The 112,554-nt window shown below is 40.1% G+C and overlaps 1 protein-coding gene, 1 non-coding gene and 1 pseudogene across 2 annotated transcripts; 1 reads left to right on the top strand and 2 right to left on the bottom strand.

The window, feature by feature from the left end:
• Window positions 1-8,509: 8,509 nt before the first annotated feature.
• Window positions 8,510-8,614, bottom strand: LOC116477175 (U6 spliceosomal RNA). Its single transcript, XR_004250387.1, has one exon. It is a non-coding gene; the product is annotated as a U6 spliceosomal RNA (small nuclear RNA).
• A 22,733-nt stretch (window positions 8,615-31,347) lies between these two features.
• On the top strand, window positions 31,348-31,595 carry LOC116470659 (mitochondrial import receptor subunit TOM5 homolog; annotated as a pseudogene).
• Window positions 31,596-37,119: 5,524 nt separating this feature from the next.
• AFG1L (AFG1 like ATPase) lies at window positions 37,120-111,202 on the bottom strand. Its single transcript, XM_032167176.2, has 7 exons — window positions 110,897-111,202; window positions 79,813-80,036; window positions 56,425-56,476; window positions 47,699-47,800; window positions 46,630-46,760; window positions 38,049-38,148; window positions 37,120-37,157 (listed from the first exon to the last, which is right to left on the bottom strand). Exons 1-7 carry the CDS (start codon window positions 111,033-111,035, stop codon window positions 37,120-37,122), a joined length of 786 nt encoding a protein of 261 aa, XP_032023067.2. The 5' UTR covers window positions 111,036-111,202.
• Window positions 111,203-112,554: the final 1,352 nt, after the last annotated feature.

Genomic DNA, 112,554 nt, shown 5'->3' with positions numbered 1-112,554 from the left:
ATATAATACAATATATAATATTATATTATATATAAAATATATATTTATATATAATGCAAATTATATTATATATTTGATATCAAGGTTTTAAAAAGTCATTTTAAATGAAATTGCCTAAAAATTAAAACTCCATTCTTTGAAGGACAAAAACCATATAATAATTTCAGTTGATGCTGAAAAATTATCTGATAAAGCTCCATATCCCTTCATAATAAAAACCCTCAAAAAACTAGGTATAGAAATAACAGACCTCAACATAATAAAAACTATATATGACAGACCCACAGCTAGTATCATATGAAATGGGGGAAAACTGAAAGCCTTTTCTCTTAGATCTGGAACATGACAAATTATGCCCACTTTCACCATTGTTATTCAACATAGTACTAGATGTCTGAGCTAAAGCAATCAGATGAGAAAGAAATAAAGGGCTTCCAAATTGGAAAGGAAAGGGGAACAGTCAAATTATCCTTGTTTGCAGGTGATACAAGCTTATATTTGGAAAAATCTAAAGATTCCACAAGAGGGCTGGGCATAGTGGCTCACACCTGTAATCCTAGCACTTTGGGAGGCCAAGCCAGGTGGATCCCTTGAGTCCAGGAGGTCAGGACCAGCCTGAGCAACATGGCAAAATCCCATCTCTACAAAAAATACAAAAATTAGCCAGGTGCAGTGGCATGTGCCTGTAGCCCCAGCTACTTAGGAAGTTGAGGTGGAAGGATCACTTGAGCCTGGGAGGCAGAGGCTGCAGTGGGCCAAGATCTTGCCACTGCACCCCAGCCTGGGCAACAGAGTGAGACCTTATCTCAAAAAAAAAAAAAAAAAAAAAGAGATACTTCCACACCCCACCCCAGACTCCCCAGTAGCTGGGACTATAGGCACACGACACCATGCCCAGTATTTTAAAAAAAAAAAAAGGAAAACGATTAGAACTGATAAATTCAGTAAAGTTGCAGGACGCAAAATCAACATAACAAAAATCAGTAGCATTTATATATGCCAGCAGTAAACAATATGAAAAACAAATTTAAAAAGTAATCCCATTTACAACAGTCACAAATAAAATCAAATACCTAGGAATTAACCAAAGAAGTGAAAGATGGCCGGGCACCGTGGCTCACGCCTGTAATCCCAGCACTTTGGGAGGCCAAGGCAAGCGGATCACGAGGTCAAGAGATCGAGACCATCCTGGCAAACATGGTGAAACCCCGTCTCTACAAAAAATACAAAAATTAGTGGGGTGTGGTGGCACACACCTGTAGTCCCAGCTACTCAGGAGGCTGAGGCAGGGAAATCACTTGAACCCAGGAGGCGAAGGTTGCAGTGAGTTGAGATCGTGCCACTGCACTCCAGCCTGGTGACAGAGTGAGACTCTGTCTCAAAACAAACAAACAAACAAACAAAAAAGAAGTGACAGATCTTTGCAATAGAAACTATAAAACATTGATGAAAGAAATTAAAGAGGGCACAAACACAAAAATAGAAAGCTATTCCGTATTCATGGATTGGAAGAATCAATATTGTTAAAATGCTCGTACTACCCAAAGCAATCTACAGATTCAATGCAATCCCCACCAAAATCACAATGCCATTCTTCACAGAAATAGAAAAAGCAATCCTAAAATTTATATGGAATCAGAAAAGATCCAAAATAGCCAAAGCTCTCCTGAGTAAAAATAACAAAACTGCAGAAATCACAATACCTGACTTCACACTATACTACAAAACTATAGACAAAAACAGCACGGTACTGGCACAAAAACAGACACATAGACCAACGGAACAAAATAGAGAACCCGGAAACAAATCCACATACCTACAGTGAACACATTTTTGACAAAGGTGCCAAGAACACACATTGGGGAAAAGACCATCTCTTCATTAAATGGTGCTGGAAAAACTGGATATCCATATGCAGAAGAATGAGACTAGACCCCTATCTCACCTTATAGAAAAATAAAATAAAAACAAATTTAAGGCTTAAATCTAAGACCTCAAATTATGAAACTACTGTAAGAAAACATTGGGGAAACTCTCCAGGACATTGGTCTGAGCAAAAATTTCTTGAGTCATACTTCACAAGCACAGACAACCAAAGCAAAAATGAACAAATGGGATCACATCAAGTTAAAAAGCTTCTGCATAGCAAAGGAAACAGCTGGCAAAGTGAAGAGACAACCCACAGAATAGGAGAAAATATTTGCAAACTACTCATCTGACAAGGGATTAATAACCAGAATATATAAGAAGCTCAAACAACTCTATAGGTAAAAAATCTAATAAATCCGATTAAAAGATGGGCAAAAGATTTGAATAAACATTCTTAAAAGAAGACATACAAATAGCAAACAGGCATAAGAAAAAGTGCTCAACATCATTGATCATAAGAGAAATGCAAATCAAAACTACAATGAAGTATCATCTCACCCCAGTTAAAATGGCTTTTATCCAGACAGGGAATAACAAACACTGCTGAGGATGCAGAGAAAAGGGAACCCTCAATACTCTATTGGTGGGAATGTAAATTAGTACAACCACTATGGAGATCAGTTTGCAGGTTCCTCAAAACACTGAAAAAAGAGCTACTACATGATCCAGCAATCTCACTGCTGTGTATATATCCAAAAGAAAGGAAATCAGTACATCAAAGATATATCAGCACACTCATGTTTGTTACAGCACTGTTCACAATAACCAAGATTTTGATGCAACCTAAGTGTCCATCAAAAGATGAATGGATAAAGAAAATGTGTTATTTATACACAACGGAGTACTATTCTGCCATAAAAAAGAATGGAACTTGCAACAACATGGATGGAACTGGAGGTCATTGGGTTAAGTGAAATGAGCCAGGCACAGAAAGACAAACATCGCATATTTTTACTTATTTGTAGGATCTGAAAGTCAAAACAACTAAAGTCACAGAGAATAGAAGGATGGTCACCAGAGGCTGGGAAGGGTAGTGGGGGATGGGGGAAGGTGGGGATGGATAATGGGTACAAAAAAAAATAGAAAGAATAAAAAGGCGGGGCGTCATGGCTCACGCCTGTAATCCCAGCACTTTGGGAGGCCGAGGTGGGCGGATCACTTGAGGTCAAGAGTTTGAGACCAGCCTGGCCAACATGGTGAAATCCCGTCTCTACTAAAAATACAAAAATCAGCCAGAGCTCACGCCTATAATCCCAGCACTTTGGGAGGCCAAGGCGGGTGGATCACCTGCGGTCAGGAGTTCGAGACCAGCCTGGCCAACATAGTGAAATCCTGTCTCTACTAAAAATACAAAAATCAGCCAGGTGTGGTGGCACATGCCTGTTATCCCAGCTACTTGGGAGACTGAGGCAGGAGAATTGCTTGAATCCAGAAGGCGGAGATTGCAGAAAAAATTAGCCAGCCATGGTGGTGTGCACCTGTAATCCCAGCTACTCAGGAGGCTGAGGCAGGAGAATTGCTTGAACCTGGGAGTCAGAGGTTGCAGTGAGCTGAGACCATGCCACTGCCCTCCAGCCTGGGCAACAGAGCAAGACTTTGTCTCAAAAAACAAACGAAAACAAAAAAGAATGAATGAAAAAGGCCTAGTATTTGACAGCACAACAGAATTATTATAGTTCAATAATAATTTAATTGTACATTTAAAATAACTAATAGAGTATAATGGATTGTTTGTAATACAAAGGATACGTGCTTGAGAGGATGGTATATCCAATTTTCCATGATATGAATATTACCAAATAATCTCATACCTGTACCAAAATATCTCACATACCTCATAAAGATATATACCTACTATGGCCTGGGTGCAGTGGCTCAAGCCTGTAATCCCAGCACTTTGGGAGGCTGAGGCAGGTGGATCACTTGAGGTCAGGAGTTCAAGACCCGCCTGGCCAACATGTCGAAACCCCATCTCAACTAAAAATACAAAAATTAGCTGGGGGTGGTGGCAAGTACCTGTAATCCCAGTTACTTGGGAGGCTGAGGCAGGAGAACAGCTTGAACCCGGGAGGTGGAGGCTGCAGTGAGCCAAGATTGCAGCACTGCACTCCAGCCTGGGCAAAAGAGTGAGACTCTGCCTCAAAAACAAAACAAAACAAAACAAAAAAAAGATATACACCTACTATGTACCCACAGAAAATTTTAAAACTATTTCTTAAAAACTCTTAATAAGCTGTAAATATAATGCAATTATATCACAAACAGGTAGTATTTATTGCCTTAGGAACATGTTTTTTAATATACATAACTGTCACAGTGTATGTATATTTACACACACATACATGTAAACATACGTATTGTCAAGAACAAACAAATGAAAAGGGACAAGTTTTAAGCTCTGAATATTTTTCTTAAAAAATGGAGGTTGAAATTTTATTTCATATAAACATTCCTTTTAAAAGTCATTCTACAGGCTGGGCATGGTGGCTCATGCCTATAATCTCAGCACTTTGAGAGGCCAAGTCGGGAGGGTCGTTTGAGCCCAGGAGTTCAAGATCAGCCTGGGCAACATAGGGAAACCCCATCTCTACAAAACAAACAAACAAACAAACAAACAAAAAAAGACACCTAGCCCAGTGTGGTGGCACACACCTGTGGGCCCAACTACTTGGAAGGGTGAGGTAGGAGGATTGCTTGAACCCTGTATGTCGAGGTTGCAGTGAGCTGGATAGCGCCACTGCTCTCCAGTCTGGGTGACAGAGCAAGACTCCATTTTCTCTCTCTCTCTCTCTCTCCCTCCCTCTCTACCTCCCTCCCTCCCTCCCTCAAGGTCATTCTACAAAGTTATGAGATTTTTTAAATTTTATGAAAATAGATACAGTAGTAGACCCAGCACGCTGGCTCACATTTGTAAATTCCAGCACTTTAGGAGGCCATGGTGGGTGAATTGTTTGAGCCCAGGAGTTTGAGACCAGCCTGGGCAACATGGTGAAACTCTGTCTGTACAAAAAATAGAAAAATTAGGCTGGAGTGGTGGTACATGCCTGTGGTTTCAGCTACTCAGGACGATGAGGTGGGAGGCTCACCTGAACCTGAGAGGTTGAGACTGCAGTGAGTCATGATAGTGCCACTGCACTCCAGCCTGGGTGCAGAGTGAGACACCGTCTCAAAAAAAAAAAGAAAAAAGGAATAGTAAAAAATTTTCAATAATAAAAAACACAAATTAGATTATGTGTCTCAATTTTTTTAAAAAGTATGGCATTATGGGATTTTTTCCATATTTCCTTGTTTAGAGAAAATTCGATAAGTATGATAGACTTCAAATGTCACATATACTTATGGAAATAAAATATGGTCATTAGGAAACATTTATTCTCTTTAGAAAAGATTCATCATAACATCATTATAGTAAGCAAAGTATTTGCATAAGCTTTTTGGGTAGTTAAAAACTACAGGTTTCAATTTGTATATTTAAAAATCTTATTTAGGAATGTCATAAAAAGTAAAATAATGCTGGCCAGGCTATTTAGATTTCAAGATTCAAAATGAGATTTTTTTCTTCCCTATAATAAATACCTCTAATGAGTAAAAGGATTAAAATGCAGGAAATGGGTTTAATGTTAAGTATTTTCAGTCTTTCCTAATTGCCAAGTTGCTGAGGAAGGTGGATAAAAACATTGGTGTATGTTAAGAGTTGATAGTCATGATTGTGGGAAGTGGTAAAAATGGAAAATCAGACAATTTTTAAAACATACTCAATGTTTACAGCAGCTTTGTTCATAAATAAGCTAAAAACTTCAGCTTTATTTGGGATAGCCAAACACATGAAGAAATCTAAATATCCGTCATCAGGGGAATGGATAAACAAATTGTGCCATATCTGTACAATGAAATACTACTCAGCAATAAAAAGGATAGACTATTCATACACATAGCAAAATAGATGAAACTCAAAACAAGTACACAGAGTAAAAGAAGACAGACCAAAAAAATGAGTACATACTATGTGATTCCATTTATATAAAACTCTAGAAAATGCAAACAAATCTACAGCAACAGAAAGCTAATCAGTAGTTGCTTGGGGAAGGGACGACAGGTTTGGTAGTGACAGATGAAAAAAATGGCAAGGCCGGGCATGGTGGCTCATGCCTGTAATTCCATCACTTTGGGAGGCCAAGGCAGGTAGATCACCTGAGGTCAGGAGTTCAAGACCAGCCTGACCGACATAGTGAAACCCCATCTCTACTAAAAAAAAAACAGAATTAGCCGGGTGTGGTAGCACATGCCTGTAATCCCAGCTACTTGGGAGGCTGAGGCAGGGGGATCACTTGAACTCAGGAGGCAAAGGTTGCAGTGAGCCAAGACTGCGCCGTTGCCCTCCAGACTGGACAATAGAGTGAGACTCTGGAAAGAAAGGAGAGGAGAGGAGAGGAGAGGGGAGAGGAGGGGAGGGGAGGGGAGGGGAGGGGAGGGGGAGGGGAAGGGAGAGGAGGGGGGAGGGGAAGGGAGAGGAGAGGGGGAGGGGAAGGGAGAGGAGAGGGGGGAGGGGAAGGGAGAGGAGAGGGGGCAGGGGAAGGGAAAGGGGAGGAGAGGGGAGGGGGGAGGGGAAGGGAGAGGAGAGGGGGCAGGGGAAGGGAAAGGGGAGGGGGGAGGGGAGGGGGGAGGGGAGGGGAGGGGGAGAAAGGAAAGAAAAGAAAGAGAAAAGGAAGGAAAGGAAACAAAAGGAAAGAAGGAGGGAGGGAGGGAGGGGAAGGGGAAAGACAGAGAGAAAGAAAGAAGAAGAAAAAGAGAGAAAAGGGCAAGAGGAAACTTTTTGGGGTGATGGAAATGTTCTATTGTGGCAATGGTCTCATGAAGGTACACATATGACAGTATTTTAAAAATTGTATCCTTTAACTATGTGTAGCCTATTATATGTCAAATATATTTCAATAAGTCCATTAAAAATTTTATTGGGAAAAAAGCCATACATATCATTAGTGATTATTAAAGAGCACAATGTTATAGAATTAAAACTAAGATACTACACTAATGAAAGTTCGTCTATGTTAAGGTAACACTTTGGTCCTACTTGTAGAATAACATCTTTTTTACGGATGTATAAGGCTCTGAGATGTAGTTTAACAAGCATGCACCTTTTAGTTCATTAATGATAATGAGAGATGTAAAGGCCCACTTGTAATATTCTTGATTAAAAGGTTTCCACTCATCAACAAAGTTAAAGTAGAATACCAATGCCTTTAAGTCCTAGAGACTTAATTTTTTAAAGGATGAACTTTTTAAAAAATCAGGCTTTACAAGGATATATCATCCAAAACTATATGCTCTGAGAAGTGTATTCTAAACAGAATTCTAAACAGAAATCATTTGGCTTAAGAACCTTTAGGTTTTTATAGAACACAAGTGAAAAGGGACCATACGCATTAAATTGAAGAGTTTTTTGTAATTCAAATATCATGCTAATTATCAACGCAATACATCCATCTCTTGAAATGTTATTTAGCCACCAAAATTTTTAATATTAGCTGTTTAATATTATTTTTCTTAGACATAAAGATTTCATAATACATTTATATCAACATTTGTCATTACTAAATGCTATTTTAAAATTCAGGAGTTCTTGACTATGATTCCTTCATGATTTCTAAACAGAGTGAAATGAGCACTTGGTCATATAAAACAGAATACTAGAATTGCAGGACATTCATTTTGTAAAAAATGGTATAAGTACCTCTAAATTCTCAACAGTGAATAGCTATAATACCTACAGATGAAACACAAGCAAAGAGGATTTTTAAAGTAATTACAAGTACCTAAATAAATATTTTGGAGATGCACATGGATATGCAGATCTTTTCCTTGAAAATCCAAGTGTCAAACCAAGAAGTTGAATAATGCTTATTTATATATATACATATTGATTTAGAGTAAGAAAAACTTTTAAAACATGTCATTAAAGGAGGTTTCCTATAAATTATCACACAATAATTTTATGGTTTCATGGAACAATTTGATTTATCCTTCTAGGAGATTCTTATTGTATTACAGACTAAAAGAGTACCTATAGACTAAGCAGCTGTTGCTGAAATAGCTTCTTTTAAAAGAACTAAAGTTCAAACAACATTTTACTAAATCTGTAGGTAGTACAGCTCATCAAATATACCCATTTGATAGAATATTATAGCTTGATATTCAATTCAACACACACTGATGAATTCTACTATGTCTTCACTGAAACGAGTGCTGAAGACAACAGATAAATAAAAAAAGGAACCAAGATTTACAGAACACCTACTAGAAGCTACACAATTTGCCAGCCACTGTACACAAATCATAAGTAAGACCCAAGTCTAAACACGAAATTCATTTATGTTCCATATATAACTTATATACATCACCTAAAAGTAATTTTATACAATATTTTTAATAATTTCGTGCATGAAACAAAGACTGTGTACATTTAATGATCAGAAAGCGAAGGTATCACTATCTCTGCCACCCATGAGGACAATCTGTGGTTGTTAAGCATCACCATCATTCCTGTCTTTATATGCTACCAATAAGCAATCATTTTCTTTTTTAAAAAATTTTACATCTTTTAAATAAAACTTATCCTTGTGCAGAAGCCATGCTAATCTTCTCTGTATCATTCCAATTGTAATATATGTGCTTCCAAAGCAAGCACAGCAACCATTTTCTTATACTTATTCACATATAAGTACTCAACAGGAAAAAATATGACATATCATTAATACAATAAAAAATAATGTGTTCACGGTAAGTAAGCAGCATAGTAGCATCATCAGAACACCTACACCAGTTGCAAACAACATTAACAATGGCAGGCTTTCAGTCTCTGCCTACAATGTTGAGCCTCGTACTGTACGCTGTATTTTTATTATTATTATTTTTTAGGTGAGAAAAGACATCAGAAGCAGTTGAGGGACCAAAAAATGCGTCCTCTAGGAACGCATTCTGTTGGATGGCTTTTTAAAATGTTTCATCCAAAAAATTCCAGAAGATAACAACAAAAAAACCCTTCTAAACATTGGCTTAGACAAAGACTTCATGACCAAGAAACCAAAAGCATGTGCAATAAAAACAAGGATAAATAGGTGAGACTTAACTAAAGAGCTTCTGCACAGCAAAAGGAACAGTCAGCAGAGTAAACAGACAACCCACACACTGGGAGAAAGTCTTCACAATTTATACATCTGACAAAGGACTGATACCCAGAATCTACAAGGAACTCAACCAAGTTGGCAAGAAAAAAAAAATAATCCCATCAAAAAGTGGGCTAAGGACATGAATAGACAATTCTCAAGAGAAGACACACAAATGGCCAATAAACATATGAAAAAATGCTCAACATCACTAATGATCAGGGAAATGCAAATCAAAACCACAATGCAATACCACCTTACTCCTGCAAGAATGGCCATAATCAAAAAATCAAAAAATAATAGATGTTGGTGTGGATGCAGTAGAAAAGGAACACTTCTACACTGCTGGTGGGAATGTAAACTAGTACAATCACTACTGTGAAGATTCCTTAAAGAATTAACAGTAGAAATTCCATTTGATCCAGCAATCCCACTCTTGGGTATCTACCTCCCACTCTTGGGTATCTACCCAGAGGAAAACAGGTCATTATACAAAAAAGATACCTGCACACACATGTTTATAGCAGCACAATTCACAATTGTAAAAATACGGAACGAGCCCAAATGCCCATCAATCAACAAATGGATAAAGAAATTGTGGTGTAATGAGGGTTCCTAGATGGCCGAATAGGAACAGCTCCAGTCTACAGCACCCAGCATGAGCGACGCAGACGATGGGTGATTCCTGCATTTCCAACTGAGCTTTGAAGAGAGCAGTGGTTCTCCCAGTACAGAGTTTGAGATCTGAGAAAGGACAGACTGCCTTCTAAAGTGGGTCCCTGACCCAGGAGCAGCCTAACTGGGAGGCACCCCCCAGTAGGGGCAGACTGACACCTCACACAGTGGGTACCCCTCTGAGACGAAGCTTCCAGAGGAACGATCATGCAGCAACATTTGCTGTTCAGCAATATTCGCTGTTCTGCAGCCTCCACTGCTGATACCCAGGCAAACAGGGTCTGGAGTGGACCTCCAGCAAACTCCAACAGACCTGCAGCTGAGAGTCCTGACTGTTAGAAGGAAAACTAACAAACAGAAAGGACATCCACACCAAAACCCCATCTGTACGTCGCCATCATCAAAGACCAAAGGTAGATAAAACCACAAAGATGGGGAAATAACAGAGCAGAAAAGCTAAAAATTCTAAAAATCAGAGCACCTCTCCCCCTCCAAAGGAACACAGCTCCTTGCCAGCAACAGAATAAAGCTGGATGGAGAATGACTTTGACGAGTTGAGAGAAGAAGGCTTCAGACGATCAAACTTCTCTGAGCTAAAGGAGGAAGCTCGAGCCGAACACAAAGAAGCTAAAAACCTTGAAAAAAGATTAGACGAATGGCTAACTAGAATAACCAGTGTAAAGAAGTCCTAAAATGACCTGATGGAGCTGAAAACCATGGCACGAGAACTACGTGATGAATGCATCAGCTTCAGTAGCCGGTTCGATCAACTGGAAGAAAGGATACCAGTGATGAAGATCGAATGAATGAAATGAAGCGAGAAGAGAAGTTTAGAGAAAAAAAGTAAAAAGAAACGAACAAAGCCTCCAAGAAATATGGGACTATGTGAAAAGACCAAATCTACGTGTGATTGGTGTACCTGAAAGTGAAAGGGAGAATGGAACCAAGTTGGAAAACACTCTTCAGGACATTATCCAGGAGAACTTCCCCAACCTAGCGAGGCAGGCCAACATCCAAATTCAGGAAATACAGAGAAGGCCACAAAGATACTCCTCGAGAAGAGCAACTCCAAGACACGTAATTGTCAGACTCACCAAAGTTGAAATGAAGGAAAAAATGTTAAGGGCAGCCAGAGAGAAAGGTCGGGTTACCCACAAAGGGAAGCCCATCAGACTAACAGCGGATCTCTAGGCAGAAATTCTACAAGCCAGAAGAGAGTGGGAGCCAATATTCAACATTCTTAAAGGAAAGAATTTTCAACCCAGAATTTCATTTCCAGCCAAACTAAGCTTCATAAGTGAAGGAGAAATAAAATCCTTTACAGAAAAGCAAATGCTGAAAGATTTTGTTACCACCAGGCCTGCCCTACAAGAGCTCCTGAAGGAAGCACTAAACATGGAAAGGAACACCTGGTACCAGCCACTTCAAAAGCATGCCTAATTGTAAAGATCATCAATGCTAGGAAGAAACTGCATCAACTAACGAGCAAAATAACCAGCTAACATCATAATGACAGGATCAAATTCACACATAACAATATCAACCTTAAATGTAAATGGGCTAAATGCTCCCATTAAAAGACACAGACTGGCAAATTGGATAGTCAAGACCCATCAGTGTGCTGTATTCAGGAGACCCATCTCACGTTCAGAGACACACATGGGCTCAAAATAAAGGAATGGAGGAAGATCTACCAAGCAAATGGAAAACAAAAAAAGGCAGGGGTTGGAATCCTAGTCTCTGATAAAACAGACTTTAAACCAACAAAGATCAAAAGAGACGAAGAAGGCCACTACATAATGGTAAAGGGATCAACTCAACAAGAAGAGCTAACTATCTTAAATATATATGCACTAAATACAGGAGCACCCAGATTCATAAAGCAAGTCCTTAGAGACCTACAAAGAGACTTAGACTCCCACACAATAATAATGGGGGACTTTTACACCGCACTATCAACATTAGACAGATCAACGACAGAGAAAGTTAACAAGGATATCCAGGAATTGAACTCAGCTCTGCACCAAGTGGACCTAATAGACATCTACAGAACTCTCCACCCCCAATCAACAGAATATACATTTTTCTCAGCACCATGTCACACTTATTCCAAAATTGACCACATAGTTGGAAGTAAAGCACTCCTCAGCAAATGTAAAAGAACAGAAATTATAACAAACTGTCTCTCAGACCACAGTGCAATCAAACTAGAACTCAGGATTAAGAAACTCACTCAAAACCGCTCAACTACATGGAAACTGAACAACCTGCTCCTGAATGACTACTGGGTACATAACGAAATGAAGGCAGAAGTAAAGATGTTCTTTGAAACCAATGGGAACAAAGACACCACATACCAGAATCTCTAGGACACATTTAAAACAGTGTGTAGAGGGAAATTTATAGCACTAAATGCCCACAAGAGAAACCAGGAAAGATCTAAAATTGACACCCTAACATCACAGTTAAAAGAACTAGAGAAGCAAGAGCAAACACATTCAAAAGCTAGCAGAAGGCAAGAAATAACTAAGATCAGAGAAGAACTGAAGGAGATAGAGACACAGAAAGCCCTTCAAAAAATCAATGAATCGAATCTATAAATTACCTTGGGCAGTATGGCCATTTTCACGATATTGATTCTTCCAACCCATGAGCATGGAATGTTCTTCCATTTGTTTGTATCCTCTTTGATTTCATTGAGCAGTGGTTTGTAGTTCTCCTTGAAGAGGTCCTTCACATCCCTTGTAAGTTGGATTCCTAGGTATTTTATTCTCTTTGAAGCAGGTGTGAATGGGAGTTCACTCATGATTCAAGCTACCAATGACTTTCTTCACAGAATTGGAAAAAACTACTTTAAAGTTCATACAGAACTAAAAAAGAGCCCGCATCGCCAAGTCAATCCTAAGCCAAAAGAACAAAGCTGGAGGCATCACGCTACCTGACTTCAAACTATACTACAAGGCTACAGTAACCAAAACAGCATGGTAATGGTACCACAACAGAGACATAGATCAATGGAACAGAACAGAGCCCTCAGAAATGATGCCACATATCTACAATTATCTGATCTTTGACAAACCTGACAAAAACAAGAAATGGGGAAAGGATTCCCTATTTAATAAATGGTGCTGGGAAAACTGGCTAGCCATATGTAGAAAGCTGAAACTGGATCCCTTCCTTACATCTTATACAAAAATTAATTCTAGATGGATTAAAGACTTAAATGTTAGACCTAAAACCATTAAAATCCTACAAGAAAACCTAGGCAATACCATTCAGGACATAGGCATGGGCAAGGACTTCATGTCTAAAACACCAAAAGCAATGGCAACAAAAGCCAAAATTGACAAATGGGATCTCATTAAACTAAAGAGCTTCTGCACAGCAAAAGAAACGACCATCAGAGTGAACAGGCAACCTACAGAATGGGAGAAAATTTTTGCAACCTACTCATCTGACAAAGGGCTAATATCCAGAATCTACAATGAACTCAAACAAATTTACAAGAAAAAAAAAACAACCCCATCAAAAAGTGGGTGAAGGACATGTATAGACACTTCTCAAAAGAAGACATTTATGCAGCCAAAAAACACATGAAGAAATGCTCATCATCACTGGCCATCAGAGAAATGCAAATCAAAACCACAGTGAGATACCATCTCACACCAGTTAGAATGGCCATCATTAAAAAATCAGGAAACAACAGGTGCTGGAGAGGTTGTGGAGAAATAGGAACACTTTTACACTGTTGGTGGGACTGTAAACTAGTTCAACCATTGTGGAAGTCAGTGTGGCGATTCCTCAGGGATCTCGAACTAGAAATACCATTTGACCCAGCCATCCCATTACTATAAATCATGCTGCTATAAAGACACATGCACACGTATGTTTATTGCGGCACTATTCACAATAGCAAAGACTTGGAACCAACCCAAATGTCTAAGAAAATGTGGCACATATACACCATGGAATACTATGCAGCCATAAAAAATGATGAGTTCGTGTCCTTTGTAGGGACATGGATGAAATTGGAAAACATTATTCTCAGTAAACTATCGCAAGGACAAAAAACCAAACACCGCATGTTCTCACTCATAGGTGGGAATTGAACAATGAGAACTCATGGACACAGGAAGGGGAACATCACACTCTGGGGACTGTTGTGGGGTGGGGGGAAGGGGGAGGGACAGCATTAGGAGATATACCTAATGCTAAATGACGAGTTAATGGGTGCAGGAAATCAACATGGCACATGGATACATATGTAACAAACCTGCACATTGTGCACATGTACCCTAAAACCTAAAGTATAATAAAAAAAATAAAAAATAAAAATAGAAAAAAAATCAATGAATCCAAGAGCTGCTTTTTTGAAAAGATCAACAAAATTGATAGACCGCTAGCAAGACTAATAAAGAAGAAAAGAGAGAAGAACCAAATAGACGCAATAAAAAATGATAAAGGGATATCACCACCGATCCCACAGAAATACAAACTACCATCAGAGAATACTATACACACCTCTACACAAATAAACTAGAAAATCTAGAAGAAGTGAATAAATTCCTGGACACATACACCCTCCCAAGACTAAACCAGGAAGAAGTTGAATCCCCGAATAGACCAATAACAGGTTCTGAAATTGAGGCAATAATTAATAGCCTACCAACCAAAAAAAGTCCAGAACCAGATAGATTCACAGCCGAATTCTACTAGAGGTACAAGGAGGAGCTGGTACCATTCCTTCAGGCCAACATCATCCTGATACTAAAGCCTGGCAAAGACACAACAAAAAAAAAAGAATTTTAGACCAATATCCCTTATGAACATCGATGCAAAAATCCTCAATAAAATACTGGCAAACCGAATCCAGCAGCACATCAAAAAGCTTATCCACCATGATCAAGTGGGCTTCATCCCTGGGATGCAAGGCTGGTTCAACATACGCAAATCAATAAACGTAATCCAGCACATAAACAGAACCAAAGACAAAAACCGCATGATTATCTCAATAGATGCAGAAAAGGTCTTTGACAAAATTCAACAGCCCTTCATGCTAAAAACTCTCAATAAATTAGGTATTGATGGGACGTATCTCAAAATCATAAGAGCTATTTATGACAAACCCACAGCCAATATCATACTGAATAGGCAAAAACTGGAAGCATTCCCTTTGAAAACTGGCACAAGACAGGGATGCCCTCTCTCACCACTTCTATTCAACATAGTGTTGGAAGTTCTGGCCAGGGCAATCAGGCAAGAGAAAGAAATAAAGGATATTCAATTAGGAAAAGAGGAAGTCAAATTGCCCGTTTGCAGATGACAAGATTGTATATTTAGAAAACCCCATCGTCTCAGCCCAAAATCTCCTTAAGCTGATAAGCAACTTCAGCAAAGTCTCAGGGTACAAAATCAATGTGCAAAAATCACAAGCATTCCTATACACCAATAACAGACAAACAGAGAGCCAAATCATGAGTGAACTCCCATTCACAACTGCTTCAAAGAGAATAAAATACCTAGGAATCCAACTTACAAGAGATGTGAAGGACCTCTTCAAGGAGAACTACAAACCACTGCTCAACGAAATAAAAGAGGATACAAACAAATGTAAGAACACTCCATGCTCACGGGTAGGAAGAATCAATATCGTGAAAATGGCCATACTACCCAGGGTAATTTATAGATTCAATGCCATCCCCATCAAGTTACCAATACTTTCTTCATAGAATTGGAAAAAACTACTTTAAAGTTCATATGGAACCAAAAAAGAGCCCACATTGCCAAGACAATCCTAAGCCAAAAGAATAAAGCTGGAGGCATCATGCTACCTGACTTCAAACTATACTACAAGGCTACAGTAACCAAACCAGCATGGTACTGGTACCAAAACAGAGATATAGACCAATGGAACAGAACAGAGCCCTCAGAAATAATACCACACATCTACAACCATCTGATCTTTGACAAACCTGACAAAAACAAGAAATGGGGAAAGGATTCCCTATTTAATAAATGGTACTGGGAAAACTGGCTAGCCATAGGTAGAAAGCTGAAACTGGATCCCTTCCTTATACCTTATACAAAAATTAATTCAAGATGGATTAAAGACTTAAATGTTAGACCTAAAACCATCCTCCCGCCTTGGACTCCCAAAGTGTTGAGATTACAGGCATAAGCCACTGCACCTGACCCTAATTTTCTCTTTATAAAATGCTCCATAAAATTTGATTGCAAAAATACCACCATCCATATACTTACATATTTATTTTCAGTAAGGTCAAACACCAATGATGTAGTTTTTCGCACCAGAGATTCTTTATATAATAGAAGTCAATGGACTTAAACATCATGACTACAGTCTTCAACAAGAGAACAAAACTTAGACATTTCTGGGAATCCTTTGTGTGTGAAGAAGACCCAAAACCCATGTACAAACTAATGGCAGTGACCAGAATCCTCCTGTTAACTTTTAAAACTACCTATTTCATTATGAAGCATGAGCGACTGAGGCTCCGCCAACAATAGCTTCCACTTCGCCTCTAGATTGTCTTTGGAGTCTAAAGGCCTTACTACCAGATGCGGTGTTTGTGTGAGTGGATGGAATTATTCAACTCATTTCTTTAAAGAGTTCATTTAAGTTCATTGTGGTCTTTTGCTTTTCTTAAACTAAAAAAAAAAAAAAAAAAAAATTCTAGCTGCTAGACGATGTGAGACATTGTGGTTTTTGAACTACAGAAAAATTGTATGAATGAACTGGCGCAGTCTATAGCATCTTTCTCTGACTTCTCCTTTGTGATAATAGCACACATTTTTCAACTATAAAATTAGATAGGGCTTGCTGTCAAAAATTTTTTAATCTATGACTTGTCCCTTGATACAAGAAAGAAAAAAAAACTTAAAAATCATTTAATCAATTCCTTAATGTTGAAAATATTTCTTTTTGATATCATAAGTGATTATAGCTGAAGCTAACGGTTGTTGAACTGATCTTAGAATCAAAACTGTCTTCCACAAGCCACCATACAATACTTGATTTATCTACAACCTAATCCCTAGAAGACAAACTTCAGCACTATGGCCCAGGAGTAAGGGACACAGGCCTAGTGCTGCCAGAAACCAACGAGGGAAAGGCTGAGCCCTGCACAAGCATCCGCTAGTGGGGCCCACAGCCCAGGTGTATGTGCAGGGCATGCAGAGGGGACAACTGCCTGTTTTCTCCACTCACCATGGCCTACCCACTGGCAGTCACACAGGCCTGCCTCAGCATCTGAGACCATGGTGTGGCCACAGCCTCCACCACCTTGGGAAGCCACCCTGGGAAGCTGACCTCCCCATCCACCTCAGAATCCATCTTTGCTGCGAAAGAGAAGCCCAGCTTTTCCTGAAGTTTATTTAATCTGGCACTAATACATCCATGTTAGCCTTCTTATCATTACTGTTTGGATGCTATATCTTTTTGCATACAATTGCTTTCAATCTATCTGTGTCTTTATTTTTAAAGTATGTCTCTTGGCATTTTTAAAATTTGTTCTGATAATCTCTACCTTCTAATTGGAATGTTTAGTTCATTAACATTTAATATTTAGGTCCATGACTTCATTATTTGTTTTCTTTTTGTCTCTTCTTTTACTTTTTGCCTACATTTTTTGAATTATTTGAATACATTTTAAAATTCCTTTTGAATTTAATATATCAGGCTTTATTTTAGTTGTTGTTCTATGATTACAATATACATCCTTAGCTTTTTATGCTCTACTTAGAATATCACATCACTTCAAAAAAATGTAGAAACACTGCATTCGTATAGAACCATCTAAACATCCCCCTTTCTGCTACTGGTGTCACATGTATCATATCTACATACAGTATAAACTCTATAAGACAACACTATAATTTTACATAAATCAATTACATTTTAAAGAAACTAAGAGACAAAACTAGTGCTTATATTTACCCCAGTATTAACCATTTTCATTTCTGATGTGTTTCACTTCTTCATCACTGAAGTACCCATCCATCATTTTCCTTCTACCTGAAGAACATGTTTTGGAATCTCTTGTAGTACAGGTTTGTTGGTGATAAATTCTCTTAGGTATTTTTCTCTTCTTTTCTTTTCTTTTTTTTTTTTTGAGATGGCGTTTCGCTCTTGTTGCCTAAGCTGGAGTACAATGGCACAGTCTCAGCTCACTGCAACCTCCACCTCCTGGGTTCAAGCGATTCTCCTGCCTCAGCCCCCCAAATAGCCAGGATTACAGGTATGAGCCACCATGCCCAGCTAATTTTGTATTTTTGGTAGAGACAGGGTTTCACCATGTTGGCCAGGCTGGTCTCGAACTCCTGACCTCAGGTGATCCACCCGCCTTGGCCTCCCGAAGTGCTGAGATTACAAAGCATGAGCCACCGCGCCCAGGAGAGGCATTTTTCTTTTTAATCTTAGAATGTCTTTATTTTGCCTTCATTCTTTTATTTATTTATTTATTTATTTATTTATTTATTTATTTGAGAGACAGAGTCTCATTCCGTTGCCCAAGCTAGAGTGCAGTGGCACAATTATAGCTCACTGCAGCCTCAAATTTGTGGGCTCAAGTGATCCCCCCAACCTCAGTCTCCTGAGAAGCTCCCACTACAGGCATGTTGCCAGCACACCAGCTAATTTTTTCTAAATTTCTTGTAGAGATGGGGTCTCACTATGTTGCTCAGGCAGGTCTTAAACTCCTAGCCCCAAGCAATCCTCCTGCCTCAGCCTCCCAAAGCACTGGGATTACAGGTGTGAGCTACTATCTTCATTCTCGCAGGAAGTTCTAGAATAAGATTCTAAGTTGATGGTTTCTTCCTCTCAACATTTTAAAGATGTTCCACTGTCTCTGACCTCCAAAGTTTCTAACAGAAGTCATCAGTTCCCAATCATCGTTCCTCCAGGCAGAGACCAGCTTGCTCGTGGAGACCCTAACCCAGCGGCGCTAGAGAAATTAAAGACACACATACAGAAATATAGCGTGTGGAGTGGGAAATCAGGGGTCTCACAGTCTTCAGAGCTGAGAGCCTCAAACAGAGATTTACCCACATATTTATTGACAGCAAGCCAGTGATAAGCATTTTTTCTATAGATTATAGATTAACTAAAAGTATTCCTTACAGGAAACAAAGGGATGGGCTGAAATAAAGGGATGGGCTCTGGCTAGTCATCTGCAGCAGGAACATGTCCTTAAGGCATCGATCCCTTATGCTATCATTTGTGGTTTAAGAATGCCTTAAGCGGTTTTCCGCCCTGGGTGAGCCAGGTGTTCCTTGCCCTCATTCCAGTACACCCACAACCTTCAGCGTGGGCATCATGGCCATCACAAACGTGTCACAGTGCTGCAGAGATTTTGTTTATGACCAGTTTTGGGCCAGTTTATGGCCAGATTTTGGGGGCCTGTTCCCAACACCTCTATATTTAATGTGTCATGTTTTCTCTGGTTGCTTTCTAGATTTGCTCTTTACCTTAGGTTTTTAGCAGTTTTACTAAAGTGTGCTTAATTTATTCTGCTTTAAGTTCACTAAGTTTCTGGAATCTATAAATTTATGTGTTTCAGATTTGGAAATTTTTCAGTCACTGTTTTTTCAAAAGTTTTTCTGCCTCATTCTCTCCCTCTTTTTCTTCTGGGATTCTAATTGGAAATACGTTAGAAGCTTGCACAGTTCCTCACATTCCTAATGCTCTGTTTCTTTTCTTCTAATCATTTTCTTTCTATTCTTTACATGGGATAATTTTAAGTTATTTGAACATTTCCTCTGTTATCTCCATTCTGCTATTAAGCCCATCAAGTGAATTTTTATATAAGATATTATATTTTATAGTTCTAGAATTTGTATTTTTTATGATTTCAGTTCTCTGCTGAGATTTCTTGTCTTTTCACTCATTCCGAACATATTTTCTTTACCTCACCCTTTCCCAGCAATTGCTTCCCCAGCTGCTTTAAAGTAGTTGTCTGCTAATCCAGTTCATATTGGGGGTTAGTCTCTGTTAACTGCTTTTTGTCTTCAGAATGAGACACATTTTCCTCATTTTCAATTTTGGATAGTATCCTGGACCTTGTGAATGTTATACTGTGAATTTCATTTTCTTCACTGAAGAGTATTGATATTTTTGCTTTAGTAGGAAATTATCTTGCTTGGATTCAAACTACAAACTCTTCTCTTGGGCAGCAACTCAAATCTCAGGTCTGGACCTACCCCTAGTTGGGTAGCTGTTAGTCTGCCCTGCAAATGCATGGTTCAGAAGTCAGTCTGAGATTTGGGCAGGGGTTACACACAGAACCTCGGGCTATACCAATCTAGTTCTCTCTGGGATCCATTTCTCATTTTCCAGCAGTAGTTCTCACCGCAAACTCTGTCAACTGGTTTTTCAGGCCAGAAAGACTGGATTTTCTATGAGAATAGCAGGTATCAATGCAGCACTGACTTCACCCTGCCCTGAGGCTGGTATCATAAAAAACAGGAAACTCTCCATGCTGGACATTCTTCCAAGTGTTGTCTTTCCTCAAGAATCTGCCAGCCTTTTTTTTTTTTTTTAACTCTTCAGGACCTTCACATAGTTGTGTAGAGTATTTTGCTCAGAATTTATCATTATTACCTGCAGAAAGATCATTTGGCTATGGCCTTACCTATACTGAAGAGGTTTTAGTTTTTAATAGGGAACTCAACCCATTTATATTTCCTGTCAGTGAAATATCTGATCTTGTTTCACACTTTTTGTTCATACTTTTTGCTGTTTTCTAGCTTTTGCTCTAAGAAATATTTTTTATTTGATCTTTCATCTTTTCTATTTTTGTAGAAAAGATTTTCAAGTAATTTGAAAAGTAGAAGGCATATTTCAAATTCTAAAATACTTGACTGTATATGTCCCCAATTACCAGTGTTACAACTGATGACACTGCCCCTCAAGATCTGTAAACTCTCCCTGCAAAGGGAACAAAATTATCATTTATAACCAAAGGACTTTTTTCTTTCTTCATCATTCTATTATTCTATTTCTGTATTCCGGCAGAGCTTCTTGTGTTAGTTTTCCTACATGACTGATTTTACTTTCTTCAGTTTTAAGTCTACAGTTTAGTGCTTCTACTGAAAATTTTAATTTATTTAATTTTAATTAATTTAATCTCTTTCTATTTCATTTTGCTTTCTTTTATCACAGCTGATCTCAGTAAACCAGTTTTTAGCTCAATCTGTTGTCTTTTCTCAGCTTGGATCATCTGTATTGCAGAGTCTATGTTTTCCTGATTTTTGAATAATATAAAACAAAAAATTCCTAAAACATACTTCTGTTTGCTCTAGTAGATCATCTGTAAAAGGATGTTATTCTTTCACCTTTTTAATTTTATTTATTTATTTATTTACTGAGACAGGCTCTCACTCTGTTGCCCAGGCTGGAGTGTAGTGGCCTGATCTCAGTTCACTGCAACCTCCGCCTCCTGGGTTCAAACAATTCTCATGCTTCAGCTTCCTGAGTAGCTGGAATTACAGGTGTGCACCACCACAAATTTTTTTGTATTTTTAGTAGAGACAGGGTTTTACCATGTGGGCCAAGCTGGTCTCCAACTCCCGGCCTCAAGTGATCCACCTGCCTGGCCTCCCAAAGTGATGGGATTATAAGGCATAAGCCACGGCACTCAGCTTCTTTCACCTTTTAAGAATTAGATTTATTGCTGCAGTATCTTTTGTTGTTCTCATATTAAGGTATTTTCTTAAGCAAGTGTATATAATCTTGAACAAGGTCTAATTTTGGTGCAACTCTACAATCAAGATTTGTGGCTTTTACCTAGTTTCCCTCACTTCCCACCTAGTTGTTGTCATAATCTGTCTGTACTTTAGTTCAATATTAAAAAGTAATCATTGTCATCCTGGATGTGTTCATAACTGTGGCAGAAATGCCTCCATAGTTTCCCTGCTAAGCATAATTCAGGCTTTTTAACTAAGATACATATATTTGGTATTCATATTAAGAAACTATTCATCTACTTATATTTTATGAAGTTATTCTATGAAGAAATGATGTTGAATTTTGCCAAATGCTTTATTGGCCTTTAAGGTGATGAACATTGTATTTTCCCCCCAGAAGCATTAAAATAATAAATTAAAATTAATACGTGTGTGTACGTGCATACCCATAACTGTTAGCCAACTTTCTAGTGATATTCAGTCTTTTATTTAGTATGAATATGCTGGTCTGAGTAGGAATCACATAATGCCGTTGCTTGATAATCTAAGAAAAATAGTGTTATTTTGACATTCTAATGCTATCTAATGCATTTTCATTATAATAAACAGTGAATAGCCAGGTGCGGTGGCTCACACCTGTAATCCCAGCACTTGGGAAGCCAAGGCGGATGGATCACCTGAGGTCGGGAGTTCGAGACCAGTTTGACCAACATGGAGAAACCCCGTCTCTACTAAAAATACAAAATTAGCCAGGTGTGGTGGTGCATGCTTGTAATCCCAGCTACTCAGGAGGCTGAGGCAGGAGAATCGCTTGAACCCGGCAGGCAGAGGTTGCAGTGAGCCGAGATTGTGCCATTGCACTCCAGCCTGGACAACAAGAGCAAAGCTCCAACTCAAAAAAAAAAAACAGTGAATAAAAACCAGAAACTCCAAAGTTCACTGCTCTTACAGTTCTAGGGTCAGTCAGCATGGGACATTTTTAGCACCTTGTGTTAATCTGCCAAAGAAGCACAGTCATTTCAATTCATGTAGTCTATTTCCCCATAAAAATGTATTTCTATTTTTGATTGAATAAATTTCTCAAGTTGAACTATTAATTTAATTTCAAATGTTTAACTAATTTAACCTACTAGTCTATTATTAATTTGTTGTCAGAGTCTTCATCCACTTAAATCAGTCTTATTATATTTCCCTATTGGAATGTCATGAAATTAACAAAATTTTATTGCAGTACCTAAAACGTGAGAATCACATATGTGAAATTTTAAATCATGGATTTTTGTTTCTAGCTATTCTGATGACTTGACACTGTATTTTTTTTTTTTCCAGAGACAAGCTTCCTATGTTGTCCAGGCTAGAGTCAGTGGCTATTTATAGGCATGACTGTAGCTCACTGTAGCCTTGAACTCCTGGACTCAAGTGATTCTCGTGCCTCAGCCCCCCAAGTAGCTAAGATGACAGATATGTGCAAATGCACCCAGCTCCTGACACTAGAATCTTTGAAAAGTAAAAACCATAATCCAGGTCTCTTCTGATTAAAAAAAAAAAGAAAAGTAAAAATGTATCTACTTGTATGTAGACATTAAGATATTTACCTAAATGACAAAATTGCTGAATGAATAATTTACTTGAAGCTTTATAAAAATAAGAAATTAAATACGAACTCTCTCTGCGTATATTTTATCTGAAACTTTTCAAATAATTTCCTATTCCTATGGATCTGACCCAAGATCCTCTTTATTTCAGGTTCAAGAGCCTTAACCAGATTGTCCCATGAAATATAAAATGAGTGTTTTTGGTTAGTTTTTTTCCAAGATGGTGGATTAGCGGCTTTCAGCAAGCCTCAGACACTTGGAAATAGCAAGATAGTACATAAAGATAAACTCTGTGAGTTTTAATTCAAGAAGGAAAATGGAAATCTACCAGAATCATAAAGGACATCCCAGAACCCAGGGAGGAGAATGCCAGAAAACAGCCCCCATGATAGCATCCAGCTGACAAAGGTGAGTGAAGCCCCAGTATGTGAGAAAGGAAGAAGTCTCCTCTGTGACTCACCTTTCCACTGGGGATCCAAGCAACCCAGGCCAAGGGAAAGCATTTTGCTTCTCCCAAGCCCGGGAGTTAACTTGAGGAGAGGATTGGAGACACTGTGAAGGAAAGACACTGAGAAAAGCTGCAGGCATTTTCCCAGATCTGAGACTGAGAGCAGGACACCATTTTTAATCCAGGCCATTCTTTGGTGACCTGCAGCATGGCTGTACGGGCATTTTAGTCTCAAACCAGAGATTGGAGCACCTGCTCCAGAGTTGGATAGGGGGCCTCCACATCCAGAACTGTGGAAAGTGCTTCAGCAGTAGGTGCTGCAATTGTGCTCTCCCCTGTCACAAGTCTGGCACGGAAGAGAGCGGCTACAGCTGCAGTTTCTCCTGGGTGGCAAGACTTGCAGCCAGGGCCAGCTTGGAAACCTGCAACTGATCTGCATGTGCCATCACTGGGTGCCCCACTCTGCTTCCCTGAGATCATGATGCAGCAGGGCCCTCTCTCTTCCAACCCCAGGCAGAAATCCAGGCATTTGGAATATGTACTTGCCCGAACCAGTAGCCCAAGCCACCCCACCCTTCCTGGACATAGATTGCGGTGCTGCGAGGCTCTCTCTGCTCCACACCTAGGCAGATCTCCAGGCATTTAGAACACCTGTTTGCCAGGTTCAGCAGCCTAAGCTGCCCCACCCTTCCTGAACAGAGATCCTGGTGCAGGGGTACCCTCTCTGTTACATGCCCAGGAAGATCTCCAGGCATTCAGAGTACCTGCATGCACGGTCCAGCAGCCTAAGTTGCCCCACCCCTCCTGTGTAGAGATCTTAGTGCATGGGGGCCCTCTCTGCTCCATGCCTAGGCAGATCTCCAGGCATTTGGAGCATCCCCCACCTGGATCGGCAGCTTGACCTGCCCCACTCTTCCTGTGCAGAGAGTCTGGTACGGAGAGGCCCTCTCTGCCTCACAACCAGGCAGATCTCCAGGCATTCAGAGCACCCTCTCACCTGGTTCAGCAGCCTAAGCTGTCCCACGCTTCCTGGGTATAGATCATAGTGCAGCAAGACCCTCTCTGCTCCATGTCCAGGCAGTGCGCCAGGCATCTGGAGCACCCACTCTCCTGGATTAGGAGCTTAGGCCATCCCCTCATCCTCATGCAGAGAATTTGGAGCTGAGCAGGTTTCCCAGCTCCACACCTCGGAAAACCTTTGGGTACCTCATGGTCACCCACTGGATTCTCCCTTGGCACTAGTGATTGTGTCTACCATCAGGGGACCTGCAGGCAGATTTGCCAGGTCTGCCTCTGCCCTTCATGGCTCCCATTGCCACCCTCCCAACCCCTGTCACCACCAGGGCTGAACAAGGAGTGCAGACCACTGTGCATTCTACAAATCAGCTAATCGCCTGGAGCAACAGAGAGCTTCTGCCAGTAAATAAGGATCAAGTATATACCCAAACACACTGGCTGTAGCTGGCTGTCACCTGTGCATGCCATCTACAGGCTTGTAAGGCAAACTTCACAGCCCAATATAAAACATGCTGAAAGAAGTACATAGGGCAGCTGGACGCGGTGACTCATGCCTGTAAACACAGCACCTTGGGAGGCTAAGGTGGACGGATCACTTGAGGTCAGGAGATCAAGACCAGTCTGGCAAACAAGGTGAAACCCTGTCTCTACTAAAAATACAAAACTTAGCCAGGCATGGTAGTGGGTGCCTGCAATCCCAGCTACTCAGGAGGCTGAAGCAGGAGAATTGCTTGGACCTGGGAGGAGGAGGTAGTGAGCCAAGATCGGGCCACTGCACTCCGCACTCCAGCCTGGGTGACTAAGTGAGACTCTATCTCCAAAAAAAAAAAAAAAAAAAAAAAAAGAAGGAGAAGAAGAGCAGCAGCAACAGCATAGGGCTGTTCAAGCAAAGCCAAAAGATCTTACCAAGCATTCTCTACAGTCACATCCCCTAGGCAAGCGGGGAAAAGGGAAAGGAAAGAAGAATTAATAATAATAACAACATTATAGGGAAAGAAAGAAAAAGAAAAAAATCCTACCTGCATGAAAATAATTACAAAAATCAGAAGTGCCAGTGTCTCCAGATGAGAAGCAACCAGCACAAGAATTCTGGCACCATGAGAAAGCTGAAGGTAGTGACACCACCAAAAAATTTCACTAGATCTCCAGCAATGGTCCCTAACCAAAATAGAAATTCAGAAATAACAGATAAAGAACTCAAAGCACAGGCCGGGTGTGGTGGCTCATGCCTGTAATCCCAGCACTTTGGGAGGCCAAGGTGGCCAGATCACCTGAGGTCGAGAGTTGGAGACCAGCCTGGCCAATATGGTGAAACCCCATCTCTACTAAAAATACAAAAATTAGCTGGGCGTGGTGGCATGTGCCTGTAATCCCAGCTACTCGGGAAGCTGAGGCAGGAGAATCACTTGAACCTGGGAGGTGGAGGTTGCAGTAAGCTCAGATTGCATGACTCCAGCCTGGGTATCAGAGTGAGACTCTGTATCAAAAAAACAAACAAACAAAAAAACAAAACAAAAAACAACTTCAAAGCATGGCTTGCAAGGAAGCTTATAGAGATCCAAGACAAAGTTAAAAATCGAGACAAAGAAACTTCTAAAGCAATTCAGGAAATGAAGAGATAAACATCTCAAAAAGAAATCAATCAGAGCCTCTAGAATTAAAAAACTCACTTAAGGAATTTCAAAATAAAATTGAAAGCTTTATAAATGGACTGGACCAAGCAGAAGAATTTCAGGACTTCAAGACTGGTCTTTTGAACGAACCCAATCTGACCAAAAAAAAAAAAAAGAATTTTTAAAAATAAGTAAAATAAGTAAATTATTTGAGAAATGTGGGATTATGTAATGCAACCAAACCTTCAAATTACTGGCATTCCTGAGAGAGAAGGAGAAAAAGCAAACAACTTGGAAAATATACTTGAGGCAATAATTCAAGAAAACTTCCCTAGTCCTTAGAACATGGATAAATAAATTTGTGAAAAATGTCAAAAAAAAAAAAAAAAAAAAAAAAAAGGAAACTTTCCTTATCTTGCCAGGGAGGTAGACATCCAGATACAAGAAATCCAGAGAACACCTGCAAGATACTATATACAAAATGAACATCACCAAGACATATATAGTCACCACACTGTCCAAGGTCAGTGTTAAAGAAAAAATCTTAAAGGCAGCTAGAGAAAAAGGGCAGATCACGTACAAAAGGAACCCCATCAGGCTAACAGTGGACTTGTCAGCAGAAACCTTGCAAACCAGGAGAGATTGGGAGCCAATTATCAGCATTCTTAAAGAAAAGAAACTCCAACCAAGAATTTCATATCCTGCCAAACTAAGTTTCACAGCAAAGAAGAAATAAAATCTTTTCCAGACAAGTAAGTGCCAAAGGAATGTGTTACCACTAGAGCAGCCTTACATTAGATCCCTAAGGGAGTCCTAAATATGGAAACAAAAGAATGATACCTGCTACCACAAAAACACACTTAAGTACATAGCCCACAGACCCTATAAAGAAAAAAACAATAGAAACTACAAAGCAAACAGCTAACAACTTCACAATAGGATCAAAACTTCACATATCAATATTAACCTTGAATGTAAATGGTCTAAACGCCCCACTTACAAGGCAAAGAGTGGCAAGTTGGATAAAGAAACAAGACCCATCCATCTGTTGTCTTCAAGAGACCCATTTCACATGTAATGACACCCATAGGCTCCAAGCAAAGGGGTGGAGAAAGATCTACCATGCAAAAAGAGAACTAAAAAGAAGACAAAAAAAAATCTTACTATCAGATTAAACAGACTTTAAACCAACAACGGCAAAAACATACAAAGAAGGGTATTACATAATGATAAAGGGTTATATTTAATAAAAGTTAACTATCCTAAATATTTATGTATCCAACATTGGAGCATCCAGATTCATAAAACAAGTACCTATACACTTACAAAAAGACTTAGATAGCCACAAAGTAATAATAGGGGACTTCAACGCCCCACTGACAGGATTAGATCATCAAGGCAGAAAATTAACAAAGAAATTCTGGACTTAACAGTTGACCAAATGGACTAATAGATATGTACAGAATACTCTATATGTCAACCACAAATATACATTCTTCTCATCTGCACACAGAACATACTCCAAGATTAACCACATGCTCAATCATAAAGCAAGTCTTGATAAATTTTTTAAAAATCAAAATCATATCAACCATACTCTTGGACCGCAGTAGAATAAAAATAGAAATCAGTACCAAGAAGATCTCTCAAAACCACACAATTACATAGAAATTAAACAACTTGCTCCTGAATGACTTTGGGGTAAACAATAAAATCGAGGCTGAAATCAAAAGATTCTTTGAAATAAATAAAAACAAAGACACAATATCCCAAAATCTCTGGGATATAGCAAAAGCAGTAACCCAGAGATACTAACCAACAATCTAACATCACACCTAGAAGAACTAGAAAAAACAAAAACAAACTAACCCCAAAGCTAGCAGAAGAAAAGAAATAACTAAAATCAGAGCATAACTGAACAAAATTAAGACTCAAAAATCCACACAAAGAATCAGCGAAACCAGAAGTTGGTTCTTTGAAAGGATAAACAAGATCTATAGACTGCTAGCTAGATTAAAAAAGAAAAAGAGAGAGAAAATCCAAATAAGCACAATCAGAAATGACAAAGGTGACATTCCAGCCAATCCCACAGAAATACAAAAGATCCTCAGAGACTAATATGAACACCTCTATGCACACAAACTAGAAAATCTAGCGGAAATGGATTAATTCCTGGAAACATACAATCTCCCAAGATTGAATCAGAAAGAAATCGAAACACCAAACAGACCAATATCGAGTTCCAAAATTGAATCAATAATTAAAAACCTACTAATCCAAAAAAGCCCTAGACCAGAAATGGATTCACAGCCAAATTCTACCAGACATACAAAGAAGAGCCGGTACCAATTCTACTGAAACTATTTCAAAAAACTGAGGAGAGACTCCTCCCTAACTCATTCTACAAAGCCAGTATCACCCTAGTACCAAAACCTGGCAAAGAGACAATGAAAAGGCTGATATCCCTGATGGGCATAGATACCAAAATCCTCAAAAAATACTGGAAAACTGAATTCAACAACACGCCAAAAAAGTTAATTCACGATAGTCAAGTAGGCCTCAGTCCTGGGATGCAAGGTTGGTTCAACGTACACAAATCAATAAATGTGATTCACCACATCAACAGAATTAAAAACAAAAACCATAGAATCATCTCAACAGATGCAGAAAAAGCTTTAAATAAAATCCAGCATCCCTTCATGATAAAAACCCTCAAGAAACTAGACACTGCAGGAACACACCTAAAAAATAATAAGAGCCATCTATGACATACCCACAGCCAACATCATACTAAATGGGCAAAAACTGGAAGCATTCCCTTTGAGAACTGGAATAAGAAAGGATGTCCACTCTCACCACTCCTATTCATGTACTGGAAGTACTCGCCAGAGCAATCAGGCAAGAGGAAGAAATAAAAGGAATCCAAATTGGAAAAGGAGAAATCAAACTATCTTTCTTCACAGACAGTATGATTCTATACCTTGAAAACTCTAAAGACTCCATCAAAAGTCTCCTGGAACTAATAAATAACTTCAGGAAAGTTTCAGGATACCAAAATCGATATGTAAAAATCAGTAGCATTTCTATACACCAATAACATTCAAACTGAGAGCCAAATCAAGAATGCAATCCCATTTGTAATAGCCATACACACAAAAAATGCCTATGAATACATCTAACCAAGAAAGAGAAAGATCTCTACAAGGAGAACTACAAAACACTGCTAAAAGACACAGACGACACAAAGAAATGGAGAAATATTCCAGGCTCATGGATTGGAAAAATCTATGTCATTAAAATGGCCATACTGCCCAAAGCGATCTATGAATTCAGTGCTATTCCTATCAAACTACCAATGCCATTTTTCACAGATTTGGAAAAAAACTATTCTAAAATTCATATGGAACCAAAAAGGAGCCAAAATAACCAAAGCAACCCAAAACAAAAGGAACAAAGCCAAATGCATCACATTAACCAACTTCAAACTATACCGTAAGGCTATGGTAACCAAAATAGCATGGTACTGGTACAAAAACAGACATATAGACCAATGGAATGAAATAAAGAACACAGAAATAAAGCTGTACACCTATAGCCATTTGATATTCAACAAAGTTGACAAAAATAAGCAATGGGGAAAGGACTCCCTATTCAATAAATGATGCTGGGATAGCTGGCTAGCCATATGCAGAAGAATGAAACTGGACCTTTCACCATATGCAAAAATTAACTCAAGATGAATCAAAGATTTAAACGTAAGACTTCAAATTATAAGAATCCTAGATGAAAATATAGGGAACACCATTCTGAATATCAGTCTTGGAAAATAATTTATTACTAAGTCCTCAAAAACAATTGCAACAAAAACAAAAATTTGTAAGTGAGGCCTAATTAAACTAAAGAACTTCTGCACAGTAAAAGCAACTACCCACAGAGTAAACAGATAACCTGCAGAAAGGGAGAAAATATTTGCAAGCTATGCATCTGACAAAGGTCTAATATCCAGAATCTATAAGCAAATTAAACAACTGAACAAGCAAAAAACAAATAACTCCATTAAAACATGGGCAAAAGATATGCACAGACACTTCTCAAAAGAAGACACACAGTGGCCAACAAACATATAAAAAAAAATCCATATCACCAATCACGAGAGAAACACAAATGAAAACCACAATGAGATACCATCTCACACCAGTCTGAATGGCTAGTATTAAAAAGTAAAAAATAACAGATGCTGGTGAGGCTGTGGAGAAAAGGGAATGCTTATACACCATTGGTGGGAATGTAAATTAGTTCAGCCACTGTGGAAAGCAGTTTGGAGACATCTCAAAGAACTTAGAACTACCGGCCAGGCGCAGTGGATCATGCCTGTAATCCCATCACTTTGGGAGGCCGAGGCAAGTGGATCACTTGAGGTCAGGAGTTCGAGACCAGTCTGGCCAACATGGTGAAACCCCGTCTCTACTAAAACTACAAAAATTAGCCGGGCATGGTGGCGCATGCCTGTAATCCCAGCTACTCGGGAGGCTGATGCAGGAGAATCACTTGAACCCAGGAGGCAGAGCCGAGATCATGTCGCTGCACTCCAGCCTGAGTAACAAAGCTAGACTCCATCTCAAAAAAAAAAAAAAAAAATCTCAGAACTACCATTTGACCCAGCAATCCCATTACTGGGTGTCTATCCAAAAGAAAACAAATCTTTCTACCAAAAGACATGCATTCGCACATTCATCACAGCACTATTCACAATAGCAAAGTCATAGCATCAACCCAGGTGCCCATTAATAACGACTGATGAGGAAAATGTGGTACATATACACCAAGAGTATTACATAGCCATAAAAAGAATGAAATCATGTCTTTTGCAGCAACATGGATGCAGCTGGAGGCCATTAGCCTAAATGAATTAATGCAGGAACAAAAAAACCATATACCACATGTTCTCACTTATGAGTGGGAGCTAGACATCGGGTACTCATGGACATAAAGATGGGAACAATAGACACGGGGGACTACTAGAGGGGAAGGGTAGAAGCAGGTAAGGGTGGAAAAACTAACTGTTGGATACTATGCTCAGTACCTAGGTGATGGGATCATTTGTACCCCAAACCTCAGCATCATGCAATATACACAGGTAACAAACCTGCACGTGTACCCCCAGAATCTAAGACAAAAGTTGAAAAATAAAAAAGTAAAAAACAAAAATAAATAAAAGTAAAAATCTAGGCTGAGTTCTGGGCACAAGGCAACCACTGAGAAGAGCAGAGCATGGCATATGCTGAGTCAGACCATGATGTTTGGGATGGGGGGCCTCATGCCAAAGCTGGACTTGGAGGAGGTGAAAGAGAAGATGCATGAGGATGTGTTCTCCTCCATATAGAACTTCCTCCAGTACATGGCCCTGCTGAGAATCACTCTTTTTATCTTAAAGAAATTGGACAGCATATGATGATTGGGCATCACATGTGAATGCATGACATGAAGAACCTGGTTACAGTTTCTACTCCTCTCTGCAAGTGAATAGGCCCAGAAAGGTTTAAGAGACGCTTTGACTTAATGGACATAATAATTTTACTTGTTAAGAACAAGTTTGGGCCAGGTACAGTGGGTCACACCTGCAATCCCGGCACTTTAGGAGGCCGAGGTGGGCAGATCACGAGGTCAGGAGTTTGAGACCAGCCTGGCCAACATAGTGAAACCCCATCTCTACTAAAAATACAAAAATTCACTAGGCATGGCAGTGCGTGCCTGTAATCCCAGCTACTCAGGAGGCTGAGGCAGGAGAAGCGCTTGAACCCAGGAGGTGGAGGTTGCAGTGAGCTGAGATTGCACCACTGCACTCCAGCCTGGATGGCAGAGTGAGACTCTGTCTCAAAAAAAAAAAAAAAAAAAAAAAAAGTTTGGCTCTGGTAATTGACCTTCATAGCTAAAATATAAAACTATTTGGTAAGTAAAAAAATAAAATAAAAATCTTTTCCTAGCAAAAAATAAAAATAAATTTAAAAAAATAAAGAAAATAACCAAATGTTAATTTTATAGTTATGTCATCACATATTTGAAATAAATGAAAAAAAGTGAATTTATATAATTTATATAAAGTGAAATATACATATATATATATACATATATACGTACATAATAGTACTACTACTAGAAATGTTATTTAAAATAAACTAAACAGGCTGGGCGTGATGGCTCATGCTTATAATCCCGGCCTTTTGGGAGGACTAGGAGGGAGAACTACTTGAGCCCAGGAGTCTGAGACTAGCCTGGGCAACATAATGAGACCCTAACTCTACCAAAAAAATTAAAAATTAGCTGGGCACAGTGGTACATGCCTGTAGTCCTAGCAACTCAGGAGGCTGAGGCAGGAGGACGGTTCGAGCCCAGACATTCAAGGTTACAGTGAGCTATAATTACACCCCTGCACTCCAGCCTGGGCCAGAGTAAGACTCTTGTCTCTAAAAATAAATAATTAATTAATTAAATTTAATAAACATTTTGAGACTGCCAGAAAGGAAAATCCCTAGAGACCAAAAAACAAAGAGAAAGCTAAAAACTAAAGTAGTAATCATGCCAGGCACAGGGACTCAAGCCTATAATCCCAACATTTTGGGAGGCTAAGGCGGGAAAATAGTTTCAGCACAGGAGTTTGAGACCAGCCTAGGCAACACAGGGAGATCTACAAAAAATTTAAAAATTTGCTGGGCCTGGTAGTCCAAGCTACTCACAAGGCTAAGGCAGAAGGATCACTCGGGCTCAGGAGGTCAAGGACGCAGTGAGCAGTACCACTTGCCACTGGGCCCAACTAATTTTAAATTTTTTGTAGAGATAGGGTCTCATTATGTTGCCCAGGCTAGTCCCAAACTCCTGTGCTCAAGCAATTTTCCTGCCTAGGCCTCCCAAAAGGCTGGGATTATAAGCATGAGCCATTACATCCAGCCTGTTTACTTTATTTTAAACAACATTTCTAGTGTCTTGTAGTGGTATCACACCACTACACTCCAGTCTGGGTGACAGAGTGAGACTGTCACAAAACAAAACAAAAATAAAACAAAACAAAAAATAAAGTAGTAATCACAAGCTGACACTGATTTGGGGTTTAACAGCTGCATGGTGTACAGAGGTTGAGGCCTTGGACCCAAACAAGGCATGAACTGGAAGTTAGGGCTAGAAAAAACAATGAAGTGCAGGACAGCAGTCTTTGGTACCTCATTCCCTCCACCCACCTCAAGTATGACTTCCCCTTCTCTTCTACAAGACCTTCCGAGACACTCCACTCCACAGCTATTTACTCTCTAGGTTCCTAAACTTGGTGTTGCTTTACATGACCATCAATTATTGAAGCATTATAACTAGAAATGGAGGGAATGAGATGAATGAAGCAGAAGGAATTAATCAGAGGGGCTAAAGGATTAATAGAGAGAAAAAAGAAAATGTGTGTTCTAGACTCCTAACCTCTAGTTTTCTGACTCTATTGAATGGCAGACACACCATTCACCCAGCTGTACAAGCCAGAAACTTAGAAAGTGTCCTTTCCTTTTTCCTCAGTATCCAACCTATATCCAAGTGCTGTCTACTTCACCCCCTAAATCTCTCTCAAATCTATCCTTCTCTTAATATCCATTGCCATCACCTTGTACCTGGGTTTCTTAACCTAGGCTACATAATTCCTTGTTGCAGGGGTTACATTATAGGATACTTTGGCTATATTCCTGGCCTTTACCTACTAGATGCCAGCAGCAGCCCTCTTCCACCAGGTGAGACAACCAAAAATGTCTCAGATGTTACCAAATATTCCCTGGTGAGCAAAAGAGGCCCCTCATTGAGAATCACTGCCTTATACCCTTACCAAGGTATCATCATTTCTTGTCTAGTGTGCTACAACAGCTTCCTAATATGTCTCCCTGCATGCACCATATTACCATACCCCATCTAGTAACCTATTCTCCAAACTACAGCCAGAAGGATATTTCCAACTCAGATCACGTCAGTCCTTGCTTAAAATAAGCTTCAGTGGCTTAGCGTTTCTCTTAGAATAAAATCCAAAATCCTTATTATTGCTACAAGGTTTAGCTCTTACTTCTACAGATTCAACTTGTACCTTACTGCATCCTTCTCCCCCTCACTCTCCACTCTAGCCCCACTGGCTACCTCAAATGGGTCATTCTATCTCCAGCCACTCGGCTTTGCCTCAACCCTCTGCCAGCTCTTGTAGCAGTCTAAGAAGTTGGTTCTATTTTAAAAGAAAGAAAGAAAGAAAGAAAGAAAGAAAGAAAGAAAGAAAGAAAGAAAGAAAGAAAGAAAGAAAGAAAGGACAGATAGATCAATCTGGGGCAGGGCGCGATAGCTCACGCCTATAATCCTAGCACTTTGGGAGGCCGAGGCAGGTGTATCACCTGAGGTCAGGAGTTCAAGACCAGCCTGGCCAACATGGTGAAACCCTGTCTCTACTAAAAATACAAAAATTAGCTGGGCATGGTGGTGGGTGCCTGTAATCCCGGCTACTTGGGAGACTGGGGCAGGAGAACTGCTTGAACCCAGGAGGCGGAGGTTGCAGTGAACCAAGATCCCACCACTGCACTCCAGTCTGGGCGACAGAGCAAGGCTCCATCTCAAAAAAAAAAAAAAAAAAATTGTGATCTAAAAAAAAGTTGAATGCATTTTGATGGCTGGAAAAGAGGACACTCTTCTTTATTTTCATCCCCCCTCCCCACCTTTTTTTAATATAGTACTTTGAGTTGCTGTTTTAAGAAAAGGACATTCTTTCTCTGGGACAGGATAGACAGATCAGTGATGACCACAAGGCAAAAAGATAGAAAACAATGTGTAAAAAGAGTCACAAAACCTAAGTTCTAGTCTTTGTTCTGTCATTCACTATCCATGTGATTTGTTTTTAATTTACATATAATATGTAACTTTTTTGGCCTACAGTTCTACGAGTTTTTAGCACATGCAACCACCACTACAACCTGGATGCAGCAGTTGCAACCTGAGGCTGCCCCTTTGTAGTCAAACACCTCCTCAACCCGGACCTTGGCAATCACTGCTTCATTCTTCGTCTTATAGTTTTACCTCTTCCTGATATGCTTAGGCTTTCTGAGTCTTTTTCTCCACAAATAAAATTATACACACACACACGCACACATATACATGTCATCTTCACTACATTAAAATATTAAGTTATTTATGATGATTGTCTGCTGTGGCTAAAAAACCTGGTCTATGACAAGCATCCCATTCCTTCCACAGTTTATATTTAGAAAAGGCTTTCTCTAAGTTTGTCCAATTTTTGCAATTCCGCATCTTGAACTTTCAGTCTTCTCCAGAAGGGTGACTCCAGCTCAGATTTCTGCAGGCTACCCTGATACACCGGTAGCTTTGTTCACTCCTACAAAGCTAGGAGCTGCAAAATATTCCTTAACCCCTCCTGGTGGCTGTCCTTCCTCAGTTAGTTAACCACACTGCCATAGTCTGAGCAGTCTAATTATCCTTTCAGCAGTCTTTGCTAAAGGGCTTCCAAAATTGTTCTAGCTCTTTGCTATTTACGAGCATAGCTTGTCACTGAATGTCTAAAGGTGATACTGATGCCACTGTCGAATCAACACATCAGCTGTGGTAGAGACAAGCTTCACTTCCACCTAGATAGAAGACCTAATATTAAAAAGCTCACTCCCTTGGCTCATAGGGTTGCTAACACTAGTTAATCACAAGAATGCTGTATATAACATTATATGGATTTTAATAAGTACATCTGCAAAATCACTCATAATTCTTTTGTAGTACAATGGATGAGGTATAACTATAATTGTTTGAATAACTGGATCCAAAATGTGTTGATTAGTTAATTGATGTCTTCCTAAGATAAGACCTCCAGTGGTATGCAACAAGCAGCTTAATTTAGTCCTATCTGATTTACACATTTTAATTAAGGAATGGCTAAAGATATAGAAATATGATTATGAAATGTATAAATGTCATAGTAGGGATAGCCAAAAAAAATTTATGTTAGAATCATACTTCAAAAATACTTCAAACATACTCCATCTGCAAAACAAAAATAAATAAAAACAGAAAACAAAAATAAAAATAAAAAATACTTCAATAAAAATCAATAAAATGGAACAACATAGACTAATAAGCTGAAATGTAATAGAAGAAAAAGAAATCCACTACACAAACATAGAATGAGAGAGACCTAGTTTCACAGCAGGCTACATAGTAAAATCTGGGTCTGTTAGCAATTTTAAATTCAATATACACCATCAATGTGGCATAGCTTACTTTAAAAAAAAAGTTCCCACTATGACGTTACTCTTTTCAGACTCACTAATGAATTCCATGTTACTAATTGCAATGGTTAATTCTCAACCTCATTTTCAGCTTGTAGCAGCATTTAACAGAAGTAATCATCAATCCTTTTTGTACTACTTTTCTTTTCCTCACTTGACACTCTCCTGGTTCTCCTCCTACCTCACCAGCTGCTCTTTCCTGCCTCCTTTAGGACTGATGACTTCCAAATGTATATCTCCAGCCCAGACGTTTCCAATGAAGTCCAAACTCTTATATGCATCCCCCTTGTCACCACAGAAACCCCTACCTCCACCTCCCTACCCAAATCTGCTTTTTCTGTAGTCTTCCCCATCTCAGTAAACAGCAACTTCATCCTTCCAATTGCTCAGGCCAAAACCTTTGAGTTACTCTTGATCCCTCTCTCTTTTTTCATACTCTAGCTCCATCAGTAAATTCTGCTGACTCTGCCTATATAGTATATCCAGAACCTGCCCTCTTCTCACCACTTTACTGCTCCATCACCTCCCCCTGGGATTGTTGCAGTAGTCTCCTAAAAGGTCTCCTTACTTCTAACTCTGAAACCCCATACCCACACTCTATTCTCAACATTGCAGCCAGAGAATCTTTTTAAAACATGCAATCATCCAATGTTCATTCTAAGACTATTTACTGAGAAGCATCTATGTGTAAGACACTGTTACAGGTGCTGAGAACACATCTGAGAACAGAAGAGATAAAAATCACTGCCCTCATGAAGCTTTTGTATCCTGGAAGGGAACAGACAATAAACTATAAATATAATAAATAAGTAAATTATATGGTAGGTCCATAGTGCTATGGGTAAAAGAGAGAGCAGGGTAAAGGGAAGCAGTACCAAGAAGAAAGGGATGTGTTGCAGGTTCAAACAGGGAGACAAGTCTGGGCTTCACTGGCAATGTAACTTCTAAGCAAAGACAAAGGAGGTGAGGGCTTAGCCATGCAGGTATCTGGAGAAACAGCACTCCAGGCAGAAAGATGTTCCCATTAAGTCTCTCAGGAAATATTTGTGGTTTCTTAGACCTTTAACTGAGCACATGATGGGCTGAAACATGCAAGATTTTAAACTTGTTGTTTTTAATCTAAATATTACTTGTATTTTAATTTTTAAGTACTTTCCTAATAAGGCACAAGTGTTTTTTTAGAAATGATAATTTAAGTGAAGTATTAGAAACTATTCATGCAAGCAAGTTTTCGGTCTTTTTCTAAAATTTAATTATGAGTTTCATCTTTCATTTGGTTGAGTTTCTTTTATGGCCCATAAAAAGCAGTCCAAAAGGCCTGCATTTTTTGCTAAGCACATATGACATATCTAATATTTAGGGAAAAACAAAAAACAAAAAAACAGCAAGTGTACCAAACATGGGAATCAACTGGATTTAGCTTGCTAAGAATATAAAACTTTTCAAATACAAATACCAACTGATTTTTCAGATTAAGCCAGTTATAAAACCAATAATAAGCAAAGTCATCAGATTTATTAACACAATAAATTTAGTTCAAAATTATGGATTTTTAAAAGCGTGTTAGTTTCCACCTAATTGGATGAGACTAGCACAATGTTTGTTTTTACCTTCCGGTGGCCTGTTGGATGTTGCCACAACGACGACCCCGTTTTTGAACAGATTTTCAAAAAGCTGTTTCAGAATCATGGCATCAGCAATGTCAGTGACCTATTGACAACAACACATTTGTTTTATTTTAATTTCACTTCTGCTGTAACAAATTTGCTAGTGGATCATCTTTTTTTTAAGATGGAAGTAAATTCCAAGAGAAAAATTCTAATTATCATCATGAAGAAAAGAGTAGATAATTAAAAGCATGAAACACTGTATAGCAGTCTTTTAAACTTGACTCTTCTTTTTTGCAAGCCTATCATTTCTACACAAATTACCAAATGGTTCTATGATAACTTCTTTTATAGAACTACAGGTGGAAAGCATAGATAATTGTCCTAAACATTTAGGAAGTCTAATTAATTAGAACTAACTTGACCAACACCCTCCTCCTCTTCCCAACCACTTCCCACACCCTCCCCAAAAAAGACAGATGAAAAAATAATAATAATAAAATATACAGGCTGTTTGAGATTTCTAATACCTTTCTGGCAAAGGTCCCTGGAAAGGTGACTTTAAATGGTCATGGGCCTTTAGAAATAAGGACAAGTAGCCAGTGAGACATAATCAGCTGCTGTTGAAAATAGAATGATATGACATAGATACTATTGTGCAATTGTTGCACAAAACAATTCAACAGATGGCCCATCACAAAAATAAGCAATTTCATTGTTCTTTTTAAGTGCCTTCTATTACTGTCCATGAATAATCAAAAGGCACTGCAGTCACTTCCAGCACAGCCAGCCTCTGCTAACCTTCACAAACACAAATATTCCTTCTACCAAAAAAAAAAAACAAAAACCAAAACAACCTTTCAAGAATAGCTAATACAGTCCCTTAAAAAAATAACTTGTGACAATACAAGAAATGCATAATACAGATAAAACTATTCCATCCAAGTTAGGTTACAGAGAAATATAACTATTGATCTTTTCTAAAATTATTTTTTAAATTCACAATTACGAAGTAAGCTTAATGATGTAACTTTTTCTAAAGGCTTTTAAAATTCACAAAGAAAGACAACAATTAAGGAGGGAAAGAAGTTGACTCCAAAAATAAATGTGTAATGAAGATTGACATCAATCATTGCAACTTCCCCTAAGTATATAATAACATGGACTTTAGATACTCCCAGTGTAAAAATGTTTTGATCTTTCTTTGATAGCACATTTCAAATAACCTCAGTACAACTTGCTTTACATATATCCACAAGATATAGTACACTGTTATTTTTAAACCCCATTAGAGGACATAAAAATTGGTGAATTCTTTCAATTAAATCAAAATACTAAAAGTTACAAACTGAATGGTTATAATGCAATTAACAATAACCTGGGTTGCACAGGTCTAAATCACTTTTCTTTTTACAGCTAATATCTTACTCAAAGGTTTAATTATTTCTTTCCCACCTGAAAACAAAACCATGAAATAGAGATGCACATTTTTTTTTTTTTTTTTTTTGCTGTCTCAGGTTATAACTAAAAAACTGATAAAGATTCCTTATATTAAAAAGACTTCAGGAACTTCAAAATGGTGATTAAATGAAAAGGAAAGTGGTGCTGATATTATTTAATTTGGAGTTTAGGATCACTGTCAAATTTGGCTTCCGCAAAAACACTGACAGAGAAAGTCCCTTTCAAATGCTTGAACACCAGTGGCATTTCTGATGAGAGGACAGAACGAGCTTGCACATTTTAATAGGAACTGAACTTTTAAATTACATTGCCAATACACTGACTTTTTAAAAGAACGATATCAATGAAAGGTTACTCGATTTTAGAGAATAAAAATGGTCATTTGACTATATCATTAATGTCTTTGAAAAAAATGTAAAGTAGCTTTTGTGCCCTAAGGTTTAGAAAACTGAAGGGACATTTAGCTTGTAACACAATGCAAAGGTTTAAACTGAAAGTTGAAGAAAGCAAACAGTAAAGGCTTGCGGTTGAGTTATAATTTGCTGTTTTTATATTTCAGAATGTTTTTGTCCTATCAGAGTAAATTAGCTTGGAGAAGCTATGACTAATTAATAAAGAAGGAGTCACTTGGTGTAGCCGGGTGCCAATGTATACTCTTTTGATCTTGTCCCCACACTTGTTCGGCCTTGCCAGGGAACAGTAATTTTACAGTATAAGTGAACAGAAGACAATTGGCCACACATTCTTGGAGAGCTGGCTTTTTCAGTACCCAGCATTTCATTACCACCACGAACAAAAGAGAAGGCTACAGATTACCAATAAGGGTAGTCGCTAATACAGAGAGTGGAGACATTTCATTAGCATTAAAGAGAAAAGATTTTTTTATAACCCAGAGTTGCTTTCCATTATGACTCACTTAAGTAAAAAAGAAAAAAAAATCTAATGGTTAATTTACATGTGTGAGTGCTTGAGTCTCAGTCATCCACTGATTGGTACAGTGCCATATAATGAGTGACAAACATAAGCATGCATTATCAGTAATTAGGATTAGCACAAAAATAAGCACCTATTTTTTATTAGCAGTTTTTAACAGCTTTCTTCCTGCTTCATAAAAATGGTTAAAACTATTTTTTAAATGATATTGATAGCTTATAGAGGAGAATTTTGCATGATCTTCTGCTCATCAGAATTCTTTTTTTTTTTTTCTGGACCCATATTGGTAAAACATCTATTCAGTGTCCCTCTCAGAAGAGATATGAAGAAATAACATTTTTAAACATCAGTTTTCCTCACTAATCTTATGTCTTCAGAATCATAAACAGTTTAACATGTAACATAAATATTCCAAGAGGACATAATGAAGATCCTAAGGAAAACTCTGAAGATAAGCTATTACTTATTTCACCAACCAAAACACATGTTAAAAAAAAAAAAAAAAAAAACCTATCCAAACACATTTCTCAACCAAGATAAGAATCGTGTATCTAACACCTCAGGTAAAACTGAAATGCACCTACTTGAGGATAGAGGGTGGGAGGAGGGGGAAGAGCAGAAAAAAGAACTATTGGCTACTAGGCTTAGTACCTGGGTGACGAAATAATCAGTACAGCAAACTCTTGTGACACATGCTTACCTATATAACAAACCTGTACACATACCCCTGAACCTAAAATAAAAGTTAAAAAAAGCTGAAATTCTACACTTAGTAAGGAAGACCAAACTAACGAAGAGCATTCTGCAAGTGTAATCTGAATGCTTACCAAAACATAATCTTTAAAATTCCTTAAATTCAAGAGCACAAAAAAGGAGTATATCTATGTTTTTAAGCAGCAATAATTACCATTCGTCTCCCTAGTAAAATAAATATTATATTAATTAACACTACCTAAAGGCCAATAATAACTAGCTAAAAATCAAGGCTACTAATATGATTCCATTTTAAAAGTGAAGTGGTGATTGTAGATATACTGTCACTAAGAATAAAGTGCCTTAAAAACTCTTTTCTAATAAATCAGCAAGTATTGTGCTAGGCTTAATAGGCTTAAGGATAATTTTTAGGTTCCATCACTAAAACATCTACCAAAACCCCACCCAGCTCTAGAACTGTATATTTAAACACATAATACAAGACTTTATATACCAAGGAAAATGTATAGCATAGCTGTTACTGGTAAACAAGAGCATTAGTGCTGGACCTAAACTGTTAGTTACCAGCTGTGTGACCTCGGTCAAGTTACTGAACCTCTCTGACCCTCAATTTCCTCATCAATGCAACGAAAGCAGTAATAATACTTACCCTGCAATATTGTTATGAGACATAAAGTAAACTCTCAAGAAATGAGAGACCATTAACTTTGACTATTACCTATGTATGGTATATATGCTAGTATTAATATAATTCTGTATTATTCATGTATAGCTACATAGAATTTTAGCTGTAGCTAGAATTATATTTAGCATTATACAGTTATTAAGAACACAGGCACATAGAAAAACACTCAATAAACAGTAACTAATATTATAGAACATATATAATAGATGGAATATAAGCATTCTAATAAATAAATGGGCAATACCCCAAATAGTTCATAAAAGATGGATTTAACTAGCATGTAAACAAACATGAAAAAAAAACCATATTATTTCCTAAAGGAATACAAATTAAAACAAGACACCACTTTTTATGTATTCAATTAGACAAAAATGTTCAGATAATTCAGAATGATGACAGGAAAAAATGTGGGTTGAAGTTATAATATACCTTGGGTTCTATAAATGCTGATTTTGCTTGAGAAATGCTATTACATGTAAGGGGAGTGGGACTTAATATGGGAACCACTTTCTTAGTTTTCATTTGGTATTAGATTCATTCATTCATTCATTTATTCACTACTTATTCATTCATTCTCAGACACTGTTCTAGAAACCTGAGATACATCAATTAATAAAGATTCATGCCTTCAAGTTTACATTCTGGGAATACAGATAAACAATAAACATAATAAATAAGTAAATTACATATAATATGTTAAAAGGTGATATATGATATGGGAAAAAAGGTGGGTAAGGGGCATCAGAAGCGTGGGGGTCAACGGTAAGCTGCAATTTCAAATAGGGTGTCAAGATGGGCCTTGTTAAGGAGGTAATTGAACAAAGATATGATGAAATGAGGGAGTTGCTCTTAGGAATATGTAAGGGTGTGAGGGAAACCACACAGCAATGGTTGCTGCCTAGGCATTAAAAGTAGAACCCAATGGCTCAAGCCTGTGGCCAGAGATAAGAGCTTAGAGGCATAGCTCTTGCTTACAAGATGGAGCTCCTCACTTTTCCTGCTGCTTCCTTTACTTTAAATGAACCATTCAGGCTTTTGCTCACAAACATAGTTACCCCTTCCTATTCCTACACATATATAAAATACACACATACACGCATGCTGCTAGTTGCCATACTCTCTCTCTGCCTGACTCTTCATTACTGCCTCCTGTGACCGGGGACGAAGGACTGGCCTTCTGACTCATTGCTCCCTCCCTGCCCAGCATCTGTAAATAATCAATCTTTGAACTTATTTTCTATTGTAGTGGTGTATTGATTTGCACCTTCCATCTGAAGAACCAGGGTCTGAGGGTCTGCCCCAGGCCAGGATTTTCCTGGGACGCCAGAAGAACACAAGATCAGGCTCCCACTGCCAGAGCAATAGTCAGACAGGCATAAACTGGACATAGGTCAGACAAGAGCCACAAAGGCATATGCCAGTATAAACAAGTTTCCTGTGTGAGGGACCCCCTGGTCATGGGTCAGACAACCAGGCATTAGGCCGTCCTCCAGGTGAAAGAAGTATCTTGTGAAAGGCATGCTGTAAACACCTATATCCAGCTCCCTGCACTTCCTGTTAGGGCAGGGTTGCCAGCCGCTCTGGTGCTAGAACCCCAATTTAGCTGGGGGCTCTCAGAACAGAGGGACCACTCTGTGCAGAAAGAACGCCCAGTGCAAAGGCTCCGCTTGTTCGTTATACATTGTGTGGATGGTGGGGATCAGAGTGCTGGTGCAGCAACATCTTGGAGTATATTTCACCCTCTTGAGTTTTAGGGAAGAAGGGTAAGTAGAGATTTGGACTTGTGATCATCTAATTTTGGTGTATTGGAGAAACTTCTTTAAGACCTGTAGGAGACAGTTCAGGATACTGAAACTAGCAGAGATCACTTCTTCCCTTAGGGGACACATTCTTGCCCTTATATTTTCACTTTCTCTGGCTCTTCTAACACTGGGTATATGCAGATATCGGCCTTTTCTTGCATGCAGCAGTAATCTCCAAGATTCAAGTTGGAATTGTAAAGGAAATAAAAGAGCAAAACTATTAATATTTTGCATTCTAGGACATTCAGGCCAAACTTGCTCAGGGGAATAGGGTCTCCCATGTTGTCAACTCTAACATACAAGAATGCTATATTATGCAATAATTGGGAATGGAAAAAAAAATGCTACACTAAAATTTGGGATCAAATGAAAGCAATCAATTTGGTATTGTCTTGTTTTGTCATCTCTGTGCATGTTTTCTTCAGAGCCCTGAGAGAAATAAGTAGTTGGTATAATACCCAACTACTAACTGCGGTTCCTTAATCTATGAAGAAAATAGTATTGGGAACAGTAGGGAGCAATGAGTGAGGCTGAACCTGTAGGAGACAAAGTCAGAGAGGAAGCAGAAGGGTTTGAACAAGGAAAATGACACTACTTTATATAACAGAATATTTCCCCATTAGAGTATAAGCCCTTATACTCTTGTAAGCCCTAGGAACTTTTACTTTCATAAGCCCCATCCTCAATTCAAAAAACATTACGACTATGTTGGTATAAGGACAAATATAATACAAAATAGACAGATACAGGCTAGAGTCATTATTGATATATTCATTTATGTCCACAAATTTTAAAAGAAATTAAAATATTTTCTTGATCCCTAAAAGTATCATGAGCCCTAGACACTATGTCTGCTGCAGCGACTGGGCAAGTTGCCCTGCTTGCTCTGTATCTTCTTCAGGATCATGTGCTTTGCACAGCCAGATTTTCACAGCATCCTAACCTTCTTAGTCTTGCCTTCCAATACACTTATGCCATAAAAACATGCCAATCAGGCCAGGCGTGGTGGCTCACACCTGTAATCCCAGCACTTTGGGAGGCCGAGGCAGGTGGATCACCTGAAGTCAGGAGTTCGCGACCAGCCTAGCCAACATGGTGAAACCCCATCTCTACTAAAAATACAAAAAAATTAGCCAGGCATGGTGGCGCCCACCTGTAATCCCAGCTACTCAGGAGGCTGAGGCAGAAGAATTGCTTGACCCAGGAGGCAGAGGTTGCAGTGAGCCAAGATCACGCCATTGCACCCCAGTCTAGGCAACGAGAGCGAAACTCCATCTCAAAAAAAATAAAAATAAAAAAGCCAATCATTTCTCAGAAAGTTTTGAAATCTACATTTTTAAAGTTAAGGGTAATAATTTTTACATGATACCTAGGAAATTCTAATGCCTTTAGATTTCTCATCGCCATGTGGAGATATCAACTATTTTGCAGAATTAAATGAGATAAGGATGTAAAAACACATTGTAAACTACGGATCATTTTACAAAGGCTAGGTATTAATAAACCTCTTTAAAAATTTAACTTCAATACCTTAATCAAAATTGTAACTATGCCAGTTCAATTTTATTTAGAGATATTTTGGTTAAAAGGCTAGTAATGGAAAATCAAGAGAAATGGCCCCTATTGATTCACCACTGACTTTTGTTCTTGAAAGCAGCATAACTGTTAAGTCAGTGCTTTTTCAAACAACTCAGTGAGGCCCTTTTCCTGCAAAACATTGATGTGGTTAGTATGACTCTTCAGAGCAGCAGGAGAGCATCTGTTCTTTTCCATAAAGCCTTTCCTTGGAAGACCTTTGCAGTTCTAAATACAAAGGTGAGTCTAGTCTGTCTTAATATGACTGAAGGAAGAAAGAAGCAAAGATCCCTCTTCCCCAGATGGTTTAGTGTAACAGCATTGCTGGTAAAAATTCTTTCCCCTCCATCATAAATCTAGACTATTGTTAGCTATGTGCACCAGTTGCTAAAGGAGACCAATCATGCATGCTTTGGGATAAAAGCATCTTGGCCATATCATCTTCCCACTAATCCAGATTATAAAACACAGAAGAACAAGAAATAACTCACTACTAATTTAAATGCATAATTTCAGAGAATCCTAAAACTAAGAGAAACTTTAAAAGTTCAACTAAGGCAATTCCCTCCCTTTATCACAGATACATATGTTGTGAGGCTTAAATGAGATGAATCACTTGTTCTTTATATAACACTTTTTAAAAATACTCAAACATCTTTAAAGATATTGTTTTATAATAATTACATTATCTTTGTGGTGTAGGGGAGATGTACAGTCATCGACCAAAATTTAGAGGTGGGCAGACTTTTTCTACAAAAGACTGAATAGTAAATATTTTAGGCTTTGCAAGCCATATAGGGTCTCTGTTGTACTTTCTTCTTTTTCTTCTTCTTCTTTCACCTACCTTTAAAATTACAAAAACTTGGCTGGGTGTCATGGCTCATGCCTGTAATTTCAGCACTTTGGGAGGCTGAAGCTGGAGGATCACTTGAGGCCAGGAGTTTGAAACCAGCCTGGGAAACATAATGAGACCTAATCTCTACAAAATTGTTTTTAAAAATGTGCTAGGTATGGTGCATGAGCCTATAGTTCCAGCTACTCAGGAAGCTCAGGCAGGAAGTTGAACCTAGGAGTTTGAGGTTATAATGAGCTATGATCATGCCACTGCACTCCAGCCTGGGCCTGGGTGACAGAGCAGGACCCTGTCTCTTAAAATATGTGTGTGTGTGCACGTGCGTGTGTGTGTACGTGCGTGTGTGTGTATGTGTGTATACACTCTTTTCTCACTAACCATAAAAAAACAAGAAGGTCAGATTTGCCCTGTGCAGCTCCTGAACTAGATAGTAAAATTGAAGCAGTAAGAGATAATGTGTCAAATCACCTTATAAAACAATGATAAAATCAGGAGCAAAATTTAAATCTTCATACCTCATTCAATATACCATTCTCTATCTATGAAAAATCTCTACTTTACCTGAAATTCATCGAAACATAGGAGACATGCTTCTTCGCTGATTTCTTCGGCTATGGGAGCTATTGGGTCATATGATTTAGCCATAAATCCTGGTTTCCTTTTTGGCAAACTCTGTTTAAGGCGATGTATTCCTCAAATGAATGAAATTAAACACAGATGAAATACATTAGTACATTTTAGACAATTATAACATATTTTTAAAATCTCTAAATGAAACTTTAGTATGGACATAAAATTAAGTTTAAATTCCATGTAAAATCAAATTTGATCATTGAAATTGTTTGCATTTTCTCTACTTCAAAATAAGTTTGTTCAAATATTATTAAGTTCTTATAGTTGTAAGGAAACTTCAAGGTCATTCCATTTCTACTCTTTAATCATTTCAGAAACGACAAGGTAATAGACAAGTGATTAGATGCATCAACACATCCACCTTAGTCCTTTATTTCAGGGATGAGAGCAGAGGATGTGATCCTGCCCAAGTAGTGCATGTTATGTCTAGCATATGAATCGAAATGCGTCCTTATCTCTAGCCTAATACACTAAGGCCAGTCCACTTCATTCATTATGTGTGTACTAAATGCTGCAAGTATTAGAGGAAAAAAAAACACATGATTCCTGCTCTGGGGAGGTTACAGTGCAGCTGGTAGACAAATCATGCAAAAGTGAAATAACGTAAGATCACTAGCAAAGCAGTAAAGCTTACATCGTACTCAAACTGAATGCCTACATGCTAAGGTAATACAGAGTAAAGGACCTAATCAAGAATCACTTATTTAAACAGGTGCATTTTTAACATTTTTTTATTGGCCCTTAGTAGAAACAGAAAATGCCTGAGCTTCATATAGCAATCTCTGTTCTCTGATTTGAAAGTATTAAATTGGTCTTAAGGACCAACTCTGGACACATTACTGACTGTTTCAACATAGCACAAAACAAATGGAACCAAATAAAATCTTACTGCAAGCAAAAATCTAATTTTTAAAGAGTGTATATTCATTCAATGAAGAAAACCATTTTGTAGTGTTTCCCCAATGAAAAAAATCACTTCTTTCAGATCATTGCTTACTTTTGTGCACATCTAGCATGAAACCATGAAAATGAACCCGTTTTTTCCTCTTCATTTCCACATAAGCATAAAACATGTCCATCACCATTGTTTTTCCTGTACCTTAAAAATAAAAAAAAATTTAAGAATACTATTAAATAGTATGTACTGATTGCTGTAATGATTGTTCATTAGCTTTGAGATAATGAAACCATACTCTTCCACTAGGAAGCTGAAGACTATGTCACTTCTTTAGAAGGGGGAGCTTACTTTGTATGTTAAACTAGCTAAAAATAAAATGTTAATATTACTCTTTTCTGTTAAAATCCTGTTTATGGAAATTCAACATTTAGTTAACATTACAGGGGCTATCTCCCCCTGAAAACTATGTTCATAAACTGGCAAGATTTACAGTCTTCTCTTCCAAAAGACACTAGCATAAATAAAATAACTTAATTAAATATTTATTGGGTCATTACTATGCATAAGGAACTGTTTTAGGCACTATGGGAAAACTCAAAAATGAAAAATAAGAGAAGAGGCTGGGCACGGTGGCTTATGCCTATAATCCCAGCGCTTTGGGAGGCCAAGATGGGAGAATTGCCTGAGCCCAAGAGTTCAAGACCAGCCTGGGAAACATAGTGAGATTCCCATCACAAAAAAAAAAAAAAAAAAAAGAGAGAGAAGAAAGATGAAATATAAAGATTAGTATCTAACATAAATATTGAACATGAATCATATATGTAGATTAGAGCTAGAGAATTGCCAGTTGTAACACTTCCATTTTTTAAAAGCTAAGAATATAGATCTCTCAAAATAAAGCCTACTTGAGGAAATTCTGATACAGTCAATCCTTATAATTAAATTATCTAATTTTCAACACTCTAAAACTTTTAATGACTACAATCGCATTAGTACAGTAGAACCCTCTTATCTGAGAATTCAGTTACTCAAGGCCCACAATCAATCATAGTCTAAAAATGTTAAATGGAAAACTCCAAAAATAAACAATTCATAAGTATTAAATTGTGCGGCTATCCTGAGTAGCATGAAGAGAACTCATGTCATCCCGTTCCATCCCACCCAGGACATAAATCATCCCTTTGTCTAGCATATCCACACTGTATTCACTACCCTCCCATCAGTCACTTAGTGGCCTTCTCTGTTAAAAACATAGTATATAGGCCAGACGCAATAGCTCACGCCTATAATCCCAGCACTTTGGGAGGCCAAGGTGGGTGGATCACCTAAGGTCAGGAGTTCGAGACCAGCCTGGTCAACATGAGACATGACAAAACCCTGTCTCTACTAAAAGTACAAAAATTAGCTGGGCATGGTGGTGGGTGCCTGTAATCCCAGCTACTCAGGAGGCTGAGGCAGGAGAATAGCTTGAACCTGGGAGGCGGAGGTTGCAGTGAGATCGTGCCACTGCACTCCAGCCTGGGCAACAAGAGAGAGACTCTACCTTAAAAAACAAAAACAAAAACATAGGGTTCAGTACTATGTGAGGTTTCAGGCATCCACTGGAACTATCCTCTGTGAATAAGGGGAAACTACTGTAATTGAATATCCAACAGCCTGAGCATTTAATGCAGGTAGCATAAAATGCCTTATTCCCTCTCAGAAAGCCTAGGGCATTCAGGTCAGTGGTCCAAGCTCAGTTTGTACCTGGCATTCCTCAGTAAGCCAGGCCAGCATGTGCTAGTCCAGTCTCACACCCTCCCGGTTTCCCCGTCTCCCACCATCACAAGATTACTTCCTGTCTAGTAATTCCTTTGCAATTACTAGAATCCAAAGGCACTTCAGAAAGTAAGAAGATCTAAGTCTTATCTTTCGGGTTTCCTTCATGCCACAAGATGACACTGGGCCCATGCCATTTGAATGTCAGAGTGCTTCTGTATATGAAAAAACAATCCACCGAACTTTTTTTAATGAAGAATCACTTTGATGGAAAGTCATTCATTGCAAAAATATTCAGTACAGTCTCTCTTGATATAGTGATTAGCAGTAGATTTTAAATAATTATATTTACCCAGAAAAGTTAATAAAGTTTCAAATTCTGCTGCATGCAGTGTAGTATACTTATAGATTCAGAATAAAGTCATGAATTATCTAACCAAAAATGCATTCACTAATCATTAGGGTAAAGCAAATCAAAACTACAAGATACCACTTCACATACATTAGAACAACTATTAAAAAAAAAAACAGAAAATGACAAGTGTTAACAAGGATGTATAAAAATTGGAACCTGTGAATTGCTGGTGAGAATAACAATGCTATTGTCACTGTGGAAAACAGTATGGCAGTTCTTCAAAAAAATTAAACACAAGCCAAGTGCAATGGTTCACACCTATAATTCCAGCACTTTGGGAGGCCAAGGAGGGAGAATTGCTTGAGCCTAGGAATTCAATACCAGCCTGGGCAACATAGTGAGATCTCATCTCTACTAAAAATTTAAAATATTAGCCAGGTTTGGTGGTGCATGCCTGTAGTCCCAGCTACTCAGGAGGCTGAAATGGGAGGATTGCTTGTGCCCAGGAGTTCAAGGTTGCAGTGAGCTATGATCGTGCTACTGCACTCCAGAATGGGCAACAGAGAGAGACTTTGTGTCCAAAAAAAAAAAAAAATTAAACATAGTGTGACCATAGGATCCAGCAATTCCACTTCTGAGTATATGCACAAAACAACCGAAAGCAGGGATTCAAACAAATACTTACACTTCAATATTCACAGCAGAATTATTCACAATAGTCAAAAGATGGAACAACTCAAACATCCATTAATAGATGAATGGATAAACAAAAAGTGGTATATACATAAAATGTTACAGTTGCCCCTCTGTATCTGGTTTCTACATCCCCAGATTCAACCAACAGTGGATCAAAAATATTTTTAAAATAAAAAATAATACAAGGAACAGGTGGAGTGGCTCACGCCTATAATCCCAGCAATTTGGGAGTCCAAGGCAGGCAGATTACTTGAGTCCAGGTGTTCGAGACCAGCCTGGGTGATATGGCAAAATCCCATCTCTACAAAAAAATATAAAAATTAGCTGGGCATTGTGGTGCATGCCTGTAGTCCCAGCTACTCAAAAAGCTGAGGCAGGAGGATCACTTAAGCCCAGAAGGTGGAGGCTGCAGTGTGCTGATTCACGCCACTACACTTCAGGACCTGGGTGACAGAGCGAGACCCTGCTTCAAAATAATAATAATCATCATCATAAACAAAAAAAAATAGTATAACAACTATTATAGCATTTATGTACCATTTACATTGTTATAAGTAATCTAGAGGATTTCAAGTGTACAGGACAACACACAAAGTTTATATGCAAATGCTACACCATTTTACATAAGGAACTTGAGCATCCTCAAATTTTAGTATCCAAGGGCATCCTGAAACCAATCCCCCATGAATACCAAGTATATTATTCAGCCTTAAAAAGGAATCCAACTCATATGCAATACACAATAATATGGATGAATCTTGAAGATATTTTGCTAAGTAAAATAATCCAGACCCAAAAGGACAAATATTATATGATTCCATTTATATAAGGTACTGAAGAATAATCAAATTCATAAAGACAGAAAGTAGAATGGTGGTTGCCAGGCCAGGGGAGTCAGGGGGCGGGATGTGGAAAACGTGGGAGAGAGGTAGAATAGGATGTTGTTGTTTAATGGACACAGAGTTTCAGTTTGGGAAGATAAAAATGTTCTGAAGATAGATGGTGGTAATAGTTGTACAACAATGTGAACAGACTTAATGCTACTGAATTATACACTGAAAATGTTTAAAAGGGTAAATTTTATGTAATGTGTTTTACCATAATAAAAACAATTGAATACATTTTTAAAAACCTTTAGTTAATATGCTTATTGGTAAAAGACTGAACACTTCTCCCCTACAATTTGACAAAGGCAAGGATGTCTACACTCATGTTCTGAAAATGGATGGTGGTAATAGTTGTACAACAATGTGAATAGACTTAATGATACTGAATCATATACTGGAAATGTTTAAAAGGGACAATTTTATGTTATGTGTTTTACCATAATAAAAACAATTGAATACTTTTTTTAAAACATAGTTAATATGCTTATTTGTAAAAGACTGCACACTTCTCCCCTACAATTTGACACAGGCAAGGACGTCTACACTCACTACTTCTATTCAACATTGTACTGAGGTCCTAGCTAGTGCAAGGAGGCAGCAAAAAGAAATAAAAGGCATAAAAATTTAAAGAAGTAAAATTATCTTTATTGGCAGATGACCTAATTGTATACACAAAAAAAAAATTCTAAAGAATCTACCAAATCACCACTAGAGTTAATAATTAAATTCAGCAAGATCACAGGATACAAGGTCATCAAAAAATCCACTGCATTTCTATAAACAGTAATGCATATAATGACATTTTGGTCAACAATGGACCACATTGTTGGTCCCAAAAGATTATAAAGAAGCTGAAAAATTTCTGTCACTTAGTGATGTCATAGCTATCCTAACATGGAAATACAATTAATTTTTTTTATAAATTTAGTGTAGCCCAAGTACACAGCACTGATAATATCTTGTATAAAGAAGTATACAGAAATGTCCTCAGCCTTCACATCCACTCACCACTCACTCACGGATTCATTCAGAGCAACTTCCAGTCCATTCATGGTCAAACAGGCATCCCATATTTTATCTATTATACTGTATTATTACTGCATCTTCTCTGTTTAGATATGTTTAGATAAACAAATACCACAGTGTTACAACTGCCTACAGTATTCAATACAGTAACATGCTGTACAGGTTTGTAGCACAGGAGCAATAGATTCTATAATACAGCCTAGGTGTGCAGTAGGCAGATGTATCCCTGCATCCAAGCCAGGGAGAACTATGCTTCCTAACTCCTAACCTTAAAACCAGCCTACCTTTCAACTGGTGAAATTAGAATCTGAATCAATGTGAAACAGGTGAGGTGAAACCAGGAGGCAGCAGAAAAGGGGCTGATAAGCAAAATGTACTTTTATTCTCTTCTAGTGTACCAGAGAAATCATTAACCCTGCCATAACCACTGCAGTCAGCTGGTCAACAGCTGAGGCTCTGTTGTGAGAAAGCCAGCTGTAGGGTATGAATGAAGCCACAAAATACTACTACCACAGCTTTTGGCTTCTATATGAGATGTGATAAATATTTTATAACAAAAATAATTCATTTCAAGATTGAACCATGATAATAATCCCTCCAACTCATACATCAACCCTACTGCAGTTCCCAGGATTTAGGGTCCATCTGAGTCAATCATCTCAACACATCTGCGAAGAAAGAGGTGAAGTGAGCAGGACAAAGCCCAAATAGAGTGCAAGAATGAAGAGTGGGAAGGGAGTGCTACCAGGTAGGTATTCTCTATCCCATGAAGTCTCCTTAAAAATTATTTATTTATTTAAATTTTTCTTAAAAAAAAAAAATAAATAAGAGATGAGGTCTCACTATGTTGCCCAGGCTGGTCTCGAACTCCTGAGCTCAAGCATGTTTATTTATTTATTTATTTTTATTTTACTTATTTATGTATTTATTTATTTATTTATTTTGAGACAGAGTCTTGCTCTGTTGCCCAGGCTGGAGTGCAGTGGTGTGATCTCGGCTCACTGCAACCTCTGCCTCCTGGGTTCAAGCAATTCTTCTGCCTCAGCCTCCTGAGTGGCTGTGACTACAGGCACCCGCCACCACACCCGGCTAATTTTTGTATTTTTAGTAGAGGCAGGGTTTCGCCATTTTGTCCAGGCTGGTCTGAAATCCTGACCTCAATGATCCGCCCCGCTCAGCCTCCCAAAGTTGCTGGCATTATAGGCGTGGGCCACCGCACCTAGCCCAATTTACTTATTTATTTATTTTTAAGATAGGGCCTCATTCTGTAGACCAGGCTGGAGTGCAGTGGTGCAATCTCAACTCACTACAACCTTGATCTCCCCGGCTCAAGTGATCCTCCCACCTCATCCTACTGAGTAGCTGGAACCACAGGCACACACCACCATGCTCAGCTAATTTTTTAATTTTTTTGTAGAGACAGGGTCTCACCTGGTTGTCCAGGCTAGTCTCAAACTCCTGGTCTTAAGCAATCATCCTGCCTCAGCCTCCCAAAGTGCTGAGATTACAGGCATGAGCCACCATGCCCAGGCTTCTTAAAATTTAATACCTGTTTCCCAAGTCCAACAAAGGAAAAGAATAAAGAATAAGAGTTTATGGTGGCATTTTGAGGCTACTCTCTCATACAGAGAGCCCCTCAAATGAAAACTTGATCTTTTATTACCTATTTTATTTCATTTTTGAGATGGGGGTCTCATTCTGTTGCCCAGACTGGAGTGCAGTGGCATAATCATGGCTCACTGCAGCATTGACCTCCCAGGCTCAAGTGATCCTCCCACCTCAGCCTCTCGAGTAGTTGGGACTATAGGCACATGCCACCATGCCAGGCTAATTTTTGTATTTTTTGTGGAGACAGGGTTTTGCCATGTTGCCCAGGCTGGTCTTGAACTCCTGGGCTCAAGCAATCCACTCGCCTCGGCCTCCCAAAGTGCTGGGATTGCAGGTATGAGCCATCATGCCTGGCCGATTACGTATTTTATAAGTGGTCTGAACTAAACTTATTATAGCCACCAAAATGTTCGTCTCACTTCCCATTTCAGAATTCCTTTCTCTTCCCCTCTCTATATTATAAGGATGTTTCCAAACAAAGGTTGCCACATACCCAAACTATATGAACATCCCATACCATCACATCTTTTCTATTGCTTTCAAACACTCAGATGAATAACTTGTAATGTGCTTCCCTTCAATTAGTTACCATATGGCTGTATTTTCTAAACTAAAATCCAACAATATTCATAGGGTTTAAAAAAAATAGTGCTTTTACAGAAGTGGAAGCAGTTATGCTTTTTTAACCATCTCCATTTATGGTCAGGTGGTTAAGGTAACAGGAGGAACAAAGTTGTTGATTTTAGCGATGACTTAATATGAAAGTGAAGGTACTAGAAGTAGATGTTCTCAGGAGGCAAAGAATGAGACCTGACAACAAGATGAGAATCATTAATGGTGCCCAAAGGTGCAGGAACATAAAATTGTTCAAGTGTCTGTTATAACTGCTTTCTAAATAAGAAGTAAGCATACATTGGTCTCAAAAGTACCAATTAGCCAGTGAACTAAGAAAAAGAATAGTTTGAGCTTCTTTTCTGTAATTTCAAGAACCTGAAGAATTTTAAGGGGCAATCTCTAATGTTCACTTTTGTCAACTAAATTATTCTCTCTTATTAGATTAGCTAAATCTGGAAATACAAAACGGACATTCAATGCAAGGCAGCAGTAAACAAATTAGAAAAAGAAGGAACAGTTTAGAAAGGAACAGTTTTATCTTTAAGGCATTAAAACTACTTATTCGGCTGGGCGCCATGGCTCACGCCTGTAATCCCAGTACTTTGGAAGGCCGAGGAGGGCGGATCATGAGGTCAGGAGATCGAGACCATTCTGGCTAACACGGTGAAACCCCGTCTCTACTAAAAATACAAAAAATTAGCCAGGCATGGTGGCAGACACCTGTAGTCCCAGCTACTTGGGAGGCTGAGGCAGGAGAATGGCGTGAACCCAGGAGGCGGAGCTTGCAGTGAGCCGAGATCGCGCCACTGCACCAGCCTGGGTGACAGAGCGAGACTCCGTCTCAAAAAAAAAAAAAAAAAACCTACTTATTCAATGCCCTTGTTTTTTCTTTTCCTAAAAATGTTACTAAGATAATATTCCCTGCCATCACTCCCTCATAACGCAAATGTGTTGTGGCTACAGGGGAGCCTGGAGTGTGAATATTAGTCTAGGTCCAAAACTGACCTTGTCACATGTGAATGTGAGTTTTGAGTATGCCAGTAGAAGAAATAATTGATTGACAGTAAACTGAGGGATTAGAAAAAGTTAAAATTAAAAAATTTAAAAAGGCATCAAAGAAATAATTGAAAGCAAGGAGGCAATAAAGTCAAGTAGAAACTCCTTCATGATATCAGTGGCTGAGGGTGGCCAAGGAGAGGTTTAAGACTAAGAGAAAAGGATTTGTTTGAAGAAAATAGAAACCACAAAACAGAATTATTTCAGTAAGAATGAGGTCAGGGAAGACTTCATAAGCAAGACACTACATGATTAGGAAAACCTAGAAAGAAGTGACCACTCAGAAGGTTTCCACCAAAATGTGAGTCTTTCTGCCCAATGTCTAGAACTGGGAGACCAAGGAAACGTTACCACTTATGCATTAAGAGTATCTACTATCAACTACATTAAAGATAATAATGACTAAATTGTTCATCTAAGGGCTTAGGTTATGACTAGAAATTTAGTGGAAATTAAAAGTAAAAAAGAACAGCTTATTTTTTAAAAAAGTATTAAGCTGAGTTAATGAGTCACGGAATCCTGATTTGTCTAATAACCTATCTGTAGATGATTTCCTTCCCTGATATTAATTACTTTATACATTAAATAATGTTTGCACCCTAACATGGTGACTAATTCTGCCCTAGACTACAGCTGTACCCTATGAGAAGTAAAGTAAAAGCTGAAATAACTGCCCTCTCTCCCTTTTCTTCTCTCCCTACCTTACCCTGCCTCATCCTATTCCCTTGCTGGTAACAGATTGAGGGATAGAAATAGAAATCATCCCAGAGCGAAAGCTGAGAAACTTTGTTTTGCCCACCCAAAACTTATTTTAACACACTTACCAACATCTCCATAAACATACAGGCCCCTTGGAGGTTTGCTCCTTGAAAAAAGCTGTAAATTAAGAACAAATTATAAATCTCTACCATGCAAATAATTAAATATAATCATATACACAGTCTTCCTAACTGTCCTATATACAGAACCAAGAGGGGCTATTATATACAATAAGTAAGAAAAAAACTTGATATAAAAGTGTGTAAAGCTGAAATATTATGCAGCCTTAAAAAGGGAAAAAACTCTTAATGTATACATGAATGAACATTGAGGACATTATGCTAGGTGACATAAACCAGTCACAAAAAGACAAATATTCTCATTCCACTTACATGAGGTACTTAGAACAGCGAACAATTAAAGAGACAGAAAGTAGAAATCAGGTGCTGTGGCTCACGCCTATAATCTGAGCACTTTGGCAGGCTGAGGTGGGAGGATCACTTGAGCCCAAGAGTTCAAGACCAGCCTGGGCAATATAGGGAGACCTCGTCTCTGTAAATAGTTAAAAAGAATTAGCCAGGCATGGTGGCATGCGCCTGTGGTCCCAGTTACTCAGGGGGCTGAAGTTGAAGGATTGCTTGAACTCAGGAGGTCAAGGCTACAGTGAGCCATGTTCACACCACTGTACTGCAGCCTAGACAACAGAGCAAGACCCCATCTCAATTTAAAAAAAAAAAGCAGAAAAAGGGGTTGCCAGGGGCTGGGGGGAGGAAGGAATGGGGAATTATTGTTTAATGGGTTCAGAGTTTCAGTTTTACAAGATGAAAGTAGTTCTGGAGATAAATGGTAGTGATGGTTGCATGACATTAAGAATGTATTTAATACCACTGAACTGTACTCTTAAAAAATGATTAAGATGGTAAATCTTATGTGTGTATTTACCAAAAAAGAAAATTGGAAAAAAATGCTGTGAAGCCCCTCTTAGGAGTCAACACAGGAGGCAATAACCATAGTAGCCCACAGCGAGGGGTTCACAGTCACACAACTTGAATGTACATCCCCTCTACCATTTACCAGGCTTGTAGTCTTTCCCTTCTTTCCCAGATGGGCTCCCCAAACAATGGCAGCTAGGTTCATTCTCAGCAATTAATAGAGTAGAAGAATTGTTCTGGTGAAACTGAATGATCTCCAGATAAAAAGGCCAGAGGCACTTACATTGGTTAAGCTTCTCCCAAAGAAAGACCTAGATCCCTACCAGATTACCTTCTGGTAAAGCACACCAGTCACCAAACCTCTCAAGCTGGAGCTTCAATCAGCTTGTTAGTACCAGTGGTCAATGGATATTTGGAAAAAACTTCCAACATAACAGTCAGAGACCAGAATATACAGAGGGGAATAAACTCAGAGGAAACAGAGGACTATTCAGACATCAAAAAAAAAAAAAACCTCAAAAATAAAAGTGGGCCAGGCATGGTGGCTCACACCTATAATTCCAGCATTTTGGGAGGCCAAGGTGGGCAGATTGTTTGAGCTCAGGAGTTTGAGACTAGCCTGGGCAACATAGCAAAACCCCATCTCTACAAAAATCAGCTGGGCATGGTGGTGTACTCCCACAGTCCCAGCTACTTGGGAGGCTGAGGTGGTAGGATTGCTTGAGCCCAGGAGGTGGAGACTACAGTGAATCGAGATCACATCACTGCACTCCAGCCTGGACAACAGAGCGAGACCCTGTCTCACTCAATCAATCAATCAGTAAAAATAAAAGTGAAGTCGGCTGGGCGCGGTGGCTCATGCTTGTAATCCCAGCACTTTGGGAGGCCGAGGCGGGCAGATCACGAGGTCAGGAGATCGAGACCATGGTGAAACCCCATCTCTATTAAAAATACAAAAAAATTAGCCGGGCGTGGTGGCGGGCACCTGTAGTCCCAGCTACTCGGAGAGGCTGAGGCAGGAGAATGGCGTGAACCCAGGAGGCGGAGCTTGCAGTGAGCCGAGATTGCGCCACTGCACTCCAGCCTGGGCGACAGAGCGAGACTCTGTCTCAAAAAAATAAAATAAAATAAAATAAAAATAAAAGTGAAGTCAATATAATAATATACTGAGGAAAAATAAGAGAAGCTACTAAAACTATATAAAGCATAGTGGGAGAAAGAAATTGTCTCTTCAATAAATGATGTTTGGGAGGCTGAGGCATTAGGATTGCTTGAGCCCAGGAGTTTGAGACTAGCCTGGGCAACAAAGCAAGATACCATTTTTACAAAAAAGAAATTGTTTCAATTGAGGAAAAATGATTTCCTACCAATCCATCCAATCTATTCATCAAGTGTGAAAATGGAAAATTGTCCTTTCATAAATTCAGGGTATGAAGAAAACTTCCTACTCAGCAAGAAGAAAACATAGGCCCTGGGAAATGTAGAGGGCCCCTGGGAGGGAAAAAAGCTTGTCAGAGAGAGGCCTGCTTCCAGGACCACAGTGGCACTGCAGGTCAGGAAAGCAGTCAGGTCCAGAGCAAAACTGGAAACTGAAGGGCTCTGGAGATGAAGCAAAATAGAACTTCTCTTACCTAATGCTATTATCAACCCAAATAACCATCTTGAATTTTGTTACACTTAGAAGAGTAACCTTCATACTCTGCAGCAGTTCGTAAACACCTGTGCAAAAAACAAGGTATGATAGGGTGGAGTGAGTTCAGAAAGGGAGGGTAAAACAGAAAAAAGTGAAGATTATGCCACTTAGCATCAACCAGAGTGGTCAATAATTTGGCAGAGAACATTCTCAAAACCTAGCTTTCAGGGTCTCATCCATAATGCTTTTGGCTTTGTCTTATTTTATTTATATTAGAGACAGGGTCTCACTCTGTCATCCAGGCTGGAGTGCAGTGGCATGATCATAGCATACTACAGCCTTGAACTCCTGGACTCAAGCAATCCTCTTGCCTCAGCCTCCTGAGTAGCTGGGGCAGGTGGACACCACTACATCCAGCTAATTTTTATAAAAAAACTATCCTGTAGGCTGGGTGCGATGGCTCATGCCTGTAATCCTAGCACTTTGGGAGGCCAAGGCAGGCAGATCACTTGAAGTCAGGAGTTTAAGACCAGCCTGGCCAACATGGTCAAACCCTGTCTCTTCTGAAAATCTAAAAATTAGCTGGGCGCTGTGGTGCATGCCTATAATCTCAGCTACTTGGGAGGATGAGGTGGGAGAATCACTTGAACCGGGAGGCGGAGGTTGCAGTGAGCCAAGATCGCGCCACTGCACCCAGCCTGGGCAACAGAACAAGACACCATCTCAAAAAACAAACAAACAAACTATCCTGTAGAGATGGGGTCTCACTATGTTGCCCAGTCTGGTCTTAAACTGCAGCCTAGGCCTCCCAAAGTGCTGGGATTGTAGGCATGAGCCACCATACCTGGCCTGTTTTTGTTTTATAATTTATGGGTTCATTCCAACCTGCCTCAGAAACCTCTCTTGCTTTCCTGTTCCTTTTTGCTTTCTTTCTCTACTAAATGTAGCTTGTGCCTTCTAGACCTCACTCATGGTCTAGGCCAGACAAAAGGATCTTCTTTGCTTTGACTCTGCCATCTGGATGGCTTCCTGGCATTTCTCTGCATGTTAACTCTCCATCTATTCTTAAATCTCCACTCAAAACAGTTTTCTACTCCTGCCAAAACTTCTTAATTTTTCTTGGTTTTTTGTTTCTTATATGAACCATTATCATGCAATGGTTATTCTATTTTCAACTTGCCAGAAAAAGCATTATGCTCTTAATTTTAGAACAGCTTCAAATTGGAAAACTTGCATAAAATCTAATAATCTCTAAGTATATTCTATGTATGTGAAATCTTTTGAAAGCAGCATTTTGTATTAGGTAACTGAGAGTGTCATAGCAATTCATAATTCTTCACAATACATTTTGTGGGAATAGTTTAAGGCCTATTCTAATACTGCTACATGATATACTCAAGATAGGCTGAATAAATGTAGTTTAGGGAAAAGGAATGAAGAAAGATGGGGGGAAAGATTGCATGGAGAGAGCTGAATGCTGCTAAGAAAACAAAAAAGTTGGCCGGGCGTGGTGGCTCACACCTGTAATCCTAGCACTTTGGGAGGCCCCGGTGGGCGGATCACTTGAGGTCAGGAGTTCGAGACCAGTGGCCAACATGGTGAAACCCCGTCTCTACTAAAAATACAAAAATTAGCCAGGCATGATGGCAGGCTACTCAGGAGGCTGAGGCAGGAGAATCACTTGAACCCAGGAGGCAGAGGTTGCAGTAAGCCGAGATTGCACCATTGCACTCCAGCCTGGGCAACAGAGGAAGACTCCATCCCAAAAAAAAAAAGAAAGAAAGAAAAGAAAGAAAAAGTTGCACTCACGGTCCTCTCTTCTATTTTTCCCTCTCAACTCAATATATTTTAGAAAGAGCACTTTAGCAAATACTACATTACATATTACATATATAATCTGTTATGTCGTCTTATATTTTATAGTAATATTTAGAAGATGACAAAGAGATACTGCTGTGCCAAAGAAAAGATCCTCAAACATCTAAGGTCACAAATACCTCATATCGCATGAATACCGTATAAGATGGAGATTTTAATATAAGTAAATTGATCAACAAAATGAATACCCTCCTCATGAGAATCATTAGACATAGACATAGTCTATCTAAACAATATTATATACTCCACGTATTTTTACTTGGGGAAACAAGCTAATTTTCTCCTAATAAAAATTTCAGTTTTCTAATAATTATTGAAATTATTTTAAGGGGCTTAAAAATCTATGTCTTAAGGGAAAAATCAGAGGATCAAATGGAGAACAGTGAGACTAATCAGAAGGATATAAAATGGGTCCTAAAGAAGTTTTTGAATTCTTTATTAATCGTAGTGATTTCAGGGAGAGGAAGGTTTACACGGTTTTCTTCAAAATGGCTGTCCCTTAGGAACCCACATCATTTGCATGCTCCTAATTTACATTTTCTCGCAACTTAACGCTATTTTTCTGTTCTATTAAATTTCCTTCCTTAAATTTAATTCCCTATAACTTGTCCTTATGTCTCAGAAATCACAGTGAACTCCACCCTTACACTGTTTCTCGGTGCTGGTCATTCTCCATGTGCTCCCCTCCCCGATGCCTTCTCCATCCTGTCTGTACCCCAAGCGACTGACCTTTCTGGCTGGCTCCTGGCTGGTTCAGCCCGTGGGAGGCATTCCTTGCAGGAAATAGGAGAGAGGGCATAGAAAGGGATGGGTCGTTCTCTCCCATCCCTCCCTGCTTCAGAGCTGTGTCTCAGTAGAGCTGCATCCCTCCAGACCAACAAGCGGCCCATCCCTCAGGCCACAGCTCCAGCTCTCACCAGTCTCCTCCTTTGCCCTTCCATCCCTTGTTTGCTGCCTTAAGCCTGCCCATGCCTCTCTAAGTAGTCTCTAAATTTGGTCTTTACTGAAACATCTGCTGTGAACTGTTTTCTGCCAGGACTCTGACACATCCCGGACTCCCAAAATGCACACACGTAACATTAGACTCAGACTTCAAAATCTGAAATGATTACGCTTATCTAGTGACCAGTTATAAGATTTGTCACAAGTTACCTGTATCTTAGGGAGTTTGTAAAGTAGGATGATGACACCTTCTCTAATGGGCTTTTGATGAGGATCCAGTGACATCACCTTTTAGATTGTGCAGATAGATCATAAGCTTAAGGATGATGCTGGAAGACAGTGATAACCTACCACCTACCTCCAGCAAGCATAAGAGATATGGCAGAAGAGTATTAGAGTTGAACCCAAAAGATCTAGGTACAAATCCTGGCTGGCTGCTTATTAGCTAGGTGACCCTGGGTAAGCCCTCTCAACTCTCCAACCTGCTGTCTCCTTATCTGTTGCGTGCAGGGCCCAACACAGGGAAGTTCCCCATCACTGCTCACTTCTGCATGTGTAATCACGCCAAAGACTGCAAGCATAATGTGCTTACCAATATCTGTTTATACTCAGATCTGTAATTCGTGAAAAAAGAAACATCACACCCTTTGACACATCCCTCTCAAAGATCTGAACAATACAATTAGTAAGTTCAAGCAATTTACATCCATATAAACTCTAAAACCCAACAAACCAAGAATACATTCAAGAACAAGCAGCATAATTTCAAATATAGTCCATATGCTAAGCCAGAATGAAAACTTCAATAAATTCCAAAGAATCAAATGTACTCTAACCATAATTTAATAAAATTATACGTAAATGATAAAAAGATAGCTAAAAATAGAAAAATCTCATACTAAAATATATACCCTTCCATGAACTTCACCCAGATTGCTGAGGATTGCTGAAAAAAGTCTGACAGTCGTGCAGAGAGGACCCTCTCTCCAGGCCCTCCATATTGTCAACAATTCTGTTTCCTTAGTGAGTTCACTGTGTCTCTGCAAAGAATCTCTGGAACCTTCTTATTTCCCATTAAGCAAAACTACATTTCACTCATCACTTTCAGAAGATGTCTCCTACTTCTTCATAAAGAGAACAGAAGGCATTGGGTTGAAAGTCCTTCAACTTCCTATGTGAAACTGCAATCCCACCCACGTCTGCACCCATCCATTCCTCCCTCCTGTGACATTCCTCCTGTTACAAAGGAAAACGATTCCTCTTCCTGTCCTTCTTCCAACCTTCTATCAGTGTTTATTTCATACCCCATCTACCTTCTCAGAAACCAGGGCCCATCAAATCAAATTCCTCTTCTCTTGTAATCCTTCTTATCAACAGCTTATAAAGCTCACACCTGTAATCCCAGCACTTTGGGAGGCTGAGGCAGGCAGATCACTTGAGGTCAAGAGTTCAAGACCAGCCTGACCAACATGGTGAGACTCTGTCTCTACTAAAAATATAAAAATTAGCTGGCTGTGGTGGCACACACCTGTAATCCCTGCTACTTGGGAGAGGCTGAGGCAGGAGAATCGCTTGAACTTGGGAGGTGGAGGTTGCAGTGAGCTTAGATCGCACCACTGCACTCCAGCCTGGACAACAGAGCGAGACTCCATCTCAAAAAAAAAAAAAAGAAAGAAAGAAAAAAAACCACTGAAATTAAAACTTTGTTAGAAAAAATCCTAAGGAAGGAAAAACAGCAAATAAACTGCAAAAAAAAAAAAAAAAAAAAAAAAAACTGCGTCAGTTATTATGGACAAGAACACACAGGAGTCCTATTCAGCCATAAAAAAAGAATGAGATATTGTTATTTGCAGCAACATGAATGAAACTGGAGGTCATTACATTAAGTGAAATAAGCCAGGCACAGAAAGACAAACACCACATATTCTCACTTATTTGTAGGATCCAAAAATCAAAGCAATTGAACTCATGAACATAGAGAGTAGAAGGATGGTTACCAGAGACTGGGAAGGGTAGTGGGAGGCTGGGGTGGAGGGGGAGGTGGGGATGGTTAACGGGTACAAAAAAAATAGAAAGAATAAGTCCTACTATTTGATAGCACAACAGAATGACTATAGTCAATAACTTAATTGTAGATTTTAAAATAACTAAAAGAGTATATAATTTGATTGTAACACAAAGGATAAATGTTTGAGAGGCCGGATATCCCATTCTCCATGATGTGATTATTTCATATTGCAAGCCTGTATCAAAACATCTCATGTACCCCATAAATATATACACCTACTATATACCCACAAAAATTAAAAATTAAAAAATAATTTAAAAGAATTTCGGTAGTTCACACCTGTAATCCAGCACTTTGGGAGGCCAAGGTGGGAGGTCAGGAGTTCAAAACCAACCTAGCCAACATGGTGAAACCCCGTTTCTACTAAAAATACAAAAATTAGCCAGGCATGGTGGCACACACCTGTAATCCCAGCTACCTGGGAGACTGAGGTGGGAGAATTACCTGAACCCGGTAGACGGAGGTTGCAGTGAGCAGAGATCATGCCACTGCACTCCAGGCTGGGCAACAGAGCAAGACTGTCTCAAAAAAAAAAAAAAAATTTAAAGAATTTATTTTCTGCCTAGGTGCAGTGGCTCACACCTGTAATCCCAGCACTTTGGAAGGTCAACATGAGCAGATCACTTGAGGCCAAGAGTTTGAGACCACCCTGGCCAACATGGTGAAACTCCATCTCTACTAAAAATACAAAAATTAGTCGGGTGTGGTGGCACGTGCCTGTAGTCCCAGCTACTCGAGAGGCTGAGGCACAAGAATCATTTGGCAGAGGTTGCAGTGAGCTGAGATTACGCCACTGCACTCCAGTCTGGGCGAAAGAGCAAGACTCTGGCTCAAAAGAAAAAAAGAAAAAGAGTTTATTTTCTTAATAAACAAAGAGCTTTTATAAATCAATCAGTAAGAAAAACAAATGCAAATGGCTTTAACGTTGAAAGAATACTCTCATTCACAATACAAGAGGTACGACTTAAAATATTAATGAAATACCATCATGGCAAAAATCTGAAAGTTTGAGAGGACACTGTATTAACAAAGATGCAGGGGGACAGGCGAGCTGAGATCACGCTGCTGCACTCCAACCTGGGTGACACAGCAAGACTACTCTGTCTGGATAAATAAATAAATAAGCATTGAATGTCTTCAAGCCAGAATCCAGGATGTGTGTCTTGGTAATGAGGTCTCGCATCTTTTGTTGAGCTCTCACTACATGTCAGACACATCAAACAATTCCTATGAAGCAGGTAGGGTTTTCTAAAGTTTATTGCATAAAGCATTACTTCTGCATTATGTTTATGGGTGTTCATTTTAAAAGAAGCCATGTGTTCAAGTTGGAGAAACACTGAATTACAGGACCAAAGTTTAAAAGTTTCTTTGACTAGGCATGGTAGCTCACTCCTGTAATCCCAACACTTTGGGAAGCTGAGGCAGAAAGAATGCCTGAGCCCAGGAGTTCAAGACCAACCTGGACAACATAGAGAGATCTCATCTCTACAAAAATAAAAATAAAAATAAAAAACAACAAAAAAAAGTTTGTTTACTGCAGAATTTCTCAGAGCCTTTGATATACTAACGGCATTGTGATTCTCTGAGAGTTATTCACATAGCATTTCCTAAACTTACTTGATCACAGAGCTCTTTTTTAAATATTTCACATTTTGTAATCATGGAGGAAAAAGTTTTCTCAGAGATAGATATTCCCACTCTTAGCAAATGACTTATGAATTAGATGGCAAAACTAAGACAAAGATGAAGATAGTGTCAGAGCCAAAATGGAAATGCACTTCAACTCTGACTCCAAAGTCCAAAATGATTTTTTTGTTTTTTTGAGACAAGGTGTCGCTCTGTCACCCAGGCTGGAGTCCAGTGGCACCATCACAGCTCACTTCAGGCTTGACCTCCCGGGCTCAAGCAATCCTCCCACCCTAGCCTCCCAAGTAACTGGGACCACAGGTGCCCACCACCATGCCCAGCTAATTTTTACATTTTTTTGTAGAGATGAGATCTCCCTATGTTGCACAAGCTGGTTTCAAACTCCTGGGCTCAAGCGATTCTCCGGCCTCAGCCTCCCGAACTGCTGGGATTACAGGCATGAGCCACTGCAGTGAAATGTTTTCATTATACCATCTCCCTGAGGATTTAGTAGCAAAAACAGAAAAGCTTTAGTAAAAGCCCTATCTTTCATGTAACCACCAAGCACCAATCCCAAGATGAACATTATAATATTTAGCTTTGGAATTTTTTGATTATTTATTTCAATATACCTCACTGTTACTACCCATAATATATGATATATGTCCAATTTAGGTTTCTACTTAACTGAAAAGCAGAGGTTCAAGTCAGGGTTGTATTTGAAGACTAAGATCTCTTTATCACTAACAAATATTTCTGAACACAAGATATTTCTGCTAACCTTAGGCCTTTATGTCTCATTAATAAAATTAGGAGATTAACCTAGATTCAATTTCATACAATTCAACCAGCATTTATGGGCATGTACTCTGTACTCTGCATGTACTGTGCTATGTGCTGAGGATACAATAATGTGTAGAAAGCAATCCTTGTTTCCAAGGAATTCACGGAATAGAAGGGGGGACAAAACACAAATAATAAAACACACAGAGCATATAACATAATATATACTGCATGTGTAGTGAACACACAATGCTCGCATGTACTAAAAAGTCAATACAACATATTGCAAAGAATTGAAGTTCTCAAACTGAGGCACCCAGGGCACTGCAGCAAACTCGAAGGAGCTCTAAGGGCTATTTTAAATGTTTCAGTCCACTACTGAGATACAGCAACATCTCTCGTATATCAGGTAAACTATTAGCTTGAGGTAGTTCACATCCTCAAGGTTAGATCGTGCTACATTCCTTTCAAAAATGTCATATCTCACACTTGTAATCTAGCTACCCAGGAGGCCGAGGCAGGAGGATCACATGAGCCCAGGAGTTAGACACTAGCCTGGGCTATAGCAAGACCCCATCTCACACATACATACATACAATTCACATTTATCTGGGCAGCCTGTATTTTTATTTGCTAAATCTGCCAACCCTACTTTAGATAACATTACTAAATGAGTGTTAAATTTCTGGAATGTGATGATGATAATATAGTTATGCAGGAAAAGGTCCTTGTTAGGCATTATATGTGATATATTTAGGGGTCAAGTGTTATGGTGCAACTTACTTGTAGATGGTTCTAGAAAATAAGATATTTAGAGAGAAAATTAAACAAATGTGGCAAAATGTTAACCATTAGTGGATCTAAGTATATTGTTGAAATTTTTCAAAATGAAAAGTTGGAAAAAAACAGAACAAAATTTGGTAAGGTGACTACTATATTACTTTTACTTTTGAAATAAATCTAAAATTATTCAAAAATATCTGCATATTTATATTGTAGACATTTGCTTTCAAAACTGTTATCAGAACTATTCCTTTACTGCAAACTAAAAGAATGTATGTCATCCATCATTCCAAATATTTTGATTTAATGATTTTAACATTATCCTTTGTTCCCTATGATATTAAAGTTCTAGCATTAAAAAATGATCCAAGGTGATTCTCATCAAAGTTACACATTGAAATAGCACGTCCTCTGCCTTTCTGGGTCACTATCCACCTGCTACTCTGGCATCATTTCCACTAGGACAATTAGATAATAAGGGTGGTGCTGTTAAAATAAAAAGTGTTGTTTTCAATTTGTTTAAAATGCAGGAATACTACTTTTCCTGTTTCTCTCCGTTCCCCCCACCATTGCATTATTATCTCCAAAATGATAGAATCAGAAACAATGATTCCAGCTGGAATGCTGAGCATAATTACATCTTTTAAAAACTGGCATTATAGCATTCTCAACATGGACCACTTTTTGATAAAAGTAGATCATTTCAGGTTTCTAAGAAGATCTTTAAAAACTAAAAAACTGAACTATATATTAGCACCCATAAATTCTCTTTAAATGAAAATGGTTTTTGAAATGTCTTTAGCTGATTTGCAAAAGAATCTCGGCAGCCTAAAGTATAATAAACCAACTTGCTCAGTTTACTAGCATAATTAAGCCTATTTAAGTATCTAAATAAGTTGGGGGTGTGCTTAAAACTCTAAAACTACTAGTGTAAGAAATAGCTCAATTTCTGATTATAACACAATTTAAAGATGCAAATGACTTTTTGATGTCTCATGCATTCAAGTCACAAACATTTATAAGTTCCTGTGTGCACCACTGGGAGACAAATGACAGCGGGCTAGTTTTCTGGCAAATCCTTCCATGTTCACTTTGCTCCTACCTGATACTCTGCTTTTGGCCTAGCTTAGGTGAAGCTCTGCTAGGTCTGGTCTACTCCAGTCCACTACTAGTTCAGTCCACTACTGAGATATGAGCATTATTCTCAAGCCAATCTGGGCTTCATCAAAAGAAAGATGTGGAAAATATCCCTTGTTCTGAACGCTGTTGTTGTTCTGAATCTGAGAAATTAAACTCGCCTTCCAGGCATCTTCAGGGTTAGCTAAAAACTGATGTTAAGGAGGGAATGAGAAGAGGACACATTCACAGAGACATACGTGGATACAGGCAAACAATGGAGACACCTACACTCTCACACAGATACATGGATAGGCTCTGTGACTCTTTAGTGATGGCTTTGTTACTCATTCACGTTTCATTCGTTCCACAAACATGAATTGAGTATTGAGCACCTACTTTGTGCTAGGCAGTGGGCTGGGATCTTCAGGCCCAGAAGGCCAAGAAAAGAAAAACCGGACAGGGGCAGTGGCTCACACCTGTAATCCCAACACTTTCAGAGGCCAAGGTAGGAAGATCACTTCAGGTTAGGAGTTCAAGACCAGCCTGGCTCATCTCTACTAAAAATTAGCCAAGCACGGTGGCAAACGCCTATAATCCCAGCTGCTTCGGAGGCTGAGGCATGAAAATCGCCTTAACTTGGGAGGTGGAGGTTGCCACGAGCTGAGATCGTGCCACTGCACTCCAGCCTGGGTGACAGAGTGAGACTCCATCTCAAAAAAAAAAAAAAGAAAGAAAGAAAGAAATACAACATCTACCAGAGGAGGATGTGGTCACCAAGAAGGCAATGTGAGGTGAGCCATAACAAAAGGATGGAGGGTGGGCAGCTTTAGCAAAGACCCAGAGACAAAATAAGGTCTCCGCCTCATCCAAGGATCTTAAAGCAGGGTCATCATAGCTGGGGCTTTTATTGCCAGCAGAGAACAATGGCAGAGGAGGCTGGCAAGAGGCAGGGACTAGGCTCTCAAGAATCTTGAAGGACATGCTGAGTTTGTAGTTTATCCTGAGGGGGCTGAAAGCTTTAAGAAGGAGAAGAGTGTGATCAGATTTATATGTATTCAGTTTATGAAATTTCAGAGACAGGAAAACATTGCATTGCTAAAACCCTCTTATAAACATATTTCATATGCCTTTCTGAGGACTGTGCTAATAATTCCCCTTCCACAGTCTGTTTTTTTTTAATTTTTTTAATTTTTATTTTTTAGAGATGAAGTCTTGCCATGATGCCCAGGCTCATTTCAAACTCCTGGGCTCAAGTGATCTGCCCACCTCAACCTCCCAAAGTGCTGGGATTACAGGCATGACCCACCACACCCGGCCCCTCAGTCTATTTGTAAGAAGGAAAGGCTGAACTAGTAGACTCTAAAATTTTATTTTCAAGAAAAGTTGTAATTTTTTCAAACTGAAAAAAAAATTCAACTAACCCTGCCAGGCACAGTGGCTCACACCTGTAATCCCAGCACTATGGGAGGCTGAGGTGGGCAATCATTTGAGGCCAAGAGTTTGAGACCAGCCTGACCAACATGGTGAAACACAGTATCTACTAAAAATACAAAAATTAGCCGGGCGTGGTGGTGCATGCCTGTAGCCCTACCTACTCAGGAGGCTGTGGCACGAGAATTGCTTGAACCCAGGAGGCAGAGGTTGCAGTGAGCCGAGATCGCACCACTGAACTCCAGCCTGTGTGACAGATCAAGACTCTGTCTCAAAAACAAAACAAAACAAAAACAAAACTAACCTGTTGAAATATCTTGCAATCACATGTAAAATATTTTCACAATGGAATATTACAAACAGGCAAAATTGAAGACTATATGGAACACCTCGTTACCCACCCTCCAGCTTTATCAAATCTTTCTATGTTGACATTTATTTCAAAATTTAAGTAATAAAGCATTAAGTATAGTTGAAGCCTCCCTTGTCCCCTTCCTCCTCAGTATTAGCCACCTGAATGTATAGTTTATCATCCCCATGCTAAGCAACATTCCATTTTATAAATACATTCTGATTTGTTTATCCAGTCTTGTGGCATCTGCTAGTTATTTCTGAAAAAAAATACTCTCCTTTGTCTATTTTTCTACTGGGTTGTCTGTTTTTCTATTATATGGTAGATGTTATTTATATATTCTTTATTATTATTATTATTTGCAGAGATGAGGTCTTGCTATGTTGCTCAGGCTCGTTTCAAACTCCTGGCCTCAAGTGATCCTCCCAACCCTCAGCCTCTCATAGTGTTGAGATTACAGGCGTGAGCCATTGCATCTGGTCAGGGTTCTTTACGTATTCTAGAGAGCGATCCATAATCAATTTTTTTTTTTTTTTGAGATGGAGTCTCCCTCTGTCACCCAGGCTGGAGTGCAGTGGCGGATATCACCTCACTACAACCTCCGCCTCCCACGTTCAAGCGATTCTCATGCCTCAGCCTTCTGAGTAGCTGGAATTACAGGCGCCCGCCACCACACCTGGCTAATTTTTGTATTTTTAGTAGAGACGGGGTTTCACCATGTTGGCCAGGTTGGTCTCGAACTCCTGACCTCAGGTGATCCTCCTGCCTCAGCCTCCCAAAGTGCTGGGATTACAGGCGTGAGCCACCGCGCCCAGCCAGTAGTCAATTATTTTTGATGAAAAATCTTTTCTCCCAGTCTGTCGTCTACATTTTCACTTTTCCTATGGTACCTTTTGTTAACTAGAAGTTTTAAATTTTAACATAGTCAAATGTATCAGTGTTTACAAGTTGGACTTTTTTTTTTTAATTTACAGGACAACATGAACATATATATTGGACTTTCATATCTTGTATAAGAAATTCTTCTGGCTGGGCATGATGGCTCAGCCTGTAACCCCAGCACTTTGGAAGACTGAGGCAGGTGAATTGCTTGAGACCAGGAGTTTAAGACCAGCCGGGGCAACATGGTGAGACCACATCTCTACAAAATACAAAAAATTAGCCAGGCATGGTGGTATGCACATGTAGTCCCAGCTACTAGGGAGGCTAAGCTGAAAGGATTGCTTGAGCCCGGGAGGTCAAGGCTGCAGTGAGCCATGACTGCACTCCAGCCTGGGCAACACAGCAAAACTCTACCTCGAAAAAAAGAAAAGAAATTATTTCTTTTCCCAAGTTCACAAAGTTACTCCTCTATATTTTCTTCAAGAAGTTCTAAAGTTTCACTTTAAATTTAGGGCATTTATTTCTAGAGGTAAGTACCTAATTTTATTTTAATCTTCACATAGATAACCAATGATCCCATGCTAATTTAGTGAATAGACGATACTTTTCCAACTAATTCACAATGTCAACTCAATCATATATCAAGTTCCCATGTATATTCTCAACTTTCTATTTTGTTCTATTTGTCTGTTTGTCTATTTAATGGAATAGTGAATAGCTCCTGTTGAATAGAGGCAGGGATACAATATAGTAATGGAATATTAAACTTGAAAGCTAGACTAGGTAAAGTTCAAGCAGGACTTTGAATACAATTAATGATCTACCAGCCCTCATATCTAGTCAGGTAGCAGTCATCTAGAGCGAAGGCCAGCAAATTATGGCCATGGGCTAAATCCAGCATGACACTTGTTTTTGTAAAGATTTATTGGAATACAGTTATTTATGTATTGCCTGTGGCTGCTCTGAGTGCAATGGTAGAATTGAGTAGTTCTTTTCCATCTGCCTCATGCATTGTTCTTGGAAGGGTGAGGAGGGGGTATCCAAATAAAAGATGGTAGGATATAAGAGGGAGTTGGAAATAAGTTCTCATTAGGGAAAAACTGAAAATTATCTGGTAGAGGGCAGGAGAAAAAGGAAAGGAGTTCTGTGGCTCCGAATTCTCAGGTCTCTTGGGCTACAATGTCTCCTCCCAAGAGATGAAAAAACCTGGCTGCCTATAGACCCCTGATTAATGGAAACAGAGATTTTCAGAGTAGCTCCATACTCTATTTAATTCTCTCCCTCCCTGACTCTGGAAATGCTTGATTTGGCTGTGTAAAAGTAATTCTAATTATAGTGATTTACATGAACTACTTACCATTTATGCCTAATTACCTCACAGCACAATAACAATTATGCATACATTAAAAGTGTCAGATTAACCTGGTTGTAAATTTTATTCAATAACAAAAGTAAAGTGTTTATAAATGTTCATTCTTCATAGTTTGTTGCTCATATGGCATGGTCATCTGTTCATAACATCTTCAAATGTTAATTTACTAGAGAAAACATTGTTACATAGGTAGGTGAAAGCAGCCTGGTAGTTTGTCACCAATTTTTTCACCTTGGTTAATAAATTTGGTATCTTGTGAAGAAGGTATACTTTATTTTAATATTATAGCATAGACTTACAGAAAGTTTCTTAGGAGTATAATGAGGGAAAAAAAAATAAGTCCACCATAACAAAGTCTATTTGTGTTTTGTTTTGTTTTTTGAGATAGTCTCTCTCTGTCACCCAGGCTGGAGTGCAGTGGCACGATCTTGGCTTACTGCAGCCTCAACTTTCTGGGCTCAAGTGATCCTCCCACCTCAGCCTCCCAATTAGGTGGACCACAGGCATGTACCACCATGCCTAGCTAATTTTTTTTTTTTTTTTGGTAGAGATGGGGTCTCCCTGTGTTGGCCAGGCTGATCTCAAACTCCTGGCCTCAAGCAATCCTCCCATCTCAGCCTCTCAAAATGCCGGAATTACAGGCATGAGCCACCACACCCAGCCTATAATGAAGGTTAAACAACTGTATTGAAAACAAAATCCAAAGTTCATAAAATCATAAATCCTACTTAGCACATGTCTTAGTTCATTTTCTGTCGCATGTAACAGACTATCTGAAACTGAGTTTCAGATATTCTGAAATTTATTTATTTATTTATTTTTAAACAGGTAGTAATTAGCTGAATTTAATGATAAAACGAAGACCTTGAAAAATAGTATTTGTTATTTAAAGTTCATGAAAATGGGCAGTCAGTACTGCTTAGCTTTCCTCCAAAATGGCTGAATGTGTATCACAGCAGCAGAAATGCTGTAACTAATAAACAACTTCAGTTCTTGAGTGATCTGTCTTCTCCTTAGCTGTTCGGATGGCCTGTCAGGGAAAGAAGACTGTGCTGTGGTGAAACTTGTTGTCCCTTACAGTTTCCACTATTCTTTCAACAATGTCAAGGTTTCATACCCAAGGCAAAGGTTTACAGTCCAAAGTCAGAGTTTTATCTTCAGAAACTGAGTAATTTATAAAGAAAAGGAATTTATGGGCCAGGTGCAGTGGCTCACACCTGTAATCCCAACACTTTGGGAGGCCCAGGCAGGCAGAGCATGAGATCAGGAGTTCAAGACCAGCCTGGCCAACATGGTGAAACCTGGTCTTTACTAAAAATACAAAAATTAGCTGGGCATGGTGGCACGCACCTGTAGTCCCAGCTACTCGGGAAGCTGAGGCAAGAGAATCACTTGAACTCGGGGGAGGTTGCCGTGAGCTGAGATCGCACCACTATACTCCAGCCTGGCAACAGAGTGAGACTCAGTCACAAAAAAAAAAAAAGAAAGAAAGAAAAGAAAGGAATTTATTTCTTACAGTGATGGAGGCTGAGAAGTCCATGTCTGAGGGACCCCACCTAGTGAGGACCTTCTTGCTGGTGAAGACTCTCTGCAGAGCCCCAGATGACACAGGGGCATCACATGGCGAGGGGGCTGAGCATGCTAGCTCAAGAGTCTCTTCCCCTTATAAAGCTACCAGTCCCACTCCCATGATAATCCATTAATCCATTAACCCATTACTCCACGAATGGACTAATCCATTCATGACAGCAGAGCTCTCATGACCCAGTCACCTCTGAAAGGATTCACCTTTCAATACTGCCACACTGGGGATTAAATGTCAACATGAGTTCTGAAAGAGACAAATATTCAAACCGTAGCACCAGAATAAAGAACTCTCCAAATAAAGTTTTTCCATCACTGGAAAACCTAATAGCCCAAAGTTTCCTTTTCTGATAATTGGCATATCAGTGTTTGTTTTTAGAAAAAAATTGGTCTGTGTCATCTTTATACTCTTCAAAAACTAAAGTTTTATATACTTTTTTTCAAATAATGTTAGATGTTTGGATCTCTTTCAATATTTTAAAGATTTAGTGGGTGGCTCACATCTGTAATCCCAGCACTTTGGGAGGCCGAGGGCAGATCACTTGAGGTCAGGAGTTCGAGACCAGCCTGACCAAGATGGTGAAACCTCGTCTCTACTAAAAATGCAAAAATTAGCCAGGCATGGTGGTAGGCGCCTGTAATCCCAGCTACTCAGGAGGCTGAGACAGGAGAATCACTTGAACCCAGGAGGCAGAGGTTGCAGTGAGCCAAGATCGCACCATTGCACTCAAGTCTGGGTGATAGAGTGAGACTCTGTCTCAAAAAAAATAAAAAATAAAATTTTTAAATAAAATCTTTATTTAAAATAAACATTTAGTGGGTTTAGGAAACTATAAGGGCCAAGAGCGGTGGCTCATGCCTGTAATCCCAGCACTTTGTGAGGCCAAGATGGGAGGACTGCTTGAGCCCAGAGATGAAGACCAGCCTGGGCAACATGGCAAGACCCTGTCTTGCAGGGAAGGAAGGAAGGAAGGAAGGAAGGAAGGAAGGAAGGAAGAAGGAGGAGGGAGGAGGAGGAGGAGGAGGAAGAGGAAGGAGGGGGAGGAGGGGGGGCAGGCAGGACTATTAGAAAAAGATGTTGCTCTACCTACTAAACATTTATTCACATGCACTAGGATTTAACAAATAGGACCTTTCATTAGACACATTTGAAACTCTACCTGACATATCAAATCTTCCATTTACATTAGATTTCAACTACCCAATAAAACCAGGGTTATCCACTAGCTGGCCCATCATAGCCAACTCTGATATCAAAGGTGGATGTATGGGAAAATACCCCTAAGAAGAGCCAATGATTTTTTTAAAAACCACTGTTGTTGAATTGGCAACCAAATACGTTAATAGTTACAGGATACTTGTGATTGGATGGGAGGTCACCAACCACTGTAAGATGAGTCCTGGGGATGCTATAGAGTAGGGAGGAGGGATAAAAGGAATATATTTCCAGGAAGCCAGGGCAGACAGATTGCTTGAGCTCAGGAGTTCAAGACCAGCCTAGACAACATGGCAAAACCCCATCTCTATTAAAAAAAAAAATACAAAAAATTAGCTGGGTGTGGTGGCATGCACCTGTAGTCCCAGTTACTGGGGAGGCTGAGGTGTGAGGCTTGCTGGAGCCCGGGAGGTCAAGGCCGCAGTGAGCCATGATTGTGCCACTGCATTCCAGCTAGGCAATAGAGTGAGACCCTGTCTCAAAAACAAAACAAAACAAAAGGAATATATTTCCAAAAGGAAGAGGACTAGAAAGGGAACAAGATGTAAAATTCAGGAAAGCAATTCAAGTCTCAGATAACCAAAATATCCAGTTGAGTACAACATGTTGTTTCCTAGCTAGGCCACGTAACCAAATTATTATTTTACTTGGAGGCCCACCTGTATCACAAACTATATAATTACATAGTTTTATATGTTATAGTTTATATACTATACGCAAATATATCCCTATATATATAACATATAACTAGATATGCAGTACATAAGCAGTCTATATTTTTCACACTTTTTGGTTCTTTACTCACCTATAAACTTTGAGAAATATGGGAAAAAGAGGTTGGTCATCAAAAGAAATAATTCATCATTACCTATAATCATTGTGCTGGACTGGTCACTCATGGTGCCCACCACACTCACAGTCCACTTCTGAGAGCAACTGCCATGCTCACAGGAGCAGCCCTGCATGGGACCATAGGTAAGCAAATCTTTACGCTGATTAATGGCCTCTAAGAAACCCAATGTGAAAGCACTACCCAAACAGGGATGAAGTCATTGGTTGGCCTGTGAGATCCTTACTCAGGAATTTAAACTACAGACACACAGACAGAATTAAGAAGTTGGTAGAGTGAACAGAAGTGGAAGCAGACATGAGAGAAAACGAACAACAAAATAAGTGGGTGCTATGGTCTCAATGTTTGCATCACCCCAAAATTCATATGTTGAAGTTCTAACCCCCAAAGTGAGGCTCTTAGGAGGTAGGACCTTTGGAAGGTGATGAGGTCATGAGAGCAGGGCCCTCCTCAGTTGGATTAGTGCCCTTACAAAAGAGGCCCGAGGGAGCTCATTTGTCCCTTCAGCCATGTGAGGACACAGTGAAAAGACAGCTGTCCATGAATAGTTAAGCAGGCCCTCACCAGACACTGAATTTGCCAGCACTTTGATCTTGGCCTTCCCAGCACCCAGAACTATGAGAAATCTTTTTCTGTTGTTTATAAGCTACCCAGTTTATGGTATTTTGTTATAGCAGCCCAAGTGGACCAAGACAATGAATGACATGAATGGCAGGGCACTGTAAGGCCTAGCTGTGTCATGGAGATGCCTTTCATTGCTATGTTCTTATATAATCTTATTCTAAATCTCCATTTCTTTCTGCAATCTAAATGAATCTCTATTTCTTTCAACTAATAGTGTTAACACAATGGGAAGACATTTTCTTTACATAAAAATAAAACTAATTATACTCTCAGGAGCTTTATTAAAAAGTAAAATTACTTTCATTCATTTTTGTGTTTGTTTTTTATTTGTATTGTAGAGACGGGGTCTCCCTATATCATCCAGGCTGATCTCAAACTTCTGGCTTCAAGCTATCCTTCCACCCTGGCCTCCCAACGTGCTAGGATTATAGGTTCAGCCACCACACCTGGCCGTTATTCTTTTTTTTTTTTTTTGAGACGGAGTCTCACTCTGTCACCCAGGCTGGAGTGATCTTGGCTCACTGCAACCTCCGCCTCCTGGATTCAGGCGATTCTCCTGCCTCAGCCTCCTGAGCAGCTGAGATTACAGGCACCTGCCACCACGCCTGGCTAATTTTTGTATTTTTAGTAGAGACAGAGTTTCATCATGTTGGCCAGGCTGGTCTCAAACTCCTGACCTCAGGTGATCTGCCCACCTCGGCTTCCCAAAGTGCCGGGATTACAGGCATGAGCCACTGCGTCTGGCCCCTCATTTGTTTTTAAATAAAGTACTACTGATGGTTGTTCCACGGTGCCTTTCTTCTAAAGACTTTACAGTAAAAGCATATTTGGCAGGGGGTGGGGACAGTCAATTAAAGGAAAACTAGTTTCTTAGGTTGGACCATATTTTAACTCTTATTACTATTAATGTTTTCTCCAGAATTTAAAGATGAGACTATTGGCTTCTATATTAGATAAGGAACAGGAGTTTTCCTGTTGTCATAGAATTTCAACAAAAGCTCAAAGCTGATGACCAGGGAAAATAAGCTCCCACTCACTCTAAAGAAAGACAAAGGCTGAGTGTGGTGACTCACACCAATTATCCCAGTGCTTTAGAGGCTGAGGCAGGAGGATTGCTTAAGACTAGAAGTTCAAGACCAGCCTGGCAACATAGTAAGGTCCTGTCTCTACAAAAAATTAAAAACTTAGTGGAGCATGGTGGTGCATGCCTGTAGCCCTAGCCTACTCAGGGGGCTGCGGGAGGAGAATCACTTGGGCCCAGGACTTCAAGGCTACTAGTGAGCTATGATTGTGCTACTGCACCCCACCTGGGTGACACAATGAGACAGTATCTCCAAAAATAAATAGGCCAGGCACAGTGGCTCATGTCTGTGATCCCAGTACTTTGGGAGGCCGAAGCAGGGGGATCACTTGAGATCAGGAGTTCAAGACAAGCCTGGCCAGTAATGCAAAACCCCATCTCTACTAAAAATACAAAAATTAGCCAGGCATGGTGGCAGGCGCCTGTAATCCCAGCTACTTGGGAGGCAGGAGAATCGTTTGAACCTGGGAGGTGGAGGCTACAGTGAGCCAAGATATCACGCCACTGCACTTCAGCCTGGGCAACAGAGTAACACTCTGTCTCAAATAAATAAATAGGTCAGGTGCAGTGGCTTATGCCTGTAGTCCCAGCACTTTGGGAGGCCGAGGTGGGCGGATCACCTGAGGTCAGGAGTTTGAGACCAGCCTGACAAACATGGTGAAACCCCATCTCTACTAAAAGCACAAAAATTAGCTAGGTGTGGTGGTGTGTGCCTGTAATCCCAGCTACTCAGGAGGCTGAAGCAGGAGGATTGCTTGAACCTGGGAGGTGGAGGTTGCAGTGAGCCAAGATCACACCACTGCACTCTAGCCTGGGCAATAGAGCAAAAATCCATCTATAAATAAATAAATAAATATACACACTAGTCACATCCATGCAGGAATTAGGTTAAAAAAAAAAAAAAAAAGGCAAAACAGCCCTAAAACCAAAGTGAAACTGAAGAAAGTGATCAAGGTATAAAGTTGTTAGCTGGGTAGAGTGCCATGGTGTTCCCTTCAGATATCTCGTAACAAATACGAGGGGTTCCCAAGAGAAGCATCCAAAGAGATGAGGACTGAATATAAATTGAGATGGACATCGCTCTCCCCAGCTGGATGCTTGCCTAGGTAAGGAAATGCACAAGCAGCTGCCAGAGCAGAGTGTGGAAGGGTTCATGGGAGAACTTGATGTAAGTCCCCAGGAGAAAGGGGTATGCATGACAAAGACAGAAACTAGTGCCTGCTTCTTGCTTGCAGAAGTCTGAAGACAGGAGGCTGACTGAGGCTGCCCATGCAGCAAGGGGTAGAGAAAGGAGATGTTGTTTCCTGTGGCCTGCACGGACACCATAAAAGATGACCCAACAAGAAATGTCCCAGGCCAGGCACAGTGGCTCACACCTGTAATCCCAGCACTTTGGGAGGCCGAGACAGGTGGATCACTTGAGGTCAGGAGTTCAAGACCAGCCTAGCCAACATGGTGAAACCCCGTCTCTACTAAAAATACAAAAATTAGCTGAGTGTAGTGGTGCACGCTTGTAACCCAGTTACTTGGGAGGCTGAGGCGGGACAATTGCTTGAACCCAGGAGGCAAAGGTTGCCATGAGCCATGATATTGCGCCACTGCACTCCAGCCTAGGTGACAGAGCAAGACTCTGTCTAAAAAAAAAAAAAAAAAAAGTCCTGAAAGGACCCCAACAAAGAAGGCTAAGGGCAAGGGCGAGGCGGTGTCAGCAGAATGCAAGGTTGTGAGTTGCTTCCCCAGAGTCATAAGAGGTTAGTCAAAGATTGGAGAAGTGTGGAGGTCCCCATGGGAGTCCTGAAGAACCCACCAATAAGACCCTCAACAAAGAGCTAGCATGTCAGCATCTACCATACAAAGGCCCCAGTAACTAACTGGTCACTTAAGGCTGCTGTTTCACTCTAATCTTTCATTCCTCTCATTCTGACCCTAGAGATGTCAGGCAAACAGAGAAAGAAGGAGGAAGAAAAGGGAAAGAACACATCATTCCTCCTTTTCCACTGCTGATCCCTGGATGAGGCCTGAGCTAGAGGAAAGGGGAAGTTTGATTTCCATAGAAGTTTTTATTTAGACTGGACTGCATTTTTAAATACCTAAATACGAAGCTATTCAAACCCCTGAAGGCAAAAGAAAGCTATGGAACATCAAAAGGCCAGGAATGGGTATCCAACAGAATTTGTGTAAAGGAACTGGTGAAAATTTTTCAAGCTGTTTCATGATTGTGTCCTACTGCATTGCATCCATTTTAGAAAATGCTTACACTTTTAACTGTTTAATCTTTCATATCACACAAGCCTCACCTTTGAAAAATGGCCTTCTGCCTCTATATTGTATCCTTTAAGGTCCTCGTGTAATTTCTGCAAACACTGTATGACTCTTCTTTGATGTTCATCATCCTTTAGCTCATGAGCTTTGATCAGAAAATCATAGTGGTCCAGAGGTCCATGGCAAACGGCCAAAGCTTTCAAATAAGTCTCTGAAGTGGCAGTTGGGGTCACGCTCTCGGATGTCTGAACCGTATAGGCTACAAACAAAAACATATAAAATTTTAGACTTTCTTAAATACATTTCACAGTGCTCTACATGTTTCTTAAGGGTCAAATTCAAACTTTTAACTAGTTACAAGTATATCTATTTGAGCAGTTTTTGTAAATGTCATTTTGATAAAAATAATATAAAATACATTTTCAGCCAGGCATGGTGGCTCACACCTGTAATCCCAGCACTTTGGGAGACCAAGGCAGGTGGATCACTTGAGGTCAGGAGTTCAAGATCATCCTGGCCAAATGGTGAAACCCCACCTCTACTAAAAACACAAAAATTAGCCGGGCATGGTGGTGCATGCTTGTAATCCCAGCTACTTAGGGGGCTGAGGCACGAGAATTGCTTGAACCTGGGAGGCAGCGGTTGAAGTGAGCAGAGATTGTGCCACTGTACTCCAGCCTGGGTGACAGAGTGACACTTGGTCTCAAAAAAAAAAAAAAAAAATTAAACAATCAATATATTTCTAATTGTTTTGACAAAAGGAAATAAACCCCAAACCCATAAACTATAATTGTAACCTCTCTTCCAGAAGGCCTATTCCTACTACAGCTTCTGCTTTGCTTCCAGCCCACTAAAGGAGACAATGGGGTTCCTCATCTCCTCCCCAAAGCAAGAGAGTTGTCTTTCTTTGAGTTAGCCCTAATTCTGGTTCTTAAGCACCAAGCAGAGACGTCAAGATTAGTCCCAAGGGTTTTCCACTGCTCCTTAATTCTCTACCCAAAGACAACACAACATTCAGATATTACCACATAGATTTCAGCCCTCTGCTTCTAAGATCTTTTTCTGTTTTCCATAACATTTAGGGAGTTGGACATGGAGTTGAGACACAGCAAGAGTGTCTGCTTCAACGCAGGGTGGTGTTCTGATCCTACTTTTGGCCTCTCCTGGGAGAGAAATGATTGTGGCGAGGTCCAAACATAATTCCATTCCTTATGTGGGGCAGGTTTAATGAGCAGCTAACTCCTTCTCTACTGTTTAGAAGCAACAATAAACAGCAGCAACCTGGCACATTTTTCAGAACAAGATTTCCCAAAGGTACTCTGCCAGCATTTTATTCATTTCATTGAACATCATGTTTCCTTTGTCACAATAACATAAAAATTACTTTAGGGAAAAGAATTAACAACCACAATGTTAGGTCCACGTTTTCCCCAAAAGAGGGGGAAAAGTCCTTAAATATACCATGAATGTTGGAGATAGGGACGGCTGTCTTCCATTATTTGTTCCACCTTTGTAAATAGAAGTTTTAGCTGGATGCATGGCTGCCCAGATACATATTACATCTCCCGGCCTCTCTTGCAGTCAGGTATGGCCATGTGAGCAGGTTCTAACAATGGGATATGAGCAGAAACATGTGTAGTTCTGACATACCCCATTAAAGGAAAAGGGCATATCCTCCTGGCTCCCTTTTCCTCCCCTCTCTCTAACTGGAGTGAAAGTGTAATGACTGCAGCTGGAAGAGGCAATGAGATGCACACAGAATGTTGAATGAAGCAGAGCAACAAGAAACACAAAGCCTGGTTCTCCAACAATGCTGAGCTGCCAAACCAGCTCTGGATTGCCTACCTGGATTTTTATGTAAAAGAATAATAAACTTCTGGCCAGGCACAGTGGCTCACACCTGTAATCCTAGCACTTTGGGAGGCTGAGACAGGCAGATCACTTGAGCTCAGGAGTTCGAGACCAGCCTGGGCAACATAGTGGGACCTCATCTCTAATAAAAATAACAAATTAAAATAAAATTTTTTTTTAATTAGCCAGGCTTAAAATTAGCATGTGCCTGTAGTCCCAGCTACTTGGGGAGGCTGAGGTGGGAGGCAGCTTAAGCCCAGGAGTTTGAGGCTGCAGTGAGCTATGACCTACACCACTGCACTCCAGCCCGGGCAACAGAGTGAGACTCTCTCTCCAAAAGAAATAAAAAGGGAGTAATACACTTCTATCTTGCTTTTAAAGTAGTGTATAATTGGGGTCTCTGTTACATAAGCCTAAGTTGTACCCTAACTGATATAGTTGCCTAAGGTCTGTAAAACAGAATCTAAGGGTATCCTGGAACACTGGGCCTCACAGCACCAGGATAAGGTTTGGGTTCAATGTTGAAGCTGGAGATGCAGGTTGAGAGTTCCTAAATGTTCCCGGCAATTTGAGATATTTGCCAGTGTGGCATAATAACAAATATACCCTGGTCCTTGGCACAGAGTTCCTAAAACCCTTGGAATTTCCTGAGTAATAGGAGTGTTTTCTGTTACTCATTGCATCACACCTGACTTTATGTTAAGGAGGTGACTCTAGGGTGAGGCTGGTAGCCAGAAGGACCAAGTGGGTAGAAGGTTGGAACTTTCAGCCCCATGCACTGACCCCAGGAAGGTGGGGCTAGAGATTGAGCTCTGTAAACACTCAAGGAGACTTGGAGAGCTTCTGGGTTGGTGAACACATCTAGGTGCATTCAACCTCTAGGTATCCCCCTAGGCATCTCTTCTACTGGGCTCCCTGAGTTGTATCCTTTATCATAAACCAGTAAACATAAGCAACGTTTTCCCCTGAGTTCTGTGAGCTATTCTAGCAAATTATCAAATCTAAAGGGGAGGAAGGCTATGGGAATTCCCGAATTTGTAGTTGCCAGGTAGATATGTGGGTAGCCTGTATACCTCATTTGCAGCTGGCATGTGAAGTGGGGGCATTCTGTGGGACTGAGCCCTTTTACTTGTGGGATCTGATGCTCACTTCAAATAAAGAGTGCCAGAATCAAACTGAACTGTTGAATACCCAGTTAGTGTTACAGGATTTGAGAATCTCACAAGAGAAAAACGCTCTTCTCTACCCCCACTTTTAGACTTCCGGAGTCAACCAAGTGAGAAACTTCAGAGTGATTACTGATATATTCCTCTTCCTCCCACAATCCTGTTCTCTACCCCTCAACCAGGTTCTCAGCCAATCCATCATCGATGCTACTCAATTTTGTATGCGAAATATTCTCTAATTCATTCCCTCCTCTCCTTCCTCATCCTACCACCCCAGCTTGAGCCCTTTAAAGGAAGCAGGGGTCTCTCTTAGGGCCTGCCATGCCCCCCGCAACGTGGAAATAGAGAAAAATCTGGAATTTCTTTAAGGGAAATTCCAGACACCTACCTAGCCCTGAGAAGTAAATGAGCCACTTGATAAGCAAGAAGATAATAGGAGCTCAAAATCATGGCCAAGGAAGTTAGAGATGTTCCCTACAGAAACTAAAGATAACATCTTAATATATGTCACTGAGTTGTTTTTCAGAAACTCCAACCCCTACCAAATGGATCCACTGGCACACAGACCTCAGATAAGAGGGAACAGAGGACTGAATTCTGACCACTATTCTTTGTTCTAAATTTCTTCCTGAGGGGCCTGGAGGAGGTTATGCTCACGAGCCAGAGCTAACATTCTTTTCTGTTGACCTGAAATTTTTAGACAAAGCTTTGTTTCCTTAACCAATTGCAAATCAGAAAATCTTTTAATCCAGCTTTGACCTGCAGGTCACTCCCTTCAAGATGTCCCACTATTTTAGGTCAAATCAATGCATAGCCTCCATGTACTGATGTATGACTCTGATCACCACCACTGTGCCAAATTTACCACTATCATGATCTGTAAAATATCTTCCGCCAACTCCAGGGCTGATCTTACTAAAATCCAAATGTGATTTTATCAATCTTTGGCTTGAAATTCATCTCATTGTTTAAAGGAGTGGTTTTCAAACTTTATTTTTTAATAGCTGTACGTTTTTTACATACAAAATCTTCCATAGAATCCTCAATTTATTAAAGAGAAAAGTGGGAAGGGGGGCACAAAGTCCCACCCTCTTCATATCCCCCTCATTCACATACCCACACCACCCCTATTTCCCAACAGCCTCACTTTAGAGGATTATATTTAGTACAAATAATGTGCATAAAAGGGTTAACACAACAGGCCTGAGACTACCATCCACAGAGCATATTTACTTATGTCTCAAAATAAATAAATAAATAATACCTAATTTTTTAAAGTTGAGGCTGGGTGGAGTGGTGCACATCTGCAGTCCCAGCTACTTGAGGCAGGAGGATCCCTTGAAACCAAAAGTTGGAGGCTGCAGAGCACCATGATTATATCTGTGAATAGCCACTGCACTCCAGCCTTGGCAACATAGCAAGACCTCATCTCTAAAAAAATAAAAATAAGATAAATAAAAATTGTTTTGGCCAAGCACAGTGGCTCACGCCTGTAATCCCAGCACTTTGGGAGGCTGAGGTGAAAAGATCTCTTGAGCCCAGGAGCTCAAGACCAGCCTGGGAAACATAGTGAAACCTCTGTCTTTACAGATGGAAAAAAAAAAATTTTAATTAGCCAGGCATAATGGTATATGCCTCTAGTCCTATAGGGATTACTACTACTAGGAACTATTGCTACTCGGAGGGCTAAGGTGGGAGGATAACTTGAGCCTGGGAGGTTGAGGCTGCGGTGAGTGGAGATCGTGCCACTGCACTCCTGCCTGGGTGACAGAATGAGACCCTGTCTAAATTAATTAATTAATTAATTACAAAGTGTTTAGAAGTTAATCATAGGAAATATCAGTATTGTGGGCAAAACATACTGTTTATCTTGGCATCTGCCTTTGGAGAGGCTTAAAGTCCTTCTACTTTTATTTTCACTAGCCTAACATCTTGATTTAATAATGTAGACTTCATTCCCAGTTTTCAGAAAAGAAAACCAAGGTACAGTGAAGATGAGGCATAAATTCAGCTAGTCAGCAGAGATAAAAAGAGAATCAGTCAGGCAAGATACTCAAGGCTGACAGATTGGCCAGCTTAGCCCTGGATAGCAGCTGTATAAATTGAAATACAAAAGACTTCTCAAAAGCTGCATTAAATTAAATCTGTTACTACATCAGTGTACACAAATTATGTGATGCTGCTGCCATATTATTTTGATTCGTATTAATTTGTCTTATTGTACTCCAAATGGACAGTGGGAAAATGCTATGCGGAAGTTCCACACACTAATTTACAAACATAAATGAAAGATTTTAGGAACCCAAAAAGTCTGAGCTATTCTTTCGAATACTTCAATTTTGTACCTTATTTCACTATATTCTCCTAAACTAAGTTTCAGGAAGATCCTACTATACTCCACAGCCCACTTGCTGAAAGATTTCATCAATATCTTGTGTCCTACATCTGAATAACCTATTAAAACTTCCTTGATACTGTAAAAATTACTCCTATTTAGTTTTACTTTCCCCAGGGAAAAAATGAGTTTCCTCAGGCTTTGTGTATAGTCGTAATTACTTTTATTTTCTCCAACTTTTTTAAGTAAATGTAACCTCAAGATTTTATTATCTGCATAATAAAACAAAAGATGATACTTAGAAACTAGATCAACACTTGGCCTTTCTCCTATCTCTTCCCAGTTCAAAATGCTTGCATCTCTTATGGCCAGCATTCTCTTAGATCTGCAGTTGGGCTCAACGCATTCAAGTCTCAGCACAGTCTTCTTTGTGTTTTAGCCTTTTTCTGGAAAATCAGCTTAGTCTGCCTATGATGATGACGATCACTCTGCTTCCTATCATAACGCCACTTTCCTTGGGCACACAGAGAATCCTTGCCCTTCTTATCCTGATCTTGTCGTGAAGTTGGTACTTGCCACATGCCACACATGTTACAGAAAGTCTAGAGGGTTTTAGAGACATTCACCATCTTTATGGGAATGCTATCTGCAAGAAAAGAAGTGATTTCCTTCAATTTTTCCATTTTCACTTTATTTTATTTTATTTTATTTTTTGAGACGGAGTCTCACTCTGTCACCCAGGCTGGAGTGCAGTGGCGCAATCTCGGCTCACTGCAAGCTCCACCTCCCGGGTTCACGCCATTCTCCTGCCTCAACCTCTCCGAGTAGCTGGGACTACAGGCGCCCGCCACCACGCCCGGCTAATTTTTTGTATTTTTAGTAGAGACGGAGTTTCACCATGGTCTCGATCTCCTGACCTCGTGATCCGCCCGCCTCGGCCTCCCGAAGTGCTGGGATTACAAGCGTCAGCTACCGCGCCTGGTCCCATTTTCACTTTAAAACATAAGTTTGGAACAAATAAAATTCTCCTGAAGCTGTGGAATCCCAAGTTTATGCTAATATGCTCCCCTTAACTAATCTTACTACATTAAACAAATAATATATAATAAACAAACTGTTTTTACAAATTTATGACAGTAAGAGAAATCTGACATAGTTGACTCCACCTTGCTTCTTACCTCCAAGCTCTGCCTGATCATTCCTGGGCACAGGCCAAGCTAACTTTAGGACGAATTTAGTTTATAGTTTAACTTTAAAATAATGATGACAATATTATTGCTCCCTCCCTTAAGCTAACCCCACCCTTTCTCAAAAACCAAAAGCCACCTTTGTAAGGCTAATGAAAGCCTACAAGAATAAAATTATGGGAGGAGCCTGAACTCTGCTAAAATGTAGGCCAAGTTTCTACAATCCCCTACTGCTCAGGGGTCATGTGGCCAGAGGTCACAAGATTTGTGACTTCTCCAACTGCTTCTGCAAGTAACATCACTGTTATAGAACCTAAGATTGGTTTTGCTGAAATGTCTTTCAGACTTACCCCACCTGGACTCATGACTCAACTGGTCCTGTTGTCCCACCCACAGTTGGACTCAGCGCATGAGGATCAATTTCCACACCCCTATTATTTCATCCCCAACTAATCAACAGCACCATTCCCTAGCCCCCTGCCCGTGAAATTGTCCATAAAAACCCTCAGCTCTAAGCCTGCAGAGAGACTGATTTGAGGGATAACTCTAGTTCTCCTGTGTGGGACTGCCTTGCATCAGTTAAACTCTTTTCTCTACTGCAATGCCTCGGTCTCAGGGGATTGATTTTGTCTGTGCAGTAAACAGGTAATTACCAATTCATAATCATGTTCTTCTTAATAGCACCATCCAAAAAGAAGAAGCAATCCAAATTGTCACTGATATCCTTACAAGAATTGTTATATAATAAATATAGGGCTTTTTTTTCTTAAAAAGGTCTGAGTTGGCATCCAAGACAGACTTAAGGGGAGGTAGGTGTCTTGGAGCCTCTTGAAATTAAAATAAAATTGTATATTGTATATTTCAAAATTAATAATGGATTTTAAATGGTCTCATCACAAACATATGATAAGGAGTTGAGGTGATGGATGTTATTAACTTGATTTAATCTTTCTAGAACATATATATCTGTTAAAACATCAGAGTGGGCCGGGCGCGGTGGCTCACACTTGTAATCCCAGCACTTTGGGAGGCCAAGGTGGGCAGATCACGAGGTCAGGAGATTGAGACCATCCTGGCTAATACAGTGAAACCTCGTCTCTACTAAAAATACAAAAAATTAGCCAGGTGTGGTGGCAGGTGCCTGTAGTCCCAGCTATTCGGAGGCTGAGGCAGGAGAATGGCGTGAACCTGGGAGGCGGAGCTTGCAGTGAGCTGAGATCGCACCACTGCACTCCAGCCTGGGCAACAGAGCAAGGTGCCATTCAAAAAAAAAAAAATCAGAGTATACCCCATAAATATATACAATTATTTGTCAATTAATTTATGAGTTCTATAAAAGAAAGAATATTATGCGTGAGTATGTTTAATCTGAGGCAAGTCCTCTAAATATACAACTTTCTGATTTCTAAACAAGATAAGAACCAATGTTTTATAATTTTTTTTTTAAACAGGGTCTCTCATTCTGTGGCCCATGCTGGAGTGCAGTGGCATGATCATGGCTCACTGCAGCCTCAACCTTCCAGGCTCAAGCTATCCTTCCCCTCCATTCTCCCGAGTAGCTGGGACTACAGGTGCACACCACCATTCCTGGCTCATATTTCATTTTTTGTAGAGAGGAGTTCTCCCTATGTTGCCCAGGCTGGTCTTGAACTCCTGGGCTCAAACGATCCTTCAGCCTTGGCCTCCCAAAGATCTGGAATTACAGGCATGAGCTACCACATCCAACCCAAGAACCATTGTTTAAAAAAGAACTGTTGGGCTGGGCACAGTGGCTCATGCCTGTAATCTCAGCACTGTAGGAGGCTGATCACTTGAGACCAGGAGTTTGAGGTTACAGTGAGCTATGATTATAACACTGCACTCCAGCCTGGGAAACAAAGGAAGCCCCTATCTCTAAAAAAGCGACAAAAAAGGAAGGAAAGAAAAGAGAACAAGGAAGGAAGGCAGGCATACAGAATCTGAGGCCCTACCCCAGCCCTCTGAATCAAAATTTGCATTTTCAACAAAATACTTTGGTGTTTTACATGCACATTAAAGGTTGAGAAGAACTGTGCCAGGGAATGACCAGAGACTCCTACAGATTATCAGGAAAAAGCCTTTCTGTGAAAAACACATTAAATTGACACTTGAATGCCAAAAGGAGTCACCCATGAGAAATATCAATAATATCCCAGCCTAAGGTTATAGATGAGGCAAAGTGGAAATGGAAATAAGCTTCACATTTTCGAGGGAAGAGAAAGGAAGTTTATATGGTTGATGCAAATGAGCAAGGTAGAGTATGTGCTACAAGAAGAGGTTGGAAAGGACAATAAGAGACCCAGCACAGTGGCTCACACCTGTAATCCCAATACTTTGGGAGGCTAAGGCCAGCAGATCACTTGAGGCCAGGAGTTCAAGGCGGGCAGATCACTTGAGGCGGGCGGTGATCACTTGAAGCCAGCCTGGCCAACATGGTGAAACTTCGTCTCTACTAAAAATACAAAAATTAGCTGGGCATGCTGGTGCATGCCTGTAATCCCATCTACTCATATGGCTGCAGCACGAGAATCACTTGAACCCAGGAGGCAAAGTTTGCATGAGCCAACATCACCCTGCTGCACTCCAGCCTGGGTGACAGCAAGACGCTGTCTCAAAAAAAAAAGTACAAGCACTAAATGACGTAGGGCATTAAAAGCCATGGTGAGGAAAGCAGGTTTTATAAGTAGGATTGAGAACAAGGAGAAGGTTTTTCTGTTTTGTTTTGTTTTTCTTTATTTCCTTTTTTTATTATTATTAAACTTAACCCCTCTAAGAAGCAGAAGGGGCTCGGAGTGCTGGCTCACGCCTGTAATCCTAGCAATTTTGGGAGGCCGAGGCGGGCGAATGGCCTGAGCTCAGGAGTTTGAGACCAGCCTAGGCAACACGGTGAAACCCTATTTCTACCAAAACACAAAAGAAATTAGCCGGGCATGGTGGCGTGTGCCTGTAGTCGCAGCTACTCGGGAGGCTGAGGTAGGGGAATTGCTTGAACCTGGGAGGTGAAGGTTGCAGTGAGCTGAGATCGCACCACAGCACTCCAGCCTGGGCGACAGAGCAAGACTCCATCTCTTAAAAAAAAAAAAAAAAAAAAAAAAGAAGCAGAAGAAGGTTTTGATCAGGGTACAAGATATTATTGAAGATAATAACACTTGATAATAAAAGATTGCTTTAGAAAATAAGACTAGGAATGCAAAGCAGAAGCAGAATGCGTGGATTATATAGTATGTGAATTATTTTCTTATCTTTTTTTTTCTTCTTTTGAGATGGAGTTTCACCTTTGTTGCCCAGACTGGAGTACAATGGAGCGATCTCGGCTCACTGCAACCTCCACCTTCTGGGTTCAAGCAATTTTCCTGCCTCAGCCTCCCAAGTAGCTGGGATTACAGGCACCCACCACCACGCCTGGCTAATTTTTTGTATTTTTAGTAGAGATGGGGTTTCACCATGTTGGCCAGGCTGGTCTTAAACTCCTGACCTCAGGTGATCCACCCGCCTTGGCCTCCCAAAGTACTGGGATTACAGGCATGAGCCACTGCACCCAGCTGTGAATTATTTTCGATAAAACTATTATGTATTTTTTTATGTGGAAGTAGAAATTAGGAGACTATTCAAATAGTTGAGTTAAGCGATATCTATGGGCTAGACTCAGTGGATCATGCCTGTAATCATAGCAATTTGGGAGGCCGAAGCAGGCAGATCACTGGAGTCCAGGAGTTCAGGACCAGCCTAGGCAACATGGTGAAACTCCGTCTCTACAAAAAATACAAAACTTAGCCAGGTGTGGTGGTGCACACCTGTTGTACCAGCTACATAGAAGACTGAGATGGGAGAATCACTTGAGCCCAGGAAGGTTAAGGCTGCAGTGAGCCATGATTATGTCACTGCACTCCAGCCTGGGCAACAGTGAGACCCTGTCTTAAAGAAAATAAATAAATAAATAAATAAATAAATAAATAAATAAATAAATAAATAAAAGAGAGAAAGCAATGTCTATGATTTGGATCAGAGAGTTGGCATTGTAGGTTAATAGACCAAGATCATGTAGTTAATAACAGTAGCAATTGCTAACCTTTACTGAGTATTTACTAAGTAACAGGTTACTTTTCTAAGGAATTTCTGTACATTAACTGATTCGATCTTCACAACTACCCTTTGAGGTAGGTACTAATATTATCCCTACTTTAAAGATGAAGAAACTAAGGCACAGAGAGGCGAAGTAACTTGTCCATGTTCCCAAAGCCAGGAAGTGGCATCTGTGGCCCCCAGTATAGCAGGAAGGCAGGATGTTACAGTAGTGGAAGGAATGTGGGCTCTGGAATAATAACCTCCAGATTAATTACCTGACTCCACCGTTTCAGCTCTAAATCATGATAACGTTGTTCTCCATGGTGGACTGAGCATGTGATCACCACCCTGGCCAATGATGCCTAATGGGTAAGTTAGCTTCTGGCAAAGTCTTCCCCGATGCTCTTCAAAAGGAGACCAGGACAGGGACTCGCTCCTTCCTACCTTTGTACTTCTACCTGTGAAATCAGGATACCTGGACTGCTGCATCTTAAGAACATGAGAGGAAGGCTGGGTGCAATGGCTCATACCTGTAATCCCAGCACTTTAGGAAGCCAAGGTGGGAGGATCACTAGAGCACAGGAGTTCAAGGCCACGGTGAACTATGATCTATGATCGCACCACTGCACTGTAGTTGTACTGGGCAACACAGCGAGACTCTATCTCACAACCAAAAAAAGAACATAAGGGGAAACATTGTTGACACAGGCAAGATAATCTTAATCTTGACATATGTCATAAAGCTTAATTGTATTGACACTGTTTCCACATAGCTAGGGTGATAATAGCAAAGGGAATATGGGGCCTATGTGTTCTTTGGTGCTTTAAGTTGGACTAGATTCAATATCTTTATTGTATTGATATTCTTTTTTATTATTATTACTTTATTTTAGAGACAAGGTCTCTCTCTTTTGTCCAGGCTAGAGTGCAGTGGCTCAAGCATAGCACTGCAGCCTCAAATTCCTGGGCTCAACTCCTGGGTTCAAGTGATTCTCTCAACTCAGTCTCCCCAGTAGCTGGGACTACAGGTACGCACTACATGCCGGAGTAATTTTTTATTTTTTTTACTTTTTTGTAGAGACAGGGTCTCACTATGTTGCCCAAGCTGGTCTTGAACTTCTAGCCTCAAGTGATCCTCCTGCCTCGGGCTCCCAAAGTGCTGGGATCACAGGCATGAGCCACTTGCCTGGCCTCTATATTTGATACTCTTTAGCAACTTAGGAAAAATGAGGGACCAGAATCTTTCAACAGAAAGTAAACATTTTCTTTTTAAAATTATATTTTAGGCTGGGCACGGTGGCTCACGTCTGTAATCCCAACACTTTGGGAGGCTGAGGCGGGCGGATCCTCTGAGGTTAGGAGTTCAAGATCAGCCTGGCCAACATGGTGAAACCCCATCTCTACTAAAAATACAAAAATTAGTCAGGCATGGTGGCACATGCCTGTAGTCCCAGCTACTCGGGAGGCTGAGGCAGAAGAATCGCTTGAACCCTGGAGGTGAAGATTGCAGTGAGCTGAGATCATACCACTGCACTCCAGCCTGGGTGAAAGAGCAAGACCCTGTCTCAAGAAAAAAAAAAAAAAAAATATATATATATATATGTAAAAGCTTTGCTTCTTTCTTAAGGTTATTTTAATACTTGAGGTCAATATTTTTTGAGAATCCATCTCCAACTGCATACTCAAAATCAATAAAGATGTCATATAATGTGCACAAAACTTACAACTTATTAGGAAAGTGGTGTTGAGCTAGAAACATTCTATAAAAAATTTCCAACTCAAAAACATCCATGATTAAAGGAAAGAATTGAAGACATGCAAAATGACATATATCTATACAAATGTAAGGTGTATCCAAAGTAAAGAAAACTATCCTTTTGGCCAGATGTGGTAGCTCACGGCTGTAGGAGGCCAAGGAGGGAGTATCACTTGAGTCCAGGAGTTCAAGACCAGCCTAGGCAACATGACAAGATCCTGTCTCTACAAAAAAATAAAAAATCAGCTGGGTGGGGTGGCATGCACCTATAGTCCCAGCTACTCTGTGGGGCTGAAGTGGGAGGATCACTTGAGCTTGGGAGGTCAAGGCCACAGTGAGCCATGATCGTATCACTGCACTCAGCCTGGATGACAGAGTGAGATCCTGTCTTAAAATAAAATAAAATAAAATAAAATAAAGTATCTCTTGAGCTCCGGAGTTCAAGACCACCCTGGGCAACATGGCGAAACCCCATCTCTACAAAAAATACAAAAATTAATCCAGCATGGTGGCATGCGCCTGTAGTCCCAGCGACTTGGGAGGCTGGGGTGGAAGGATCACCTGAGCTCTGGAGGTCGAGGCTGCAGTGAGCTGAGATGATGCCACTGTACTCCAGCCTGGGCAACAGAGGCCCTACCTCCAAAAAAAAAAAAAAAGTGCTTACTATATAGCCAGTGCACAAATAGCACTTTCTGTATATTATCTTACTTCTCCAGAAAAACCTGAGTTAGGCATTATTATTCCTTATACATGAAGAAACTAAAATACCTTAAAAAGTTAAGTGAGTGTCCAAGCCAGGATCTGAAGCTAAGTGACCCAAAACACCAGGATTTCACTCTTACTCAAACACCATAATACTACAGACTAATGAAGGCTGTGCTCCCATTTGTCACAGGCAGGTAACAGAAAATCAAAACACAAACCTCTTTTCAGGTTCTCATATCTGAAGTACTCAAGCCTCCTAGAGCAACCAACAACCCACTCCTCCTGGGTCTCCATCCTCCTCAACCTTTCTAGAGCTTGGCCCTGCCTACATGCTAAGGTCAACTGCCTCTACTAATAAGTGGCACTCTTCTAAAGCCTATCAGCAGCAGGAGCTTTTTCTATGAAAAGCCCAAAGCCAAAGTGTTGGAGGGAAGAAATTCCTTTTCCTTTTTTTTATGTTTTTGAGAAGAAGTTTCACTCTTTCACCCAGGCTGGAGTGCATGCACAATCTCCACTCACTATAACCTCCCCCTCCCGGTTTCAAGTGATTCTCCTGCCTCAGCCATCCGAGTAGCTGGGATTACAGGCGCCCGCCACTCCACCGGGCTAATTTTTGTATTTTTAGTAGAGACAGGGTTTCACCATGTTGGCCAGGCTGGTCTCAAACTCCTGACCTCATGATCCACCCACCTCAGCCTTCCAAAGTGCTGGGATTACAGGCATGAGCCACCGTGATGGCCAAGAAATTCCTTTTCATATACATCTAAAAGCCCTTATATTTTACATAACAGACTCCTAAGAATTTTGATAATAACTAGGTTAATGTACACTTTGTTGAACTCCAAGTATAAAATATTAATATATTTAGCACTAAATGAAGACATAAATGACCTAGTCTTCAAATCTGAAGATGACACCAAATCAGGAAGCAAATCATGCTGGGTCACAATCACAATTCAAGAAGATGTTGATGTGCTACAAACGTTGGATGAAACTACCAACATAGAATTTAACTAAAGTGCATTTAGGCTTAAAAACTTAATTATCCTAGCTGGGCGCAGTGGCTCACACCTATAATCCCTGCACTTTGGGAGGCCGAGGCGGGCAGATCACCTGAGGTCAGGAGTTTGAGACCAACCTGGCCAACATGGTGAAACCCCATCTCTACTAAAAACACAAACAATATCCAGGCATGGTGGCGCATGCCTGTAATCCCAGCTACTCGAGAGGCTGAGGCAGGAGAATCACTTGAACCCAGGAGGCATAGGTTGCAGTGAGCAGAGATCGTACCACTTTACTCAAGCCTGGGCAACAGAGCGAGACACTGTCTCAAAAAAATAAAATAAAATAAAATACATAAATAAATAACTTAATTATCCTGGAAAGAATCAGTTTTAAAAAGTATAAAATAGAGTTTCGTGAAGTAATAAATGGTTCAAAAATAATGATAAAGTATCTATAGTGTACAAAGCTCTGTGCTAGAAACTGCAAATACCATCAGTGGCGAGCTGGATGGATGCTGTTAACTGCACTCAAAGCAGTGACAGCTGGGCATGGTGGAGTGCATCTGTAATCCCAGCTACTCAGGAGGCTGAGGTGGGAGGATAGCTTGAGCCCCGGAGTTTAAGACCAGCCTGGGCAACACACCAACACATCCATCTCAAAAAAAAGAAAAACAAAAACCAAACAAACAAAAAAAAGAAAACAAAACAAAAAAACAGGTAGACACAAATAAGTGGATAAACAACTCTAATAAAGTGTATGGTATGTCATAAGGGGAAGGGGCAGATGCTATAAGATCACAGGGCCAAAGCTAGTAATCTAGGTTAGGGAGTTTAGGAAGGGTACTCAGAGGAAATGATGTTTCCATTGAGATCAGAAGGGCAGACAGAAGTGGTCCATGGGAAGGGAGGGAAGGAAGGAGGGAGATGTACTAGCCTGAAAGAAGGCCCAGAAACACGACAGTGTGAAACACTAGAAAAAACAGAACAAGTTCAGTTTGGCTGAGACATAAAGTGAAAGGCGGAGAGAGGTAAGAGATGAACTACTGGAGGACTACAAGGGAGCCAGGTGAAGCAGGGCCTTGCAATGATAAGCAGTTTGAATTTAACTCTTAAAGGCCACAGGAGCCACTTAAACGTTTTAAAGAATGCAGTGGCTTACGCCTTCTCTTAAGCCAAAAAGAAGGATACTGGAAACAGAGAAACACATTTTACTACCTTTATCTTTCAGCATACCATAGATAACCAGTTGGAAAATACAATAGAAAAAAAAGGATTCCATTCACAATTACAATAAGAATTCTAGAATAAAAATAATATTAACTTCCAGGCACAATGACACACTTGCCTGTACTTTCAGCTACTCAAGGGGTTTAAGTGGGAGGATTGCTTCAGAGCTGAGGAGTTTGAGACCAGCCTGGCCAACATGGCGAAACCCCGTCTCCAACAAAAATACAAAAAGTAGCCGGGTACGGTGGCACACGCCTGTACTCCCAGCTACCCTGGAGGCTGAGGCATGAGAATCACTTGAGCCCGCGAGGTGGAGGTTGCAGTGAGCTGAGATCACCCCACTGTACTCCAGCCTAGGTGACAGAGCAAGACTCTGTCTCAAAAAAAAAAAAAAAAAAAAAGAAGGTGAAAATACAACCCACAGAATGGGAGAAAATATTTGCAAATCACATCTCTGATAAGGAATCTGTATCCAGAATATATAAAGAACTTTTACAATTTAACAATAAAAAGACAAATGCAATTTTTAAATGGACAAAGGATTTAAGTAGACATTTCTCCAAAGATATATAAATGGTCAATAAACACATGAAATGACACTCAATATCATTAGTCATCTGGGAAATATAAATCATAACTAAAATGAGATACCATCTCACATCTACTAGGATTGCAATGATAAGACAGACAATAACTAGTGTTAGAGAAGATGCAGAGAAATTAGAACCTCATACACTGCTGATGGAAATGTAAATGCTGCAGGCTTGTTTGCTGTCTAGTATAATAACATCTCCCCCAGGTCAAAAGCTGGGAAGGCTTCTTTGCAACCCTTATAAAAGATGAGGTTTCCTAAGCTTGGGGTTCCTAAACCATGACACAAACCTGCTGAGTATACATCACCCACCTGGACCGACCTCTGAATAGCCCCATGGGACTTGAGGAACAAGGGGAACTGAGGCAACGGAACTGAGGCAAGGAACAAGGGGAATTAAGCTCACGTTGCCTGCTAGTCCATGATAAAGTTCTTTATCTCTGATCCAGGAGTTCCATGTCTTTTTCCAACACCCATGAAACAGTAACAAGCTAAAGTGTTGTCTTGCAAGCTGGGTAAAAATCTCAGACCCCTGAGAGTTGCTGACATCAAGAATTGTAATTGGCATGTAATCAACATATAATAAAAATTTTTAAATTATTAATATTTTGTGTTCTTTTTTTCTATTAGGTCTTAAAGTATTTGACACTGGCAACACATCTCAATTTGGAATCTAAATTTTCATTGGAAATATTTAAGTTGTATTTAGACTTCATAAAATCTACAGTGGAGAAAAAGTAGATTCACTTTCCCAAGATGTTCCAAGAATATTTAAAAGTTTTCCAATAGCTGAATGGTTTTCCAACAGCAGAATCAAGTATCCTTTTTAAATTTTATATTTAACTAAAATTAAATGAAATTAAAAATTTAGTTCCCCAGTCATATTACACATTTCAAGTGCTCAGTGTCCACATGTGGCTAATGACGATGGTATCAAAGCTCAGGTCTGGTCAATCTTGAAAAAGAACAAAGTTGGAGGACTCACACAACCAGATATTAAAACTTATTATAAAACTACAGAGTTAGGACAGTGTGATACTGGTACAAGAATAGACCAATGGAACAAAATAGAAGCCCACACATACACGGTCACTTGATTTATGTCAAAAGCAGCACTGCAGTAGCCCAGAAAAAAAAGATGCTCTATATAAAAAATGTTGCTGGATCAACTGGATATCCACACAAAGAAAAATAAATCTTGACCCTAACCTAATGTCATACACAAAACTTAATTCCAGAGGTATCATAGATCTAAACATGAAAGGTAAAACAATAAAGCTTCTAAAAGAACATATAAAAATACCTTTGTGACCTTGAGGTAAGCGAAGATTTCTTAAATAGGACACACCACAAAAAGATTGCTAAATTGGACTACATTAAAATTTAGAACTTCTTGGCCAGGTGCAGTGGCCCACACCTGTAATCCCAGCACTTTGGGAGGCCGAGGCAGGCAGATCACCTGAGGTTAGGAGTTTGAGACCAGCGTGGCCAACATGGTGAAACCCCATCTCTACTAAAAATACAAAAAAGCAGCTGGGCGTGGTGGCACACGCCTGTAGTCCCAGCTACTCAGGAAGCTGAGGCAGAAGAATCACTTGAACCTGGGAGGTGGAGAGGTTGCAGTGAGCCGAGATTGTGCCACTGTACTCCAGCCTGGGTGACAGAGTGGGACTCTGTCTCTAAATAAATAAATAAATAAATAATAAAATAAATAAAATTTAGAACTTCTTCATCTAGGCACAATCCTGTAGTCCTAGCTACTTGGAAAGCTAAAATAGGAGGATCGCTTGAACCCAGGAGTTTGAGGCTGCAGTGAGCTATGATTGCATCACTGCACTCTAGCCTGGGCAACAGAGCAAAACCCCATCTCTAAAAAAATTAAAATTAAATAAGTAAAATAAAATTTGGAGCTTCTGTTCATGAAAAGACTCCATTAGCAATGAAAAAGCTAAATTGGACACAGTGGCTCATGCTGGTAATCCCAACACTTTGAGAGGCCAAGGTGGGAGGATAGCTTGAGGCCAGGAGTCTGAGAACGACCTGGGCAACATAGAGAGATGCTGTCTCTATAAAAAATTTTAACAATTAGCTGGATGTGGTGGCGCATGCCTGTTGTCCCAGCTACTCGGGAGGCTGAGGTGAGAGGACTGCTTGAGCCAAGGAGGTCCAGGCTGCAGTGAACCATGATTGTACCACTGCACTCCAGCCTGGATGACACAGAGAGATCTAGTCTCAAAAAAAATTTTTTTAATGAAAAAGCTGGCCTTACACACCACTTATAAGATAAGAGATAAATGAAAAAATAAAATTAAAAAGCAAGCTACAGACTGGGAGAAAATACTTGCAATCTATGTATCTGACAAAGGACTTACATCAAGATTATATAAAGAACTACAACTCATTAAGAAACAGACAATGTGCAGGTCACAAAAGAGCCTATCCAAATGTCCAGTAAATATACAAAAAAAGTATTCAACCTTAAAATGCATCAGGGAAAAGCAAAATAAAATCATAATATCAGTACACACTTATTAGAGTGACTAAAATTAAAAAGAATACCAGCTGTTCGTGAGGATGCATAGTAACTGAAATCTCACACACTGCTAATGGAAAGATACACTGATATAACCATTTTAGAAAACTGGCCTTGTCTACTAAAGCTGAACATATGTATAAAATGATCCAGCAATTCTATTATTTGGTATCTGCCCAACAGAAAGCATACATATATTATGCACCAAATATATGTACAAACATATTCATAGCAGTACTATAGGCCTGGGCAACATGGCGAGACCCCATCTCTACAAAAAATACAAAAAGTAGCCAGACATGGTGGTGCTCGCCTGTAGTCTCAGTTACTCAGGAGACTGAGGTGGGAGGATCACTTGAACCTGGGAGGTTTAGGCGGCAGTGAGCTGTGATCACACCACTGTACTCCAGCCTGGGCGACTGGGCAAAACCCTGTTTCCAAAAAAAACAAAAAGAGGAAAGAAAAATTAAAGTTAACAGCAGTTGTCTTTTCTATATTTTCTACTGTAAATATGATGTAGTATTTTTATAATTAAAAGTAATTTATTTTTAGGCCATGTGCAGTGGCTCACGCCCGTAATCCTAGCACTTTGGGAGGCCAAGTTGGGCAGATCACAACGTCAGGAGTTCTAGACCAGCCCGGCCAACATTGTGAAACCCCGTCTCTACTAAAAATGCAAAAATTAGCCAGGCATGGTAGCATGTGCCTGTAATCCCAGCTACTCACGAGACTGAGGCAGGAGAATCTCTTGAACCCAGGAAACGGAGATAGCAGTGAGCTGAGATCATGCCATTGCACTCCAGCCTGGGTGACAGAGCAAGACTCCATCTCAAAAAAAAAGAAAGAAAAAAAGTAATTTATGTTTAAATAGAAAAAAATAATAAATCAAATACAAACAGGAGAGACCTGTTTTAATAACTCTAAGAGTCTCAAGTGAGATATGAATGTGACCTGACCACCAAAAGTTACTGCAACAGGACACAGAAAAGGTAACCTAAACAAGGCTCTAGGCTGACCATACTTGAAGGAATATATTGTGATATGGGGGCCACATTTTCAGAGTGTCATTCAGAAAGTAGATAGTAATCTCAAGAAGGGAAGGAGTTCAAGGATCTAGAAACTATGTTGTGAGACTTGACTGACAGCACAAAAGACTGCTGACATTAACAAGACACTTAGCATACATCCCCGCATCCTGCATGTAGCATATCGATGGCAGCAAGAAGTGCTTGGGAAATGAATGAATGAATGGGAGAAATATAATAAGCCTTTAATGTTTTAAAGGTGATTAAATGGAATTGGGACAAGGTGGCACCCAATAATTTGATAAATGAATGAGTAAATGAGTAAATAAATGAATGAAATATTATCAGTCTTGATATGTTAAAAGAGCGGTCACACATGGAATCAGTATTAGTGTTATATATATACCACACCTGAGGAAAGATTCAAGATGAATGGGGAGAAGTTACATAAGTGCTCAAATTTCATCCTACTTAAGAGTTTTTTCAAAATTAAGGCTATCCAAAAATCAATAGGATGCCTCAAAAAGAAGCAGTTAAGGCAGAAGCTACATGTCTAACATTGTTTGACTATGTGGCCCAGAGGCCCTCTGCAGCACTAATACTCTATGCTTCTGTGAAATGCCATCTTGAGGCTGGGCACAGTGGCTCACATCTGTAATCCTAGCACTTTGGGAGGATGAGGTGGGTGGATAACATGAAGTCAGGAGTTCAAGGCTAGCCTGGCCAATATGGCAAAACCCCATCTATACTAAAAATACAAAAATTAGCCAGGCGTGGTGACAGGCGCCTGTAGTCCCAGCTACTCGAGAGGCTGAGGCAGGAGAATCATTTGAACCTGGGAGGTAGAGGATGCAGTAAGCCAAAATTGCACCACTGCATTCCAGCCTGGACAACAGAGCACAGCTCTCAAAACAAAACAAAACAAAAAAGCCATCTTTAGATCTCACTGTACAGCAAATAATTCACAATCACTCCAGTTCCTTTTGAAACCAGTATCCATTTCTTACTAAATGAAGATAGTTTACCTGCATAGCATAAATCAAATTTCAACAGCTTTCTTTGAAACATAATGGCAAAAGAAGTAATTCATAGCCTGGTGTGGTAGCTCACAACTATAATCCCAGCAATTTGGGAGGCTGAGGCAGGCGCACTGCTTGAGCCCAGAAGTTCGAGACCAGCCTGGGCAATATGCTGAAACCCTGTCTCTACCTCCCCACAAAAAAATTATAAAGTAGACTTAGAGCTTCAAAAAAAAAATACAAAAATTAGCCGGGCGTAGTGGTGGTGGCTTGTGCCTGTGGTCCCAGCTACTCGAGAGGCTGTCAGGAGGCTCACATGAGCCCAGAAGGTTGAGGCTGCAGTGAGCCGTGATCACGCCAGCCTGGGTAACAGAGCAAGACTCTGTCTCAAAAAAGAGGTAATTCATAATTTCTAAAAACCTCTAGAGTACTTTCCAGAGTATCCAGAGGAAAGGTAGTGAAGTCCAGGAGAACAAAAACCACCCCTGGTTATCTACAGAGGCCCTTTGCACAATCTCAGAAAAATCAAAACTGCATTTTCTGGAATTCAAAGCACTGAATTCAGATTAGGCCCTTGGCCATTGTTAATATAATGAGCCTCTCCGGAATTAAAATGGCTCTAGAAATTCTGTATAAAGTTGAGTACATTCCATTTCTAGTCACTGACTAGAATCCACCACCTCTGGCATGTTATTGTTAATATTTCACTTACATACATTTATGTAACTTTTCTTACAGTTTTCAAAAGACTTTCTCACATAATAACCTATTTGAGTCTCATAAATTACCTGCAAGGAAGGTAGAGTTAGGAAAATGCAACGCATTCTACAGATGACAAATGGAAATACCAAATCAAATGATTGATCCAGCACTGCAGAATGAAACCAAAATCGCAATCTAGTCTTTTCCAGATCAGGTTTTATTAGTCATCTGGTATCCCATATGTTCACCATTCCTAAAACAGAACTGATCAAAATGCTTCAAAGTAACAGTTATGGAATAAAGGAGCTTCACTTCTTCACAAAGGGAAAGAAGAGGGTTGCCAAAAAGAACACATGCTTAGTTAAATGAAATCAAAACTATATAAGGAATTCAGATTTCCAGTTTAAAATGTTTACCCAACTGCTGTGAGAAAAATGCACAATCAGGAAAAGCACTTTAATATTTCTAAAGGGCTGGATTAAAATTTCAGCTGTAAACTTCATTACTGTAATGAGATTTTTAATGCATATTTATTAAACATCCATTTAAATACTGTGTTCACAATTATTCATGAGTTATTTGTACATTTGTGCTGATTTTAACAAACTGTAAACAGTGGCCACTGACCAGAAATGTTCTCCTGCAATGACAAAAGCCTATGCTAAGGTCATAGGCAGCCCATTTAATGCTCTATTATGTTCTAATCATACCCAAAAGATAAATATTCAGCTGCTTTTTTGAAAACTGCAATGGTCATCAATGACCCAAAAAGTCAGACTTACCATTGACATTAAAGACCTATGTTTCATTCTGTGATGAATAAACAAAGTACAGAATAGAAGAAAATCAAATCTTAATTAAACTTTCTTTAGAAAAACAACATAAGCCATCATCAAGGAATGCACTGCAAGATGATTTGCTTTATTTATAAAAGGCTTAGTTAGGGGCTTTAAAAGGGTGCTTTTGATTTAAATAGAAAAATTATGAAAATTAAAACTAAATGCTTGGTGGTTATCACTCTTTTCCTTCAGAAGCTAGTTAATCTTAAATGTGCCAATGTGTATAACTTTACAAAGGGAAAAAAAATTGTACTTTAAATTTCATGATAACAAATCAGTAAAATAATGCCTAAAAATCTGAATAAAGCTATTCTGAAGTAATTACAGGCATGGCCCAGCATACTGAGTAACTCCTTAATATTCACCCTGTTCACATACTATTTAATAAAGACATCTAAGGGATCTAATTTTTTTCAAAAGATTTTTAAACCCATTCATTTGTTATGTTAGTTTAAATTTTATACACACACATATATAAATGAGAATTTCAAAATGGAATCTACAGGAGTTGCATTTAAATGATATTATGAAGAAATGGAGGAACGACTATAAAGAATTACATGTTCAGGCTTAAAAACTTATTGAAAACTGCCACCTGGTCAAGAGTATGGATAGATAACATGTTTATAGAGTAGCTTCTGGGATGGGGGCAATGAAGAGAAGAAATAAGAAGGATAAGCAGGATAGTAAAAAGAGGTTATGAAAGAGATTCTGGAAATTAAAGTATCAGGTATCTCCAGGCAAGGAGTAGAAATGGTCCTCAACAGAGAACTTGGGCAAGGGAGGCAAAAGACAGCAGGAAGAGCTAGCATCCATAATGCTTTTAGGAGAGAAGACAGAGCTAGCACACCTGAAGTCTACTACTGGAGACTGGGGTTAGAGGATCACTTGAGCTCAAATTAGAGACCAGGCTGGGCATGTTGGCTCACACCTGTAATCCTAACACTTTGGGAGGCCAAGGCAGGAGGATAGCTTGAGCCCAGGAGTTCCAGACCAGGGCAAGCAATATAGTGAGACTGTGTCTCTAATTTAAAAAAATTAAAAGGCCAGGCATGGTGGCTCACGCCTGTAATCCCAACACTTTGGAAGGCTGAGACAGACAGATCACTTGAGATTAGGAGTTCAAGACCAGCCTGGCCAACATGGCAAAACCCATCTCTACTAAAAATACAAAAATTAGCCTGGTGTGGCAGCTCACACCTGTAATCCCAGCTACTCAGGAGGCTGAAGCACAAGAATTGCATGAACCTGGGAGGCGGAGGTTGCAGTGGGTGACAGAGCGAAACTCCAATTTCCAAAGTCAAGGAAACTTTTCTTTTGAGCTATTGACAGCTTTTAACAATTAAGTAAAGTATACTCCTATAAAAAAAATTTGGAGCATAATTGTTTCTCTCTACCTGATTTCTCCAGAACTTGAAAACTATTAGTGAGTATCTTAACTTACGGCAATAGTTATTTGCATAAGTGCAATAGAAATCTGTTTTCATTTGTAACAGGGCACAATTGGAGAAACTGGTTATTTTACCAAGGTTTTGACTGGAGTGGTGTGCTTTCCTTTAAGGAATCAAACTTGACTTATAGAGCCAATAAAAGCTCCTTTGGAAACTGGCCTCGTATCTTGCCCACACAGTCCCTGCCCAGGGTTCCTGACCTATAGTAAGTAAGTAAGTAAAGTACAGGCCCAGGAGCCCCAAGTTATCTTGGAACCTCAAGAGAAGAGGTATTTACTCAACTCATAGGTATTTGAGAGTACAAACCCATGGCTGGGCTCAGCTTTAAAAAAAAAAAAAGTCTTATCTGAGATTCCTTCTATGGAACAGAGTTCCATCAAAGTCAATTTTAAAAGCCTATGTGAAAAATAATTATTTTTCCTGCACTTTATACAAATATCAGGCCAAGTACAATAAAGCAAATCCGTCTTACCGTGATTTGTCTTTAGTAAAAATGGGAGACTAGAGAGAAAAATTATGTTTCAAGAACTGTGGTATACCTGCTATTAAATTCTAGTCTCGGGCTGGGAGCAATGATGGCTCATGCCTGTAATCCCAGCACTTTGGGAGGCCAAGGCAGGCAGATCACCTGCAAGAGTTCGAGACCATCCTGGCCAACATGGTGAAACCCCGTCTCTATTAAAAATACAAAAATTAGTAGGGCATGGTGGTGGGCACCTAAAATCTCAGCTACTCAGGAGGCTGAGGTGGGAGAGTCACTTGAACCCGGGAGATGGAGGTTGCAGTGAGCTGAAATCATGCCAACTGCACTCCAGCCTGGGCAACAGAACGAGATTCTGTCTCAAAAAAAAAAAAAAAAAAAATCTAGTCTCATCAGTTGTTTTTAAGGTTTTTCTGCAATTTAAACTGACTCTGCTTATTCTTGTAAATCAATCAGTGATCTTTGGTTGCTACTCAGAAGAAACAAGAGGAATAGATAATGTAAAAATCTGGATCAATATTCTAATCCTGGGCACATATTGGAATCAGCTAGCAACCCCACATGAGCTTGGTTCCAACAGTTGCCCAGTTCATGGAAAGCCTTCTAAGTTCATTTACTTGGAATAATTTTATTTATTTTACCTTACTTTTGTGGAATATATTGCTATTGTACTCTTTGTGAAGGAATGCAGGATAAGCTTACTCAATGTTCTCTTAAACTGAACAGTTATTAATCTTCCAGATATCACCTTTTGTCAGAACTCAAGAGTTATGAAAGGCCCTTGCCATACCCACGCTTTCTGACTGAGCTCCTCTATACCCTGAATACCAGAGACCCTAATAGTTAGGCAGGAATAGCATTGCCCCTATTCAGCCTGAAGAAGTTGCAGAAGATGGATCTTTGTTTCTCTTCAACCTTTATTAAGGGTTCCCTTGTAAAAGGGAGTGGGGGGAAATGTCAGAGGCATTTGAACTCGAGCAACTCCATTTTGAATAAGGGCTGGGTAAAATAAGTCTGAGACTTGGTGGGCTGCATTCCCAGGAGGCTAAGGCATTATTAGTCACAGGATGAGATACGAGGTTGGCACAAGATACAGGTCATAAAGATCTTGCTGATAAAACAACTTGCAGTAAAGAAGCCAGGCAAAACCAAGATGGCGATTAGAGTGACCTCTGGTTGGCCTTACTGCTATACTCCCACCAGCACCACAAAATCCTCCATTATCATAAAGATAATCAGTCTCAGGGATAGGCATGACATTCTTTTCTAATATAATAAATATTAACAAAAATCCAAGAAACATGAAATAAGTTCACATAAAGATATTCATCTAATTGGATAACAAAAAGTAAGTTCAGGCCGGGCGCAGTGGCTCATGCCTATAATCCCAGCACTTTGGGAGGCCAAGGTGGGTGGATCACAAGGTCAGGAGATCGAGACCATCCCGGCTAACACGGTGAAACCCCATTTCTACTAAAAATACAAAAAATTAGCCAGGCGTGATGGCGTGCGCCTGTAGTCCCAGCTGCTCAGGAGGCTGAGGCAGGAAAATCGCTTGAACCTCGGAGACGGAGGTTGCAGTGAGCCGAGATCGCTCCACTGTCATCCAGCCTGGATGACAGAGTGATATTCCGTCTCAAAAAAAAAAAAAAAGTAAGTTCAAATGCTATAACCAGTGAGTATTAAGGGAAACAGAAAGTAAGTCCAAAGACTATTTTCTTAACTAGTAATATGTACTACTTATAAATTGTACCTTGGCAAGTAACATGTAAAAGTAAAAGAGAAACAAAATATGTATAAATAAATAAATAAATAAATAATAAACTATACCAATTCATATGGCTGAGGAGGGTTAGTTCTACTCACATTAATACCTAATCAGGGGACAGGCCTGGTGGCTCACACCTGTAATCCCTGCATTTTGGGGGGGCCAAGTTGGGTAGATCACCTGAGGTCAGGAGTTCCAGACTAGCCTGGCCAACATGGCGAAACCCCGTCTCTACTAAAAATACAAAAAAATTAGCTGGGCAGTGGTGGCACATGCCTGTAGTCTCAGCTACTTAGGAAGCTGAGACAGGAGAATAGCTTGAACCCAGGAGGCAGAGGTTGCAGTGAGCCAAGATCGCACCATTACACTCCCGCCTGGGCGACAAGAGCAAAACTCCATCTCAAAAAAAAAAAACAAAAAAACCCTAATAGGGAATAAACTCCTATGTATGTATACTAAAGAGATTGTGGAGTTAAATACGAATCATCATTTAATAGAGGCACCTAAAAATATAATATTGTGATATTGTCAGCATAATAAAAAGAAATCACAAGATGTGATCCTCATATTACCTTGCTTCTATGAAATACATTTAATTTCTAAGGCTAGCTTAAAGAAAATGGAATTTCGGATATGCTAATTTTTAGGTTTTAGAAAACCTATAAACATTTCCCTCCCTGGCTTCTCTCCTAGTCTCCTAAGACCACTCTGTGAGGCCCCCTTCTTCTGCTCACAAAATGTCAAGTTTCCAGGCCCTAGCCCTCAGCTTTTGCTTTTTCTTTTCTTTTCTCTTCTTTTTTTAGAGACAGGGTCTCATTATGTTGCCCAGGCTTGTCTCAAACTCCTGGCCTCAAGCAGTCCTCCTGCTTTGGCCTCATGAGTAGCTGGGATTTCAGGCACAAGCCACAGGCTCTTTTCACCCTACACATATATTCCCAGGCTCATTCTTCTACTCTCATAGCTCTCAATGCTTCATATTTTCTTTCTTAGTCTCAGATCCCCAAATGTCCTACAACTAACTAGACTTATTTACCTAGAACTATAATAAATGCCTCAAATTTAACAACAAATTGAACCTGGGAGGCGGAGGTTGCAGTGAGTCGACAGCCAAATTGAATCTCCCTCTAAAATCCTTTGGCCCTACCATTTTGTTTCATTTTTGTTTTGTTTCTTTTGATTAAATTGCCCAAACTCAGAAACCTAAATTGCTTTTTTATTGTTTTACTTTTTACTTATTATGTCATTATTTCACCTGCAATAGGAAATCTAAATTTACCTTCACTCCTCCCTTTCATTGTCTCCTCCAAGTATGTCCAAGTATGTTAATTTTTTTTTTTTTTTTCTTTTTTGAGATGGAGTCTTGCTCTGTCCTCCAGGCTGGAGTGCAGTGGTATGATCTTGGCTCACTGCAACCTCCACCTCCTGGGTTCAAGCGATTCTCCTGCCTCAGCCTCCCAAGTAGCTGGGATTACAGGCATGTACCACCATGCCCAGCTAATTTTTGTATTTTTAGTAGAGCGAGGTTTCACCATGTTGGCCAGGCTGGTCTCAAACTCCTGACCTCAGGTGATCCGCCAGCCTCAGCCTCCCAAAGTGCTGGGATTACAGGCATGAGCCACTGTGCCTGGCCAAGTATGTTAATTCTGTCAAAGAAGTGTCTCTGAATTCCCTCCCTCAGCTGCCCTGCTCTCCTTCACCACAGCAGTAATTCAGCCCCTAAACCACTCCCTAACACTCTATCTACTTCAACTTCCTCCTAAATAATTACCCAGCTTCCGGTATTCTCCCATCCAGCCATTTCTGATTTGTTTTTCAGGTGGCCACAAGAACAATCATGCTAAAACAGATCTGATCACTTCTATTCCTGAGAAACTTCCACTAGTGTCCCACTGAGCTTAGACATCTTAACATACTGTAAGAGACTCTTCTCAACCAGATCAGCCCACCTTTACAGCTTCATCTCTAGTTGCTCTCTCAGAGACCATTAACCAATAAGGGCCATGTACAGCTCACATCCACACTTTTGCTAAAAATAAAAAATCTGGCCAGGCACAGTGGCTCACACCTGTAATACCAACACTTTGGGAGGCCGAGATGGGTGGATCACCTGAGGTCAGGAGTTCAAGACCAGCCTCATCAACATGTTGAAACCCCCTCTCTACTAAAAATACGAAAATTAGGTGGGTGTGGTGGCGAGCGCCTGTAATTCCAGCTACTCAGGAGGCTGAGGCAGGAAAATTGCTTGAACCCAGGAGGCAGAGGTTGCAGTGAGCAGAGATGACACCATTGCACTACAGCCTGGGCGACAGAGCAAGACTCTGTCTCAAAAAAAAAAAAAAAATTCTTCCTCTCTCCAAGCAGAGCTGCTTCCTCCTCTGTAGTCTTATAACACCTCAAACAGGCTTAGATCATGGTACAATACGTTATTAATGTTCACTGTTACATTAAAGAGCTAGTACAAATAGCAGTTAAGTTTGTGACTCCGAAGCAAAAACGCCTAAGTTTAAAATCCAAGTTGGGTGACCATCCTTGTTTATTCATCTATACAATAAAGACAACAATTTTTATAGGGTTTTATGAAGATTACATTATGAAACAGAAACTGCTAGCAAAGTGCCTAGAACACAGAAGGGGCTCATCAAATGCTGGCTACCATAATTCCATCTGCCTCTCAAGGCTATGGGCTATTCAAGGGCTAGAACTCAGTTTCATTCACTTTTCCTTTTTTTTTTTTTTTTTTTTTTTTTTGAGACAGGGTCTCACTCTGTCACCCAGCCTGGAATGCAGTGATGCCATCTCTCTCAGCTCACTGCAGCCTTGACTTCCTGGGCTCAAGTGATCCTCCCACCTCAGCCTCCCAAGTAGCTGGGACTGCAGGTGTGCACCACCACACCCCGCTAAGTTTTGTATTTTTTATAGAGAGGGGGTTTTGCCATGTTGCCCACGCTGGTCTCAAACTCCTGAGCTCAAGTGATCTTCCCCCCTCAGGCTTCCAAAGTGCTGGGATTACAGGTGTGAGCCACCACACCCAGCCACATTACACTGCACTAAATAGTAGACTTCAAAAGATGAAAAATGAAGATAAAATAGAAATGTACCCCCCCAAAAAAAACAGGAAAGGGATAGAAAATCCATTTGTAAATCAGACTCTGAATACTGAACAAAATTCCAACTAAAATTTTCCTTTTATTTAAAGATGGGGCAGGGCACCGTGGCTCACGCCTGTAATCCCAGCATTTTGCGGGGCCGAGGCTCCGGATCACCTGAGGTCAGGAGTTTGAGACCAGCCTGCCCAACATGGTGAAACCCCATCTCTACTAAAAATACAAAAACTAGCCAGGCATGGTGGTGGGCACCTGTGATCTCAGCTACTAGGGAGGCTGAGGCAGGGAGAATTGCTTGAACCCGGGAGGTGGAGATTGCAGTGAGCTGAGATCATGCCATTGCACTCCAGTCTGGGAGACAGAGCAAGGCTCCATCTCAAAAAAATAAATAAATAAACAAACTAAAAATAAAGAGGGGAAGGGAGCATCTTTAGATACAATTAAATGGATCTCTAACCTAACTGCATTTTCATCAAATCTTCACACCCAGAATTGACTAAATTTTGTGTATTGGAGAAAGTATGAGTATAGATTAATAGCACAGCCTTTACTTGAATCCAGAAGTTCTGACACTTACTAGCCATATATCTTCAGCAACCTTGGATTCATGATCTCCAAAATGAGGATAATGAGGAATAATAAGATAATGTATGTAGAAAGTACTTAGTATATTGTATGACACAGAATAAGCATTCAGTGAATTTTATATGTTATAATGATGCTCCTTAAATCTTTAATGTTCATAAATCATGGTATATACATAGAATGGAATACTATTTTTAAAACTTAAAACGCGAGGCAGTTCTATTCATATGAAATTGATATGGTATTGATATGGAATGATCTCCGAGCTACTAAATTTAAAAGAAATTAACAATTAACAGAATTAACTGCTGTAAACACAAAACAATGTGTACAGCATGTTACTACTTCTTTTTTTTAATACAGTTATCTATATATGTATATGCTTGTACATACACAGAATGTATCTGGAAGAATACATAAGAAACTAGTATCACAGATTGCCTCTGAGGAGAAAAACTAAGCAGCTAAGGGATATGGACAGAAAAAAGCCTTACATTTTGCCATATTCTTTCTTGCACCTGTTGAAATTTATAGCATTTGCTTTTATTGACTACCAAAAATGAAAAATAAAATTTATATTATAATCCACAGCTTACACTACCAGAAGATTCCATTATATCTTTATTTATTTATTACTTTTAACGACTACTCCAGCAGATCAGGGCTACCCCCTAGGTAGTGTGTGGAGCCTATTCCATTATACTAAGTGCATTATGCTGATCTTTGGAGAAAAACGTAAGGTGACCTAATCAAAGTTCTAGTATTAATTTCAACTGCATTGATGATAAGGGCCAAAGACTGTCATATTTTTAGCTAAATTAATAAATAAGAATCTATTTATTAAGGTATATACTTTATTAAGGTCTATCAATCTATTAAGGTATATTACAGGGGTTGCTTGGATTTGAGAAAGGAAAACGAGTATGTGGATGAGGGAAACAATAAGAATAATTTCATTCATTCATTCAAAAATCATATTTGCACATCAAGTACCAATCATTGTGCTAAGTGCTTAGGAAACAATGACACAATGTCCTTGCCTTTGAAAAACGTGCAGTTTAGTGCGAATATATAAATAGAGCAGTAAAACTGGCACTCTTGACTTGGTTACTCAGAATATACATTCATTCATTCATTCATGAACATATAACTCAATGAAGGAAGCCAGGGAGAAAGAAAGCCCGGTGACAAAATAATTCCACTGACGCTTCTAGTGACTTGAAAAGAATACCAAGAATCGATCCCTCAATCTGAGAATGTGTGTGGACCTTCCTTCCTAGAATCACGATAGATATCAGGGCCTGCAGAGGTCCCAGGCGCGGCTCTTCCTCCAGTGCCCGTCAGTCACCAACCCTGAGAGCTTGGAAAACGCAGAGGGTAGGGGTCCCCAGATCCCAACCCTACACCTCCATTACTTCAAGCCAGGCACTCCCACTAGGCTCAGCTCTCTAAACGTCCCGGAGGGAACAAACTCTGAGTCGACCTCTGACCCTCAAAATGAAAGTCACTCAGGGTCATTTCCCTCAGTGCTCAGGGCTCATTCACAGACAGTATAAAAGGTCAAGAGAAATGGAAACTCCTCTCGAAGAGCCCTCAGCTTCGTGAAAGCAGGAGACACCTGGGGTAGATGGGACAGGCAGGGTAACCCCAGAGGCTTCTCCAGTCATATGCAGTCGGCTCAGACTACTCATGGCACAGTCACTGACCTTTCCAAAGGGGCTTCCCAGGGGCGGTGGCCAGAGGAGCGAGAGCGGCGGCCCAGGCCCCGCACCCAACACATCTCCCTCTCAGCGGGCTCTGTGCTAAGGGGCGCAGGGTAACCAAGAGCGACCAGGAGGCCGCCATCTTGAACTCCGTACGAGGAGAGGAAGAGGAAAACTTTATTGAAACCCAGAAGAGAGACGGTGGCAAAGTTAAATCCCGCCGTGCACGCTGAAGGCTCCACCCGAGAGAACCAAGGGATCAGTTAGGGAACGTGACCCCCAGTAGCCACAAGGGCGGGCTCCCGTGCCCTCCCGTCCTTCCGGACGCTGCCAGCCGGGACTACGACTCCCAGCATGCAGTGGGGCGGGGCGGAACGGAACGGGCAGCTCCAGTCTGCGCAGTGGGAGGGAGGGCAATTCTCCGCCAGGCGCTGGTGGCCGGCCGAGGAACCCGAAGTTTTCAAGGAATTGGGAAGTGATTTTGACGGGTAGGCAGGTAACCACTCTTGAGCCTTTTAAGTTAGTTCACATGACCGAGATTCCGAAACCTGAATAAAATGGAGGTGACCCAATGGGCCCTCGGGTTTTAACAGAAGAGTGATGTCACTTCGTCACACCTCCCTAAATGGTAGGCCCATTTTTTATTTTACCTCCAGCGTCCAACTCATCTTTGACGAGTACCTGAAATGTGCGCCTAACACTTTCCCTTTTCGTATTTGAATAATATAAATGGTACGCACTCATATGCTTTGAAAGAATGTATAAGCGGCATGGGAAAGCCAAGGGCCTAAGAAGGACTGTTGGTGGACGGAGAAGTCATGGGACAGTGTATCCGAAGGGTAACTTCTCATTGATCAGCCCTAATTTGATTAAACAAAAAATGCTTTGACATACTATAATAAGCGAATTAGGAGTACAAATTGCTGTCCAGAAGAGGCTGGCAATCCAGTAAGCGAGATGAATTCCAGAAAAGATAATACAGGCCGGGCTAGGTGGCTCATGCCTGGGAGGCCCAGGCAGGAGAATCGCTTGAGCCCAGGAGTTTGAGACCAGTCTGGGTAACATAGCGAGATCCTGTCTCTGCAAAAAATACAAAAATTAACTGGGCATGGTGGCCTGCGCCCTGTAGTCCTAGTTACTAGGGAGGCCGAGGTGGGGTTGCGGCCAGGAGGTGGAGGCTGCAGTGAGCTGGGATTGTGCCACTGCACTCCTGCCTGGGAGAAAGAGTGAGTCCCTGTCTCAAAAAAAAAAAAAAAAAAAAAAGAAAGGAGAAGGCCCAGCGCGGTGGCTCACACCTGTAATCCTGGCATGTTAGGAGGCTGAAGCAGGCGTATCACCTGAGGTCAGGAGTTCAAGACCAGCCTGGCCAACATGGTGAAACTCCATCTCTACTAAAATATAAAAATTAGCCGGCATGATGGCGGGTGCCTGTAATCCCAACTACTTGGGAGGCGGAGGCAGGGAGAATCGCTTGAATCCGGGAGAGGGTGGCTGCAGTGAGTCGAGGTCATGCCACTGCACTCCAGCCTGGGTGGCTGAGCAAGACTCTGTCTCAAAAAAAGAAAAAAATAAAAAGAGAAGAGGAGGGGAAGGGAGGGGAAGGAGGAGGGAAGAAGGAGGGGAGGGGGAGGGGAGGGGGGAGAGGAGAAAAGGGGCAGGGG

This window comes from Hylobates moloch, unplaced genomic scaffold (genome assembly GCF_009828535.3).
Source record: "Hylobates moloch isolate HMO894 unplaced genomic scaffold, HMol_V3 SCAFFOLD_2, whole genome shotgun sequence".
NCBI lineage: Eukaryota > Metazoa > Chordata > Mammalia > Primates > Hylobatidae > Hylobates > Hylobates moloch.
This window is presented reverse-complemented; position numbering and strand designations above follow the sequence as displayed.

Coding starts and splice junctions, on each gene's coding strand:
- AFG1L (XM_032167176.2), bottom strand. CDS start 111,035: ATGGCGGCCTCCTGGTCGCTCTTGGTTACCCTGCGCCCCTTAGCACAG. Junction 80,037..110,896: donor TGGGAAGCCCCTTTGGAAAG/GTCAGTGACTGT, acceptor TTTTGTTTGTAG/CCTATACGGTTCAGACATCC. Junction 38,149..46,629: donor TATGTTTCGATGAATTTCAG/GTAAAGTAGAGA, acceptor TGTTGTCAATAG/GTCACTGACATTGCTGATGC.